This window comes from Watersipora subatra, chromosome 1 (assembly GCF_963576615.1).
Source record: "Watersipora subatra chromosome 1, tzWatSuba1.1, whole genome shotgun sequence".
In the NCBI taxonomy this organism is placed as follows: Eukaryota; Metazoa; Bryozoa; class Gymnolaemata; order Cheilostomatida; family Watersiporidae; genus Watersipora; species Watersipora subatra.
The window spans coordinates 56,525,914-56,670,092 of NC_088708.1; the positions used below are offsets into that span (position 1 = coordinate 56,525,914).

Here is a 144,179-nt window from a genome sequence, read left to right on the forward strand (position 1 = left end):
CAACATTTCAATTACACAGCACTGCTGCTGTTTCTGGTCGATATTTTGCAAAGTTCATGAATCTTTCTGTCCATTTTCACAACCTAAAAATGTTGATAAGCCCAGGTATTTGGTCAAAATTACACAAAACTATTATTCAAACACCAATCTGTAATGTTATATGACATCGTTAAGGCAATAAAAATCTATGCTGTCGGCTAATTAATCCACTCCCTGCCCTTTTTGAAGGTTAGAAAATTTTACTGAATTGACATGACAATAATATATGGCAATTTTGCTTACTAGTTTTCAAAGTTACGATACTAAAGACCCAGCACCGATTGAAAAATATCAAATTGTTTCGGTAAGAAAGAGTAATGGTGCAATGCAATGCTGAAAAAGGTTGAAAATCATTAGAAATTTTAAAGGTGGTCTGTTTAAAAATAATTTTACTTGGTCTACTCAAATTACCATGGACTGCATGATCCTGTTTCCATGCGAACACATTTAGCGAATTCTTCTCTTGAACATTTACCTTTTTCATGTAAATGTTTGCTATTCTCTCTGCCTGCATTAAAGTACTTCCATCCCAGCTCTCCATTTACTTTCAATCTTTGCAGCAGCCATTTTGAGGGTTTATTACAGGGAAACAAGTATTTACAGCTTAAATGTTTTTGTCTATGCTCACAATACTTGTGCTCAAGGGTCTTTCAGACTAAAACATGTAAGTAACAATGTAGTGTGGTCTCAGTTGAACCGTGTATACCTTGATCAAAAATATATTTATAAATTGGTTTTGTAAAAATTACAAATTCTCAAAACGATTTTTGTAGGAAAAAACATTCATTAAATAGACATAGCCCATATGCATGTTGATGCAATACTGTCAAGCTGAGCGATGCTGCATATCTAGGAACCATTTTGTAGACAGGTTTTTTATGTGCAGTAATTACTTTTAAATTTCTTCTCCTATAATTAGCACAATTCTCTAAATACTCCACAAAATACTCCAAAGGATTTTTAAAATTTTAGTTTTTTTGAGGCTAAATAATTCAGTTGCCAGTATATTAACAAGATGATGCGTTGAAACAGGTCCATCTATAATATGTCCGAAATATAAACCACATATTTTTAGAGAAGGAAACGTGCACACATAGTACTTGGGTGAACAAAGCAACAAAAGTTTGTTGTCAGACTTCAATGAAATAACGTACAAGAATACTAAAAATGAGAGTTTTCTCTGGAAATCTTCTGCTATTTATGAACTTACATCTTCATTTTATTTAGATGACGCTTCTAGCATTTTTCACCGTTGAAAACATCTAGAAAATATGTTTTACTTTTACAATAAAAGTAATCTAATAAATCACTTCTAAGTCAGCTAATGCCATGCTTATGTAATATTCTATTGCAATCAGCTCGTATTGGGTGTCCTTTGCTTGTAAAATGTTTTTATCTGTTCAAGATCTATGAACTCTTGCGTTATTTTCATTATTTTACATAGATAAAACCTTCAGATTCGCCATAGACATGTATTGTAAATATCCTATGCTAGCTGATTTGGCTCAATTTTTAGATATAAGATTTTTTGGAGGTTTCGCATCATGATTATTGGCAAATAGTGAGATGTTAGTAATGTACACAGAATAAAAATAGATAAAATATGTTCAAGAAAGCCTGTTAGAGTACATGGATAAAGCGAGTACCCATTACATCTCTTTCAAATTTTGTAAAATATATCGCTCTGATAAGCTATCTAGCCACCCGCGTCACATTTATCATTGGTTATGCAACCTCATAATGGTAAACACCAGTATTAGTTTGGCTAACATACCGTGCAAATGTCTGCATCTGTCTCTCATCAGGTTGACTACCTTCAATATCACTTATTTTGTGATCATTCATTGCTCAGCGTCTGTGCCATGGCTCTGCTCTTGCAACTTTGTCTGACTCTAGCTATTGCAACGGGTAGGTTATTGATGTGGCACATAGGATTATTGATTAAATATTTTTTATGAGTAGCTATTATTATATTTAACAAAGTTACACTTCTTGAAAATAGCACCAAATAGCAGATTGTTAACTTGATAATATGTCTCGGTAGGCTTTGTTGATATCTCTTTACATACTGTACATTTATCTTGAAATTTTAACTGTTGTGATAGTGTGCATGAATTCGATTGTGATTGTATAGCTCTGTGTTGCTTGCCCTCGTTGCTGGTTGGCATATGGTTAGCACTCTCGACTCTAAGACATTGGTGATAGTTGAAAACCAGCATAATAAGTGTTTGTTTGTAGACATTAGTGTCTTATGGTTGTAGCGCAACAAACCCATTGTCTAGATTAGTAGATTTCTTTAAACTTATCTAAAACCTGCGCCAGTATTGCAAGTTGCATTATAACTGGCAGTAACTTCTTTTATTGGGAGAACTTCTTCCAAGATCATGTTAAACAGTATCACTAGAAATCATTGTAAGCATTTTGCAGCTTCGGGTAGTAGGGCTAAACAATGTCCTTCACCTGAATATATACAGTCATACCTCGACAGACGAGCTTGATGCGTTCTGAGACGGGACTTGTAAATCAATTTACTCTCATCTCAAGGCACTATTTCCTAGATAAAATCTTCAAGTACAAATTAATCCGTTACCATACTATAAAAAACCGCCTTAACAGGATATTATGATGGAAAAATATGTTTTTAATTGTTGTAATTCAGTACCAACAATACCTATTTAGTTGTTATAATCTGCAATAAAATGTAACATCACTATGTGCACTACTGTATGAAGTTTTTGCCTTCGGGACAGACCTGGATAACGGCTGTCTGAGAGAGATACTTGAGAGCGAGGCGTCCTGTACACTAAACTTTTGTGACCTTACATATTAGAAACCTTGAATTTAGCTTCAATAACTTTAGCTTACTAAACACACACTTAAGCAAAGTTAGTCTTTTACTTTCTTTAATTTTACCACCTTATTTTTATAGAGATTGTCTTCGGTTAAGCAGTTCTTGCCTCACGTTTACTATAACCTTTAGCCAACCCTTTAACAACTTTGTCAAACAGATTCAAGGAAATGACTAAGTAATGATGTTCTCGAAAATGGCCTCTTCTATACTTGGCCATATACTGTAGTGGCGATCACACCCCAGCTAATATGCTCATATTTCAAAGACTACTCGTATCTCAAGGAAGAAACTTGCTCGAAAGTCAGCTCACTTTTTGAGTTTCTCGTTTGTTAGGGCACTCGTATATAGATGTATGACTGTAGTTGTTATCATTACTATATGATATCCAAACTGGTATGGGTGGGTCAGGTTGGACATTGGCTTTATTTGAATGTATGACTGTCATCATTGCTATATAGTACTTAAAGGACATGCTTGTGACTAAATATATTTGAGATTCATTGTGAGCTTCTTTACTAAATATTTTAGGTGTATTCTCAGCCTATGAAATATCAGACTACAGCTATACTTATGGAGAGGGGTACGAGTACTATAAGTCAAGTCGTTTGGAGCTGTGTAAAGCACAGTCTCAGTGCGTCAGAGTAGAGCTTGGCCAATGCATCAATTCCTCTAGGACAGTACTGTTTTATTGGAGCGAAGAAGTTGACACCTGTGCTCATGATAGTGACTCATTCATTGTATATGCCTGTACTGCCGATGGTAAAAGTAGGTACAGCAGATGCTCTTACCACCTAAATAATCAGTTCCATAAACGTTTACATTATAGGAATTTTATGTTATACAAACAGTAAAATACATGTAAATAGCCTAATCTGTTCCAAGATCTTTCTAAATGCACCCCTTTGGTCCTACAAAAAGGACAACCTAGACTTAGTTTTCTAGTTTATTGACTGTACCACAACTGTAGTTATTGGTTTGTGTCGACAACATTTTTCCTTTTTCTTATCGCCTTCACTCGTCTTATGATCCATGATTGCGGTAATTTTGCAATAAGTTAAAGGGAACGCACACCTTCGAAATCAATATACAACAGGTGGCGCTTTATTTTTTGACTAGCCTACCAGAACTTCAGGAAGATAAATTTAACCCTTTTACGGGCGAGGCAATGCTAATGTTGCCTACATTTTGCACTCTTCTTCGCGCAAAGCCCGAAAGCGCTCATTTATGTCACTAAGTCATTATTAGTACCACTTTGTAGACACTTTTCTACTGATCACTTTCTATTATGAGTTCGTAAATATCAAACGTAATAAATGTCAAAGTAATGGTCTAATAGGGGTGGTATTCAAAAAAAGGTGGTGCTCATATAGATGTTCTACAGTATATTAAGCTATTTGACTAACTCAAAATTTGAATTTGACAACTAACCTTGTATAAAAAGGCTTGGTTCCATATGCAATTGAATGATATTTATAGACACTTCAGCTGAAAAAATTAATCAAATTCGTTTTTTCTCTTTGTCTTTTGCATTAAGTCTTCACTCACTGAATGGGTTATTCATTAAGTATAGTATCATGTATCTACTCAGTTATTGCTATAGGAATATTATTGCAGAGTTCATCGCTTTCCACATTTTAGCACAAAATTAGTTAGTTGACATCTTGTCTTTGAATTTCAGTCGTTTATGCAAACTAATCGACTATTGACAATTATTTGATGCAGGAGGGCTTTTGTTTTTAACCAACAAAGTTGATGCAGGTAAAACCATAATTGATATGAGAAGGAATATTTCAAAATTTTTGAATAAGCTTTTGATGTATTCAAAAATGTTAAAGTGTTCCTGTTCAAACCAATTTTAGTTTGCCCATTTTTAAAATAGCACTTTCATACTCTCATAAAATGCTAAGAGTTACATGTTTGTAGATGACACTAATGAAAATGAGCGTAATTGGCAGTGGAAGGCTGGAAGAAAAAGCGGACTCATCACACATGCAAGATTAGGGGAGCACACATGCTTCGCCATTAAAGATTGTAAATACAAATTTAAATTGTTGATGTTGAATGATTCTTTATAGCTGGTGTGGTTTGTCATCAAGGATGACATTCTAAATCAGGTCAGGCTTTAGCCTAGCATTACCTACAAGCTGACGACCTCAGCCTTACAATATTATGGTCAAGAAGGCGACTGCATAGTTGTGCATGTGTAAACAACCTACGTACGTGAAAAGTGAAAAGGCGGATAAATCCACAAGGATTAATGACCATTTATAGAAAAGAAACCTCTTTCATTCATCCATGTTTTTTGCTAATAGATGTGACTTTGTTGCCCGTGTATGTGGAGGGCATGAAGTGCTCAAAGGAAACAGATGTATTGTTTCGTGTTTTTGTTGCCAGGCTGATTGTAATTAATAGGCCCTACAGACTAATTTCTGCTCGCTCAGCTGATCCAGAGCCGTATAGTGCAGAGTCCCGTGACCAAAATTGGAAACAAAAACGCTAGTTCTCAAACTAACAGACCATTTTATATATGCTATAATGAAGAAACCACAGCATTAACAAATAAAAAGAACTCCCATTTGCAGTTGCTCTAAAATTGGTTGTGTATTATACTATTTGAAAGAAGACAAAATCCCTACAAGATGATACCAATAATTTTATAATTTAAACTAAAAGAACCCTTCTTAAGCTAAAGTCAAAGCACAAGTTTTACGTAAATTGGTATGTAGCCCAAATTCTGATAGGTTTTGTATCTGCAACCAGTTTCTGGTTTGAGTTTCTAGAGAAATTATATGATTTATAAAATTAACAAATTAATTCAAATTAATTATGTAATAAATTAACGAATTCCTTTGTCAAAGAAGTACATTCATATACTATATACATCAGCTTTTTTGGCAAAGGATTTTGGTATTGAAATGATGAAATAATGAAATCATATATAATATTCAGATATAAATATATATTTATATATACAGATACCGTATGCATCAATGCAGGTAGTGTATATATACATGTACTGTATGTGTATATACAGATACCGTATATATATATATATATATATATATATATACAGTGTATATAGATATACATATACATGTATATACATGTATATACATACAGATATATATATCTGTACATATCTTCTATCTACTATATAAATGGCAAACAATCTGTCTGTATATATGTGTGTGTGCGCGCGCGTGCGTGCCTGTGTGTTAGTCCACCTTATAGAGGGGTCTTTCCTTTTTTCGATTCGGTCTTACAAAGCGAACTGAGTTAATATATATGTACTAGTGAATATTAATATTTACGCGTACAGGGAAGGTCATGTGAATGTTTGTTTCTTGTGGCCGCCCAGACAATTGTTTTCACGTTTTACCTACAAAATTCCTACTTCAAAATTTCTACTTCTCATTCAATGTTGTATTGTCTATGAATTGACACACCTCCACTACTTAACAATGTTGGATTTGCCACTGTTCGTGATAGTAAGCATTTTCGTTTGCTTCCGCAGCTGAGTTACTAATTTTTTTCCAGCCAAGCAAAATAATTAAGCTTAATTTTTTTAAGCGAACTGAATTAAGGAGTGTTAAATAAATTAATAAAATGAAATGTACTACTCATCAAATAAATTAATGAGTAGTAAATTGCATGTAATTATATATTTACTGCCGGCGCGTAAAGGGAAGGTCATGTGAACGTTTGTTTCTTGCGGGCACCCAGAAAATTGTTTTCGCGTTTTACCTACTAAATTTCTCCTTCAAAAATGTAAGTACTTCTCATTCAATGTATTGTCTATGAATTGCCACACCTTGACTACTTAAAAATGTTGGATTTGCCACTGTTCGTGATAGTAAACATGTTCATTTCATTCCGCAGCTGAGTTACTTTTACTTTTTTCCAGCTACGAGTACTACAGAACTTGTGCGGGTACTTCAAACGTTGTGATAGGCAACGGTGAGAAGAAAGAGAGCAGGGTATATTACAAAAAGCACACTATCTTATTCACTTTCAGAAATACTTTCAGTAGCAATTCTGGCCTGTTCTAGCCGTAGCCGTGTTTGCTCAGCAGTTTCTGCTTGGCAAAAAGGCTATCATGTTGGCGTTATGTTTTGTTATTGTAAGGTGCCATTACTGCATTATTGCATTACTTTTGCCATCAGTTTAAACAAATTTAGAAACTCATTTAAAAACTCAAGTCTTGCACGAAAGCAGATGACATGGCATCTAGTAAGGCACCTGATATAATGATGTCATACGTAGGCTGTAAAAGGTGTATGCCTAAAGGTGTATGCCTAAAGGTGTATGCCTAAAGGTGTATGCCTAAAGGTGTATGCCTAAAGGTGTATGCCTAAAGGTGTATGCCTAAAGGTGTATGCCTAAAGGTGTATGCCTAAAGGTGTATGCCTAAAGGTGTATGCCTAAAGGTGTATGCCTAAAGGTGTATGCCTAAAGGTGTATGCCTAAAGGTGTATGCCTAAAGGTGTATGCCTAAAGGTGTATGCCTAAAGGTGTATGCCTAAAGGTGTATGCCTAAAGGTGTATGCCTAAAGGTGTATGCCTAAAGGTGTATGCCTAAAGGTGTATGCCTAAAGGTGTATGCCTGTTTAGGTAAGACTTATGCTTTGAATTCAGCTTTAATAGGGTTATCTTAAATTATAGAATTATTGGTATCATCTTGTCGGAAGTTTTGTCTTCTTTCATATGGTACATAATACAACAATCAATTTTAGAGCAACTGCAAATGGAAATTAATTTTGTTTGTTAATGTTGTGGTCTCCTCATTATAGCTTAGCTAAAATGGAGGGTATTGCCTGTTTGTTTGGAAACTCGCGGCCTCTCGTATAGCTTCCATCGGTCGCAGGATCTGCGCTATATGACTCTGTATAGACTCTGTGCGCTTATAGGGCTCTTTATACACTCTGTGAGCTATAGGCTCTATAGACTCTGTGCCTATACTATATAGACCCTGTGCCTACACTGCATAGACTCTGTAGCTGTACAGCTCCGGGCTGGTCGTGCTTGCAGCTAGTTAATGAACTCTTAGCTGGCTGACTATCATGTGCTAGTGTCTTGCTGGCTTCCATCACAACATGTAGAATATATTTTCAGGTTTTTTAATGAGACATTAGCTTTAAAAAGTACCTGGTAGAGAAGACATTAAAATACTGCTATAATGTAGAAATATTTGTAAACTCTGTGCGGTGTTCTCTTGTCAAGTGTATCATCAATGCTGCTGAATGGTCATGTTAGGTTAAACAATGCCAAGAATGATACCATTAATTAAGTTCGTTTAACTGCCACCAGCTGGCTACAATGAATTGTGTAAAGATACGCTGTACCAATGAAAATGTCTGTATAGCGAATTGGTATTCGCTAGACTTTAACTAACTTTTAAACTGTTCCCAAATAGGAAGGCTTGGATCCTTACTGATGAGTGTGTGGTAATTTATTTCACTGTTTCACTGACACTGAAACCACCTTGAAGTCTAAAATCACATAGCAAAAATCACACTAATGTAAAATCACACATGTAAAACTTTTCAAACAACATTCAATACAAGCAAAAATGTTAAAAGTGTATGCATTTAAAATATAATAAAATATAAAGAGGCATATGCACTACTAACATTTGCCTCCTTTACTATTAAATCTTGACTATCAAAATGACCCTAAAATGGATCTCACTAAGCTGAAACACTGAGGTGAATACATTTTCAACAGACAGCGAATTGCTTGTTGTCTAACTGAATAGCAAAAGCTGGCTGAGCCATTGAGCGGATGGTTCAAGGCAGCAAGAGCTTGAGATGGTTCAAGGCAGCAAGAGCTTGAGATGGTTCAAGGCAGCAAGAGCTTGAGATGGTTCAAGGCAGCAAGAGCTTGAGGATGGTTCAAGGCAGCAAGAGCTTGAGATGTGTCAGTACACTAAAAAGTTGAGTCCCATTGGTCAAAAAAATTGGCCCCATGAGCCCAATCCAATCCTATTCAAACACACACCCAGGGTGTGACAATAACCAAGGAAGCACTAAGTCAATCAGGCAGACCACGAACAGATCTGCAACAAACAGTTGCGTAATACATACAGTTCGATACATAATTTCTTTGTACCACGCCAGAAACCAAACACTAGTGCTAATGCCGGCAAATCGGAAACAGTTACACTCTGCTTCAGCTTATTTGTTACATAAAAAAGATTATGAGTGAAGTAAATTTTTAATTTTTTAGTATTTATCAACGCTTTTATCGGCACATTGCCAGAGTATTTTTTGTTGTCGAAATACTGTCATATTTTTTTCAATCACGACTTGGGCTTTTGAATGGTGGCTTAAAAATTGAGTAAGCGATGTGGCATGATGGGGCATCGAAATAAAGAATATTTGAAAATTGTCAAATGCTAGTTGCAAGCAATTTTGAGCTTGCTTTCATACTGTTAGCTCTAAAAAAATTATACTATCCATTGCCTGTTGTATCATGTGGTGCTGTAAAATATTCTTTATGCAATTGTATATCACATTCATGTGGAAAATGTCAAGTTTTAATTGTAATTCACTATTTTGTTTTTTCCAGCAAGGTCAGATGAGTGGCAGCCGCACTGCATTCTGTCCAGTTATATCTCTATAGCAGCGCAACATATCATTCATAGTAATACCTATACTGGTACAATGGATGCCATTTGTAAGTCGTCTGGAACATTCTGCTCTGGTGGCTGTTTCAGAGAGCAAAGATGGTGTATCCAGGTACCAGAATGTAAGTACCAGCTTGTTCTTAAGCTTATTTTTTTCTAGAACTATTACATGAGAATTGCCTCCTGTAGGAAAACCTACAAACTTTTTGTTAAATACCGATATAGTTGCTTTCAAACAAAGAATAATTTTTACTGATTTAGGTATATAAAGCCAAGCTTTATTTTCTGGCAAAAAATTTAGCAAAACAAAAGTTTTATCACTGTAACAATGTAACTCCACATTGGCTTGTTGTACTAAAAAACCATTCAGTTTTCAGGTTTCTTGTATTATATTGTTGCTAAAATATTTTAAAGTGCAGTCCAATTAATCGCGCCTAGCACTTCACCTGTTAGAGCCTAATGTAATAAATCACAGGTAAAATATGGTTGGGCGCAAACATCTCACAGCTAATGTTTTGGCGTTTAACCTCATTCATACGCTATATATATATTAAACTTATTTATTAGGCTTCGTCAGAGCTTTAATTTCAAAAATATTTCTAATCAAAAAGGTATCAAAAACTATCACTAAAGTCTAGCCGACTTTAATTCTTGGCCTACGTTAGCATCATAGTTTTATTATCACTGATAAAGCTCAAAGAATGTTGGGATTAATTTTTATATGCCGTAAAACCTTTATTTGAACGCCATTACACTCTATTTTCAACCCTTCCCTTAGAGTGGCACTTTATTAGAAGTGACGTTCAAATAAAAGCGGCGGCGTATTTTTTAAACCCCTCGTTAGAATATTGAGATGATAAATTTAGCCCTTTCACGGGCTAATCGAATGTTGCCTACTTTTTTCACTCTCCTTCGGGCAGAGCGACATAAAACATTTTGGATGAAAAAAACTTTTATTAGACCTCTACCAAAATATGCACAGGGAAGCTGATACATGTCTCTACCAGTTTATATCTATTGCTTGCAATTAACCTACAATGATCTTATAACCTGCGGTGCAATTTGTGAAGTGTTCAAGTTTTTTTGTTGTTCTAAATTTGGAGGCACATTTTTATTTTATAACTAGATTTAACAAGGTTGCATAAAGGCTTATTGCACTCATTGATATGTTTGCTAGTTTTCAGCCAAAACTGGATTTAACAAGGTTGCATGAAAGCTTATTGCACTCATTGATATGTTCGCTAGTTTTCAGTCAAAACTAGTTTTTTATGTGCAGCAGATGAGTAGTTACGAGCATCGATCCATTGTAAGCCAAGTTCAGATTGCCCAATAATGCTGTCAAATAATATGCTATAAATCTGCAAATTTATAAGTTACTGGTATATAATAATAATCTATCAAATGCAACGAATATATATCCGGGAACAAGTAACCTAAATAAACCATATTTATAATACATTAAAAACAAAAAATAACATTTTAAAACAAACATTAACATATTTAAAACTGAAATATTAGCATCATTTCTTTGGCTAGTTGTGTTCTGATTGTTAACTCTGTTTGGAATCATTTTATATTCTTCTGGTTATTCAATACCTTCGACAGTGCCTTCTGACTTCAACTTCTTTTCTGCACAGCTGAGCTAGTCGATATTAGCGTTCAAACAATGTTTTAGCAGAGCAAAACTCTTACTGGATACATGCTAAAACGCATGTATACACTTTTGCGCAAATAAAGAGAAACCGCATGTAATCAAAATAGCCTTTACATATTAGCTTCAAAATATGTAGTAACACTGATTCCATCGCAAATGCAAAAGCTTTTTCACATACATCGAAGTATCACGGCCACGTTAAAAAAGGAACTACTATTAACCTGATACAGTTACTAATTATTTTTATGGTGTTGCATTCAAAGTTTTAATGAAAACGTAAAGACTTCGAGTTAAAAAATGGACTTTGATATGAACAGAAACAATGAACAAATTAATTGTTATTGATGTAATCGAGTCATTATCAGTAGTACTGTTTGGTGAACACTTTTCAGCTGATCACTTGCTATTATGAGTTTGTCAAGATCAAGAATGTCAAATAGTGGCGATTAAATAGATGTGTCGTTCAATTAAAGGGTTGCGCTCTAATTTTCAACCCTTCTCTCATCTCATAGTGGCGCTCAAATAAAGGTGGCATTCAAATAAAGGTGGCGTTCAAATACAGGTTTTACGATATGTTCACTAGAGCTGTGGTATTGTAGTTGTATTCTAGAAACTAAAGGATTATATTCTCTTTTAATATTTGTTATTTCTGCATTAAAATGTTACAAATTAGCAGCTACCCGTTTCAACTGCTGGCTATACACCTAATGCAGCAATTACCAATATAAACATAGAGTTGTCTTGTGTCATAGCTGACAACTCCTAATCACTAAAATTTTAGATTTGCACGTAATGTTCCTGACTAACTTCTACTAATTTTTTTATTAATAACATTAGCACTCAACAGAGATTTTTGCCGCAAAGTTTTTATTAGATTATTTCTACCAATAACAGATATGTATATTTATGAGATGTCTAAGAGTTGTACGCTTATGTTGATCAATCAAATGTGTGTTACAAGATATGTAAAAATTGTTGGCTACTCTGAACCAATCTCATCATATAAAGTTCTGGATGTTTGCAGCACATTTTCAGGAGCTGTAAGACTGAGGAAGAAAACTACAGGGATGTAATATGATGCTAAGTGCACATTCATGTGCACTTAGCGTCTACCAATGTTACACATATGTATGTATGTTAGCATATGTGTAACATCTACCAATGTTACACATATGTATGTATGTTAGCATATGTGTAACATCTACCAATGTTACACATATGTATGTATGTTAGCATATGTGTAACATCTACCAATGTTACACATATGTATGTATGTTAGCATATGTGTAACATCTACCAATGTTACACATATGTATGTATGTTAGCATATGTGTAACATCTACCAATGTTACACATATGTATGTATGTTAGCATATGTGTAACATCTACCAATGTTACACATATGTATGTATGTTAGCATATGTGTAACATCTACCAATGTTACACATATGTATGTATGTTAGCATATGTGTAACATCTACCAATGTTACACATATGTATGTATGGGTATGTGTTGCAGCTTTATTCATGTGTCCGTATAAAAGCAAATTAGTGGTAATATCTTAGATGTAGACACCAACGTGTGTTATATAATCTTCTCATTGCCAATTGATGCACACCAACATTAGATTCTTATTTCAAAGGTAAAAGATCTCTAAATGCTGTTTGTGTCAAAGCTCATCACCTCACATGGCTTAGTGGTATAACAAAGATTGCTCTTGTCGTTTAAATGAGACAAACGTTACAGGTGATGGCTGTGCAAGTGGATGTAGCAGTATTGGGAATGCTGTGTGTGAAAACAATGAATGCGTTTGTCCTTCCAACTTCCAGTTATCCGAGAACGGAAAATACTGCATGTGCAATGAAGGCCTGGCATATAAAGCGGGCGAGTGCCAACCAGGTAGATAATAAGGACTTTTGTGTGTTTTGTTGATGTTCAAAGCCTGAGAGCAGAAGTTGTTTTTTACTCATTACATAAGTCTGTATAAAATAATAGAGACAATAAGTTGTTTATATGCTGATAGGAATGGATTTCCAAACCTAATTCATTTTCAGATTATTTGATAAGATTATGGTTTTTTCAATTTTAAACCTAATTAATCAGGTAGGTTGTGATGTTGATCCTACACTTTTAAATTTGTACATCAAAAGACGCAGTCGGCATAATCCATGTAATCTCAATAAACAATATTCATCTTTTGATAAAGCTCATTCCAAGCTGGCTGAGGCTGTGTTCAATATTAGGTGTGTTATTAATGGACATATCAATGTGCTCTACATTTGCTAATTGAAAAACTCTGATGATCTTAGGATTTACGTTTTGCATGTTTAAATTTAGTTTATAATTTTATAGTTTGTTTTAGGCAGTCATGCCGTTTAACAGATGGTATCTTAACAGTTGTTAACAGTAACTCTATCTTATCTCCCTGGTTGATTTAGAGTCTTACATGTTCCGTTGTTCTGTTGAAGCTTTCCTGAAATACCTGTTCTTTGGGTTGTTTGAAGTTTTTGTGTTAGACTTTTCTTACGTTCACTGACTAAACACCTAAAAGGTTTCCATGAAATTGTATTTTGAGTCATTTTTGATTGGTTTCTCAAGTGTATGTTAGCATAGTTGCTCTAACCAGAGCAATGTAGTAATTTTTATCTGTTACAAGTTACTTGCCCATCTTGTAGCCACTCTCGGAAGTAGATGTACAAGGGTATCTGCTTTAGCATGTACTTCCATTCCTAATACTTCTTGTCATGAAACGCAGCAAAGATGCCGATGCATCAACGGGTACACCGTAAGAGTAGAAGGTGGTAAAAGGGTTTGCCGTGAGGAATACAACAGAGCCTCCTACTACCGGTAGATATGTCCATGAAGTAATGGCGCCTTTGGTAATACTATAAAACTATGCTATGATGTAATTCTAGCACGCTTCTGGATACCAACATTTACTCTGATAGCTGAGTGAATGCTTACTATCATCAATGTGGCATTCGCTAAGTATATTTTATCTCCTTTTAAAAAAGTATCTCCCATCAATGTGCAATGTGATAGCATACAGCTACTATTTTCATTTGTTATAAATGACTCAATGTGTTTTGTACATTGTTTGCAAAGCTAACTTGCAGTTAAGGATAGCCTCTCATATTGAATTATTGCTATGCCAATGAAGCGTATGTCCGACTGATTATTATATTTTCAGTACTATTTTTATTACAATGATGTGACTATTGCATGCGAGTGTCTGAATTGACTGCTGTTGTCAGCCATTGAAATTAGTTTTTTGGTTTACAAAGTATGTATTAGTCTTGCAAAGTCTTGCGCGAAAGCACATAACATGGCATCTAGTAAGGCACCTGATATAATGATGTCATATGTAGTCTGAACAACAGTGAAAAAGCAATATCTGCTGTTAAATCTGTATAATCTTGACATGCTCATTTTTACGTTACTCGGTGTTTTTCTTTAATCTGCCCTCAAAATTGTTCGAAAATGTATTGACCAGTTTGTCATATACGTTTCAGCATTCATCCAAAATACGAGTTTCTGATCCTACATGTATGTCGCGAAGAAACTATAGTCTGTATCCGCTTTCTCTCAGTCCTGTCACATGAGTATGCAGACGAATGCACAATGGAACAGGGCAGAAGAGCTTACACTCTGAACTATATTCTAGTATGGGAGCAGTTTAAGCAATGGCAATAGGTTTATTTAGTATTCAATGTATAACCTGACTTCACTAATTATTTATCCAAAGATAAAACTGAACACAAGATAACCGTAACTCGTTTTCTTATTGATATATGTTGCGAAAATGCATTTAAATTTGAAATTTGGAAAAAGATTTATGGAGTTTTTTAAAATTCTTCGGACTAGCTTACCAAGCAAACAAAAACAGTTTCAACACTGCAATAAGGCGCACATACCTGCTAACATGATATTAAAGATAGTATGGGATTTTCGTAGATATTGCCAAATGTCCTTCTAGAGTGCTGAGTGTTTGAAAGGAAGAGTATGTGACCTATATACGATAAATGTGAAATGTGAAAAATACAAAACACCAATTATAATAAGTTTCTTTGAATTTCAACTAAATAATAACAGAAGCGCTTTGGTCTGATTAAACTGACTATTAATAGTTGCACTTATTTTAACTAGCACTGAGCTTCGTAGCTGTTTACTTTGTCAAGTAGTTACACAATTCTTGTTATACAGCGTTTTCGTTGGTTTGTGCTGCCACAGGCCTGTTTGCCAGACCAATAGCAATCCTGATTGTGCCTGCCGAGTAGGAAAGTGATGACACAATGCTAATCTGTTAATTTCAAATTTTCTAGCACAACGTAAGTTTTATAGGATTCTACCTTGATGTACAGTACTGTTATCGCGGAACATTGATTGGATAAAATAGAGACACAGGTCAGTATTTATTTTATTCTCAAGATTTTGTCATCCATTTGTGAATTATGCTATCACAAGAATTGTTTGATTCATTAACTGGTTACTATTTTATAATTTACCGAATTGATTGTCGATTAATTACTAATTTTATTGTAACAGGTTTCCCGATGTATTAGAACCAATGAATAATAAATAGGAAGTTTCAGCTGCAGCCGTTTGTAACTGTTCTTGCTCTTATCCGTAAAAGGGTTCTGCAGTTTTTTTTAAACTATACACTAATGATACATACATGTGAAACATGAGCAAAAAATACAACTGGGTAGACAACTCCAACTATGAATGAACGATCAAATAATACAGTTTGAGAGCATGAAAATAGAGCCATAATTTGTTTACAATTAGTGATAGGAGCAGTTATTTTTATCCAGCTAGTTAATACGCTGCAGTAGAAGGCTCGTGGCTACGAATTCTGGTAATGGGTGCAATTACATCTACCAATGCCAGCCAAGCAGTATAGAGACGATTGATCACTGTAAAAGATGTTGTCTTAGATGCAAAATAAGCTTATCCTAAATACGTGCAATATTAAATTCTAAAACCTACACGATGTCATGATCTAGGATTTAATGCCTAGGTGTGTATACATTCTCATCACTTAACTTGCACCATGATCACACTAACTCATAGTTAGGTAGCTACTCTGTCACATCTTCTAATTGAGCTTATTAAAAGTGCGATATAGAGCTGCTAGTCTCTTAGAACTGTTGAAAGCATTAATGCAGCTAGATTTTTTTTTTTTAATTTGTATGCCAAAACAATTTCATTTCACAGTAGCCATACATCTGACACTGACTATTATGCAATTGTGTAGACTAGCATTATTTACAATATGAATATTTTCTGTAATTGTCAAGTAAAACCATTTGTTAATGATTTGATAGAATTATTTTATTTACGAAATTGTTGGCAAAGCAACTTAACTAACAAAGCTACTATTTAACTTGTGTTGAGTATTTACTTCTATTCATGGAATGCAAAGATAATAAACACTCTCATTGTAAATGGCATATTTATCAGTCGCTCCGACATTGAAAAACTGCAGATCAATATTAACCCACAAATTTCTGACATTTTTATTACATTACCAAATAGTTTTCAAAAAATTAAGACATTTGTGAGGATTAAAAGACCAGATTTTGCTTTGCAATTCTATGTATTTTCTGAAATTTTATAATCAAAGTTATACGAAATTCAACACATCTCATTGCAAAGTTTGGCAATGAGAATTGTCGAAAAGTTGTTTGAGAAGGACAATCTTAGATTTATTAAGAGGTGAGTTGGTGTTTGGTACGTTAGTGTATTTTTGATAGATATAATAGAAATATTGTAATAAAAGTGAGTTTTCAAAAAATAACTTGAAACAGATTTTTACTTTTAATGGATAAATCAGCTCATTGAAGAAACAAATTTCTGTTGCATGTTTATAAAAAATGAATATTTGGTTGAAAGTTGATCTTGCCACAAGAAACTTGAAAAAAAAACGATTTGACTGTTTCTGTAATAAGTTGTCAGTATGCTGGGGACTGGTAATGGTTGGGCCATGCTTGACTGAAAGTTTTAGATAATTTCAAATCTATCTTGCTCATATCCAATATCCTCATTGATTTTTCTGAATAAAACAAGTGGATTTTACCTGCCAATCGTGCAAAACTTAATTGTCTTCCCTCAACATCATTAGTGACATTCTAAGAGAGCACAACCCATTAGAATTGAACACTTCAGATCAACAGTATGAATGTTGTTATGCAGTGATATCTTAAACAGCAGGAGTTGTGTCAGCTTGCAATAATGTTCGTTAAGACTGACATTAGGTCAGACGCTACCTTGAAAGCCATATTTATGTAATTACTGTAGGGTTATGCAGATAGCAGATTTAGTTGACTTATAGTAAATACTACTTTTGAAAACTTTCACGCCTAAATAATTCTAACTAAAATCACATATGCAGCTGTTAATAGGCTATAATAAATGTACTCCTATAGCTAGAATTATCACATATTATATCACATATCAATGTCACTGTATACAAATACAGTTTTTAGATTGTGAACTTTTAAAATGGTGACAAAGTATTTTATTCTATTATTAATATTTTAAGTCTATTAATAATTTCATGGAGATTTTGTCTAAAATGATGTTATTACTTTCATCGTTAGTAGATGTACAAACTACAAGGACAAAATAATGATCATGTTCTTATTACAGAGCAAGTCAACAGACAGCGTATTAGTTTCCTCTTTTTGACCATGATAAGCATTAAGCAATGGCAACATTTTATATTGTTGATTTACACCATAATGATAGAATACATATATCATAAATTATATAAAACTTAGAATTATTAAGAAAATATTTGGTGCTCAAATAATGTGTAATATCAATTTGGATAATTCTATCATTTTTATTTGGTACATGCAAAATGGAGGTACAAAAACGTTGATGATACAAAACACTTTCTGGTATGCTATTGATATTATTCATAACGCGATTGTCAATACTGAAGTGTTTTTGTTGAATTGCAGTTGGAAACAAGCGTTAGGCTTGTTATTAATTTTGTAGTATTGACATAGCTAGGACATTTTATGACTTCAATGTTGTAAATGTTTCCTAATTCTTATTTTGCAACATGAAGAGCTAAGAGTTATCCCATTCGTGACAAGAAAATTTTGCGGAAGCGATGAATATTAAAGGAACTCCGGCACTTAAGGTATAGCTATCTTTCGTACTTATCTTGCCATATCCGTGATTAATAGCAGTATGCTATTTCAAAAGAATGTAAGGGACCGTTATTCGCTCATATAGTGCTGTTTACAACAACTGGCCAATCACTGCAGGAGCTGTAGGCGCTACGCCGACTCCTTATTAATTGAATTGGTTTCATGCATTGTTAGTTGCAGTTAGTTCATTCCAAGTGAAGCTCTATACTTTCTGTTGTGATAATAAACCTGCGTACCTCAGTTCTCAAATGCCAAGCATTTCACATCCATGGACGCGAGATACATAATATTTATTTTCTTCATTCAAGCAAACTATGCCTGTAAGTACAACTTTATATAATTCGTACAGACAACCATATCAGTGATATCGCGTACACCATATCACAATAAGTTGTGTTACTATAGTTGTTAGCCGTAGAAATATAATGACCAGTGTCATCATTTTGTACATTTGGGGCATCGGATGGCTCACGGTTTTGTTTGGTTGACCTTCAACCTTAACAAGCCATCTTGTTTAAGCATATCTATATTCTTGTAAGCCAACTAAAGCTTGTAGAATGCATATAGGGCTTTAAATGGATTTGCATGCCTTGTGTATGTATTTCTACTGTAATCTTTAGATGCAGACGCCCAAAGAATTTCATCTTGCCATTGTTCTCTAAATATTACACCTTAATCTAGTTCTTACCTTCAGATGTAACTAGAGATCCTATATCAAATCATTCATACAAACAAACACGTTTTATATCAGACAGCATAGATTCACTCACTGTCGTTGTGTAGCTGCACACTGCACGGCTGACCAAGTCATGTATAGACCAAGTTACGCATAGCAGTCATTTAGATGAGCCTGTTGAAGCAGCTATCATCTTACTAAGTTCATACTATCGGGTATTGTGTAAATTATTAGTAGAGTAACGAAAAATGCTCAGGCAAGGCTTATCATAATCAACGTGTTGATTATGAACATGTTTATCATTTTAGATTGAAATCCAAAAGTGAACCGCTTTTTTGCGAACCAATTTATGATGTATAAGCATAATTCATTAACTCCTAAAGTGTAGACGGTCTCTTTAAAAATTTTCAATCTAAACCTACAAGCAAAGTTGAAGCATTTATATTAGTCACCACCCTATGCTTATTACGTGGAAGTCTTTACAACAAATTGTCAAATATTCTCTTTAATTGCTATGTTCAATTTATGAACTTGACATTCTGAAACAAGCAATGGCTTAGCGAGTAATGGCTTGGCGTAGAGTGTGCTTTTAAAGTTGTACAACCTTGATAACAATAACCTGACATCCTTAAATCTAAGTATTTCACTAGACCCGGAATAGATCACATAAAATTGACTAGAAGATGTCTCTCGCCACATTTTTACTGTGAATATCTCTGAGACAATCTTTGAGCATGGGATGTTTTAGCGTTATTATAGAATTTAATATCCAGCTTATGTTGCTGCAACAGACTGATAGTTCTCATATTAAATACTGTTAATTCAGGGTGGCAGTTATATTGACTCATATATATCAGTTAAAAAAATTTTACAGCTGAGCTACAAGACACACGATAATCTTAAAAAAACAACGACAATAAAAAAGTGTCCTTTTTTTTGTATTATATAATATAAAATTAGTCATTTCTCTTTTGTTGTGATCATGTGATCAGCTCATACTATTCCTAGTAAAACCTGTGATTACTATTGTGGAGGCCAGTGGGTATTCCTGGAGAGCCTACACAATTACTATGCATGCCATGAATAATTGGTGGAGGCTAAAGCCATGATGTATCTATTCATTCTCGAGGCCGATGCCAAGACAACCTGAAATAGCACTGCAGTTTTTCGTGTTATGGTGTCTCACTCAGCTGTGGCTGATCTCAGTTAATCCTACCTAATCCACAAACTATTTTGTTAAAGCTTATTGCGGTTGTTCATTCTCTTACTGACATAATGTCAAGGGAGTGAGTGTTGTAGCAGTAATGGTTTCTTAAATATATGGCCTCGGGTAGTTAACTAATATTGTCTTGTTTACCCATTTACTCCCTGCATGTTCATTATCACATTGATATTACTCTGAGTAAAACAGCATGCAAATTGACCTTTGCATTTAAATGTACATACTACAATTTTATCAACCAAAGACTAAAATTGCAGAAAAGGTCAGGCATCTGGTTGCTTTAAAATGTATTGTCTGTAATCTGAATGATTATACAGCAACTACATGAATATTTTGTTCAGATGTTTCCGGGCAAGATGAAAGCATCCGAGCCTATTTTAACATGTCGGGAGTGATCGGCAATGTAGAATTTATTGCCAATGGAGCTGTAACAAGAGCTATTCTCAACCTAGAAGTAACAAAAGCCTGGTCTAGCTGGGAGATAAGGGAGTTTCCTGTTGTCACGACGCATGACTCATATGACTGTGATGATGCCATCCTTGGAAACAAGTGAGTATAGAGACAGTTGTTGTAACTTGGTATAAACTTGAGAGCGGATATGATTCTATTAGACACGCTGTTCAAGCAAGTTCTAGGAGTATGGAGTTTAAAGCTTATTTGGTAAAGAAACCTTTTAGATATTTTTACTGCAACCAGCTTTATGTCATCTTTGCACTACCATTTGTGATAGGATATCATTTGTGATTGTACCACTACTGTGTTTGTGATTGTATATCGCATAGTTTTTAGCCTATGACCCTTGTGTTATGGTTATATAACCACTGCAAACAGCTAGTGTGTTATCAATAAGGAAGAGGGTATTTGGAGTTTATTGATGTAGGCTGATGATTGCATGCATCAGGCTTCTACAGATTGACTTAGCCATTAGCTAAAGTGTGCAGCAAAGCTGAGATGGTTGTGAGCATTTATCAATTCATATAAATAGCATTATGCTATAACTCACTTGCACAGAGTGCGTACCTAGTGTCTATGATGTACTAGAGTGTACGTGGCGTCTGGTCTACAAAATACAAGTGCACATATGACATCTGGTCTACATAATACAAGTGTTTATGTGATATCTAGTCTACAATATAAATATGTATGAATATAATATGTTGTCTACAATGTTCATGCATGTACATGGTGTTTTGTTTGCAGCATACAAGAGTTTAAGTGATTGGTTGTCTACAGTATATAAGCGTGTATGCCTGTTTTGGCTGCAGTATACAAGTGTGCATGGATGTTTTGGCTACAGTCTACAAGTGTTTATGGGTATCAAGCCTACAATATATACTCTAAAAGGAGCAGAAAAGAATTTCTGAAACACTTTCATTGCTCAGTAAACTGGGCAAACGTGTAATTATGATTCTCAGATATGGTAGGCCCTATATGTTGGAATGTGTAAATGACAAATCTGGCAACAGATTCATTTACAGCGATACACAATTATGTCAGCTACTTGATCACCACCATTACCATTATGGGAGTGCTAAAGTATTGTAACTGAAGCTCACACAGATTTGACTAAGGTTTGCTGACTTTTTGGTGGAGAAACAGAGTGTCAAGCTCACATTTTCATAATTGTAACATAAACTACCCAGATGGTTTTGTGAGCAGCTGAACACAAAGTAAATATACATTAGTTCATTATTTGCTAACCACTGGAACATAATATCTTTAGCTGGACACTCAGTTGCTGCCTTTTTGGCATACAGCCTGTTTGTTTGACCAATCAACGCTGGTTTACTAGTATAACATTAGAGTACACTGATAAACAAGAGGTTGAAATATGCATTCTGCTCCTGGAATAGTAAGAATTTCTGCTGTAAATTTTAAGCTATTCAACAGCTGTGGTTGATTTAGCTTGTGATTTGTTCATCCAGCAGAGGCTAAACTCACTACTTGCTGCAATAAAACTAGAGAGTTATAAAGTTCTATCATCCAGCAGCTTTAGTCACCTGTCTCGTGTGTCACACCTGTCTCGTGTGTCACACCTGTCTCATGTGTCGCAGCTCATAAATATGACTACCTTTATAATTCCGCTGTTTTACCTCATGAGTTCTCACTTCTACCTCATAATTATAGACATAAATGCTGTCTAATTATAAAAATTTTTATTGTAATATATTTTATAACTAGTGTAGTTTAGTACATATCTCAGAGCTTGCCGATGAGTCTGAATGTACAGTATGTAGTAGTACATAAAAACATGGTGTGGGATGAATTTGTCTTACAAGGCGAGGATTATATTTAACTAGAGCTTAAATATAATCTGGAGTAATATATATAAATGATGATGTGTTTTGGATCTCCCATAGCAACCATGATAATACCATTAGTTGTATTTGACAAATTATCTCCAATATCTATTTTCCAGAAATCGCTATTTACCTGATAGCCATTCATTCTTCATGCTTAACTTCAAGTGGGTGCTTATCTGCTAGGGCTATACTCAGCTCAAGTATTCCCTATCTCTTTGATCCATTTAAAATTCTTCATCACATTCCAGGTTTTTGATCCTCAATTTGCTATGATTTTCTGTAACCACCATCATTAACCCTGCTTCTGACTATTCAACCAAACCTCACATTACTTTGTGTGGCTATTCTATTAATGCATGTATATTGTTATTTTAGTTTTGGTAAAACATTTTTACAAAATCTAGGTTGCTGCTGTGTTCTATAGCAGCCAGGTTACTGTCAAGTGACATGTCTATAGGAGGCAGGTTACTATCATGTGACAGCTCTATAGGAGGCAGGTTACTGTCATGTGACATGGTTATTGTCATGTGACATATCTATAGGAGGCAGGTTACTGTCATGTGACAGCTCTATAGGAGGCAGGTTACTGTCATGTAACATGTCTATAGCAGACAGGTTATTTTCATGTGACATATCTGTACAAGGTAGGTTACTGTCATGTGGCAGTTTTATAGGAGGCAGGTTACTGTCATGTGGCAGCTCCATAGGAGACAGGTTGCTGTCATGTGGCAGCTCTATAGGAGGCAAGTTAATGTCATGTGGCAGCTTTATAGGAGGCAGGTTACTGCCATGTGACAGCTCTGTAGGAGGTAGGTTACTGTCATGTAACAGCTCTGTAGGAGGTAGGAGGCAGGTTACTGTCAAGTTGTATGTCTTTAGCAGACAAATTACTGTCGTGCGCTGGTAAAAAGTCGCCACTGAATGTTTATACAGTGTGTTAGTATTTATGTAATATTGAAAATACAAGAACACAGTAAGCATTAGATAACAAATCTACTACTGCATAAATTTACTTTCAGAAATTGAACCTCTCACTGATCTTGGATACGATTGATTATTTGATAGCAACACAAATAATTCCCTCGGTCTCATGAGATCTTATATTGTATGGGGCCAAAGAGCAGTCAATCGAACTAGAATCATTTAAGAGCTGGTAGGAAAATGGAGACGGTTCCTAATAGATTGCTTGGGTGATTGATGAGGGGTTTCATCATACGAAAATATCGGAAGTGAAGTAGGGATTGCATGATTTCACAAACCTTCATGGGGCACATAAAGTCGCTGCCTTAATCTTTTCTGACAATCACTTCATTTTTAGTCTCACATGCTTAATATGTCGTTACTAGCAAAGAGCATACACGCAATCCCTCCTTGATATCATCTTTATCATTATTACGGCCACAATCCTTTACAACACTCACTAGTGTTACATGCGATGGAGTTTTATCGTATTTTTCATCTTCATAGCATGTGAATGGTTCAAAACGTCGAATCTTTAATTCTTCGAAGCGATTCAAACCTCCGTTTCAAGATAGGGTATTTTTGAAAACATCGTAGCAACAACAAAGTACTGCATATCATGTAAACATCGATATTCGTATTATTGCACAAATCTCTGCGGTCGGAGGTTGGATTTTCATCGTTTTCATTAGTGACGCCATTACAGCATCTCATCTCAGCATGTGACTTTCATTACATCATCTCTGTTTTTAATGCACGTGCTTTAAAAAATAGTATCTTCAAAATAAAAATATTACCTCCGAAATTTAAAAATTTTTTACTTACACGCTTTGACAGTGACGCTTGACCTTATACGCATTTTACAGAGTGCCAGCCGCGATATAAATTATGCACCCCGTTGTAGATAAAAGCGCAACTGACTATTTATAGAAAACATGGAGTTGTACGACAATTTCTTCGTAGCACGTAAACTCATCAGCTACGAATAACTGTGAGTGGTGTGATCACTTCTGCGTATCATGTAAATTTGTCCTCCTCATTCCTACGATCAAAACCACAACTTCGAAGCTCAAAAATTCGTAGCGTGTAATACTAGTGATGTAGTTTATCGTTAGAAGCTGCCTTGACAATTTCTGAGATAAAGCGCATGCTAGTTGTCTCCCTGTGATAACTGGTGTCACCTAATTGGTTGCTGTCAGCTTTCTAAACAGCTAACGGGTAACATTTGGCTGTATACTGTATATAATTGCGCTACTACCTGTATAATTTTTTAGCATTTATTAATTTAATTAAATTTTTTTTATCAGGAGCACAAAGGTTGATAAAATAGCCGCATAGTTCAGTTCATTTCTAAAAATTGTTACAGTTGTCAGTATTCATGCTAGTAGCTTGTAGATATAACAGGCTAATAAATTGTTGGCTGACGTGAAGCCTAGGTCACAGCAGCTGACATAAGAAATTCAGTTTCATGCAAAAAACTATTTGATGGTGTGTACTATGTAGGCAATCCTTGTTGCCTTCCGCTGCTAATTTTGAAAGTTCAAATTATGTTAATATGTATTTTCATGCAAACCAACCTCAACTTACAATCACATCTATGTATGAATTTTTGAATATGCAATGTAAAGTTTGAGTAAATATTTGTCTCGACATACAAAATAATTTTCTACATGCAATGTCTGAAATTTTTTGAAACATTTTGAATTTGTAAGCATAAGTAAAAAACCGGATGGAAATTAAAAATAAACCATAAAATTGATTAGAAATATAAATTGAGATATTTAAAATTATATCTAGCATTAGTTGGAGTTAATTGTGTTGCATACTTTGACTACTCACTCGGCCACTGATTATGCGCGCTGCCAAGCTTTACACATCTGTTTATGTGTCTGTGAGGTGAAGTCTGATTATGTGTTTCTAAGGCGGAGTCTGATTATGTGTTTCTAAGGCGGAGTAATAAAGAAAAGACCTTTTTTACTGATTATTCCTTTATCTATTTAATCTTTTTACTAATAATTTAAGTTTTCAAGTATAGTTTCTTACATAAGTTTATATAATGCATCTGTTTGCTGTAATGGTATATGTTGTTTCTTAAAATATTTATCGTTGTTTTTGGACCCCAAAGGTGATTGAACATAAATATAAAGTCTTTATATAAGAATCTTTGCTCCAACATACAGTTATGTCAACGTATGAAGTGAATAAGAGAAAAGATCAAGTTCATATCATTTATAAGTTCATATGTCGAGGTTTGACTGTACAGGAACGACAATATAGGACTCAAAGACAACGGAAGACTCTGCTGATAATTGGAGCATTGTTGTGTGTAGTTGTTACATAAAATACTATCCCTGATAGCTTTATAAGGCAAGTAGGCTTGCTGCAAGGTGATTGGAATATATCTAATAAGGTTTCACTTGTTCATTCAAACCTTCAGACAATAGTCTACTTATAGTTTGCTGAATAACACAGTTGGAAGGTGGTGATGAGACAATAACCTTATAGTGTATACTGTGTGTAGCTGAGCTGAAGCACTGGCTTCTTTTTCCTTCCATCCTTTTTACTATAAGATTAACCTAGTTTCAAGCTAATACCTTTATTGCAAACTACGTGTATCAGATGCGTGGCATTAAAGGATGACCACACCACTGATGAAAACATCATTTCTATAATAGCGCATACTTCATAAAAACTTTCGATTTACTAAATGCCAAGCTATTATAGCAAAGGTTGTTAGCTTATTCTTTCATTGGGATGGCACATACTCCATAGATGAAGTATTACCTCATCCTTTCGTCCTTTGAAATAGTTCAGTGTGCGTTTGTAGAGACATTTTCATCAGCTGCTTGTCTTCATCAATTACGGTAGATCTACATCCATGGCTATAAAGGTCCAAGTAAAAGCTTCTTGTTGTACCCAGACTTATGGGTGTTCATGTTTGCACTGTATAATATACCAAAAGAGGGTTTCATACAAGTTCATTAAACTGATAGACATCAGAAGTAAGTAAAATGCTTGTATAGTGAATCGCTGCCACAAACTGGATTGTACGGTAACATGGATGAAAACTAGTCAGCCAGAGAGATGGTAAGTACCACTGGCTAATTTAGTAACAATATTTGTTGTAGGTTGCACAATCTCTCCAGTTACCATAGTATCACTGGATCGGTTAGTAACTTGAGTGTAGAGCTGAGTGGAATCTCACTCACGTCTGGGGACACTGCCATACTGGGTAAGTGACACAGGCTAGCAGGTGCTTGTGATGTTGGCTATGGGTGGGTTAAGGTTATGACCCACCCCATGCTAACTTGAGTGTTTTTTTCAACTGGCTCAGAGCAAAGTACAAACACATTAAATATTGAATTTTTCATTAAGTATATCCAGTATAAAACCTGAGAATCGGAATATTCTATGTTTAGTGGATGGATCATTGGGCAAGGTTTAGATATACTGTAGGCTAAGTAAAAGGGATTGCGAAACGCTAGAACTAGTGTCAGCCTCTCAGCACACTTACGGCATCTATCGTGAGTGTAATATTGTGTCCTTGACATGTAAACAAATAAATTTGAATTACGAAACGTATAATATAAATTTTATTTTTCCAGTACTCTTCATCCTTTACACCTTATTAATTTTTTACATGTAGAAAAAATCTACTAAAATTTATTACTCTATTGTAAATGTTGTTGTAAATTGATTTAATGCGTTATTTAGCTGTAGAGTGTGATCTACGCATCTGTTTTGTTCTTTCATTGGATGACTAGGTTGTCGTTATTATACAACTTGCATGAGCCTGAACAGCAATGGCTATGAGAGTGGTCGACAAGATGGTTAGTCAACTTTGCGCTAGTACAATGTTTCCTGCTATGCTTATTATTTTGTAAATTGTTGTTATGCATCATTATAAAAAAAACTTCAAAACCTAATGGACACCGATCAGATAGAAAAGTCTAGATCACAAATATTTGTCAACTATTATTGGCCAAAACAGATGCTATTTTTGTTAGACCTTTACCACGTGCGTTCTGTATGTTACCTGGAATAATGTTATAAGCTATTAGCTACACAGTCATAGCTTTCCTCATCGCACTAACATAGCTATAACTATTAGGCAAGAACGCGGAAATTAGTTTATGCAAGAGTAGGTAGCGTTGGTTTGGCCAAATGGTTTGGCCCAGAGAACTGGGCTTGGTCATAATAGCTTCAACTCTGCCATAAATATCTTCCAACAGGTGTGCTTAAAAAGCACTTCAAGTTTCAACAGCATTTACCAAGAATCTGCTAATGCCTGGAATAGTTGGTTTAACGCCATTTGAAAAGATAACATGATATGAGATTTTACATAGAAATATTGAATAAAGCTGTCGCTGGACTAAATCAGCTCCTAATCACATCTATGTATACAACAGGTCGATCTCTGCTGCTGGATGATGGACAGAAAAGAGCTTGTGCAACTATACAGGGAGCAGAACCTGTATCTTTTGCAACAGTCAATGGTCAAATAGCTGGCACAATACACGTGAGAGAGGTTGGCTCCAGATATGCCGTGTTCACCGATCTCATCACTACCATATCGCTAGCTTCACGGACAACTGTGTATGTTGGATCTCTATTGTTGGGTTCTTGATGATTCAGTACGCATCCCAACTATGAAAGTGTCTCATTTTTCCTTAATCGTGCATAAAATCTGTCAACTGGTGAAAGCAAAATCATGCAAGATGATACGTGCAATTTGGTTGCTATGCTGGTGGCTATACTCACATATTGAATTTCAATTAGTGTATTTTATCTGAGAAATAAACTTTTTAATTTCCTTATTTTGATTTTATACACGTTTTGTTCTACCAGCACGTTTGATTGCTTTCTGTCCTAATTTACTTAAGAAATTTGATTTTTGATCTCGCCACGCACCATATTTAGACAAGCACTATAAAGACACTGATTATATTTCTGTTTTGGTAGAAAAATTTGGAGGCGATGCAGATAAGTTTTTTCCAAACGATTACCAAATTTCAGACAATTTCGTAATGTGTATACCATTTATCCGTAACATGTATACCATTTAGCCGTAACATGTATACCATTTAGCCGTAACGTGTATACCATTTAGCCGTAACGTGTATACCATTCAGTCGTAACATGTATACCATTTAGCCGTAACGTGTATACCATTTAGCCGTAACATGTATACCATTTAGCCGTAACGTGTATACCATTTAGCCGTAACGTGTATACCATTTAGCCATGACACGTATACCATTTAGCCATGACACGTATACCATTTAGCCGTAACATGGAAATACCAACAGTTTCATATAGTTAACTGAATATGTATGCTCAGTATTATGTCTAGTCGTGTTTCCTGCAGCTGACCAATGAAATGGCAGTGTGTTAACCGATGCTCAGTATGAAACCTACAGAAAAAGGACTTTTTAGTCAAACGGTATTTGAATGGATCATTAAAGTCTAATGAAGGGGAAAAATTATAGAATTTAGATTAAGAGTTCATAAGGATAGAGCTTTACTGTGAGATTGGACTAGTTAACCTTGATGAATTAAGTATTCTTACCCAAGTTTGATTTCAGTCAAGTATGGCAATGGGTGGGTCAATACAAATTTTGAGATAAGTTTCATGTGGCATAGAAACAGTTAATATATATTGTAAGTAAATACATATGGCATTAAAACAAACACATTATACAAAGTAAATTGTATGTGAAGTGTTTCTGCGCAGGTTAAAGGTATATGATGGCAGCGTCGAGTTGGATCTACCCACGGCTCAGCGGCTTACCTCCGCAGACACCTCTCGATGCGATAACATCACAGGAAGCACACTCATTACCGAACTGCAGAGTGTGCCCGTTGCCGCCGGGGATTCTCACACAAGATGGCTGACCTATGTCTCAGCAAGCAATTTTGACTTCTCAAGTAAGATGAAGTTTTTATACATTTACACTCTTTAATTGATTCTCAATATGAATAATTGCCAGTTTTCAGTATGAATAACTATGATAGGGAGGGGGAGGTGGTCAAGCAGCAACATTTCTAAAAGTCTATAGGCTAATTTTGAGTATTGCTTAACTTTTATTAGAAGTTTTTATATGCCGATAACATGTTTCTACTTCATCTCAGCTGTAGTTGCCAAGTCAGCTCACAACATTAACGGATCAGCTCACGACGTTGACACACTGTCCTAGAAACTATGTTTGAAACTAAGTAGCGGTAAATAGTTGGCATTCTTTCTCTTACATAAACATTCTATAGGCCCATCAATATAGCGTTGACAGCAGGGTATATTCATACAAACGAAGATCATAGCATATCTTGTCTAGCATTGAGACCAGTTGGATTTAGTGAGAGTGACACACTTGGCAGATGGCAGATGTTGGTCGTTGTAGATGAGGACTATGTATGCTAGGTTAGTACTTCGATTGGCTGGCAGCATTCATCTAACTGAATGTTAGAGAATGCTTCAACTTCATCCCCAAAATGGTGTCGTCCACAATTGGCAAACTTTCGATACATTAAAAGATCGATAAATACAGTAGGTAGCTGTGGATAGACATTGTTCCAGCAGAGATTTATAGAAATTAGGTCGATGCAATTAAATCAACAGTGAAAGATCGATCTATTTGAAAAAGTATTACAGATTGGCTCAATAGCGGCAATTGGATTGTAAAGCAATAAATATGGTCTGCAATTCTCAGATACATAAGACTGATCTGGTATCTAATGTTGCTACCGAAATGATCTCAGCGATTTTATGCTTGCTATAGTTAACACTTTGACGTTCAGCAGCACACCAAGTGCAGTGTCAGAAATTGGATTAAAAAATATCGATATTATCAAGTGCCATGGACCAACTAATAAATACCGCAACTTTACATTTTACAAATATTGACCTTTTGGAAGATCGATCAGATTTTCAGCAAGAAGCGTCGCTGATTGTTGGCTGTTTGAGAAGGTGCTGTAAGCATTTTACTGTTACTGTCAGTAGTATATACATGTACTTGGTATGTAATTGCTCTCATATCAGCTAAAATATGTGCACGTCTCATCCGCTCGAAAGCCTTATCTATGTATATACAGCTCAGTGTTTATCTTTTCGTTAAATCTTGTGTACAGTAACTGTACACAAGAAATGGAAATTGTGACATACACGTAATCCCTGGTACAGTTATAGCAATTAAAATCTAGCAATGAAAAATCTGCACGGCACTGGATTTGATCTTGAGACCTCCATATCTAAAGGCGGCGGACTTAACCAATAAGCTTCACTTATTACACCAGGGTATACAACAGGGTATTATTAGGGTATACGACAGGGTATACAACAGGGTATTATTAGGGTATACGACAGGGTATACAACAGGGTATACAACAGGGTATACAACAGGGTATACAACAGGGTATTATTAGGGTATACGACAGGGTATACAACAGGGTATACAACAGGGTATACAACAGGGTGTTATTAGGGTATACAACAGGGTATACAACAGGGTATTATTAGGGTATACGACAGGGTATACGACAGGGTATACAACAGGGTATTACAACAGGGTATTATTGGGGTATAGGACAGACTCATTGGGCAAATAGTCATTACATTGATTAGGATACATAAAGGCTTGTTTGGGGTTAATAACTAGAACTGTTGACTGTTACATGTAACAATAGTTGTTGGGCCATAACACTGGAATATTGTTTTAGCAAAGATTTGAGTAAAGATTTAGATTCCCAGGTAAATTACTTAAACTCATTAGCATCAACAGTAGTAACTGTGGCCTCTACTTTTATGCTATCCAAAAGGAAAGACTAAAAGTAAATATAGCGGGATTTCCTATCGGTTTGTTATATTCACCAACTTGTTTTACAAATTTAATTGGTTTCCATGAATCGTACGTTTCTGGAAGGTTCGCTCTTACATGTAGTACACAGACATTGTAATTGAATCATCAAGTGTTGGTTGTCATAGTTACAGTATCAGGGAAGCGCTTGACACTATTAATGAATTAAGCTGAAGAAAACTATATTTTTCTTGGTACGCATTTGGCTTAAGTAGACAGCCATTATATTCTGGTGTCAAGGTTATTTCTAATAGCTTTCAGCTTCGCCGACTAGTCAAAAATGTGTGATCGTCTCCGACTGTGAGATACAAGAGAGCTTACATCTTCTTGAAAAACTTTGATAATTTAATTAAGCTCATGTATGAGTGCTGTCGGATTCTTTGCGCGTGGGAAGTACGGCGATTACACGCACACGAGAAGCTCAAATTGTTATTGATTACTTCTCAAAATTGTAAAAGTTATTGCAGTTTTTCCTTTGATTAGGGTATGCGATACAGTGTCATATAAGGCTCCTTGACAGCGTATAACAGCAAGATATTGCTATTATTGCATACCCAAGATATTTTTACATATTTTAACAGTTTTGCTTAGAATAGCAGAGCAAATAATAAACATGGTTAGTGTGTGCGAAAAATGTTTCATTGGATTTTTCTGTGGCACATTGATAGCGTAATCACCATCATCAAATATCGCAGAAAGAGAATAACTCCGAGTTTATAGATACTTGCAAGACTAAAGAAATAATTATTGCCTACTTGTTACATGATATTTTGTCACGCGCAGAGAATTGAATGCACTCTAAAATCAAAAATCTTCTTCAAACATGTTGGTACCAGCATTGATGTCAAACATCATGACCAGTATTTTAGTAAATACCTATAGCCTATTGCTAAACAGCATCAGCCCATGTAGTTAATTGTTTCCTTTTTAGCGGTCAGCTAAACTAAATGATTGCACACATTTTATTCGTGTAAAGCTGGTTTAGGGAGGACATGCATAGGGTTGTGAGAGAAGGATCAGCTCGCGACCAAAACGCGAGCTTATTGCCCAGTTTTATCTAAGCGGTTGGTGTTAGGAACTGTTTATTTCGAGGGGCTTAGAATAATAGAGCGAGTCTCATGTGAGTTGAGAACTAGCTATCACAGCGAGGGGAAAGCTGCCGGCATTGTCTAGAAATTTATGATCTTTATCATCAGTGTTTGTGCTACACAAAATGTCGGTTAAGTCTTTGGAGGAACATCAGCGTCTAGACAGAGACATCTAACTACTTGTCATAGTCAACACTAAGTTCTGTATTCAAATCTTTATTCTGTCATAGTTGAACAGTTTTTCGTTTTTAATTGAACATTCTCCTGTTGCACATACATTAAACGTAAACAAATCTATCTCTATAAATGTACTTTTGAGAAACCATTGCTGACAAAAAAATTCCAATATTTCTGTACTTATGGATTTTTCTATTTGTTCTCTATAATCTATATTACCGGTATATTGTATTTATATTATATATATAATTTATTATTTATTTTTGTTTCTATTTGTTCAAAGGTGGCTCGGTGCTAATTGGAGAGACATCTGATTTGTCTTGTGCCAACTTTCATATCTTTGAACCAAAGACTGTAGCTGCCAAGTTTAGTAGAAAGGGAGTTAAGGGTGCTGTTACATTCACACAAGAGAATCCCTACAAACCTACATTTGTTACTGTTGACCTTCAAGTAAGATATCCAGTTCAGTTATTGACCTTAGCAGAAATTATGTCGTTAGTTTCAACCACATAACCAATGGTGTCAACTCAAATCTATTGCTGGTATTGTTTTTTATTATGGCTAAAATTATCGGTAATTTTACTGGGGTTAAACAGTGCTACTTGGAGGTGGGCAGAATAAATGGGGTTAGAAGGATGGCTGATAGTGTCTCATCCTAAATGATGTGTTGAAAATTCTAATACAAAATGCAGTCAAGACAGAAAAAGAAATCCGAAATACTTTTTTACGTTTTTCAAAATAAGACTGTAATATTATATCTCAATAAGGCTGTTCTACCGACTCATACATCCAGTTATTCCTTATTCCACATTCAAGTGTCACGGAGAAGCCAAATCACAGTAATCACATTAAATATCTTGCTTGTTGCTTTCTCATAAATCACAAAATTAAACCTTAGTAGTGTCAGGACCCTTGGCACTACCAAGAGAAGTTGGTCATTTGCAGTTAGCACTCTTTTACATGCCTGCTTGACTGTATTGCGTGCATTGTCACCTTACATTTATTATGAGCAAAACACGGAGGGGGAACTTGTGTATCATAATAGAGTCTTATGTACCTTTTCAAATTGAGTAAACATATAGAACAAGGCCAGTCTAGTAGAACGTAAACTGATCAACCTGTGAGAGCACTAGGGGAGCTTTTTGCTGATCTTGTGATATAATCTTTACCTAAATGATATCGTTTGGGTAATCAACAGAGTTGTACGACAAGTGTTGGTATTAAACAAAGTTGTAAAGTCGGTATATATGCTTGTCTAGCAGCAAAATAATGTGCCTTAGATAAACCTACCCACCTAACAAGCTAAATTATATGTGATTGACCTAGCAAAAGGGTAAAATATGTGAGACCAGATCTAACAACAGGCTAAAATATGTGAGGGTAAAATAGCAACAGGGTAAACTATGTGAGACCAGCCTATCAACAGGGTAAAATATGTGGGACTGACCTAGCAACACAGTAAAATAATCAAGAAGGATGATATGTACCCTCTCGAGCTAAGGTTAAAAAATTGAACTAATTTTTAGGTTTTGAAATATCCGTGCTCAAAGTGATAGAATTACAATGATAATGAAACAAATGTGTAAGGACAATAGACATGGTTTATTGAATGTGTGAAGTTTATTTGTGAAAATATTTCGACGAATGAGGTTGCATGAAAGTGTAAACAGAACCCATTGTGTTCAACTACGCCACATTTGAGCCGTTTTGAGCGAGATTCCAAACTGCGGTGTTTTCATGATGGTGGCGATTAACTGTTCGTTTTTTAGCTTTTAGGAGCTTGTAATCACATTTCCACCTATTTTGAATCTACAACACAACAGAGTAAGATATGGTGAATCCGTTGATATCAAATAACTGTAATGTGAATTTTGTTGCAAGTCAACCTTTAAGCAATAGAAATCTATGTTTAGGGACTGGACAGCAAGGCAGCCGGCTACCACGTTCATCTGTACCCTCTACCATATGAGTTTAGCGCAGACACTGATCTTTGTGGAGTGACGAGTACAGGTGGTCACTTTAATCCCTTCCAAAGCGGTGTTGTTGGACTCACACAAGATGTACTAGAGGTATTTATAATAGGCATCCATTGGTCTACTTTCTATTTGCCCGTTTGTGTTATAAAAGGCACTCTGTCTAGTTTGAAGAAATATAACTTTGACACAATTATTGCATAATGTTAGCATTTCTTTTTTTGTAAACATAGCTTACTGCAACGTTTTTGATTTTGTTTCTTTTTTAAATGTCAATCATGCACTTAGCGCAATAGTATAAAGTGGATGACTCCAACCAGGCTGATGAATTTCTTTTCTCCAAAATCTTAAATTCCAAAATATTTTTGATAATTCTAGTTATTGTTGTTACAAGACTTGTTCAAAAACTTTGCAAAACTGATATTTGAGTGCATTACTATTGGATTTGATTCCATAAAGTTTTCTCTCAATCTAGGCTATAATTGGTCTTTTCACGATGTTCATAACTTATCTAGGATCTACAGAAGATATTAAAAACAAGACTAGTAACGGTGATTGAAAGGAAGACTAATAACGATGATTGAAAGGAAGACTAATTACGATGATTTTGCATAAGACTAGTAAAGACTAAAAGCAAATAATTATCAACAAAAAGACGGATACAGCTGATTGAAATTCGTTTAGCATTCAGCTTCATCTAAATAGCTTTATCATTCTGTAAATCAGGAGAAGATAACTGTGGTGTTGCGATGCTTTATTCAGTTTCGGAGTTGGGGCGATAGAATCTGCTGTATTATTCTATTGCTGGTTAATGTCTGTTCTGTATATTGTATACAGCTTTCAGCTGTGCGCTGCCTAAATTTTAGATCGGAGATCTAAGCACTAAGCACAGCTCTTTGGCAGGCAAAGAATTGATCAATGAGACATACATGGATCTTTACCTGCCCCTATTTGGTAAACACAGCATTGTGGGTAGAAGCCTGGTCATCCATTATCCAGACGGTGGCAGGTGGATCTGTGCTAACATCAGATATCCAGGGCCGGTTATTGTAGCCAAAGCAGAGCTGAACGGCGACGTTCATGGTTCGTTTTAACTATTATTTATGGCTCAGTTCGGTCTGAAATTTACCGGCTCTTCTCATTGGCTATCGCTGAACCTTAGTATCATTTCAGCAAAGGTTCAGCTCTTCTCATTGGCTACCGCTGAACCTTAGTATCATTTCAGCAAAGGTTCAGCTCTTCTCATTGGCTATCGCTGAACCTTAGTATCATTTCAGCAAAGGTTCAGCTCTTCTCATTGGCTACCGCTGAACCTTAGTATCATTTCAGCAAAGGTTCAGCTCTTCTCATTGGCTATCGCTGAACCTTAGTATCATTTCAGCAAAGGTTCAGCTCTTTTCATTGGCTATCGCTGAACCTTAGTATCATTTCAGCAAAGGTTCAGCTCTTCTCATTGGCTATCGCTGAACCTTAGTATCATTTCAGCAAAGGTTCAGCTCTTCTCATTGGCTATCGCTGAACCTTAGTATCATTTCAGCAAAGGTTCAGCTCTTCTCATTGGCTATCGCTGAACCTTAGTATCATTTCAGCAAAGGGTCAGCTCTTCTCATTGGCTACCGCTGAACCTTAGTATCATTTCAGCAAAGGTTCAGCTCTTCTCATTGGCTATCGCTGAACCTTAGTATCATTTCAGCAAAGGTTCAGCTCTTTTCATTGGCTATCGCTGAACCTTAGTATCATTTCAGCAAAGGTTCAGCTCTTCTCATTGGCTATCGCTGAACCTTAGTATCATTTCAGCAAAGGTTCAGCTCTTCTCATTGGCTATCGCTGAACCCTAGTATCATTTCAGCAAAGGTTCAGCTCTTCTCATTGGCTATCGCTGAACCTTAGTATCATTTCAGCAAAGGTTCAGCTCTTCTCATTGGCTATCGCTGAACCTTAGTATCAATTCAGCAAAGGTTCAGCTCTTCTCATTGGCTATCGCTGAACCTTAGTATTATTTCAGCAAAGGTTCAGCTCTTCTCATTGGCTATCACTGAACCTTAGTATCATTTCAGCAAAGGTTCAACTGTACCTTTGGTTAACTCAGCCATAAATATCTATGTGTATTTAATCAGTGATTTATTTTCATACATGAATGGAAAGCAGTAGAGTCTTTAACAACTTCTGTTGATGCATTGTTGATAGGGTACGGAGTCGTCATGCCTTAAGTGGTGCTCATCAGCAGTTCTTTAACTCTAATGTTCTCTCAAGCTTTACATTGCCGCTTTTACTAAGTATTTTAGATGGCTGTAGCTAGAATAGCTGAAGGGTCTCTGATAAATTAACAAGCGTGGCAACTCCAGTTTCTTATTCATATCCGGAGGGGCTCAGCTAGCGAAGAGTGGTCACTTGTTTCCCACTTGTTTATCCTATGCTATGAGCTGTAAGGGCTTGTAATGATGCAACAAATGCAAAATAGACTTGACAAATCAAATTGCATCATTACGTGATTGTCATTTCATTTTCATACTTAAAATTTGTCCTTCATCATAGTCACCTTTCTTCTGAAGACATTGATGTAGTTGCACTCAGGTTTTTACAGAGTCAGATAAGATTGCGTGTAATCAAATTTTATAAATTCTTAATAATTGTCAAAATTAAAGTAGATTAGTTTTGAAATTTTGTGTTATTGGTTAACTGACAGCACGATAATATTGCATAAACAGCAGCTGATAACATTACAAATTGGTGTTTGAATAATATTTTTGGTGTAATTTCGTCCAATTACCAGGATTTATCGACATTTTTAAGCCGTGGAAATAGACAAAAAGATTGCAATCTGCAAAATATTGACTGTAAACAGCTCTGAGGCTATATTATTGTGTTAAAATCACAGGTTTTTTAAAATTGAATTATCTAAAAATTGTTTGTTCAAAATCCTTATTCATGGCAGCAAAATAAGCGTAAATAGGTTTTAAACAGATGACTTCCGAAAATAGCTAATTTTTATGAACATTTTTTTAAATTTCATATTTGTGTGAAGGAAAATTTTTTTCAGCGCAATCCACAGGTTGAGATGAACGAGCTAATTGGTATAATTCTATAGTCACTACTTAAAAATTAATGCTTGACTTATAAATATGGCACAGGCATTTTTTCTATTTGTGGAATCTGCTTCGACCTTGCGTTACCATTATATGCCATGTTGGGCAACGGAAATATGTAGCGCGGCAACTAGGTAAGGAAAATGTATTTGAATGGCAGCCAACAATAACAATTTTGTCCCGCATTCACTTATTAGCTAATCCTCGCCCTTGACATCATATATCATACTTCTATGTTTTGCCCCCTAAAATTCACCCGTTACCGTCTTTATATAACAGTAATCTTTATAACTACTGTTTTTTCATCACATCCATCTTCTTACTTACTGTTGTTACATAATAGCAATCTTTATAATTACTGTTGTTATATACCATCAATCTTCTTACTTTCTGTTGTTACATAATAGCAATCTTTATAATTACTGTTGTTATATACCATCAATCTTCTTACTTTCTGTTGTTACATAACAGCAATCTTTATACTTACTGTTGTTATATACCATCAATCTTCTTACTTTCTGTTGTTACATAACAGCAATCTTTATACTTACTGTTGTTATATACCATCAATCTTCTTACTTTCTGTTGTTACATAACAGCAATCTTTATACTTACTGTTGTTATATACCATCAATCTTCTTACTTACTGTTGTTACATAACAGCAATCTTTATACTTACTGTTGTTATATACCATCAATCTTCTTACTTACTGTTGTTACATAACAGCAATCTTTATACTTACTGTTGTTATATACCATCAATCTTCTTACTTACTGTTGTTACAGAATAGCAATCTTTCAATGTTCATCTTTTACTAGCAAGTCTGTTTGCTGGCTATTACCACGTATTTTCCATGGATTTGAATTTATTTTTTGCATTAGATTTGATTATATTGGAAGGCAGTAGAAAGTTGCAAGTTTTTATTGCCATTGATAAACTTTGGCCAAAAAGTGTTTTGACCAGCTGTTGGTTGCTCAAAGGTAGCCTAATGACAAGCTTTTCATGCTATTACTGGAATGGCTGCTGAATACAATATCATTTTCTTATCTGGTTATTTCAGGAACTCTGACATTTGTGCAGAGAGAGAACATGCCCTGGGATGACACATCTGTATATGTGGAGATGACAGATGCAGGATCTAGCAGTGGTCCTACCAATCAACATAACTATCATATACACAGCGACCCTGTTGGGGACGATTATATGTCTGCTGATGGCAGATGTGCATCAACAGGGGGCCACTGGAACCCTTTTGATGTCGCTGTAGATGGTGAGATTACTGTCTGAACCTGAGGTTAAATTTTATCAAGGCTCTCAGATGACTCTTTGAAATAAGACTGAAGACAGCGATATGAGTTTCTCATTTTGCAAGTACTTGGAGATTTTGCAAAATACATTTAAAGCTTCGAGACTCAAGCAATTTTAAGCAAAAAAATTTACTTAGCTGTTTTCAATAAGCTATGTTATATATATACATGTGTTGAATATTGTAGTATATTGTATTCAAATGCGGTTTTTAGGCTATGAGATTTCCAGTTAGCATAACCACGTTATTGCTTTTTACATTTCCAGAAAAGCTTGGTTAGTTTGCATGCATACCTTTTGTTACTTTCTGTGTTTAAATATTGGGATTAATCACAAGGAAGTTATTCAAAATTATGTATTAAGTCAGTCAATCATTGTGTCAGTTCAGAGCAGTCAGTGAGTTGAATATTTACTATTTTTTTATATTTTGGAGACGAGTGTATGATGAGGAGACACCTTAGTAAAAGTCTTATCAGAGTTACCAGATCTGTCATATATCTAAATCTGCCTATATTAGTGCTTATATTGAGCTGTTGACTAGTTTAAACTGCTGTGAAGTCAAAAATATGTAGACTTATGCCTTCTCTCATTATTGCTCACAAGTATTGAGGGAGTAAGACAGTAAACAGGCAGTGAATTAAATCAACTTTCACAATAAACCTTGTTTACTTTATATTACTTGCGTGTTAGCAATATTTCTATTGTATTGATGGTTTGTGCCCTCGTTTCTTGACATGACAGTTACAGGTTTTCAATTCATTTCTACTTACATGATATGAACAAATTGCATACAATATCTGACAAGTATTTTAAATATATAATTGCTAGCTGCTTTAACAATCTTCCACATAATACCTGTTCACTTTATCGGGAAGGGTATTGTAAACGATAAATGACAGACAATTGATTTTGTTCTATTGGCTAACTGTTGCCCTTTTTTATGTTTCTTTGGTGACATAGTTGAGAAAAAATCTGTATGAAATAAAATTATTGCCAATAAAGTAATATATATAATACATATAATATCTGCCATATTTATCTTATGGGCTGGTTGTTCTCCACCAGGTGGAACTAGTGCTGAAGATACGCTATGAAGTTTTGAAAGCATCAACATCAGTTGGTGATCGAAGTTAGCATTGTTGCAGATACCAGTGTGTATTCATCAGCATGCCCAGCCAACAGATTTGCCTGTGAGATAGGAGACTTGAGTAAGAAGTATGGGGAGACAATAGACATTCCGGAGAGTCCAAGTATTTCTAAGTACTTTTACACGGATGAACTTCCCCTCTCATCAGCCTATTCCATCATTAAGAAGTCGGTGACTGTACACCAGGAGTATTCAGCAGCTGGCAGATACGTCTGTGGTGACATCTTGCAGAAGGTAGAATGCTTTCACAAATTTCACTGCCTCAGCTGGTATAGTAGATATTGCAATATTAGGCAATGCTTCAGGGGACTTGAGTTATTCGGGCAATGCTTCAGGGGACTTGAGTTACTGGGGCAATGCTTCAGGGGACTTGTGGTACTCGGGCATTGCTTCAGGGGACTTGAGGTACACGGGCAATGCTTCAGGGAACTTGAGGTACTCGGGCAATGCTTCAGGGGACTTGAGGTACTCGGCAATGCTTCAGGGCACTTGAGGTACTCGGAGAGTCTGAGTATTGCAGGCATGTAATAAAGTCAGTCTTTTTCTAAAAACCAAACCTAGAGCGAGATAAATTTTACTCTGTGGAACATGCCAAGCCCTTTGGGAAAGGCTTTTGACACTTCCAATCATTTATGGCAGATTTTATCTCCTGTCTATAAGATAACATTTTAGTCTACATAATTAAACAAAATTGATGCTTGCTTGTCAAAGTGTCAATCAAGTATACACTTGGGATAGGAATCAATTATATCCTATAAACTCAGCTTATATAACTCGAGGAATTTCAGTTTTTCAAATTAACTTTATGAACTTGTTTTGCCACAAAAATGAAACCATTATTTTCCAGATATTAGCTTGGTGTCCTCTTGTTCACATGTCACAAAATATTATGACTGAATTTCACAATCTCGGATAAATAGTAAAGTAGTCACGTTACCATTTCTAGCTGTTTCATCTTCTTCCTGTTTTTCACTGTGCCCGGTTCAATGCGCTATAAGAATTTCTGTGTCAGTTTTGATTAACGAAAATGAGGAACGTGTTGCGCAAATATTATTGATAGCTATGAAGTGGTCATGATCTTAGGAAGTATGTGGGTGAAAAATGTCGGTAATATTATTGATTGACTCAAAAACTAATTTCTTTTCTACTGAAACCTGGTTTCTGTGTCAGTATGTCAGCATGTCAGTTTAGTTGTGTGAACACTTATTAATATTTGGTACCATCTTTTCTGAACATGCGCTAGCTTTAGGTTTATGTATCACAGTGGAACCTTGGTTCTTGAACATAATCCGTTCCAAAAGGTTGTTCGAAAACTGAGTTGTTCGAGATCCGAAACAATTTTTCCCTTTAGAATTAATGTATGTCAATTTTTATCCATTACAAGTCAATAAACAACTTCGGTAAAGTGATCTTTTCATATTTTACACCATAAACTGTACTGTATATTATAAATAAAAACGCGTAGCTATAGATTTTGTTCAATTTTAATAAAAGATTTTCTATCTATGATGATGAAAAAAGACAACAAAAGTAAACATTTTGTATTTTTTGCTCTTAAAACATCGAAAATATTAAAGGTTAAGATACAATACCAGAAATTGCAGATAATGAAACAGCAAAGAATGCAACAGATCAGTTGCATCAAAAATTGTGTGAAAAAAAATTATAAACACCAATGGCACATTTACTTCATATTTTCGAAGGAGAATGCTCGCTCCTCCAAAACAATCTAGGGTAACTTGACTGGAGGGGTTGTCTCTCTAGCAAATCTCTTTGGTAGAGGAGACGTCGTCCTAGATGGTTTCTTCCTTTTTTGTAAAAAATTTATGAAGCGTAATTTGCTTCTCCCTTTGTTTAAGAACCATCCGAAAGTGGCTCATAACATGTCGAATGTTTCCATGCTGTTTCCGGAGTTGTTCCGAACGTTTAATTTCAATGCCCATGCTCCGATTTGGTCGAGAACCGAATTTATGCTCGAGATCCGAGTTGAACAAATCTCAAAATTTTTTGGTAGAGAACCGAAGCGTTTGAGGACCGAGGTTCCACTGTAGTTCCACTGTAGTTCCACTGTAGTTCCACTGTAGTTCCACTGTAGTTCCACTGTAGTTCCACTGTAGTTCCACTGTAGTTCCACTGTAGTTCCACTGTAGTTCCACTGTAGTTCCACTGTAGTTCCACTGTAGTTCCACTGTAGTTCCACTGTAGTTCCACTGTAGTTCCACTGTAGTTCCACTGTAGTTCCACTGTAGTTCCACTGTAGTTCCACTGTAGTTCCACTGTAGTTCCACTGTAGTTCCACTGTAGTTCCACTGTAGTTCCACTGTAGTTCCACTGTAGTTCCACTGTAGTTCCACTGTAGTTCCACTGTAGTTCCACTGTAGTTCCACTGTAGTTCCACTGTAGTTCCACTGTAGTTCCACTGTAGTTCCACTGTAGTTCCACTGTAGTTCCACTGTAGTTCCACTGTAGTTTCAGCGCATTCACAGGAACACAATATTTTTTTACTATTACAGTGGAAACTGTTTAAAAACATTTGCTTTTAAGGCAAATAATCACGAAAGTAAAACACGAAAGTAAAAACAATGATACTTTTCATAAACATGTTGATTCGGCCCTATGCAGTATAACGAGGTGGGCTTTACCACTTGTACTGATGGTAGCATTTAGGTTGGCAATGGTGACATCTTCATGCAATGTGGGTTAGTTATACTGCATAATTTGCCTCTTGTAACAGGTTGGCAATGGTGACATCTTCATGCAATGTGGGTTAGTTATACTGCATAATTTGCCTCTTGTAACAGGTTGGCAATGGTGACATCTTCATGCAATGTGGGTTAGTTATACTGCATAATTTGCCTCTTGTAACAGGTTAGCAATGGTGACATCTTCATGCAATGTGGGTTAGTTATACTGCATAATTTGCCTCTTGTAACAGGTTAGCAATGGTGACATCTTCATGCAATGTGGGTTAGTTATACTGCATAATTTGCCTCTTGTAACAACAAAGTAAAAGTGAAGTTTAGTCACAAATGTGAAAAATATGCCTGCCTTTGGTGATAGATTTGTCAATTATTTATAGCATATGTTGCAAGGTTCACTCGTGTCAGTAGACTACGCAATCTTCTGCCGCCTCTCTGCTATTGCGAAATTTCTTTATGGCTTGGTTTATAATACGTAACACAACCAAAGTAGAACTAAGTGTTTAGGATAGACCAGGCCACTCCTAGTTCCTTATCACGGATAGCCAATAAAAATAACAAACTTTTCGGTCAAGCTGCTTGAATGTCAAAAACTTTACTACCGTGAGTAACAATGAACGATTGGGGTGCAGCCGTTAGCCTTTGTTCTAAAAGGTCTTACATAAAGATACTTGGAAATTGAAGTAAAGTAAATATACCTACTTGGAATAAAGTAAAAACATTTTGGGGAAAACTTCTTTAATAATAATTCCGTAATAATGAGCCAGAGGCTGAGTTTATCACAAGAAGTAGCGTTATGTTGAAAGTGTGGTGGAGCCATGCAGATCACTCTACCATTGCTGGTCCTTTCAATAATCCCCTAATGCCGGACTGTATGTTTGAAACACTTTCAAGAATCCTAGAATACTCAGGAAGCTCAAGTGTTGTTTCTGTTAGATAAATACACTGCATCTCCGAGTTACTACGTCTCTGTTTTGCTGGTTTTTGCCTTACAATGTGGAACACAATGTTGTTTCATGCCCTCCATACGGCATATTTTTTCTCTACGCAGTATCAACAAAAATGTCACTCAAAATTCCAATTTGGCTGTCAATTTACTGAATACATCGGAATAACATAGATGCTGGTATGCTATTCGCCGAAATCCCTTCCGCAACGCCTAAATGAAATATGATGCTTGCTCTCTTTCTCAGTTCAGTATCAGCCTACTCGTTATAAGTTATAGTGATAACAAACTCGGAAACAGGAAATAAAAATTAAAGTTTAGTTCAGTACAATACGTACAAAAACTTAGCTTTCAGTGTGTGTTTAGTCAACTAAATTCATTTAGGTTAAATTCAAAGTTTATGTTATATGTCTGTCTCGAAGGTAGGAGTTCCATACGTACCGTACATAGTAATGTTACGTTTTATTGCAGATCATAACTACTGAATACACTAAAGTTACTGTAGGTGACTATAGTTAATAAGGTTAACATATTGTTTTGTTACTAATTTTTAATATGAACAGTCCGTACATGTATATAAAATTTTATGCTTTTCATAAGGAGGTGTTTACATTAGATAATGATTATGGGTTTCTATACCTCTCTGTACAACATTTTCACCTTACGATGCCAAAACCGGAATGAATTAATGTCTCCTGTAATTAATGTCTACTGAATTAATGTCTGCTGCATATGAACAATGGCCACAGTGAACTAGTGGAGCCAATGCAATACAGCTCCTGTTGTTTGGGTTAGCATTATGGGTAGAAACTGTGTGAAGGTCACTCAACTTAACAACTGAAGATGCACATCTCCATTAGATAACAACTCTCACTGTTTTTTTGGTCTCCTCAATAAAACTCAGTAAACTTCTTTGTTACTTTTATTATTTACATTTCCGACAAGAAATTGATTCTTAATTCACTCTTATTTCAATGAAAGGGTAACTTATGTTAAGCTTTTAAGGATTCTATGAGAAAATATAGATATTTCTCTATCACTTCAGATTTGTTTGTTGTTTGAGGTGATCTGACTGTGAGGATACTTCAAGATTAAAATCGCTAAAACTTGATCGTGGTTAAAATGCTCAATAGAAAAAGACTTTCCCGAACTTCTTTAAAAATGATGTCAGTCGAGCATATTGTTTGCAATAGACATACGGTCTCATCGGCATCAGGAACTTGTTTAAACAGCATTTTGTGGGAAACAATTGGACAACTTCTAATCAACTTATCTTTAAATCATTTAAAACAACTATAGCATTGTATTTGAAGTTATATTTAAATTTTTATTCCAACGATCGTGAGCAAACCCTAAATATAATACATGTCAATAGAGACCTGCCGCGCAACACTGCAACTTGAACGCTATAGCTATGTCATAACAAAAGGAACAAACAGAAAGAGCGGCTACTCACGTAACTTTTGAGAATTCCGGGCACGTTTTACCTCCGAGTGTTTTAATCTGATCCTAATCTAATTTTGAGCCCATTTAAATCTTGAAATGTTCTTGCAGTCAGATCACCGTAAACAATAAATATAATCTCAATAGTTGAAAAAACATACCTATACCTTGTGATAAAATCTTTTATATTTGGACTTGAGTAACCCTTGAACCAACTCTATCTGCCATGGCATCAATTGGGCATTTTAAATCTAATGAGTTGAGTATTTAACTCCATCAGGCAAATAGTTATGTCAAAGTGTATTTAGAGAAGCTTAACCGATGAAGAAAGTTTTCAGATTGTTTCAAAGATGCTAAACTTGATGTGAAGTCTGTACTTTATATAAACATCTTTTGCTACAGCCTCAGTATTACCATCTCAAAATTGAATATTTCAACCTTTATTTGTGACAGTTGAACCCCGTGGTGACAACTGATGTATATTGGCACAACGGACCGTTAAATGGCACTGTGGAAGGATCTATAACAATGACATCATATGACATACCGACAGCAGTATCTGTCGTGTCGGTCAATATGAGTGGACTTGACAAAAAGGCTGATGAATGGCATATACACTCGCTGACTCTAAATACTCCACAGCCAGGAGATAATGTATGCGACACGACATCTGTTCATTACAATCCATTAGGTACGTAACTATAACTGCCAACAACTATAGTTAGGGTTGTGACCATTACGAAAAAGGATAACTGCTCATTGACAAGTTCTCACAGGTGCCCAGATGTAAAATGCTTGGTTATTTTTCTCTGGATATCTATGTAGTCACATTAACAGTGCAGTACTGAACATTTCACAGCCATGCAGTATGATTTTGTTATGTACTTTTACTACTGTGCCGCATGCAGTATACATGCAGTATACTAAGCAGTATTCGTGCAGTGGTGCATAGGGTGTCAGGATGGCCTAGTGGTAGTGCCTTTGACTTTTCAACCATGAGGTTGGTAGTTTGAGTCCTGCATAGTGTCGATCTGACAAAAAGGTCTCAAGCTTTGACCCTAAACGAATACTGGTTTAGGGTCAAAAGGTAGTGCAGTGGTAGTATTACCTTTTGCACCTAGTATTACCTAGTGGGCATTATGAAATGCTAAATGCAATTCTAATGCGTCACAAAATTGAGCGTAGTATCCTTACCAAGCTTTTAAATATTATTGTCTAGTATATGTTTATATGTATCATTTGATATCTGAAACCTGGTGCTTATATTCGTAACCATTGAAGGTCAATCTGGAGCCTTGGTGTTTGCAATTATTCTATGATGTTGATCAGAGTAAACAAAAAGTTTGAGAAGTACCTTGAAGTGGCCTTGAAAAAGCAATTAAGGTTTAGAAAAGTTCCCATCAAACTAAAGTTTGAAGAATGTATCAGTTGTTAAAGCTTTGAGGTGACTTCAGTAGACACTACTATAACATAAATAATCCATTCCGAGAACGTTATTATTATAGAGATTGTACGTTATAGGAGCGTCTACTGTAGAGAAAAATATTTATGGGAGAGTATAAATAGTATGTGACAGTCATGAGAATTATGAGAAGTTGCTATAATTTCAGATTCCGAAGTTAAAAGTCATTTCTTGACGGTTATGTAACTCATGATTAATCATAGTCTTTCCTCCAACCTTTCCGCTTTACGCAAACAAGAGCGAACAATGCATATCCTCATTTACAGCAATAAACAACAAGATTGTATTCATGAGCATTGGCAGATAACAGTTGTTTTACTCCTCATTGAAAAGCGTGGCAAAATAAGGTGTTAATGAGGAGATAACTACAAAGATATCACTAGTACTGACAGTTACTGTACATGTATACATCAGCTATATCACCAATGTAAAACCAAGTATAGTCACATAATATTACTGTTGTGTTGTACTATAGATACTTCAGATAACAAAAGCTTTTATTTCTTGATTCACAACTACCATGAACTTTAGTTTACCAAAATTTATTTATTTCGCTTCAATTGCAATTATTACAAGGAAAAGTTTTCGCCGACTTTAATAATTTGGTGTTTTTTTGTGAGCATTTTCACACAGGCATGCATACAAAGACTGAAGTTTTTTTTATTTTGACAAGAGCTTTTTGGTTGTGATCTTTTGATTAGCTGCAGCAGAGAGTAAGCTCTCTAGCTCTTGTTCTATTTTACCAATTGTACACGATGACCACAGCATCGTGTTGCTGTTAATGTCATTAAAAGCGAATATGATTTTTTGTAAATCAATATCTATTCTATAAAAATCAATATATATCATTGGAAAGTGGATAAATATATCTATATTTGATAAAGTGGATAAAGCACAACTTATCTGCCTAGATTGCCTTACTGACATTACTAAATTAATTTGCGTTAGACATTGGTGTTGCTCTGAAAAGCTCGGATGAAAGTGGACTTATGACAACAAAATTAAAACATTGCCCAAGCCGCACTGTACATGTAACTGGTATTGTGTATTGTGTTCCTTTAGAGAGAGCTTGATGTACTGCTGGTCTTCTGGTGTCTGTGTTTGTCAGTATATAAGGTAAAAAGCTATCTATGTAGGCTCTTTGATGTTGGTTTTTAGTAATTTTACTATTATACTAAATATGGTGCTATCACACACTTAATGTTTGTGTTACAGAAGCTGTCGATAAGGTCACAGGTAAGACTCTAGACAGCTATGAGATAGGAGATTTCTCTAACAAGTTTGTGTCGATGAGCGGCTTTGACAATTTTCAAATTAAGGTAAGGTATTGCAACTGGTCTGTGCATCCTTAAAAATTAGCTACAATTTACAGTTGTCAGCCATAGTTTGTGGAATTATCTTCTCCTGAATGTAACCAACTTACCATATTTCTTGTCGTTAAACCATGTTGGAATTTTTTTAATTCATTCAAACTACTACTAATGGTTTGTGCATCTATAATCTTTATTTACACGGGGCATATTATAGCTTGAGTGATATAATATTTATTAAAATGAAAATAGCAAGTGTTATCAGACTAATGAAAGGATCCTAAAAGGATACAAATGGTTGTCATACCTTCATCATTTTTTATTAATGCAAATGGCTAAATATTCTGTAATTGTATAAAGTTGTGGGTTCACTTATAGAATTCACAAATTCTGCATCAATTTGTGTAGGTTGAAGATACAAATCTGCCGATGAGTGGTGCATATTCAGTGATGGGCCGGAGTTTAGTCATACATGATGGCGCAAAAGCTCTGTGGAGGTGCACAGACATCAATTGGGATGCAGAGGCAATGGGTGGAGTGTTGCTGAAGGCTTCAGCAGAGTTCAGTGGTGATATAGAAGGCTACATGACCTTTGTGAGTAATCGCAAAAACTATCTGTAGTCCTGCAGAATTAAGGTATTATATCATAAACTAAAAACTCAATTACCGTAAAACCTTTATTTGAACGCCACCTCTATTTGAACGCCACCTTTATTCGACTGCCACCCTGAGAGAAAGGTTGAAAAATAGAGAGCCTCTCTCTAATTGAACGCTATCTCCATTTGACCGCCACTTTGACATTATTTGATCTTTATGAGCCTATATTATCAATTGATCAGTGGAGAAGTGTTTACAAAATCATATTAATAATTAATCGTTTACATCAACGATTAATTCTCTTGACCGATTTGAAGGCTTTTCGTTTTTTGTTGGTTAAAACCTTGAAAGCAGCACCATAGAAATAATCAATAACTGTCTCAGAATAAAAGTAGTTTCTTGTTTAACGCTGATACTTCAAAGTGCATGTATATAAAAACGGTTTACATTTATTATGGTAGATGAACGACTAGTTTTAGGGTGAAGGTTGCGTTTAATGAGCAAAACTTTTATGCATTGCATTTGTGCTAAATGCAACGCCTAAAAGTATTGCTTTGCCAAAAATTGTTAAGATGCTAATATCGACTAGTTCAGCAGTGCAGAAGAAGAGTTGAGGTCAGAAGACATTGTGGCAGATATTGGACAACCAGAGGAAGCTCGTTTCATCGAAAACAACAATCGGAATGCAGCTATCCGAGCAAATGATACAAATATTTGTGTTTTAAAAACGTTAATTTTGGTTTCTGCATGTAATATAAGTATGGTTCATTTATGTCCCTTGTTCGTAAATATATATATATATATGTAGCATTTGGTCGATTATCATTATATAACTTATAGATTTGCAGATTTATAGCATATTACTTGATAGCATCCTTACGGTTATCTTAACACGGCTTACAATGGATCGACGCTCATAACTCCTCATCTATTGCACATAAAAAACTAGTTTTGGCTGCAAATTGTAGCAAAAATTAGTGAGCAAGCAAAAAGCTTTAATTCAATATTTTTAAATATTGATATTAATTAAAAATATGTCTTAAAATTTAGAAGGAAATAAAAAATTGAAAGCTCTAACAAATTGCAAAGCAAGGCACAGGCCATAATATCATCGCAGATTAATTGCAAGCAATAGATAAAGACTGGTAAAAATATTTCTCGGCTTCCAAATACATATTTTATTTAGAATCTTTGACAAGTTAGAGGTGAGTCAGCAGATTTATTACATCCAAAAGGTTTAACATTTTGGATGCAATAAATCTGATGACTTATCTCCACTATCCATTGGAAAAAGAAGGCAAAATAGATGCGACATTCCCTTTGCCCGTAAAAAGGCTAAATTTATTTTTACCAAATTTTGACGAGCCATTTGAAAAATACAACATCAGCCTCTATTTGAATGCCACCTCCAATTGACCGCCACTAGAGAGGAAGGGTTGAAAAATAGAGCGACATGGCATTCAATTAGAGCTTTTACGGTATATTTAATAGTTCATTACACAGTACACAGTTCTATAAAATAAATCTCCTATAGCGTATGTAAATTTCACATAATGTAAAGAATTTATGTAAAGTTTCAGCTTCATATTACCCAATAAATTTCGTATAACGTTTTTTCTTCATATTACTTGAAAAATCCTATATGACGTAAACCATCAAGTCGGTGCAAGTTCTCAAACTCGACTTGAATAACGAGTCAAGTAGTTAGTTTTAAAAACACTGTTTTCTCTCTTGTCACACTTTGGAGAGAAAGCGACGCATAAGTATCTCTATTATGTATACTAGTACTAGTAGTCATACCTCGACGTACGAGCCTAATGCGTACCGAGCCTGAGCTCGTATGTCAATTTATTTGTGTTTTAAGGTACTATTTCTTATATAGAATGACTAAATACAATTTAATCAGTTACCATACTATGCAAGACATCACATAAAACAGGATACTACGGTGAAAAAAACTTGTTGTTAATTGTTGTAATTCAGTACCTATTCTAACAAAGTAACACGTACTTATTTGGTTGCATTATGCATTTATGCATGCAATAAAATGTAACATGGCTATGTACACTACTGAACGTTTTTACCTTCGAAACAGACATAATGGCTATCAGCAGTCTGAGTGAGACATGACAGTAACGTGTTTGGTACACTAGACTTGTGACGCTATGTAACACAAACTATGAATTAATCACAAACTTAAATGATTTTAGCTTACTAAACATACATTTAAAGCTAAGTTTTAATATTTTACCAAACTTATTATAATTTTGTAGTCAGAATTTTTTATTATCTATGTCCAGTTTGGTGCTTTTTTGTAAGAGCCAAGTAAAAATGATAAGCCAATAATACCACAATTACTGTAAAGTCACTAAATTAAAAAGTTAGGATTAGCTTTTCCAATCTGAAAGGCCCAAGTGGTGAGTTTAAGACTATCTTAGAACAGCTTGGCAACTTACATGTATTTTACTGTTTGTATAACGGGCAAGCCCTACAATGTAAACATTATCATAATGGATTGTTTACGTTGTAGGGGGTTGTCTACTATACTTATAAAACAACCACCTATACAATTATGCTACAAACTTCTGTCATTATTTATTAAGGAATATTGATAAGCATTTAGTGAAAACCGGCTTGATTTTGATTGTATTACTAGCTGTGCTACCAGGCGTTGCCCGGGTATTAAACATCAGCTTATAAACAATGAAAGGTAATGAGAGGTGTCTGCCACCTGCTATTAGCCTGGCACTTTGCCAATGGAATATTAGAGTAAGCTTACTAATAAGAGCTACCACTTCTAATGTTATGTCATGACTTTGCGTCATGACCAAAAGTTTAGCATTTTTGCTCCCATATAGCAACATATATACTGCCTAGCGAACCAATCAAGCTTGTGTGGCTTAGTTATTAAGGCAATCGGACTGGTGGATGGTAGGTTCCGATATCAAATCTTCTGCTTTACGGATTCTTTATTCCAAGACTTTAATAGCTATAGCCGAAAACGCATACACATATACACATTCATACACACCAACTTTGAGAAATATATACATAGATTTTCAACATTGGATGTCACTTGTAGACTTTACAATTCTAATACGCCAAGAATATGCTTTTAGTTTTGCGGCTTTCCCTATATTTTGTGGTGAAGTAAAAAAATTGAAATATACATAACATCTGTTATAACCATGTTGTGCATGTAGCAAATATTTATCTTGTGAAAAGCTGGAAGAGGTAGCTAGAGTGAGCTGTCAGCTACTTGAGCGCCACGTTCTGAATATTCTGGCATACCATACCAAATGAGACTTTAGTTATGAATAGAACCTCGCATATGCAGCATTTTTGTACACTGTTGTAGTCGCAAGTGGTAAACTCTGAAGGTGAGACCGATGTGAACATAGAAATAACCCTGTGGTATAGTGATGAGCAACAGGCCATGACATCAAACCACAACTGGCATGTTCATTCGCTTCCTGTTTATGATGGATGTGGCAGCACAGGTGGTCATTACAATCCTTTTGAGATAAATGTTTCAACAGAGGTGAGTAGAGCCTGCTGTCAATACTACTGATGGCCGTGTTAAATGCAATATTGTTGTTGACTACTCATGAGCTTTATTCACATGGATGAGATGAAGTATCAGTGATGGAATTGGTTTTGTTTGTTCAAAAGCCTTCAGTTTCTTCAGCATAATCTATCGCTTTAGTGTCTAGAATGCTTTTTCATGATATGGGCATCAATATTAGAGTTATCTTCTCATTTTAAGTCAAAGTTTTAGTTATTTAATAACTGTTGGAGTTATCATCTTTAGTTTGTAAAATACACCCTTAGAATCACGCCTCATCAATAATATATAGGACATGTGAGCTGCAACATCGATTATTTTTGTTATTGGTTGAATGATTCTCTTCTATAAAAATGCATTACTGTTGGTAATTCGACAGTTTTTACTACATCTTCAAAAGATTATAAACCAATTTTAAATATCTAATCAAGAGTTGTCTTCTAAATGTTGTTCAGCTGCAAATGCTCATGTCTAAACAGCTGTCTGCTTTTGATATTACTGGGAATAGAAGACAAGCAAGTACAGTTTTGCATAATTCTGATGGAACATTTCAGAGTTACAATTCAGACTGCAATGTACAAACACCAAAGAAGTGTGAGCTCGGTGACATGGCTGGAAAACTCGGGCGAGTGAATATTGGCACTAAAGACAGTCCAGCAAGATATGTGTTTAACGATCACTTCCTTTCCTTAACTGGACAGTTCTCCAGTAAGTTTTAATATCTTAATTCTATGTGTAGACAGTTCTGGTATCATTGTGTGAGTTTAAGTTGTTGGATATTCTTTTGGTTCCGAACAAACTGTAAAGTATTGTGAGTACAGACTAACTACAGTGAAACTCGGATAACTCAAACTTCAAGGAACCGAGCAAAAGTGTGCGAGTTATTAGAGCGTTCAAGTTATCAGGACAGTCATGAGGGCACGTATTTATCAGTAGATACATGTACATATACAAACTATATATAAATCAAAAGCATAGATTGCTTGTTGCAAGTTAAAGGGTCTCTCGTGTGAAGTTTTAAATATTTTTAATCAGAAAGTATAGATATTTTTCTATCACTTGAGATTCGTTTGTTGTTTTAAGTGATGTGACTGCCAGGACGTTCTCAGATTAAAATTGGCAAAACTTGATCACAGTTAAAACGTTCAGAAAAAATACATACGTATTTTTCTACCGAGCGTTTTGACCGAGATCAATTTTGCAGTAAGTCAGTTATTACAAAACTGCTTTACTATTAAATACCCATTATCAATTTTGCCGATTTTACTTTAAATTTATCCAAATTTTACCTCGCTTTTCTTGCTTGCGGAGGGTTATTGCTAAGCGGATGTTTGGTAAAATTTGATTTTGGCAAACCTTTAGAAAAGTCGTTAATGAAAATATTTTGCCGATGTTGGTAATAACGAGGCCTAAGAACTACTTAAAGTCGATGTTTATCTCTATGGCTTGGAATAAAGTGATATTCTAAAGCGATAGTAACAACCATCTCGGTAGCCGTTTGGCAAAAAACTGTTCGAGTTAACAGAGTTTCGGTCGAGTTATCTAAAGCCATTTATCATTGCGTGGGAACGGACCAAACAAATACGTTGAGTTAACCGTGTTTTCGAGTTATCCGAGGGTGAGTTATCCGAGTTTCACTGTAATTCATTTATTTATTGGTAAGAGTTGAAGCTATTCAACTAACTGGTGTGTAGTTTATAGCCTGCGCTCTACGTAGTAAATAGACTGTACGTACTCAATATTCTGTAAGTTAATGAGATCTTCGTTTTGTCTTATACAGTCTTGAAGCAAAGAAAAAGCCGCAACAGTTAATTGTAATCTAAAATTTTATAAACTATGTGAAGGAGAACAGTAGAAAAACTGTTGATTAGAACTTGTTGATTAGAACTGCCAATAATAACCTGTGTGCTGCAATGCTATTAACCTATAGTCGACCCTCAACTTATCAAAATATGGCATACCAAATAATCTTTAACATACAACATCCGAAGTTGTTTTAAACATTGCAGGTTGTAAATCAGTAGACATGTAAACAGTTCCGCTTCCCATAATTTTGGTCTTTAGACTTTAATAGATGATAAAAACTTCCTTTTTGGTATCTTAAATATAATTTAATTTGTTGCTTAGTTGCTGTTCTGTCTCAAGTGTTTATTGCTAAGTTTTTCTACTCAAGAACGTTTTAAGCAAATCACGGTGTAAGAACGAATTAAGCAAATCATGGTGTATTCTTATAAAGATATTTGCTCTAACATACAATCGTTTTGACATACAAAGCAGACATTGAAATGGATTTGCTGTATACATCGAGGTTTGGCTGTATTGTTCAAGCAGGACAAGAATCAGAGGTGGATGCTGAATGCATTGACCAATGTACAACAGCGGCTGGTTTTGTATCCCCTATTCTGAATTGTTATCTTCCTTTCAGTTGTGGGCAGGTCTATAGTGATACACTCAGAAGAAGCTGGACCCGAGAGAATCGCCTGTGCAGATATTGTTCCTTTTGGTGACATGACTCGAGTAGTCGAATATGAGATACCAACACCAGATAGTGCTTTCAAGTAAGAACAGACAACTCCCGACTATATTTTTTGATTTTGAAAAAATCAAATTTCATGTTAATAAACTCTGACAGGATGCATGCAATATTTTTCAATTATGCATGCAATATAATTCACTAGTTGTATATGTGTCAAATATTCTAATTGTCCAAGATTTTTGCTCATTGGGCCAAACGGTTATATAAATGAACATATGCTAATGAAAGCTGAGCGTGTCACATTCTACATTCTATTGTAGCTCGTGGACTCCGTTTGTATTAGTATATATATATACATATATATGTATATATAAGTTATATAAATATATAACATATATGCATGTTACATATGTATATGTTATATAGATATATTACACATTATATGTTATATATATATAGGTTATATAAACATATAACATGTATATATATGTTATATATATAACATATGTTATATAACATATATATATATATATATGTGTACATATATATATATAGTACATATGCTTAGTCAATATATATAGTACATATGCTTAGTACATATATATAGTACTTTTTGCTTAGTCAAATTTTAATAAATTTCTTACCAAATTTATATGTACATATATATATATATATATGTATATTAGACAAAGTGGACGCTGCACAGTTCGTTACAGAGTGCTCAATGATAAATCAGAGCTAAATTATAAAATATTTATAAGTGGAACTTCACTCTATAAGTTAAACATTTTATTACTAATAGTTTCATGTGGTACACTCAGTATCACACTCTTCAGATAAAATGTCTAAAATGAATTTCATACTCCAGTAAGTTTCATGGTGTAATTCCTCTTGGTTGGTATAGTGATGTTCTTTGTGGAGTAGTCAAAGCTAATACGTTCCATTTTAACGAAGTGTTGCTAAGAGTGCTCAACAGATATAGGAGCATATGTAGACAAAGTGGACGCTGCACAGTTCATTACAGAGTGCTCAATGATAAATCAGAGCTAAATTATAAAATATTTATAAGTGGAACTTCACTCTATAAGTTAAACATTTTATTACTAATAGTTTCATGTGGTACACTCAGTATCACACTCTTCAGATAAAATGTCTAAAATGAATTTCATACTCCAGTAAGTTTCATGGTGTAATTCCTCTTGGTTGGTATAGTGATGTTCCTATGTGGAGTAGTCAAAGCTAATACGTTCATATACATATATAGTATAATATACATATGTATACTATATATGTATATTATATATATGTACATACGTATACATGTATATATGTTGGTTATCTATATATAACATATGTTATATATAGATAACATATGTTATATAACATATATATATACATGTTATATATATATTATATATATATACATGCGTATACATGTATATATGTTGGTTGGTGCCCATCATGTTCCATATAATAGTGCAGTTTTGTTGATATAAATAAGACTCAACAATAAAATAATTGTATATAAATCTAAAGGTTTGTTGCGAACAGAACACAGGTCATGCAAGTTCATGAAATGTCAGTAGCTAAAGCCATAACAACTGTCAAGTATTGTTGGGTTGAGTTCACTTTTTATACAAGAACTGTTATTGCTGCAGTAAGTTTTTTGAGCAAAGATAAACATGCCAATTTATTGACGTCTCGTAGCCTTTGTAGATTTCGTATCGTGTTCTGTGTTCTCTAGTTTATTAAAATAGCCACAAATTTTAATCCTCTAATCCTAAGCTAATCCTTCAGCGAAATAATTTTTCAATCTATTGAGTGCACCGCATCCCCATCAGCAGCAGCTGCCGGCTTGATCTATGATCTATGATAAGCTAAGCTAACAGAGCGGCTAGTAGATTACTATGAAAATCGCAACTGGACTTGACCAAAAAAACCTTTATACAATCTGTTTTGAGAAATAATTAGAAAATAATCACCATAGGCAAAATTTATAATTATACGCAGTGAGTACGCGCAATGAGTACAGACAGTGAAAGTACAGACAGTGAGTACACATAGTGAGCACACGCAGTGAGTATACGCAGTGAGTACACGCAGTGAGTACACGCAGTGAGTACAGACGGTGAGTACACGCAGTGAGTACAGATGGTGAGCACACGCAGTGAATACGCACAGTGAGTACCCGCAGTGAGTACAGACAGTGAGTACAGATAGTGAGTGTACACGCGGTGAGTACACACGGTGAGTACACGCGGTGAGTACACACAGTAGAATGTGGTTGTATTGCCATTAACATTGAAGGTGGAAAACGACCAAACTTGGATCTAGCTTTACCGTAATGCAAAAAGCTTGAAAAGATAATTTTATTTGTCAACTTTTTTCTATTTTCTGTAGTAACCTAAAAAGCATTGTTTTTGTAGGTCAGATTTTGCAGTTGCTGTTGCGAACAGTGTTGGAACTGACAGTGAGAACGTATATATCGGTGGGGATGTGTCGACGGATGACTGTACAACAGTGCAAATTCACTTTACTGGTTAGTTTCTCCTAAAGCTTCACATTGACCTTGACAGTTGACCTGTCCAGTAGGTCTCGTTGTTGCAACAGCAAGGCTGCTACACCACCTTACAAAACCCCAAACCTTTAACGTAAATGCTCAGAAATATCAAATGCCTTCACCACAGTTTTTTTCGCGAAAAAAATTCTTTTCTTTTTAAATGTATTTATTTTTTTTAAACTTTTTTTCATTTCAGATGTATTCTCTGGTGAGTACTAGCTAATTGAATGTACCGGTAAGCTTGCACAATTTATTTATTAGGCCTGGATGCAATCGACTTGAGTAAAAGATTTGAGCCAAAAGCCCTGGAGGAAGCCTACTATAGTCCAGATGTTTGTGATACTACAACTGGTAAGGTTTCCAGTGCATTACACAAATGTCCGTTCTGACACCTAATATCTGTCACACTGAAACATGTTTATTGAAGTTTAAACCTCCATAATTAGCATAAGGGCTTGTATGTATTATATCTAGCCTGGGCATGGCTCTCGTGGGGCATTATGTATTGTATCCATAGCCTCTGTGGTTATGGTTTATGCTAATGAGGTGCATCCACATTCTAACTGATATTGACCAATGAAAGCTTGTGTCAAAGGTCATTCAACCGGGTAAGCGTATGGGATAAAAATTAGCAGTTGAGCATCTTATTTGATTTGAAGAGGACTCAGCGTTGTACCTTGTGCACGCAGTTTTGCTTTGTGTTAGCTACATAGCTACAGTTTAGCTACATTACTCATTGTTAGAATGTTGCTGCGCCGGTGTCTTGGGCTTGTTGCCATCTTGCAATGCACTGCAGGTAGGTTTCTCATATGCGTAACAACCTACAAAGTATGTATGTACCAAAGGTAACTTTCTCTTATTGTTCATACCATCTGTTCTTACTGCAATAAATTGCGTAATCATAAGAAATAACAAATAAGTATCATGGGCCTTGTCAAGACAATTTAACAATTTCCTATGCTTATGGCTTCTAAACTTACTAAAACATGAATAATTTGCACTCGCATAGTTACAATTTATGTTATAGCTTTCATTGTGTAAACTTTATCCTCATGCCGATACTTGTAGGTAATTTTTTTCTATAGAAAAATTTTAGTAGGGAAGTGACTGCTAGAACCCGCTGATCGTATATTTAAATGACTACTATGAGTGGCTGCTTATCTAGCTTGCTGTTTACTTAGAGCTTATCACTTGAGCATACATGTTATCTCTTTAGGCAACCCGCCCAGCAGTGCAATTTGTTCCATAAACAAAACACATTCCAGATTAACTTTTACTATAGCAAAATACATACAGAATTATAACAAGTTTACTTTGAAAATATTATGTACATTATGTATTTTATACTCTCTTTGTGTTCAAAATGTGTCACTACAAAACATAAATGTGTAAAGATTCTTTTTTTAACTGACCTGCTAATTTTGTGCAGTGATAGTTGCTGGCTGTTGAGCTATTTGTTATAATCCTTCACCCTCTTACTCTCTTTTTATCTATAGGAAAGTTTTGTTTTTCACTTGATTCAGGAATATTACTCGAATACTTTGGGGTTTAGTTGAAAATAACTATAATCATAATTTGGTTATCACAGCAGTTAATACTGCCATAGTAGCTGTTATTCAAAATAACATGTAAATTGGTATTATAGTGATCTCAGTTTGCTTGATACATTGTCCACTAATAGATATGTAGGAATATTAGTGAAATAATTCAACATTACATTTCAGCGGTGACCGGACAGGAGGTGCGCGCGTACTTCAACATGTCGGGTGTGCAAGGTTTCGTGGAGTTCACGGAAGAAGGTACAAGCTCGACTTCAGCGACCATATATGTAAATGTTCAGCAATTGTATCAGTGGGAGATACGAGAGCTCCCTATTTTAACTACAGAGGGTCAAACCTGCGATGATGCCTATTTAGGTCAAAGGTAATTAAGCTTTCTTAATAAACAATATCTAATCTCCCAGATTATGCTTCACTTAGTTAGTCTGATGTTTGACTTTGTGAAAAATAATACTTTACTTTGAAGATTTCAACTAAAAATGTTATTTCAAACCAAGGATTTGTGTTAGTATATGTTTAAATAATAAGATGGTTAAAACTAATTAGAAATGCATGGAATATTGACACACTACTGGAATTATGTGAATAGCTTCCCATCGCCTGGCAACAAGTGTCGTAATTATCTCTTTCTTTATTACCAAACATTGTCATTGCTAGACAATTGACCTCTCAAATTCTGTCAAATGTACAGTAGATATCGGTAACTCAGCACTACATGTACAAGTGTTTGCAGTATCCATAACCTGGGAAACTATATGAATGGGATAGATGCAAACACCGTCAATGGAACTAGGGTGCCTCTCAATGGCGTCCCGCTACGAGTTGGAGATGATGCAATTTTAGGTAAGTAAATGTCTCATTTAGGTTTGTATTTTATATTTATAGAACATTCTTTCATACCTGTTTTAAGTTATGTTGTGTAGTCCACAACTTATGCAGAAGTTTAGAAGAGGTGAAAGGTCACTTTTAAAGATGGATGAGCTTATCCGATGCGTTCAGCATCTCAACAAACACCTTTTTAGGAAAGTTGATTAGTGAATCTTTAGCAAAGTATTAAAACTGTCATAATTTGCTGTTCAACCAAATGTATATCTAGGGTGACAAGCAGCACCTTGCCGATATACAGGGTGCCGATATACACCTTGCCGATATACAACACCGATATATCGGTGTTGCAAGATGTGATACAACTTTAGGCGTTTACAGCAGCATGTAGAAATATTCCAAGCATTCAACATCTCAAATTTGAAAGTTGATCAAGCCTTCTCAAAGTCACACAAATATGTTTGCATTTACAGAAATCTCGAAGGCAAAATATTTGCGAGTGAAGCGTGTTACAAGTTTGCCTTGATTTGGTGTTAGATCACCAAATAAATAATTTAATGTTTTATCCCAGGTCGGACATTGCTGCTCTATAATGGACAGGGAAGAGCCTGCGCAACTATACAGGGAGCAGAACCTGTATCTTTTGCAACAGTCAATGGTCATATAGCTGGTACAATACACGTGAGAGAGATTGGCTCCAGATATGCAGTGTTCACCGATCTTATCAGCACAAGATCACTACAACAGAGCCGGACATCGTGAGTCTGATAAATGGAAATTAGTAGATAATAGATTGAACTTGGGAAGGTTTTGGGGAGATATTTTCCAAATCAATTTATATGTGGTATGCTTGAACAAGAAAAAACTAAAGTAAAAGTTCTCCCATTTATGCACGAATGCCAGCAGTTGGATCACAGCCAATGAGATTTCGATCTGCTTTGTGGTATGTTTATTGAGTTCCCAGGAGTCATGTGGTCAATTAATTTTGATCTCGCCATGCAAAGATTTCACTTACTAGAGTGGGAATATAGTAAAATTGTCTGGCGAGTTCTTGCTATTCTCGTTGCGAAAATTTTCATAAGTTAAACCGTTTTACGGTTTACTATGAAATTTGTAACTTCTAAAGCTTGATTTACAATTGACTAGCAAGTAATTTAGAAATCCATGTAATCTGTAATAATATTTTATTGAGATTGTTTTTGTGCTTTGTTTTGTCTTTGATTTTCTGCTTTCTAGATGTATTTTTCAAAGAGCGTAGCAGCAGTTTCAACTCCTTACAAACACGCATAAGTTAGGGAACAATTTTTTGGTAGACTTGTCAAACTTTCCTGTAGGCTAAAGATCTATGATGGACATATTCTGTCTGACTTGCCCCACGCTCAGAGAGAGGTAATTGAAGCTTCGGATAGGTGTAAAAACAAAAACAATCGTGTCTCCTCCATAAACATGATAGCGGAAATCCGTGATGTGCCGATAGCTCCAGGAGATGGAATGATACGTTATATAGCGTACGTCGAGCCCAACACTCGTGAATTTGATTTCTCTAGTAAGTTCAATACTATTTATAGAATAATATGTTTTGGCAGTGTTAGTAGATAGAGACACAAATCTGAATGCTGCTGAAAAACTAGATTTCTAGGCAATTGTTGCAATTTTGTAACAAAAGAGTTGTCCTTGGAAGAAATGGGTTGTTCGGGATATGTTTGATGATTTTAAATATTTCAGATGTTTTGTGTTGTTAGTGTCGATGCATCGAGATGAATTTGAGCATTCGAGTATACGATATCAAAAACATTCTGAAAATATTTTCATCTACTTTGTAGTACCAGTTTTCCTTAAAACCCTTCAATTTGTCATCTGATGAGATAGCTTAATAGTTTTGGTACTCACATTGAAGGTTTTGACATTGAAAAACCTAATCATTTTTATAGGCGGCTGGGTCAAGGTCGGTGAAGATCCTGACACATCTTGCGCCAACTTTCACCAATTTGAGCGAAAGACAGTGACTGCCATGTTTAGTAGAGATGAAGTTAAGGGCACGATTACATTCACACAAGAAAATCCCTACACACCTACATTTGTTACTGTCGACCTTTTGGTAAGCCATGTAGAAATACATCTCCCCTTCAGTACACTTTCTATTTTATGTTATGTGGTAGTCTTGACGAGCGGCATGCACACAACAACTGAATGTTTTAATAACTGGCATCCTATACAGTAACAAACGACACATTCATCAGGTCATTGTTGGCAGCATCTAGTTAAGAGACACATTCATCAGGTCATTGTTGGCAGCATCTAGTTAAGAGACACATTCATCAGGTCATTGTTGGCAGCATCTAGTTAAGAGACACATTCATCAGGTCATTGTTGGCAGCATCTAGTTAAGAGACACATTCATCAGGTCATTGTTGGCAGCATCTAGTTAAGAGACACATTCATCAGGTCATTGTTGGCAGCATCTAGTTAAGAGACACATTCATCAGGTCATTGTTGGCAGCATCTAGTTAAGAGACACATTCATCAGGTCATTGTTGGCAGCATCTAGTTAAGAGACACATTCATCAGGTCATTGTTGGCAGCATCTAGTTAAGAGACACATTCATCAGGTCATTGTTGGCAGCATCTAGTTAAGAGACCTGATATCCGAGTTGAATATGAACTTACACAAATGTTTTGTATATTTTATCAGCAGGCATCGGTACGTATTTTTCTATCATTTGTGATTTCTTTTTGTCTGAGGTGATCTGATTGTCAGGATGTTTCTAGATTAAAATCGATAAAACTTGATCGCGATAAAATCGCTCAGAAGAAAAATGCGGACTAAATGAAGTCACTAGTCGCTATCGTTGCAATAGTTAATATCGATTACTGCGTTTAAGTTGAAGCGTTGTGTCTCTATTTGGTCGCGCTCTTTGCAATTATAGACGTCATAATCGCACTTTCGGTTGACCTGAGCGTTTTTATTACCATCAAGTTTTGTCAATTTTAATCTTGAAACATCCTGGCAGTCAAATCACTTCAAACAACAACAATCGCAAATGATCGGAAAATACTGATACTTTCTGATAAAAGTCTACAAAGATTTAGTGTAAGTTCATGTTTAACGAATAGGATAGTTAAGAAATATCTGCTCATCAGCCTACTACTACTGTTAGCGAGTGTGAATGTAGTAGTGTAACATATTGTAGAATCTGAACAGACAAGCTGATGGGTACCATGTGCATGTTTATCCACTGCCATATGAGTTTACCTCCAACACCGACTTGTGTGGTGTCGAAAGTACAGGTGGACATCTTGATCCCTTCAATGGCATTACAACAGGGGCTACTCAGGAACTCGCAGAGGTAGATCATCTGATAATTCTACTGTTTACAACCAGTTTATCGATAATCTGTAAATAGGTATTCCACTTTAGATGTTATAAATTCTAAACGTATAAAACGGTTTTCTTCATGCTTGACATAGCTCATATCCTTTGGGTACATTTTATCAATTTTGGTTCTTTCTACAAAAACTTTCAGATAGGAGACCTAAGCACCAAACATGGCTTCCTGAAAGACAAGCTAGATGTCAATGAGACATACATGGATCTCTACTTACCCTTGTTTGGTAAAAACAGCATTGTGGGTAGGAGTCTGGTCATCCATGCACCAGGTGGAAGCAGGTGGATCTGCGCAAACATTGGATATCCTGGACCAGTCACCGTGGCCAAGTCAGAGGTGAATGGGGAAATTCAAGGTGTGCTTGATATTTCCACTGTACAGTAGTGCAAAGCGTAGAGTGATGCAATGAACTTTTATAAAGAGTATTTTTTGGATTTCTGCTACTCATAAAATTATTACACTCAAATTGAAAGAGTGCGTAAATATGATTTTTAAACAAAGTTAATTGAAACGTCAAAAATGCAGGTTTTTGCGTTCAGTTGATTTATGATACACAGTCTACTTGTCTGTTTGATTATTCCAGGAACTCTGACGTTTGTGCAGAGAGAGAACATGCCCTGGGATGACACATCGGTATTTGTGGAGATGACAGATGCAGGAGCTGAAAGTGAGGCCACATACAATCATAACTATCACATACACAGTGACCCTGTCGGAGATGATTATATGTCTGCTCAGGGAAGATGTGCATCAACAGGCGAGCACTGGAATCCCTTCGATGTCGCTGTAAAGGGTAACTTTGAATTTTTATTTAAACCGAAAGCTACCCTTTCGAAGTTTTAACTTCATTTAGTTATTATGATTTTTGCAAGATTTTAATCTTTTTCCATGTCAGATCAGCAAGTAAGATTTAATATGTTACTCTAAGATTTAATATATTACTTAAATGTAATAGATTTAATAGGTAAACGCATTTTATTAAAGGCTCTAAATTCTCTTGACAATTAGTTGCACAGTTAATCTGCTGCATTGTTTTGGCACCATGACAACAGCCATGATAAACTAACAAATGTGGTGCAAATCAAAAGCTTCTGAACAATGATAAAATGTCGGGGACTGGTTTGGAATAAGATATCTTTGTATGATCAGGTGAGACAACTCCAACTCACATATCTCTGTATGATCAGGTGAGACAACTCCAACTCACATATGTCTGTATGATCAAGTGAGACAACTCTAACTCACATATGGCTCATTTGCAGAAAAGAGTGTGTACAACCCTGCCTGTGAAATCAACAGATTTGGTTGCGAGATTGGTGACCTTAGCAAAAAGTATAATGAAACAGTCAACATGACCTCTAGTAAAGTATCAAAATATTTTTACACCGATGATCTTCCTCTTTCTTCTGCATATTCTATCATTAAGAAATCCATAACCGTTCACAAGGAGTTTGCTGATGCTGCTCGATATGCCTGTGCAGACATTGTACAGAAGGTAAGCAGGCCACATTGAAAATGAAGATTGAAAACTTTGTACTAGCTGAGTGGAATTAGTCGCTATATATTCTGGTTGGTTTGGCAGCTCACGCCTGTGGTCACAACAGAGACCCAATGGTATGGTTTGGAAGGGACCGCAACAGGCTCTATACAGATGTCATCATCTGGGCTTATCGGTAGTGTAACAACATTGAAGGTTGACTTGAGTGGTTTAGATGGAAAGGGTGATGGCTATCATATTCATGAATACCCGCTCAATAATCGTCAGCCTGGCAGCAATGTCTGCGGAACTACTGGTGGCCACTATAATCCATTGGGTAGGTGATGAATATACACTCGATAGCTATTTTGTAGTACGCCTTCAGGCATCCATACTTGCAACTGATGTTGCTGTCAAGTTTTTTGATTAAAAATGGTGCGCCAGTGTCAAATGCTTTTTTCTCCGAAAACTTATTATTTAGTTGCGCAAATTAACTTGTAAATCCAGTCATTTATGAGATTTATGATGCGACGAACATTGACCTCTAACATACTATCTTACAATAATAGTTTTTAGTGCAGTATTTTACTGCATTCTGCTATTTTGCATTGTTTTTAAATTCAGTTCTAAGCGTATGCGTATAATAATCATGAATTTGTTTAGTCCAAATATACAGATATTTACCTAGTTTTATTTCCTGAGGAGCTCACAAATTGCGAAGAGGCATTTCATTATTGCTGTTTATTGCTTAGAGCTGTATTATTTTGTTCACAGGAGCGATCAAATGGAAAAATGATGATTCCTTTGACAATTACGAAATCGGAGACCTGTCAAACAAATTTGGAATGTTGAATGGTCTAAACAGCTACCGTCTCCAGGTAAGTACTCAGCTAATCTGCTTACATTACTTTATAAGATTGACACATTTGTTCTACACATTTACCTAGTTTCCGTACAGCGATAATGTGGCGACTCCTGGGTGGGCTAGGGCCAATGCGCTGCAATGGACTGACAAGTAAATCATGTTTCCATATGAGAGCGATGGTTGTGCGACGTCTTACATCAAGACCTATGTGCACTCGCAAGTGTGATGCCATTGGTCGCTAAATCTGTTTCTATGGCACAAAGATAGCTCATCACATGGTCGTTTCGCTTACGAGAACAACATGGCTGTTTCCATGATGGCATTGCAGTACCATATGGGGGTGTCGCTATCGCTGTATGGTAACTCAGTAACTAGGGCTTTGCTTTAGCTAGTAAAATGAGCTCACTAAGTAAAATGTTGCTCAGATCTGAATGTAATACAGTATACTAATATGCGTCACCCATACAGGCTCAAGACTCCAACCTGCCTTTGAGTGGACCGTACTCATCTGTCGGAAGGAGTGTTGTTATCCATGACTCTGTCAACAGATGGAAATGCACAAATACTGTCTGGGATACGGTAGCTATGAATGGTTCGCTTATTCAAGGTTATTCAAAGTTCACCGGGGACGTACAAGGGCACATACAGCTGGTAAGACTGTCTTCGCTAACATTACCATTAGTCTATTTCATCTGTCAAATCTTTGCACGGTTGTCTGCAATAGACTGATATATGATTCACACGCTTCCAGTTGCAAGTAGTGACCGAGGATGGGGAGAGCGATGTGAACATCGAGATGATGCTTTGGCACAGCAATAGCGATACGGAGACACGCAATCACAACTGGCACATCCACGAATATAGCATTGCCGGCACAGATTGCTCAACTGCTGGTCTTCACTATAACCCTTTCGACATAGACATCAGTACTCAAGTGAGTGAGAATAGTAACATGAGCCATATTCAACTTCTGAAGAGTATCAAATCAGTTGAGCGCTAGGAAACACATAAGCTTGTCAGAGGTCTAGAGGTGAAACTAGTGAATAAAATGAATGCAGCAAGATAGAGATTAGCTGTATTTAGTTTGGCATTTGGATCATGAACTAAAACCTATCCATAATTTTAAAACAGTGTTTCATTTCATTAACTAAAAATGGAATGTATCATGTACATGCCATTTTTGTAGACCTACAAAACCGACTGTGATTTGGAGACACCAAGGAAATGTGAAGTCGGGGATTTAGCTGGAAAGCTTGGTCAAATAAACATCGGGACTAAGGACAACCCGACTAGATACGTTTTCAATGATAACTTCTTGTCATTGACGGGCAAGTTTGCAGGTAAGCTTAAAGTTGGTATCATGACAATCCCACCACACATTCATCGGAAAAGTAGATATATTTGGTAGATTTGATAATGCTCAAATTACTGTCAGTCAATTACAAATTTGCTCTCATCAGCTGTATTAGCTGATGTACATGAACATCAGCTCTACTAGCATATGTACATGGTAAATTCAAATGAAAGCCTTCTCACTGCAGTCCTGGCCAAATCTCTGGTGATACACGCTAAGGATTCAGGAGCAGCGAGGATAGCCTGCCAAGATATCATGCCAACAGGACAGCTAACTGAGATGACTCAATACTATATAGAGACTCCACTGGACAAACACAAAATCAAGTGAGGAGATGAGTTATCTCTGACAACATTGCTAGCACTTGCCCACATAATACAACAGTCATGGTGTTTCTGACTGACATGCTGTGCACCATCTTGTCTAGTGGCAATAATTGGCTCTTAGTAGTAATGGCTAGTAATGCAAGTTTTGTTACCCGTGCAAATATCCAAGATGTTGAGTATTACAATCTTATTTTGGGTAAGATATTTAGTTTTATTCTTGATTGTTTCATTGACAGAGAGGGAATGACAGCAGCCATTACTGACTCGATGGACATTTTCGACAAACACATCGTGTATGTAGGTGTTGGCGAGGAGAAAGGTATCTGTACAACTGTCTCCGTGTACTTTACAGGTTAGTTAACTTACCAACTGATCGCCACTCATTGTTCCTTTATAAGCCTACATATATACATACATCTATATACGCTTTCTGGCAAAAGTGCTTTACAACGAGAAATGTAGTATGTTGATGATGGTACAAGAGGCATACAAATAGGGAATTATATATGATGTGTAAGGCTGCTCACTCATTCATGTATCTCTTGGTGCATTTCAATTACTTTAATCGCTGCCATGTCTTTAATTTAACACTTTGTTGACAGGTGAAAAAGCAACAGAGCTGAAGTCAAAATTTAATGCTGATGATGTAGACAGCTATAAGCCAATGGATGTTGACACATGCCTTTCAGGTAAGAAGCTTTCAGTGGCCTATCAAAACTGTTGAGTTGTTGCAACAAAATTATATATATTTGTGAACTCCTTGTATGTATTAAGATTTTTTCATCTCTACGCAACTGATTTTTAGTAATTGTGGAGATTTAGACAGTACCGCTGTCCGAAGAAAAATATTTTGGTGTATACAGTTTAACCACAACACAACCTCAATTCAACTCCCAACCTTCAATTATTTGCTTTGTATGTTAAAACACATTTGTTAGAGCTAATATTTTTGTAAGAATATATTGTATTTAGTATAATTCATTTCAGAGCTTAACAAACAACAACAAATACTTCTATACATTACCTGCATATAGCAAAGAATAAATGCATTAGACCAGACGATGCAGGAGCTACATGGAAAACCTATATTGATGAAGCAATAATCAGTAAAATGCAGCTTTTAAGTATTATCTTTCTTAAATACATGCCAACGTAAATGTATGTTCAGTACTAGAGTGAGTGATAGAAACACGCAACATAACTTACTTTAACCTATACTTTAAATAGAGTTGAAATAATTTTTTTATATTATTTTTCATTTACACCATTGTTTTTACTTCTAATTAAAAAAATGACTTTGCATTCAAACTATGCCATGCCAGACATTATAGGTTAAAAATATTTCATATGTCTATGCAACCATCCGCTCAGATTGTACATGTCGAAAAAAAGTTACAAGGCAGAGTTTGACTGTACTGCCGCTAACATTATTTTCGCAAGGTTTCTCATCATTTCGCAGCGACCGATAATCTTGTAGTCTATCAAATCAGTTGCGCAACGACTAGCCAATCAAGTAATAGCCTTGAAGATTGTTGACATGTTATTAAAATTATTGTAGCCATTCTACAAAACAGACCAGTTATATCTGTCAAGCTGATGACCATTTACTTTCTATTTTAGCTGCTGCATCTGCTGCCCCATCCTTGCTGCTTGGACTCGCTGCCCTTCTCTTCAGTTTCTTCACTGCAAACATTCCTCACTAATAAAACAGATTCTGCTGCATAACACTGTCTATATTTTTCTACGTATCAAGTCAATGAGTGAAGTTTTACTTCATAATGAATGCAATTATTTTTATTTGTGTAAGATTTTATGGAAATAATAGTTCCATTTGCAAATACATGTATATGAATGATGAAATCAAACTATCCTGACACAGTTTTATGGCGCAATATTGAGATTATCAAAAAACTGCAAAGTCATCTCCTCGTTACTCTTGTCCCAACTCCAGCAGTTTTTTTATTTTATTTTCAAAAAAATCAAAAAATAATAATAGGCACCATTTTCTCAATGGAACATTATTAGGTATTAGGAGATTAGCTCTCTAGCAGTCTAACAAGTTATACAACACCTAACTGCATACACTTGTAATTAACAATAGTAATTAAACAAAAGAAAAGAAAGTGATGATAATAATATAATACGCATTAGCATAGCTAGTCGTGGTGCCATGCTAGTCGTCATCGCGTAATCAATATCAATTTTATGAGTAATTAGGTTTTGTTTACTTGTTAAAAGATGTAATTTAAGTTTTTTCTTGAAACTGGCCTCCTCTATGCTTTTTATAGTATTAGGGAGTTGGTTCCAAAAATGGCCTGTTGGTAATCCACCCTACGATGGCCTGCTGGTAATCCACCCTGTAATGGCCTGTTAGTAACCACCCTGTAATGGCCTGTTAGTAACCAACCTGTAATGGCCTGTTGGTAATCCACCCTACGATGGCCTGTTAGTAACCACCCTGTAATGGCCTGTTAGTAACCAACCTGTAATGGCCTGTTAGTAACCACCCTGTAATGGCCTGTTAGTAACCACCCTGTAATGGCCTGTTTGTAATCCACCCTGTAATGGCCTGTTAGTAATCCACCCTGTAATGGCCTGTTTGTAATCCACCCTGTAATGGCCTGTTAGTAACCACCCTGTAATGGCCTGTTAGTAACCACCCTGTAATGGCCTGTTAGTAACCACCCTGTAATAGCCTGTTAGTAACCACCCTGTAATAGCCTGTTAGTAACCACCCTGTAATAGCCTGTTAGTAACCACCCGGTAATAGCCTGTTAGTAACCACCCTGTAATGGCCTGTTAGTAACCACCCTGTAATGGCCTGTTAGTAATCCACCCTGCGATGGCCTGTTAGTAACCACCCTGTAATGGCCTGTTAGTAACCACCCTGTAATGGCCTGTTAGTAACCACCCTGTAATGGCCTGTTAGTAACCACCCTGTAATGGCTTACACGGGAAGAAGATTGTGGGAGATTTAGACAGAAATTTGAGAATCGAGTTTGCTATATTGTGCGAGGGATGTAATTACAATAAAATTCATGATGGGCTAAAAGTATAATGCGGTATGAATATGGTGAACTGATAGGTAGCATGAATGATGATTTGAAGAGGTTTGGTGTGGGTGAGGTGGGTTTTTTTTGTGAATGGTTCTTATCATGCGCTTTTGAAGTATTACCAAATTCGTAAGGTGGTGGGAGGTGCGTTGCCCCATGCCTCAATGCAATATGCAAGTTTTGAATTAACCATAGAATTGTATAATAAAAGCAGAGGTTTGTGGGGTAAATATTCAAATGTGTGGTAGAGTAAGCCTGATAAGGGTCTCAGTTGTTTTAGTAAATATTTGATGTGTTTTTTCCAAGTGAGCTTAGAATCACTGAAAATACCTAAGAATTTAGTACGATCTGTCTGACAAATTGGTTTGTTGAAAATGAAAAAGAGATGAGTGTTAGCTAGATGAAGTTTATTTTGTTTCTTTTTAGTAACATGAAATTAGTCTATCAACATTTAGGGTGAGTTTGTTAGAAGTGCACCAGTTTTGAATAGCAAGAAATTCGTTATTTAAACAATCTATGTGCCCGTTGATGTTAGAGGATTCGAAAAAGAGATTAGTGTCATCTGCATAGAGCAAAGGTGTGAAAAGGTTGGTAACATGTGTTAAATCGTTTATGTAAATTTAAAAAAAAGTTGTACCAAGGATGAAGCCTTGCGGTACACCACATGTTAAATCTAGAATGGAAGATAGTGTTACCAATAATAGTGTGTTGTTTACGTTTGGTTAGATAGCTTTTCATCCAGTTAATTGCGGTGATGTCAAAATTAAGGTTGTGGAGTTTTGTGTACAATACGTTATAATCTATTCATTCTATTGTGTCAAAGGCTTTACTAAAATCTAGAACGATGCCAAGAACACATTTGCCATCGTTTAAGGATTTTAAAACATTGTTAGTGAATTTAATTTGTGCATCCTTGGTGCTGCCCTCTTTCCTAAAACCATATTGCCCATCATTAAGCAGTAAATTACCCTCAAGATATTTCATAATCTGTTTATTTACAGCTTTTTCAATTATCTTACTTCGCGCTGGTAGCAAACTAATGGGTCTGTAATTAGAGCAAATTTTATTTGAGCCTTTTTAAACAAGGATTTTACTTTAGCTATTTTCATTTTACCTGGTACTTGAGAAGTTGTTAAGCTGGAGTTTAAAATGTCAGTTATTACAGGAGCAATAGCTTCTGCAGCATCATTAACTAATTTTGATGGAATGTTGTTAAATCCGGTTGCTTTGGCTGGGTTAACCTTTTTTAAAAGCTTGGTTACATCATTTACGCCGACTTGCGTTAATTTGAAAGTTAAACTTTTAGTTGAAATCCTTTGTGTTAGCTCTTCTGGATTATGGTTAAACTTTTCAAAACTTTGTGCCAGGGACGAACCAGTGGAAGTAAAATAGTTATTAAAAGTGTTGGCTATATCAATCTTTGTAGTCATTTCCTTTTCATCGTGTATTATAGATTTTGGGGCTGATGATGGTGATTTAGTTTTGCCAATCCCATTAGTTAAGATTTGCCAGAGGGACGGACCACTTCTTGTTTCCATTGACTATGTGTAGAATTTCAGTTGGCTTTTGCCACCTGGGGAGCCAGTGCAAATTGATCTAAGGCCGAAACCTATCTTTTTAGAGTTTTCAACCGCAGTTGTGTTAAAATAAACCTCTAACACCCGACTAATCATAGTGACTTGTTCATCAGCATAATTTCAATGTGTCATTTGATGATGGAGTATTTTTGGTGTTTATTTTAGAGGCTAATTTCCATGAGTTCCAACTAGTTGTACAATTCAAGCGCGCTGCATGCTTGAGAGTTGCATGCAGAAGAGTTGGGGTCAGAAGACATTATGGAAGATATTGACAGTGAGAAGAAGCTCGTTTCATTGAAAGCAACAATTGGAACGCAGCTATCCGAGCAGATGATGCAAATATTTTTGTTTTAAAAATATTAATTTTTGTTTCTGCATGTAATATAAGTATGGTTAACTCATGTCACTTGTTCATGAATATATATATTTGTAGCATTTAATCGATTATTATTATATAGTTTATAAATTCGCAGATTTATAGCATATTATTTAATAGCATCCTTGCAATTATTTTCACACGGCTTACAATGGATCGACGCTCATAACTCCTCGTCTATTGCACATAAAATACTAGTTTTGGCTGCAAACTGTAGCAAATATGAGAGCGCAAAGAGCTTTTATTCAACATTGTTAGATATTGATTTAAATTGAAGATATGTCTTCAAATTTAGAATGAAATATTAAATTGAAAGCTCTAACAAATTGCAGAGCAAGGCACAGGCTGCAATATCATCGCAGAGTAATTGCAAGCAATAAATATCAATCGGTAGAGATATTTCTCAGCTTCCTAGTGCATATTTTATTTAGAATCTTTGACAAGTTAAAGATACGTCAGCAGATTTATTACATCCAAAAGGTTTAACATTTTGGATGCAATAAGTCTGCTGACTTACCTCCACCATCCACCGGAAAAAGGGCAAAATATAGGCAACATTCCCTTTGCCCGTAAAAGGGCTAAATTTATCTTTCCAAAATTCTGACCAGCCATTTGAAAAATACAATACCAGCTTCTATTTAAATGCCACCTCGAATTGACTGCCGCTAAAGAGGGAGGGTTGGAAAATAGAGCGCCATGGCATTTAATTAGAGGTTTTACGGTATGTTATAATAGTTCATAGTTCATATTATATAGTAGAGAGTCTTATAACATAAACCTCCTATGGCATAAATTTCACATAATGTAAAGAATTTATGTAAAGTTCTTGCTTCATGTTGTGTATGAAATTTCATATAACGTTTTTGCTTCATATTACATAAAAAATTCTACATGGCGTAAACCATCGAGTCGGTGCAAGCTTTCAACATCGACTTGAATAACGAGTCCCATAGTTAGTTTTAAAAATACCATTTTCTCTCTTGTCACACTTTGGCGTAAAAGCGACATATAGAGGTATCTCTATACATAAGGGTATCTCTATTATGTATACTAGTACCCTGGCAGTCTATCAAGCCGTGAGAGATCATCATTTGTGCCGATAAAGCACAGAAAATAAATAGCTGTACAAATACAATTATACCTCGACATACGAGCCTAATGCGTACCGAGCCTGAGCTCGTATGTCAATTTATTTGTGTTTTAAGGTACTATTTCCTATATAGAATGACTAAATACAATTGAATCTGTTACCCTGCAAAAATCACATAAAACAGGATATTACGGGGAAAAACGTGTTTTTTAATTGTTACAATTCAGTACCTATGCTAACAAAGTAACAAATAAATTGTAACATTACTACGTACACTACTAAACGTTTTACCTTCGAAACACATAGTTGCTATCAGCGGTCTGAGAGAGACTTGACAGTTACAGGTACTTCGGTACACCGGATTTGTGACGCTACGTAACACAAACTATGAATTTAACTTAAATGAATTTAACTTACTAAACATACATTTAAAGCTAAGTTTTAATATTTTACTAAACTTATTTTAATTTTATAGTCTTAATTTTTTCCCATCTATTTCGGGTTGAGTGCTTTTTTCCTCGCATTCACTATAACTTTTAGCCAACCTTTTAAAAACTTTTTCGATGAGAAAGATCGAGCGATGTTGTTCTCGAAAGTGGCCTTTCGCCTACTTGACCATATGGTGGCTATCGAGAATCGACTCGTATGCTCGTATCTTGAAGATTATCCAAATCTCAAAAAAGAAACTTGCTTGAAATTCTGCTCATATGTCGGTTTTCTCCTGTTGAAGCACTGATATGTCGAAGTATGACTGTATTCAGAATTATTTGATGGCGGCCGATTGATGCAGGTGTAATAGTGTTAGACTGCCAATCTGTGTGACTTTAATTAAAATCTTGTTGGAATCAACTTTTTGTGCTAATCTTTAACTTTGGCTTCGGACAAAGTGACAAACAGACAGACAGACATCGCTCATACAATTGTAAATATATTTTTTGCTTTACTGTACTTTAAACATGCAATAGTTTTTGTTTTTTTTCTCTTTTCACCTTTGGCCTTACACTGTGAAAGAAAAGGATAAAATTGATTTGGATTGACATTGAAGGTGTGCACTCCCTTTAACATCGTACAATTAACGTAATCATAAACCCTAAGCTAAATGAAAGTGATAAGCCAATAATACCACAGCTACTGTACAGTCACTAAATTAAAAAGTTAGATTTAGTTTTTCCAATTTGAGTGCTGTTTGTGCCTAAGTGCTGTTTTTAGAAGGCGATTTTAGAACGGCTTAGGCAATTTGCATGTATTTTACTGTTCGTATAACATGCAAACCCTATAATGTAAACATTATCATAATAGATTGTTTATGTTGTAGGGGCATCTATTATACTTGTAAAACAAACACCTACAAAATTACGCCACAAACTTCTGTAGCACCTGCATGATGTAAACCTGCTTGATTTTTATTGTATTATTTTCAACAATTGGATGTCACTTGTAGACCTTTCAATTCTAATACACCAAAAATATGTTTTTAGTTTTGTCATTCGCCCTATATTTTGTAGAAAAGCAAAAAATATACATAACATCTAGAATCTACCATGTTGTGCATGTAGCAAATATTTATCTTGTGAAAAGCTGGAAGAGGTAGCTAGAGTGAGCTGTCAGCTACTTGACCGCCCCGTTCTGAATATTTTGGCATACCATACCAACTGAGACTTTAGTTATGAATAGAACCTCGCATATGCAGCATTTTTGTACACTGTTGTAGTCGCAAGTTGTAAACTCTGAAAGTGAGACCGATGTGAACATAGAAATAACCCTCTGGTATAATGATGAGTAACAGGCCATGACATCAAACCACAACTGGCATGTTCATTCTCTTCCTGTTTATGATGGATGTTGCAGCACAGGTGGTCATTACAATCCTTTTGAGGTAGATGTTTCAGCAGAGGTGAGTAGAGCCTGCTGTCAATACTATTGATGGCCGTGTTAGATGCAATATTGCTGTTGACTACTCACGACCTTTAGTTACATGCATGAGATGAAGTATCAGTGATGGGATTGGTTTTGTTTGTTCAAAAGCTTTCAGTTTCTCCAGCATAGTCTATCCCTTTAGTGTCTAGAATGCTTTTTCATATGGCATCAATATTAGAGTTGTCTTCTCATTTTAAGTCTATGTTTTAGTTATTTAATAACTATTGGAGTTATCATCTTTAGTTTGTAAAATACACCTTTAGAATCACGCCTCATCGGTGATATATAGGACATGTGAGCTGCAATATCTGTCATTTTCTGTTATTGGTTGATTGATTCTCTTTCATAAAAAATGCATTACTGTTGGTAAGTTTGACAGTTTTTGCTATACAATGTATCTTCAAAAGATTATAAACCAATTTTAAGTATCTAATCAGGAGTTGTCTTCTAAATGTTGTTAAGCTGCAAATGCTCATTTCTAAACAGCTGTCTGCCTTTGACACTACTGGGAATAGAAGACAAGCAAGTACAGTTTTGCATAATTCTGATGGAACATTTCAGAGTTACAATTCTGACTGCAATGTACAAACACCAAAGAAGTGTGAGCTCATGGTTGGAACATGGCTGAAAAACTCGTTAAACAGTATATGTGTTTAACGATCACTTCCTTTCCTTAACTGGACAGTTCTCCAGTAAGTTTTAATATCTGAATTTTATGTGTAGACAGTTCCGATATCATTGCATGAGTTTAAGTTGTTGGATATTCTTTTGGTTCCGAACAAAGTGTGGGAAGTATTGTGAGTACAGACTAACTAATTTATTTATTTATTGGTAAGAGTTGAGGCTATTCAACTGACTGGTGTGTAGTTTATAGCCTGTGCTCTACATAGTAAATAGACTGTACGCACTCAATATTCTGTAAGTTAATGAGATCTTCGTTTTGTCTTATACAGTCTTGAAGCAAAGAAAAAGCCGCAACAGTTAATTGTAATCTAAAATTTTATAAACTATGAGAAGAAGAACATTAGAAAAACTGTTGATCAGAACTGTCAATAGTAACCTGTGTGCTGCAATGCTATTAACCTATAATCGACCCTCAACTTATCAAAATATGGCATACCAAATAATCTTTAACATACAACATCCGAAGTTGTTTAAAACATTGCAAGTTGTAAATCAGTGCACATGTAAACAGTTCTGCTTCCCATAATTTTGGTCTTTAGACTTTAATAGATGATAAAAACTTCCTTTTTGGTATCTTAAATATAATTTAGTTTTTAGCTTAGTTGCTGTTCTGTCTCAAGTGTTTATTGCTAAGTTTTTCTACTCAAGAACGTTTTAAGCAAATCACGGTGTAAGAACGAATTAAGCAAATCATGGTGTATTCTTATAAAGATATTTGCTCTAACATACAATCGTTTTGACATACGAAGCAGACATTGAAATGGATTAACTTTATACATCGAAGTTTGGCTGTATTGTTCAAGCAGGACAAGAATCAGAGGTGGATGCTGAATGCATTGACCAATGTACAACAGCGGCTGGTTCTGTATCCCCTATTCTGAATTGTTATCTTCCTTTCAGTTGTGGGCAGGTCTATAGTGATACCCTCACAAGAAGCTGGACCCAAGAGAATCTCCTGTGGGAATATTGTTCCTGTTGGTGACATGACTCGAGTAGCCAAGTATGAGATACCAATACCAGATAGTGCTTTCAAGTAAGAACAGACAACTCCCGAATATATTATTTGATTTTTTAAAAATCAAATTTCATGTTAATAAACACTGACAGAATGCATGCAATATTTTTCAATTATGCAATATAATTCACTAGTTGTATATGTGTCAAATATTCTAATTGTCCAAGATTTTTGCTCATTGGGCCAAATAGTTATATAAAAGAACATATATTAATGAAAGCTGAGCGTGTCACATTCTACATTCTATTGTAGCTCATGGACTACGCTTGTATTAGTATTATACATACAGTATACTGTATATATAATACTAATACAAGCGTATTCCATATACAGTATACTGTATACATTTCTTAAAGTTTGTTGTCTGTTTTCGGTATCTTCAGCTATAGCTATTAAAATTTTGGGATAACGATTCCGTATCGCAGAAGATCTTAGACCCTCTGGTTGCCAGTCAGACGCTGTACCAACTCAGTCACATGAGCTTGAGCAATTTACAAGGCGATGTATGTCACTATATGGGAGCAAATACACAACGGCTTTGCGTACTACCCGGAGTGATTGCGTAACGTCACTCACGGAGAGGGTAGTTCTTATTAGTACGCTTACTCAAATTATGCATTGGCAATGTGCCAGGCTAATAGCAAATGGCAGGCAGCTCTCATTACCTCTCATTGTTTATAAGCTGATTTTAAATACTCGGGCAACACCGGGTAGCGCAGCTAGTCTATACATATACTATATATATTTCTCAAAGTTTGTCTTTTGTCGTCCTTCGGTATGTCCAGCTATAGTTATTAAAATTTTGTAATTAAAATTTTACAACAATCAATTTTGTAATTAAAATTAGACATTTAGCTGGACTTAAACTCACGGAGACTCAATGCAAGTTTTAAATCCAAACACTCTATCACTGAGCCATATCGTTATCATATATCTTATCTACACGCTAATCCAAACACTCTATCACTGAGCCATATCGTTATCATATATCTTATCTACACGCTAATCCAAACACTCTATCACTGAGCCATATCGTTATCATATATCTTATCTACACGCTAATCCAAACACTCTATCACTGAGCCATATCGTTATCATATATCTTATCTACACGCTAATTATTTTAGCATTGCGCCCACGCGTTACAATGCCCCTGGTAAGAAATATTTTTTGTAAAGTTCGATTACTATATCTGGGGTCAAAGGCAATTCTTCTCTCGTGGACAGTTATATTATGTCCCCGGGAAGAGCCCCGACATTCTCTCTCCATTTGGTCAGACAAAGACAGTACGATACCTCATTTTTACATTTGTACCACTATCGAGAGGTACCAGTATCGTCGTAGTCAAAGTTTTGATGGATAGCTTCTGATGAAACAGTAAGATTTTTTTATAAACACACTTTTATGTAAGGATTGTTATTATTAATTAACATATTCAAGATTTTTATTTTGTTTTCTCAATTTGTACTAATTGTATCATTACCGAATCATCTTTTATTGTAATCATGGCAAAACAGACTTAATTTAGCTATTACTTGCTAATTGTTTCACATTTACATTTAAACCCTTTTATAGTTGGTTTATTTTGCTTCTTTATTTATTTGACTTGCACAAAACATTTTCCTATTGATGTGAAGTTTGAAATTTACAATTGTTTGACTGTTTGACAAAGTTTGAAAACTTTTACAGTTGTTTTTATTTTCTCTTAAATTATTTCAACTACACAAAACGTTATTTCATGATATGTAGTATGAAAGTTAGAATGGCAAATGTTGCTATATGTTATAAAAAAAATCAATTTTCTGTCCAAAGACCTTTTTATTACCCGGGCAGCGCCGAGTAGTACAGCTAGTATATATATATTTCTCAACTATTGTTGTCTGTTCTTTGGTATGTCCAGCTACAGCTATTACAATCTTCGAATTAAAATTCCGTGTCCTGATGAACTTGAACTTGCAGAGATTTCATCTTCGTTCCCAAGATTACTTTCCACGAGCTCCACCATTGAGCTACCAAAGGCGTGTTAATCTGACGCCTTATTATATACCCTATACTACTATATGCACACGCTAAATGACGTATTATTTGAAACTGTATGAATTCTATTAACTCTACGAAACACAATGGTTTTTGCGTTTTCGTGAACTTCTATTTTCGGTTTTTCGCAAGGTTCAACTGCTAAATCGCGGTGAAGGTCAATACTTTTCATGCAGACAATTGTATTATTTCGGGTAAGAATAGCCTCTACATTCTCTCACCGTTCGGTCAGACAAAGACATTACGGATTTTTTTACATTTATACCAGTATCAAGACGTACCGGTATCGTCGTATTCAGAGTTTTGATGGATAGCTTCTGGTGGGACATTAGCCTTTTTATACACACAGTTATATGCAAGAATTGTTTATTTTTTCTCTTAATTTATTTACATAATAAATATAATAATATTAACATATTATTTTGCTACTATTTTTAATGATGATGATTTTTACCTGAAGGTGATGGCATTAGATAATTACTGTGGGTTTCTATATCACTCTATGTACGCCTATGGCCTATGATAATTTCGCATGACAACACTGGCGTGCGAAAATTGGCACGCCAATTTACATGTCACTGAAACGAACTAAAATCATATAATTGTTGATTTTAGTTCGTTTCAAAATATATATCTTATATATCTATATGTATACATATATAAACATATATATCTATAAATATATATAGATCATAGCTTAAGACAAGCCATCAGCAGCAGCTGCTGGCTTGTCTTAAGCTATGATCTATGATAAGCTAAGCTAACAGAACAACTGGTAGATTACTATGAAAATCGCAACTGTGCATGGCCAAAAAAAACTTTATACAATCTGCTATGCGAAATAATGAAAAAACTTTACAATAGGCAAAGTATATAATGTTTACTTGTACTGTGAGTACTGCGTGTTCTGCGAGTACTGCGAGTACTGCGATTACTGCGATTACTGCGATTACTGCGCGTTGAGTACGCGCGGTGAGTACGCGCGGTGAGTACGCGCGGTGAGTACGCGCGTTGAGTACGCGCGGTGAGTACGCGCGGTGAGTACGCGCGTTGAGTACGCGCGGTGAGTACGCGCGTTGAGTACGCGCGGTGAGTACGCGCGTTGAGTACGCGCGGTGAGTACGCGCGTTGAGTACGCGCGGTGAGTACGCGCGGTGAGTACGCGCGTTGAGTACGCGCGGTGAGTACGCGCGTTGAGTACGCGCGGTGAGTACGCGCGTTGAGTACGCGCGTTGAGTACGCGCGTTGAGTACGCGCGGTGAGTACGCGCGGTGAGTACGCGCGGTGAGTACGCGCGGTGAGTACGCGCGGTGAGTACGCGCGGTGAGTACGCGCGGTGAGTACGCGCGGTGAGTACGCACAGTGAGTACAGACAGTGAGTACACACAGTGAGTACACACAGTGAGTACAGACAGTGAGTACAAACTGTGAGTACAGACTGTGAGTACACACAGTAAGTACAGACAGTGAGTACATACAGTGAGTACACGCAGCGTGTACACGCAGTGAGTACACACATTGAGTACACGCAGCGTGTACACGCAGTGAGTACACGCAGTAGAATGTGGCTGTACATGTACTGCCATGAACAATGAAGGTGGAAAACAATCAAACTTGGATCTAGCTTTACCGTAATGCAGACAATTTGAAAAGATAATTTTATTTGTCAACTTTTTTTGGTCTGTAGTAACCTAATAAGCATCGTTTTGTAGGTCAGATTTTGCAGTTGCTGTTGCGAACAATGTTGAAACTGGCAGTGAGAACGTATATTCCGGTGGGGATGTGTCGATGGATGACTGTACAACAGTGCAAATTAGTTAGTTGGCCTGTCCATCAGGTCTTGTTGATGTAACAGCAAGGCTGCTACACCAGCTTACACACCTCAAGCCTTTGGTATAAATGCTCAGAAATACCAAATGCCTTCACCACAGTTTTTTTGCAAGAAACTTTTTTTCATTTCAGATGTATTATCTGGTGAGTACTAGCTAATTGAATGTAAGCTTGCACAATTTATTTATTAGGCCTGGATGCAATCGACTTGAGTAAAAGATTTGAGCCAGAAGCCCTGGAGGAAGCCTACTATAGTCCAGATGTCTGTGATACTACAACTGGTAAGGTTTCCAGTGCATTATGCAAATGCTGGTTCTGACATTTAATATCTGTCACACGGTGAAAAATGTTTATTGAAGTTTAAACCCCCATAATTAGCATAAGGGCTTTTATGTATTGTATCCATAGACCTCTATGGTTGTTTTATGCTAATGAGGTGCATCCACATTCAAACTGATATTGACCAATGAAAGCTTGTGTCAAAGGTCGTTCAACAGGTTGAGCATATGTATAAAAATTAGCAGTTGGGCATCTTATTTGATTTGAAGAGGACTCAGCGTTGTACCTTGTGCACACAATTTGGCTTCGTATTAGCTACATAGCTACAGTTTAGCTACATAACTCATTGTTAGAATGTTGCTGCGTCGGTATCTTGGGCTTGTTGCCATCTTGCAATGCACTGCAGGTAGGTTTCTCATATGCGTAACAACATACAAAGTATGTATGTACCAAAGGTAACTTTCTCTTATTGTTCATACCATCTGTTCTTACTGCAATAAATTGCGTAATCATAAGAAATAACAAAGAAGTATCATGGGCCTTGTCAAGACAATTTAACAGTTTCCCATGCTTATGGCTACTAAACTTTCTAACACTTTATAGCTTTCATTGTGTGAACTTTATCCTCATGCTGATACTTGTAGGTAATTTTTTTCCATAGACAAATTTTACTAGCGAAGTGACTGCTAGAACCCGCTGATCCTATATTTAAATGACTACTTTGAGTGGCTGCTTATCTAGCTTGAAATCTATTAATTAACAAAAATATTTAGTGTACTTTAAAAATATTATGTATAATACGTATTTTATACTCTCTTTGTGTTCAAAATGTGTCACTACAAAACATAAATGTGTAAAGGTTCTTTTTTTAACTGCCCTGCTAATTCTGTGCAGTGATAGTTGCTGGCTGTTGGGTTATTTGCTATAATCCTTCACCCTCTTACTCTATTTTTATATTTAAGTAAGTTTTGTTTTTCACTTGATTCAGGAATATTACTCGAATACTTTGGGGTTTAGTTGAGAATAACTATAATCATGGTTATCACAGCAGTTAATACTGCCATAGTAGCTTTTATTCAAAATAAAATGTAGTTTGGTATTATAATGAGCTCAGTTTGCTTGATACATTGTCCACTAATAGATATGTAGGAATATTAGTGAAATAATTCAACATTACATTTCAGCGGTGACCGGACAGGAGGTGCGCGCGTACTTCAACATGTCGGGTGTGCAGGGTTTCGTGGAGTTCACGGAAGAAGGTACAAGCTCGACTTCAGCGACCATATACATAAATGTTCAGCGCTGGTTTCAGTGGGAGATACGAGAGCTCCCTATTTTAACTACAGAGAGTCAAACCTGCAACGATGCTTTTCTAGGTCGAAGGTAAATAAGCTAAATAAACAATATCTACTCTCCCAGATTATGCTTCACTTTGTTAGTCTGATGTTTGACTTTGTGAAAAATAATACTTTAATTTGAAGATTTCAACTAAAAATGTTATTTCAAACCAAGGATTTGTGTTAGTATATGTTTAAATAATAAGATAATTAAAACTAATTAGAAATGCATGGAATATTGACACACTATTGGAATTATGTTAATAGCTTCCTATCGCCTGGCAACAAGTGTCGTAGTTATCTCTTTATTACCAAACATTGTCATTGCTAGACCTCTCTGGGACCTCTCAAATTCTGTCAATTGTACAGTAGATGTCAGTAACTCAGCACTATATATACAAGTGTTTGCAGTATCCATGACTTGGGAAGCTATAGAAGTGTGATAGACCAAAGCACCGTCAATGGAACTCGGGTGTCTCTCAATGGTGTCCCGCTACGAGTTGGAGATAATGCAATTTTAGGTAAGTAAATGTCTCATTTCGGTTTGTATTTTATACTTATGGAGCATTCTTTCATACCTGTTTTAAATTATATTGTGTAGACCACAACTTATGCAGAAGTTTAGAAGAGGTGAAAGGCCACTTTTAAAGATGGATGAGCTTATCCGATGCGTTCAGCGTCTCAACAAACACCTTTTTAGGAAGGTTGATTAGTGAATCTTTAGCAAAGTATTAAAACTGTCATAATTTGCTGTTCAACCAAATGTATATCTAGGGTGACAAGCAGCACCTTGCCGATATACAGGGTGCCGATATACACCTTGCCGATATACAACACCGATATATCGGTGTTGCAAGACGTGATACAACTTTAGGCGTTTACAGCAGCATGTAGAAATATTCCAAGCATTCAACATTTCAAGTTTGAAAGTTGATCAAGCCTTCTCAAAGTCACACAAATATGTTTGCATTTACAGAAATCTTGAAGGCAAAATATTTGCGAGTGAAGCGTGTTACAAGTTTGCCTTGATTTGGTGTTAGATCACCAAATAAATAATTTAATGTTTTATCCCAGGTCGAACATTGCTGCTCTATAATGGACAGGGAAGAGCCTGTGCAACTATACAGGGAGCAGAACCTGTATCTTTTGCAACAGTCAATGGTCATATAGCAGGCACAATACACGTGAGAGAGATTGGGCCAAGATATGCAGTGTTCACCGATCTTATCAGCACAAGATCACTACAACAGAGCCGGACATCGTGAGTCTGATACATGGAAATTAGTAGATAGTACTGTAGATTGAACTCGAGAAGGTTTTGGGGAGATATTTTCCAAATCAATTTATATGTGGTATGCTTGAACAAGAAAAAACTATAGTAAAAGTTCTTCCATTTATGCACGAATGCCAGCAGTTGGACCACAGCCAATGAGATTTCGATCTGCTTTGTGGTATGTTTATTGAGTTCCCAGGAGTCATGTGGTCAATTAATTTTGATCTCACTTCGCAAAGATTTCTCTTACTAAAGAGGGAATATAGTAAAATTGTCTGGCGTGTTCTTGCTATTCTCATTGCGAGAATTCTCATAGGTTACACCGTTCTACGGTTGACTATGAAATTTGTAATTTTTAAAGCTTGATTTACAAATTGACTAGCAAGTAATTTAGGAATCCATGTAATCTGTAATAACATTTTATTGGGATTATTATTGCGATTTGTTTTGTCTTTGATTTTCTGCGTCCTAGCTGTATTTTTCAAGGAGGGTAGCAGCAATTTTAATTCCTTTCAAACACGCGTAAGTTAGCGAACAACTCTCGGTAGACTTGTCAAACTTTCCTGTAGGCTAAAGATCTATGGTGGACACATTCGGTCTGACCTGCCTCACGCTCAGAGAGAGGTCATTGAAGCTTCGGATAGGTGTGACAACAATCGTGTCTCCTCCATAAACATGATAGCGGAAATCCGTGATGTGCCGATAGCTCCAGGAGATGGAATGATACGTTTTATGGCGTATGTCGAGCCCAACACTCGTAGATTTGATTTCTCTAGTAAGTTCAATACTATTTATAGAATAATATGCTTTGGCGGTGTTAGTAGATAGACCACACAAATCTGAATGTTGCTGAAGAACTAGATTTCTAGGCAATTGTTGCGATTTTGTAACAAAAGAGTTGTCCTTGGAAGAAATGGGTTGTTCGGGATATGTGTGATGGATTTAAATATTTCAGATCTTTTGTGTTGTTAGTGTCGATGCATCGAGATGAATTTGAGCATTCCACAAGAGTATAAGATATCGAAAACATTCTGAAAATATTTTCATCTACTTTGTAGTGCCAGAGTTTTCCTTGAAACCCCTTCAATTTGTCATCTGATGAGATAGCTTAATAGTTTTGGTACTCATATGAAAAGTTTTGACATTGACAATCCTAATTGTTTTGTTAGGCGGCTGGGTCAAGGTCGGTGAAGATCCTGACACATCTTGCGCCAACTTTCATCAATTTGAGCGAAAGACAGTGACTGCCATGTTTAGTAGAGATGGAGTTAAGGGCACGATTAAATTCACACAAGAAAATCCCTACACACCTACATTTGTTACTGTCGACCTACTGGTAAGCCATGTAGAAATACATCTCCCCTTCAGTACACTTTCTATTTTATTATGTGGTAGTCTTGACGAAAAAAATTAAAAATCGCTCCAAAGGAAAATGCAGGCTAAATGAAGTCGCTAGCCATTTTCGTTGCAATAGTTAATATCGATTACTGCGTTTAAGTTGAAGCGTTGTGTCTCTATTTGGTCGCGCTCTTTGCAATTATAGACGTCATAATCGCACTTTCGGTTGACCTGAGCGTTTTTATCACCATCCAGTTTTGTCAATTTTAATCTTGAAACATCCTGGCAGTCAAATCTCACAAACAATCGCAAATGATAGGAAAATGCTGATACTTTCTGACAAAAGTCTACAAAGATTTAGTGTAAGTTCATGTTTAACGAATAGGATAGTTAAGAGATATCTGCTCATCAGCCTACTACTACTGTTAGCGAGTGTGAATGTAGTAGTGTAACATATTGTAGAATCTGAACAGACAAGCTGATGGGTACCATGTGCATGTTTATCCACTGCCATATGAGTTTACCTCTAACACCGACTTGTGTGGTGTCGAAAGTACAGGTGGACATCTTGATCCCTTCAATGGCATTACAACAGGGGCTACTCAGGAACTCGCAGAGGTAGATCATCTGATCATTCTATTGTTTACAACCAGTTTATGGATAATCTGTAAATAGGTATTTCACTTTAGATGTCATAAATTATAAACGTATAAAATGGTTTTCTTCATAATTGACATAACTCATATCATTTGGGTACATCTTATCAATTTTGGGATTTTCTACAAAAACTTTCAGATAGGAGACTTGAGCACTAAACATGGCTTTCTGAGAAACAAGCTCGATGTCAATGAGACATACATGGATCTCTACTTACCCTTGTTTGGTAAACACAGCATTGTGGGTAGGAGTCTGGTCATCCATGCACCAGGTGGAAGCAGGTGGATCTGCGCAAATATTGGATATCCTGGACCAGTCACCGTGGCCAAGTCAGAGGTGAACGGGGAAATTCAAGGTGTGCTTGATATTTCCATTGTATAGTAGTGCAAAGCGTAGAGTGATGCAATGAACTTTTATAAAGAGTATTTTTTGGATTTCTGCTACTCATAAAATTGTTACACTCAAACTGAAAGGATGTGTAAATATGATTTTTAAACAAAGTTAACTGAAATGTTAAAGCGCAGGTTTTTGCATGAAGTTGATTTATGATACATGGTCTACTTGTCTGTTGGATTATTCCAGGAACTCTGATGTTCGTGCAGAGAGTGAACATGCCCTGGGATGACACATCGGTATTTGTGGAGATGACAGATGCAGGAGCTAGAAGTGAGGCCACATACAATCATAACTATCACATACACAGTGACCCTGTCGGAGACGATTATATGTCTACTCAGAGAAGATGTGCATCAACAGGCGAGCACTGGAATCCCTTCGATGTCGCAGTAAAGGGTAACTTTTTCAATTTTTGTTTAAACTGAAAGCTACCCTTTTTAAGTCTTCATTTGGATTTTATGATTTTCGCAAAATTTTAATCTTCCTCCGTGTCAGATCAGCAAGTAAGATTTAATATGTTACTCTAAGATTTAATATATTACTTATATGTAATAGATTTAATAGGTAAACGCATTTTATTAAAGGCTCTAAAAAATTTTGACAATTAGTTGCACAGTTAATCTGCTGCGTTGTTTTGAGCACCATGACAACAGCCATGATAAACTAACAAATGTGGTGCAAATTGAAAGCTTCAAACTGTGATAAAATGTCAGGGACTGGTTTGGAATAAGATATCTCTGTATGATCAGGTAGACAACTCTAACTCACATATCCCTCATTTGCAGATAAGAGTGTGTACAACCCTGCCTGCGAAATCAACAGATTTGGTTGTGAGATCGGTGACCTTAGCAAAAAGTATAATGAAACAGTCAACATGACCTCTAGTAAAGTATCAAAATATTTTTACACCGATGATCTTCCCCTTTCTTCCGCGTATTCTATCATTAATAAATCCATAACCGTTCACAAGGAGTTTGCTGATGCTGCTCGATATGCCTGTGCAGACATTGTACAGAAGGTAAGTAGGCCACAATGAAAATGAAGATTGAAAACTTTGTACTAGCTGAGTGGAATTAGTCGCTATATATTCTGGTTGGTTTGGCAGCTCACGCCTGTGGTCACAACAGAGACCCAATGGTACGGTTTGGAAGGGACCGCAACAGGCTCTATACAGATGTCATCATCCGGGCTTATCGGTAGTGTGACCGCATTGAAGGTTGACTTGAGTGGTTTAGATGGAAAGGGTGATGGCTATCATATTCATGAATACCCGCTCAATAATCGTCAGCCTGGCAGCAATGTCTGCGGAACTACTGGTGGCCACTATAATCCTTTGGGTAGGTGATGAATATACACTCGATAGCTATTTTGTGGTACGCCTTCAGGCATCTATATTTGCAACTGATTTTGCTGTCAAGTTTTCTGATTAAAAATGGTGCGCCAGTGTCAAATGCTTTTTTCTCCGAAAGCTTTTTCATTTAGTTGCGCAAATTAACTTGTAAATCCAGTCATTGATGATATTTATGATACAACGAACATTGACCTCTAAGATACGCTCTTACAATATAGTTTGTAGTGCAAAATTTTACTGCAATCTGCTATTTTGCATTGTTTTTAAATTCAGTTATAAATTATAAATATACAGATATTTACCTAGCTTCATTTTCTGAGGAGCTCTCTAATTGCGAAGAAGCGTTTCATTATTGCTGTGAACTGCTTAGAATTATATTATTTTGTTCATAGGAGCGATCAAATGGAAAAATGACGATTCCTTTGACAATTACGAAATCGGAGACCTGTCAAACAAATTTAGAATGTTGAATGGTCTAAAAAGTTACCGTCTCCAGGTAAGTACTCAACTAATCTGTTTATATCACCTTATTAGAATGACACATTTGTTCCTCACATTTACGTGGTCTCCGTACAGCGATAATGTAGCGGCGTCTGGGTGGGCTAGGGCCAAAGCGCCATGCTGGACTGACAAGTAGATCATGTTTCCATATGAGAGCTATGGTTGTGCAACATCTTACATCAAGACCTATGTGCACTCACAAGTGCGATGTCATTGATCGTTAAAGCTGTTTCTATGGCACAAAAAAAGCGCATCGCATGGTTGTTTTGCTTCAAAACGGCGATGATGAATCATGACAAAACGAGAACAACATGGCTGTTTCCATGTTGGCATTGCAGTACCATATGGGGGTGTCGCTATCGCTGTATGGTAACTCAGTAACTAGGGCTTTGCTTTAGCTAGTAAAATGAGCTCACTAAGTAAAATGTTGCTCAGATCTGAATGTTATACAGTATACTAATATGTGTCACCCATACAGGCTCAAGACTCCAACCTGCCTTTGAGTGGACCGTACTCATCTGTCGGAAGGAGTGTTGTTATCCATGACCCTGTCAACAGGTGGAAATGCACAAATACTGTCTGGGATACGGTAGCTATGAACGGTTCGCTTATTCAAGGTTATTCTAAGTTCACCGGCGACGTACAAGGGCACATACAGCTGGTAAGACGGTCTCCGCTAACATTACCATTAGTCCATTTCATCTGTCAAATCTTTGCTTGGTTGCATGCAATAGACTGATATATGATTCCCACGCTTCCAGTCGCAAGTGGTGACAGCGGATGGGGAGAGCGATGTGAGCATCGAGATGATGCTTTGGCACCGCCATAGCAATACGGAGACACGCAATCACAACTGGCACATCCACGAATATAGCATTGCTGGCACAGATTGCTCAACTGCTGGTCTTCACTATAACCCTTTCGACGTAGACATCAGTACTCAAGTGAGTGAGAATAGTAACATGAGCCATAATCAACTTCTGAAGTATATTAAATCAGTTGAGCGCTAGGAAACACATAAGCTTGTCAGAAGTCTAGAGGTGAAACTAGTGAGTAAAATGCATGCAGCAAGATAGAGATTAGCTGTATTTGGTTTGGCATTTGGGTCATGAACTAAAACCTATCCATAATTTTAAAACAGTGTTTCATTTCATTAACTAAAAATGGAATGTATCATGTACATGTCATTTTGGTAGACCTACAAAACCGACTGTGATTTGGAGACACCAAGGAAATGTGAAGTCGGGGATTTAGCTGGAAAGCTTGGTCAAATAAACATCGGGACTAAGGACAACCCGACTAGATACGTTTTCAATGATAACTTTTTGTCATTGAGGGGCAAGTTTGCAGGTAAGCTTAAAGTTGATATCATGACAATCCCACCACACGTTCATCGGAAAAGTAATTATATTTGGAAGATTTGATAATGTACAAATTTACGGTCAGTCAATTACAAATTTGCTCTCATCAGCTCTATTAGCATATGTACATGGTTCAAATGAGAGCTTTCTCGCTGCAGTCCTGGCCAAATCTCTGGTGATACACGCTAAGGATTCAGGAGCAGCAAGGATAGCCTGCCAAGATATCATGCCAACAGGACAGCTAACTGAGATGACTCAATACTATATAGAGACTCCACTGGACAAACACAAAATCAAGTGAGAAGATAAGTTATCTCTGACAGCATTGCTAGTACTTGCCCACATAATACAACAGTCATGGTGTTTCTGACTGACATGCTGCGCACCATCTTGTCTAGTGGCAATAATTGGCTCTTAGTAGTAATAGCTAGTAATGCAAGTTTTGTTACCCATGCAAATATCCAAGATGTTGAGTATTACAATCTTATTTTGGGTAAGATATTTAGTTTTATTCTTGATTGTTTCATCGACAGAGAGGGAATGACAGCAGCCATTACTGACTCAATGGACATTTTCTACAAACACATCGTGTATGTAGGTGTTGGCGAGGAGAAAGGTATCTGTACAACTGTCTCCGTGTACTTTACAGGTTAGTTAACTTACCAACTGATCGCCACTCATTGTTTCTTCATAAGCCTACATATATACATACATCTATATATGCTTTCTGGCAAAAGGGCTTTACAACGAGAAGTGTGGTATGTTGATGATGGTGCAAGAGGCATACAAATAGGGAATTATATATGATGTGCAAGGCTGCTCACTCATTCATGTATTCCTTGGTGCATTCAAATTACCAAATTACTTTAATCGCTGCCATGTCTTTAATATAGAGCTGCACAACGATTATAAAAATTGATCGCGATTAATAACTGGTCTGAACCAGTTAATCTTCAATTAATCTTAGAATTAATCTAGCAAAAACCTGCATATTCAAAACAAATAATACAGCTACATATAGATTAATTATATTTTAAACAATTGTTAGCAGTAGTACATGTTATGTACAATGTACATAAGTTACAATGTAATAATTATAATGAGTAAGAAAACTATCTATGAAAGTCTATAATTAAGTCAGCCAAAAGTTGAGGCAGCACAGTTTATTCACATCATCTGAATAAAGAGGTGCCCTCTTCCTACATACAATATTGCCAGCTTTAGAGAATAGCCGCTCACAGGGGACAGTAGTGACGGTAGTCAGTCTGGCCCATACCTGCCAATTCTCACGCATTGGGCGTGAGACTCACGCAATCACCCCAAAGAAAAAATGAAAATGCGTGAGATTTTTGCCCCAATTTCCACAATTTTATATATACTATCATTGATACATCAATTGCCCCAAAACCAAATCTCACGCATTGCCCCACTCTTGGGTTGGCAGGTCTGGTCTGGCCGTCAGTAGTATTAGTTATTGTCTGCGACAGCTGGTGATGATTTCTGCGCGGTAGGATGAAAATTAGTTAAAACATATCTTAATGATGATGTGCTGGTGAGCAAATTCTTTCTGGCATATACTGCACTTCGCTTTCTTGTTTACGCTTCCAAGAACTTACAGAAATGTGCTACCAAGGGTGGAAGACATTTTTCTGCTTTTATGTTCCAATAAAGTGTCAATCTTATATTACTAATATTCTGAAGCTAAAGTATGATTGTGATTTTTTTGAAAAATGAAAATACATGTATAATTTACTTGAGAAAGTTTTTAAAAATAAACAAAAATTAACTGTAAAATATTAAATAATACTGAAATCACTTTGTTGCTATTACCTAAAAAGATGTTTACACAACTAACAATATGGCCGCTTACAGCTAGATCGGCATGGCGCTTGGGCATTGTATTGTATAAACAAGTTCAATGTTAGCGACTCACTGTATTTTCATAGTTGAGTGCAACATAATTGTGGTTAAATTTATTGGTAAGAAAGTGTTGCTTATCATAATATTTGTTTGTTAGTAAATTAAATGGTAGTAACCTGCTATGTTAGTATTACCAATGATATACAGTCCCCCATGGGGCTGTATATCATTGGTATTACTAACGTATGGTACTAAACAGTACAAAGGAAAGGAACCACATCAAGATCATCACCTCGGTAGTATTTTAATTGAAGATTGATTGGCCAACTCATTTAATCGTTTATTTGTATTGGTCGCGTTAATCGTTCAATTAACGGCGATCATTGTGCAGCTCTAGTCAACTTTAATTTAACACTTTGTTGACAGGTGAAAAAGCAACAGAGCTGAAATCAAAATTTAATGCTGATCATATAAACAGGTATAAGCCAATGGATGTGAACACATGCCTTTCAGGTAAGAAGCTTTCAGTAGCTCATCAAAATTATTTACATTTGTGAATTCCTTGTATGTATAAATGTTTTTTATCTCACTACGCAACTGATTTTTAGTAATTGTGAAAATTTAGACAGTACCGCTGTCCTAAGAAAAATATTTTGGTGTATACAGTTTAACCACAACTCAATTCAATTCCCAACCTTCAATTATTTGCTTTGTATGTTAAAACACATTTGTTGGAGCTAATATTTTTGTAAGAATACATTGTATTTTGTATAATTCATTTCAGAGCTTAACAAACAACAAAAATACTTCTATTACCTGCATATCGCAAAAAATAAATGCATTAGACCAAAATATGCAAGAGCTACATGGAAAACCTATATTGATGAAGCAATAATCAGTAAAATGAGCTTTTATGTATTATCTTTTTTAAATACATGCCGATTATTAAATATTAAATGTATGTTCAGTACTAGAGTGAGTGATGGAAACACGCAAAATAACTTACTCTAACCTATACTTTAAATTAAAAGGCAGAGTTTGACTGTACTACCGCTAACATTATTTTCGCAAGGTTTCTTATCATTTCACAGTGACCAATAATCTTGTGTTCTACCAAAACAGTGGCGCAAAAACGTTTGTGATGCATCAACCTTCCATGATACAACAGTGACTAGTCAATCAAGTAATAGATTTGAAAGATTGTTGACATGTTCACATAGGGAGTTGCAAAGCTCTTGATTGGCCGGCTGTTACATGCTATGTACAGTGACTTTAAAATCAGAAATATATTCATTGTAATGGTGACTATTAGATTCAGCTGTCTAGGCAGGGTTAATATACACATAATAGGCACATTCAAAAGTGGTGAGTAGCACAGACTACCGTTATATTTACAAATTACTCAAAATAGCACCAAAGGCAATAGTTCACATCATTTTGGATGATTTCCTTAGCTATCAGCCATGATCAACTGTTAAAATTAGTGTGAACAAACAAGAGTGAGAATATAATTAGAGATGCCCCGGCTCTAAATTCACCGGCCGATTCAGATACCGATCCGATATACCGAGTCTAATTAAAAAATAATCCGATTCAGATCTTTTGTGTTGCATAGATAACTGTTCCTTTTATTATAAAAATTATACATATTAATGTATTTATTTTTTGTTGTTGTCAACAAAAACAACAACGTTAGCAGCACCTGCGAAAGAACAGCATTTTTCAATTTTATAGTAAGACCTGCTATAGTTTACTCACAAGAGCTAGCTCATCAAATCATCTGTAGGACCATAATTATTTAGACAAACTTCGTAAGCAGATGTGTAAATAAATATAATAAAAGAGAGAAACAAATTACATTCACTACACAACCAAACGAAACAACTCAACAAACAAGCTAAGTATCGTCAGGATAAAAAAAGAGGTAGATAACTTAATGCATCGCCTGCTTAAATTTATTTCGTAATGCTAGTAAATAGAAATATTCCACTGCATTCTTGTTTCCTTTCTTTGTTATCTTGTTTGTGATTGGCTGCAATAAACCCCATTGCTGTAATCGGGAAATACCACACTTTGCGATCACATCCTGACTAAAGCAAACAATTCCTCAACTATGTTGATCCGGCTATAGACATGAAATAAATAGTGTAGCGGGCCCGAAATTCATCAAGAAGGGTAATGAACTTGCAGTTGATAATCTTTATCACTGTAACAAGCTAAAATACTATTTTCTGTTCAGTAGTTGATCTGTAAAAAGTATCTGAAGTTTCAGATTTTCAAGTAAAGATCGCCCGATACCGATTCAGATACTTAACGCCCATATCGGCACCGGTACCAAAATCGGCGCAACTCTAAGTATAAATTAAATTGTTTCAGATTGGCTGTTTAATTTTGAGAACACTATTCTAGCCATTCCACAAAACAGACCAGTTATATCTGTCAAGCTGATGACCGTTTACTTTCTATTTTAGCTGCTGCATCTGCTGCCCCATCCTTGCTGCTTGGACTCGCTGCCCTTCTCTTCAGTTTCTTCACTGCAAACATTCCTCACTAATGAAACAGATTCTGCTGCATAATACTGTCTATATTTTTCTACGTATCAAGTCAATAAGTGAAGTTTTACTTCATAATGAATACAATTATTTTTATTTGTGTAAGATTTTATGGAAATAATAGCTCCATTTGCAAATACATGTATATGAATGATGAAATGACACTATTCTGATACAGTTTTATGGCTCAATATTGAGATTATCAAGAAACTGCAAAGTAATTTCCTCGTTACTCATGTCCAACTCGAGCAGTTGACGGACCACTTCCTGTTTCCATTGACTATGTTTAGAATTTCTGTTGGCTTTTGCCGCCTGCCGTGCCAGTGCAAACTGATCAGAGGCCTGTAAAAATGTTTGCGATTGTTGCAGATTCTGCAATTCAAATGCTTCCCATATTAAAATACAATGAACACAGTAGTAATCAATGAAATTTTATCATTTAATGGCTATTTTCAAACACTCCATGGATGTTTAAAAACTAACAAAAACTGTTTTTCAGGAGGTTTCCCTAGGAGATAAGTTTATGAAAAGCTTACTTGTGCCCCGTGAGTTAAGCAATCGGCTGGTAGCTCAAGAAGCTGGGCGACAGCCGCTGCATGGCTGCTACCCGCTGCTCCATTTACCAACTCATAGAGATATACAAGTTTGCCATTCTCTGTGCAAGTCTCGAGTGTCTACAACAGAATTACTGACTGTCACACTTTCTAGTAGTAATTTGTTAAAATGGAACAATTAGACATAGCGGCGAGATCTTGAGCCAACAACTGTTTTAACGAATTAATGAGAGAAGCTACTAGCAAATGAGGAAGACCGGTCCTGTCTGACAAATGAGTTTCGGATCTGAACACCTGAAGTCCTTCCACACCTGGAAGTCCTTTTGCATCTAATCAAAATGTAAACATGTGCATGCTTGATGGCTACCTTGAGTGTGACGAGTGGAGAGTTACGAATAACATTGAACTTGCAGATGGTATGGAAATGGGAAGATGCGAGCACGTGCGGGCAGCCTTTTGCTTCCGAGCTTATCCATCGATAAAGAAATGCCATCAGCAAGGCCGTCCCATCGATCTAAATGAGTCGAAGTAAAGATTGTCATGAACATAGAAATGCTCAGCGATGTGCGCTGGAAAATGTAGCAAGCTTTAAGTTTAGATGCCAACGAAATGAACAAACAATCTATCAAATCATTTGATGAAGTGATATGAATTGAGAGAAGACATCAAGCGAGTATTGGTGACGAAGTTGTGTTGAAAATTGACGAAAACTGCTTTATTAAAAACTTAATAAAAATTTTGCGCATGTTTATGACAAACCGGGCAGGTTCCCTTGCCAAACTCATCCAGCACGACCAGAGTTTTGCTTGTAGCATTAGTTACAATGGCCGCCATCCGGCTGAGATCGGCCGTGAATGTTGACACGTCTGAGTTGATTGAATCGGATGTAGGGAAGTGAGCAAGTAGGGAATCTGTGAGAAAAACATCCGCTGACTCTGCCGGCACGAGGCAGCCGATATGAGCGAGGTAGACAATGAGCAGCGTCTGAAATAAACAATCTAAAGTTTACTGCTACATTACAAATATGCTAAAACCTATCCTTTTAAAGTTTTCAACCGCAGTTGTGTTAAAATAAACTTCTAACACCCGACTAATCATAGTGACTTGTTCATCAGCATAATTTCAATGTGTCATTTGATGATGGAGTATTTTTGGTGTTTATTTTAGAGGATAATTTCCATGAGTTCCAACTAGTTGTACAATTCAAGCGTGTTGCATGCTCTCTGACATTGTGCGAATTTATTCATGAACTAGGAAGGGTGTTGGCAAGATACCAGTAAGTGGCATGACACACGCAATTCTCTCAAGTAATTCTACTCGTTTTAAATTAATATGCTAATATTATGCAAAACAGTTTGATCAGCACTCATGAGAGATAATTAGGCATACGGCCTGCATAGGAAGAGAAATGAAACTTTCCGAGTGGTAAACCAAAGTAGGATCTGCCCTTATCATTTGAGCAATACAATGAAATATTACATAGCAATATTGCAAAAACATAAAATTCCTCCTCGCTGTTAAACAACCAAAAGTATGCAAGGCTTTATAAGACTGCATCTATTTCGGAGACAATAGGATTAGGCTGCTAAACACCAATTACCAGTGATAATTTTTCTATTTTCTTATCATAAACTAATAAAAATTTCAAAGTCAATATCCAATCCAATATACAACTTCTGCCAATGAGCCTATGAGGTGAAGTTTACTCAGAGCTCAAGTCCGGAACAAATATGATTTTTCTTATACCAATAAATGGAGTTACATGATGAAAAGTTGAAGCCAATCTTTTAAAGCATGATTTACAGAGTTTTCTGTTTTCATCGCATATCGAATCGTGAACAACAAAGCTGTATAGATTGGAAATAAAAACCAGCCTATCATCATTTGATAATTCCGACCTCTCATAAGTTCAAAAGAAGTCATTGCTTGGCACCCCTTGCAGAGAGAATCTGAGCTAGAAAGTGGCTACAAACTTTCTACGGAAATATAGTTCCAACTTCAGCAATTGCTAGGTGTAAGTGATAGTAGAGAGAGAGTCTGTTATGGAGAGGATGCAGAGATTAGCCACATTTTTTCACATATTCGTTTTTTCCTCACTCTTACACGATGCATTGACTTGCTTGTGATTATCAATCACCAAAACAAAATATTAATGTTTGCAAATTTATATTATAATTTAAACCAAAACAGCATGTTATTACATTTTCATTGCATCATAAAAAGAATAAAATATTTATTATATCATTTTTAGGATTACTGGTTTAATTTGCCAGTTTTAAACTGGCAAACTAAACCGGTAATCCTAAAAATGAATTGAATTTTAGGAAAGGTGAAAGGTTGAATTGCACTGACACAATAAAAGTATCAGCGCAATTCCACCTGATACATCTGATGCAACTGCCTAGATGCGCTAAAGATGGCAACTGTTTCTACAACGGAACGTTTGTTGCTAAAAAAAAGTTATTATTGAAAAAGAAATTATTCGTAGCCATAGTGTCCGAGCGATAACAAATCAACAATAGCGCAATCTAGGCAGTTGCATCATGTGTACTATGTCGAGTTGCGCTGGTACTTTTATTGTGTGTCGTTAAACGGGTCTTGGACTATATAAATTGTAAAAACTGCTAGAGTCATGCTCGCTAATAATTGGCCAATTAAGCTAATTAGAAGCGTTTCATCGACGATTTCGGTGTGCATGCACAGTTCAAATAATTCTGTGAATTTTGGCCGAATAATTCGATCATTTCGTGATTTCGATCAGAATGAATGAAAAATTCATTACCTGTGGTCGTACCTTTATGCTATGCACTCAGGCTACGCACACAAACACTATTATAGAAATCCAGGCATATCATACATAGCACACCAACACATGGGAGATGTAAAATTTTCTTCAAGGCTTTCGCTAAAGAAAACAACTCAATATAGGGTGCAGCTTAGTAGCTAGCTTTCAATGAATTATGACTGATCACTGATTTACCGAGACAATTTTAGCTGCGCTGTAGCGTAGGATAATCTGTGAACTGGGACTTCAGAAACAACTTGCAAAAAGGAATTATGTGGGTTGTTCTTCCTATAACTACTTGTGCACCATAACCAACTTGATTTCGTACATTTTTAATGCATGATGAAATCCGACAAGGCTGTCATATCATCTACATATCCAGGCATGTGATGAATGCAACTGTTAGCCCTGAGTAACTTTTTGTTAAGATGAATGTGAACTTGACCAGACCACAACACGGACATGAATAAAGTTTCCACCTATTTGGATATTTGTAAGAGTTGACAAATTAGTATGGGAATAAAAAATAGTCCTTCATAGACAAATACATGCACTTATCTGTCGTAAATCAATATCATTTCAATTTGTCAAAGAATCGAGCCTCTCGACTGAGACTATGGAGTGCTGCCAATGAAGACAAGCACTATGTTATGTTTGACGCTGCAGGAGCTTTCAGACAAATACCTGTTTCAAATAGATGGACTTGCCAGAAGCATTCGGACCAGTGATGATCATAACCCTGGAGTTGTTCTCCCCTGGCCCACTAATAGTGTCGTTGCTTATGAAGTTATCCACTTGAGCGTCGAGTAATGGATGCCTTACAAGGACAGCAGGCAGCATGTATGAGTTGAAACATCCAAAAAAGTTGAATTCTTATACAAGCAGTATAAATACTTCATTATAATATGATCACCAAAATACTTCATTACGACATGATCACCAAAATACTTCATTACGATATGACATGATCACCAAAATACTTCATTACGATACGATATGATCACCAAAACTCATAGTTCTACAATCATTCATCCAACAGCTGTAAAAAATACTAGAAGCCGGTATTTGACACATTTCTTTGTTGTAAAAGACTAGAAATAATGTAATGAATGCAAATCCTAAGTAAAATACAACCACATAAGCGATCATTTTACAGAACCAGCGATCATTTTACAGAACCAGCGATAATTTTACAGAACCAGCGATCATTTTACAGAACCAGCGATAATTTTACAGAACCAGCCTTAGACATGATATCACCTAACAAGTTGAGAGAGAACCATACGTAGGTAGCAGAGTATAAAACAACAAAGCTTCATGAAAAAACAAAAAGAATATAAAAGAATAATGCAAAGCTAAAGCAATAAAATATACAGGTGATATATACAGTCAAACATGGATAACTCGTCCACGGATAGCTCGAACACATGGTTAATTCGAACATTTCCTTTGGTCCGTTCCCACGTAATGATAAATTGCTATAGATAACTCGAACTCAACACTGTTAATTCGAACTGTTTTTTTGCCCAACAGCTACCGAAACGGTTGTTTTCGCTTTAGAAAATCACTTTATTCAAAGCCATAGAGGTAAACTTCATCTTTTCGTAATTCATAAGCGTCGTTATTACCACCATCGGCAAAATATTTTTGTCAACGACTTTTCTAAAAGTTTGGTGAAATTTGATTTATACTGCGATACGATGAATAGCACGGGCTAGCCGGGTCACGCGTGCAAGAATTTTCGCCACGCACATACAAAACGAAAATCGCATGTTGTTTTTGTTTTGTATGTGCGTGGCGAAAATCCTTGAGTGCGTGACTCGGCTAGCCCGTGATGAATAGTTTTCCGACGTTGATTCCGTGTTGAATCAACGTCGGAATGTTGAATGTTTAAAACGTCTTAAAAAATGTTGTAATTAAACGTATACGTTGTCTGAGCTACAAAAAACTATTCATCGTTTGACCTAAACACAGAATACGTGTGTACATTCAATAAGTATCTATTAAAAAAGCGTGAGTGATATAGAATGTACCGTAAAACCTCGTAAAACTTCTAATTGAACTGCCTCGGAGTGTTGCTCTTAACGAATCCCAGGTAAAGTAAGGTAATCTGCATAAACTTCAAGAAAAAACGGCAAAATTGATCGTGGGTTAAATCCCAAAAGAAAAAAATGTCTTTTCTTTTGAGCATTTTAACAACGATCAAGTTTTGCCAATGTCAATCTGAAAAACGTCCTGGCAATAACATCACCTCAAACAACAAACCAATCTCAAGTGATAGAAAAATCTCTATACTTTTTCATGAAAACGTTTTAAACTTTACATTAGAAGCATTTAATTTGAAACAAGCCATTTGTGCTTTTGATTTATATTATAGTTTGTATATGTACATGTATCTACTAATAAATAAGTAAATATATGGACTTGTGACAGTGCTCTGATAACTTGAATGCTCTGATAATTCGAACACTTTTGCTCGGTCCCTTGAAGTTCGAGTTATCCATGTTTGACTGTAATTATATATAAGCCTATCAATGATTGGATGCTCTAAATTGCATCGCACTGTAAGGATACCGTATGTACTCATTACATGGTTTATAGAGTAAATCCTAAATATTTCACCCAAGCGGGTAACGTAATTACCTTCCAGCCTTAATACAAAGGATGTCTTTGTTGTTCAATTTGGGCCTCACATAGTTGTGCTCAAAACAGTAGGAACTCAGGCCAATCAGGCTACAAGTATGCACAATATTTGTTAAACATTCACTCAACTAATTTCTGTCCAAAACAGTTTCTATCAATAACATAAAATGGACACGCTCAATAATGAAGGATGGTTTCCAGGGGCTGTATTTGAATATATTTGACACGAGAGAGGAAGCGACCATAATATGAGATGGAAGGAGCTTCATTATACACAGTCAATGATTAAGCGAAGCATGGCAATCACTGCTGACAGGTGGAAGTAGCGTAACGAAGCATTACTCACTCTGGCGATGGGAAGGCATCTCAGAGAAGCGTGTACAAAGGCACTAGTCAAACATAATTGAATGGAAATTAAACCCTCAGCTTCCTTACACAGAACTACAGACATAAAATAATACAAGAGTGTTTGAAGTTTTAAAATCAAATATTTTAGACTAGAAATTAATAAATAAATTAAATTAATAATACTGACTCCATATCAATCTTGATACTAGGTCATAGCTTCCAGATGCATAAATTACCTCACATACTAAATACCCGGTTGACAGAATATGTTTGAAAAAGGTCTATTGTTTGGACAAGCTGTGTCTATGCGAGGAGAATATATTTTGAGCATGATGACCCAGTGTTAAAGGTTGACTTGCAACAAAATTCACATTACAGTTATTTGATATGAAAAGATTCACCATGTCTTACTCTGTTGTGTTGTAGGTGCAAATATGTGGAAATGTGATTACAAGCTCTTAAAAGCTGAAAAACGAACAGTCAATCGCATCCATCACGAGACCGCCGTAGTTTGGATTCTCTTTCCAAAACGGCTCAAATGTGACGTAGCTGTGTTAGATGGTTTCTGTTTACACTTTCATGCAACCTTATTCGTCGAAATATTTCACAAATATACTTCACGCATTCAATAAAACCATGTCTATTGTTCTTACGCGTCTGTTTTATCGTCATTGTAATGCTGTCACTTTTAGCACTGGTATCTTATAACTTACCGTAAAAGTTCATTTAATTTTTTAGCCTTTCCTCGAAGGAGTACATATCATTGTCTGATAATCAAGACGAGCCTGTTGGTCACCTGTGATAATCGAAAAGTGCTGCAAAAATTATTTGCGAAGTATTGGGTCACATGATCAGACTACGACTTGCCGATTAGACCAAACCGAAACAAAACTTTAAAATAGCGAGCATCTATATTTGATACAGGGTCTTCGGTAAAACCATAAGTGTTTGTCATAAACTAGTGCTACGATAAGTTTTATTTTGAGCTTTTTATTGCCCTTTCAATTCACGGGAGAACATCACATGACAAGACAATAACCAAATTTCATGACTACGTCAGAGAAATAAAGAGATTCCAATCTACGGCGGCTTTTCGTTTTCCTTACATTTCCACATATTTGGCACCTACAACATAACAAAGTAAGACATGGTGAATCTTTTGATACCAAATAACTGTAATGTGAATTTTGTTGCAAGTCAACCTTGAAGGATAATACAGAGTCGGTGCTCTCTGAACGGATGGAAAGAAGGCTAACAACTTCAAGCACTCTTGCATTACGAATTTTCCAACTCAAGTATAAAGGGAGCCATGAGTGGTAGAGCGAAAGAGAGAGGATCTGAATTAACATTATCTTTAATTATTTTGTCTAATTATATAACTCCCATTAACTTCCTATACTATTTCAATGCACTACATCTGACCACCTTTACCAATGCTAATCTATATTATTAGATTAATTTCTTTTGATTCACAATAAACTTGTAGAAAGCGGTTTAAGATGTATTGTGTATGACCATTCCATTTACTAACCAATCAAGCTCAGAGCACAAGTCAAGGACAGTCAGCACGCTGTCCATGAAAGGCAGGAGAGTGTTCTGTAGCTGGTACATGAGGGCCAGTCCTCTGTCTGTAAAGTAAACCAGCATTCTTGCCCAACTGTATATCAGTCAGAGTCATTCACACAATTGTTATATTAGCCAACTATCCATGCAGAACATCATGAGCCCAAGAATATCATCATGAGTAGCCCAAGTATACCCTGAGTAGCCCAAGTATACCCTGAGTGGCCCAAGTACATCATGGGTAGCTCAAGTGTACCATGAGTAGCGCAAGTACATCATGGGTAGCCCAAGTACATCATGAGTAGCCCAAGTACATCATGGGTAGCCCAAGTATATCATGAGTAGCCCAAGTATATCATGAGTAGCCCAAGTATACCATGGTTAGCTCAAGTACATCCTGGGTAGCTCAAGTATACCATGAGTAGCGCAAGTACATCATGAGTAGCCCAAGTACATCATGAGTAGCCCAAGTATATCATGAGTAGCCCAAGTATATCATGAGTAGCCCAAGTATACCATGAGTAGCCCAAGTACATCATGGGTAGCCCAAGTGCATCATGGGTAGCTCAAGTGCATCATGGGTAGCCCAAGTATATCATGGGTAGCCCAAGTATATCATGGGTAGCCCAAGTGCATCATGGGTAGCCCAAGTGCATCATGGGTAGCTCAAGCGAATCATGGGTAGCCCAAGTGCATCATGGGTAGCTCAAGTACATCATGATTAGCCCAAGTACATCATGGGTAGCCCAAGTGCATCATGGGTAGCTCAAGTACATCATGGGTAGCCCAAGTACATCACGGGTAGCTCAAGCGAATCATGGGTAGCCCAAGTGCATCATGGGTAGCCCAAGTACATCATGGGTAGCCCAAGTACATCATGGGTAGCTCAAGTGCATCATGGGTAGCCCAAGTACATCATGATTAGCCCAAGTACATCATGGGTAGCCCAAGTGCATCATGGGTAGCTCAAGCGAATCATGATTAGCCCAAGTACATCATGGGTAGCCCAAGTGCATCATGGGTAGCTCAAGTACATCATGGGTAGCCCAAGTACATCACGGGTAGCTCAAGCGAATCATGGGTAGCCCAAGTGCATCATGGGTAGCCCAAGTACATCATGAGTAGCTCAAGTACATCATGATTAGCTCAAGTACATCATGGGTCGCCCAAGTGCATCATGGGTAGCCCAAGTGCATCATGGGTAGCCCAAGTCATCATGGGTAGCCCAAGTACATCATGGGTAGCCCAAGTACATCATGGGTAGCTCAAGTACATCATGGGTAGCCCAAGTACATCACGGGTAGCTCAAGCGAATCATGGGTAGCCCAAGTGCATCATGGGTAGCCCAAGTACATCATGAGTAGCTCAAGTACATCATGATTAGCTCAAGTACATCATGGGTCGCCCAAGTGCATCATGGGTAGCCCAAGTGCATCATGGGTAGCCCAAGTCATCATGGGTAGCCCAAGTACATCATGGGTAGCCCAAGTACATCATGGGTAGCCCAAGTGCATCATGAGTAGCCCAAGTATATCATGGGTAGCTCAAGCGAATCATGGGGCACCCCAAACTGCAATGTTATACGCTATAGCAAAAGAAAAGACAGACCTGAGTGCTGGTAGTAAATCGTGCATTAAAAACCCAATTCTGATCTCCTTGATATGTCATTTTTCACTCGTTGCAAATTATTTTATGGCTTTTCTTTTCAAATTAAAAACCTAATCTTTATTCTGTTTAATACTACACCAAATATTTTACTCCCTTTTCACCTTCTAAACATTTCTTACATGCAAAACTGTTCATGTTACCCTTTATATCTGCCTCTTCTCATTCACCAATCATCCTTTTCTATTCTTATTTCCATAGAATTCAACTACTTTTAACATCATCTTATTCTGCGTACGACAGTCTGACATCATGTATTTATTTAGTGTACTTGGAGTTTCCTGTATGTTTTTTGCTTAAAAATTCTCAACATAGATTCTGTAAACATCAGCTGAAGGGAGCATTAAACCAGAGCTCAGTAAAGTGTAATATACAGACAGGGAAGTTAAAAACTGCTATTTGAAAATACACAATTTCATTTGAAACTAAACAATGTAAATATTACAGTTCAAAATAATTTCAGCCAAAATGTTCTTTAATGTGTTGGCTATGTTATTCATGTTCATTCTTATTGTATTATATTGTATTATATTGTATTATGACACAAAAAATAAACAGTATGTATGTACAGTATAATTACAATTATAACAAATATAACAATAATAATACAATCATTACATAATAATGACAGTGACTTTTATTTTAAGGGTCATACATTTTCACTGTTGGTACATGACTATGTAAGTAAAATTACGCATGGTCATTCTAAGAATATTCTATATTATAGGCGTTAACCATTGCTACACACAGTGAAATATTTGAATGATTGAAAAGGCTCACCGGTTATATCTGTGTTTACGTCACCATGTACTTCAGATATTTCTACAACGATAAGCAGCTAACATCATAACAAGCAGCTCATATCATCACAAGCAGCTAACATCATAACAAGCAGCTAACATTATAACAAGCAGCTAAAATCATAACAAACAGCTAACATCATAACAAGCTAACATCATAACAAGGAGCTAACGCCATAACAAGCAGCTGATATCATAACAAGCAGTTAACATCATAACAAGCAGCTAACATCATAACAAGCAGCTAACATAACAAACAGCTAACATCATAACAAGCAGCTAACATCATAGCAAGAAGTTAACATCATAACAAGCAGCTAACGTCATAACAAGCAGCTGATATCATAACAAGCAGTTAACATCATAACAAGCAGCTAACATCATAACAAGCAGCTAACATAACAAACAGCTAACATAACAAACAGCTAACATCATAACAAGCAGCTAACATCATAGCAAGAAGTTAACATCATAACACGAGCATCAGATGGGAATGTAAACAGCACTACAGTAACAAGTTATCAACCTGCGACTGCTATCAACATTTGACTGCACTATCTGTGGAGCAACTGAATCTAATAGTATCTGAACTGTTATCTTCACAGAGCTAACCATTACTGGGCTCTACAAACAAATCAGGAACAAACTGCATAAAAAAACGAAAACAAGGTACGAACATCAGTTGAAGATAGAGTTTGGTTGATGTCAACAAGAACCGAATATATTGTCAAATCAAAGAGCTAAGCAACCATGGCTCATGACAAACGGTAACAGACAGAAAAGGCATTAAAGAAGGTGTAACCAGTCAAAAGTTTTAAATGAAAGCCATGTGGTTGGTGCTAGAAATTGCAAACACAATCTGCAGAAAAGAGATTGGAAGAGCAATGAAGGCTTCATACCGCGTGTAAATTCTGAGGAGTAGTAAGCGCTGCTCTCTGTCAAGAACTGAAATGCCATTCAAACGCAACTAAACATGCATGATGTTAAACCGTATGACATTGCTGTTTCATAAATACTACCACAAACTGAGCACCAGTACAGAGTACAGCATATTAACTAACAACTAACTAACAGTAACCTTGACAATTGTATTTCTGGAAGCCCACAAACTACCACCCCCTATGAGAAAGTTTGCCAAAAGGATCACCCACTGCAAAAGCTAAAATTTCCCAATGCAAAGATTTTATATAAAATGAGTTCTTTAAGCAGGCTAGTTTTGTGTCTATATGCATAAACACACGTTCAGGCAGTCAGCTACGACCTACCTCTAACTTGAGTCCATCTACATTGTAGTCACCAGTGCGTTCCATCTTGCCTGTTATATCAACCATCAGCATACATCCTAACTAAATACAACAATATTACATTAAGATCCACGTTACAAAACCAAATGAGAAGATAACTCCAACTTTACAAAGTAATACATTCAGTTTTGAAACTAATCTGCATACACTTAGTTCCCTAGCAGTTGGTTTGACTAAAGTAGAGGGCTGGCAGGAAACAAGCACAGATCGCAATGTTACTGTAGTGTACAAAGAGGTCAACAGTAGTGGTTTTCTAGCACATTGGGTTAGTTGTAATGGAAGATAAAATTATATCATTAATATTTTAAAACTAGCTAAAGCACATCATACTATAACTCATTTGATTTTGAAATTTCATAAAGACCTCAATAAGCATTGTGAGCATAGGGAACATGCCCAACTGTACTAAAGATCATAACATAGAAGAGTTTGCATAGAGACCTGGGATGAATAGTGAATGTGTACTGTGCTCCTAACGAGTCTCTTTATGTCTTTCACGTGATTAGTCAGTCGTTCTGCCAGCAGCTCAGGCAAGTCTCTCTGCCTCTGTACAACTGTCATATAGTATATATATATTACACACGGCAGACACTTTATATGCAAGCGTTATATAGCACAAGGACACAACTGTGGAGTAAAAGTTAAACGCTAAATTACATCCATAGTTATCACTCAGACATCATGGCTACATACACAACTATCAGACGATGGAATATATCAGGGATGCAACACAGAAGTCTAATATACAGCTATACAGTATACGTATATACCATACTGCATTTAGATTTATCCTCACAATGTATAGGCTACTACTCTACAGTAAAAGTCACATGAGACCTAATGCGGCAACACATAGTGTTCAATTCCATCATAGAATTTTTTATAAACAACATACTTTGGCGCACAAGGATCGTTTGGATTTATCATCTCATTGCTGACAAGAGCAATAAACTCCAAAATCATTATATAGGCAATTTTTACTAGTTAATATTTTGCTCTACACAGTTTTTCTTGTTGCATGCACCAGCATAATCAGATAGCAACTTAACTCAATGACATTAAGTGGCTGTACAATACTGTATCTATACTGAGGAATAAATCAGCTCCCATCATGAGCACTTACGGGCATCCATTTCAGCATCATAGTTGGGTCTAACTGTGAAACATTTGGTGGTTCGAGTCAGCTCCACATCGAGAATATCAAACAAAATCTGCCCAGCAGAGTGCATGCTTTCCCTGTAGTCTGAAAACTAAAACCAAAGAAAGTTTTAGAACCACAAGAGCTAGGAACTAGCTGACCACAATGGTTAAAATTATTAGCAATTGTCTTTATTTAGAAAACTGTGAGCTGCTGTGGTTTACACAAATAATAGTAAATATAGTAGAGCTGTTCGATGTCTACCTGCACTATGCATTCAATTTCAGAGTTGTTTTCTCCTGAAAACTTAATGAAACCGAATCTCGGTTTACTCATTTTGGCATTATGAACCGCATCAAACCGAGATTTGTATATTTATTAATAAATAGTAAACTAATAATTAATATTTGCAAAAAATGTAAGTAAGTAATAGTGAAAATTTTAATTATATTAATATTAATTAACCAATACAATTTGAAAAATTTTATCCTCTTTAAAATTTAATGATTCAACATCAAATTGATTACGTAATTTAAAAACAGTTGAATAAGCATAAATAAAAAAATTACAATATACTCAGGACAAATACATTCAATGAAGATTAATACCATAATAAGGTATTACAAATATGTCTCTTAACTACAAAACATCACATGAGTTTATTTGGCAAGAGTCAAGACTATTGCTAAAATTTTGATGAAAAAAACCTCAACTTATTTGCTGACCGATCGATGCTCTCACGAAAATTTGCTTAGGAAACTGCTGCGTGGGCATGCGCAAACACTGAATCGAATCGTGATGTAAAATTCGGTTCATACGCAGTTGTCTTCTCCTTCTGAATCGATAAACCGAGAGAGAACAAATATCGAAAAACCAAATGCAATCGAATCGTTATCCAACACTAAAATATAGTAACATCTAAAGTACGAGCCAGCTGATCACTATGTTGCTAGCCTGTAGACCAACAAAGGTGTTTGAGACTGAAGTACGAGCCAGCTGATTATTATGTTGCTAGCCTGTAGACCAACAAAGGTGTTTGAGACTGAAGTACGAGCCAGCTGATTACTATGTTGCTAGCCTGTAAACCAACAAAGGTGTTTGAAGCTGAAGTACGAGCCAGCTGATTACTATGTTGCTAGCCTGTAGACCAACAAAGGTGTTTGAAACTGAAGTACGAGCCAGCTGATTACTATGTTGCTAGCCTGTAGACCAACAAAGGTGTTTGAAGCTGAAGTACGAGCCAGCTGATTACTATGTTGCTAGCCTATAGACCAACAAAGGTGTTTGAGACTGAAATACGAGCCAGCTGATTACTATGTTGCTAGCCTGTAGACCAACAAAGGTGTTTGAGATGTGTTCACAATGCTGCAGATTTTACCACCAAAATGGACACTTTTAAAAAGCTGGACAGTCATCTAAAATAACTGATAAGAGACCGAGAGAATGTAATCAAGAATCAGTGGGAATGTAGCAGTGACTGACTAAAGTGACATAATCACTTGTGATAGCCAATCAGAGTGCATTCTAATTAGTAGTGAGTCTATGTGTTTTTATTTATCATAATCGCTCAAAACGATTGTTTATTCATAGAATGTGTATCATCCTTTGTCAGAATTTAAGGCATAATCGAGATCGTCATGTGTGCTGATAAAGCACGAGGAATAAGTAGCAACACAAGTATTCAGAAATACCTTAAGGCTGTCAATTGGTGCAGGTGTTAGAATGTTGGTCAACCAATCTGAATACTTTATTATAGACAATGCAATTTTTTTTTTTAAGCACAGACCTTACTCTCTAAAAGAAAAATTGAAAAATCAATTGAAATTGACATTGAAGGTGTGCATTCTCCTTAACATAACATAAAAAAACTGTAATAATGGACTTTAAGCCAAGTGAAAGTGATAACAAAAAGAGAAAAGTTGTCGATACAAACCAATAATACCACAGTTGCTGTATAGTCATAGAAATTAATAAGTTAGGTTTAGTTTTTCCTTTTTGAAGGGCCAAAAGGGTGAGTTTGGGAAGATATTGGAACATATTAGTTGATTTACAGGTATTTTACTGATTGTATGACATACAATCCCTACAATATAAACGTTTTCAAAACGGATTATTTACGTCGTAAGAGCGTCTACTGTATAAAAACTAGTAAATAATATCACATGGTCTAGTACACAGATTAGGGTAGAAGTCAGTCGATTGATTTGTACATACAAACGATAATTTTATATTCATACCTTAGACAAAAGTGGCAGGTCCTTTCTGTGTGTCACACAGACATCAGTTATGACAATAAGACTCTGTAAGACCTGCAGCAGATGTGATTCCAGTCATGCAGAATATATTTACACAATAATTAAATATGTAAACTTAACTCGATGTAATTCCCCCAGCAGTGAGATTCGATTATAACAATTTATTATTTTCCCTTTAGGATTTAAGTTCATTCTTAAAACTTAGAGAAATCATCAAAATGTTTTAATGAAGATATTAACAAAGTAAAATTATAACACAATAACCAATAGTCAATAGTATTGACTAGGAGGCTATATAAGTGTATTGCTATTGTCTTCAGAATACGATCAGAAACTTTATCATTTCACTCTGTACGGTGTCAGATTTGTTATTGCCAAGTGCTCATCGTTACAGTAGACATCCCGGTTTATTGTGATGTCACAAGTCTTCTATAATAACTATTACTACAAGCCATTTCGGAAACTGATGTGAATCAGAGGCCAAAGGCAGCATGAAAAAGAAAACGACATTATAGACAGATTATATGCAGAAATGTCATAAAGCAACGCATCAATTACAAAGTACAAGTAAATCTGTACAGTCACTAATTATTAAGCATGGAATACTATAAGTGAGGCAATAGTGAATAAATGTAGGACCACAATTACTAACCAATTGAAGCTTACTCAATAACACACCCGCAGAAATAATATCAAACACAACCCAACTACGTTCATGAAAACTATGTAGTGTTTTTCTAACAATGGTTGACAAGCGCGGAATACTCTGTACAAAGCAAGAGCAAATGAAGATCGCACAACAATCGACTAGGCTATGGAGAGTTAGCCAATCAGTTTTTAGTTACTAACTAAACAGAGTTTGCTAAATATAACATCTGGCGACCAGTGTCTTTCCCAATGTAAAATCAGTCAATCATTGCTTACCCTATGCATAGCCAGCCAATCAGTGCTTTTTAGTTCAGCATTTCTCATCTTGCACACAATCCTCTGTAGATAAAACCAAGATAAACAGAAGTTCATAAAAGTTTATTTAATAGAAATTAATAGAAATTCAGTAATAGTAGTGGTCACTAACACTCACTTTTACCTATGAATACACATTCATCTCTACTAACACTCACACATCTCTAGTGACACACATATTTCTACCAGCTGAATGCCCAGCGTTGCAAAAATGTTATTCTATAGAAAATTTATTTTCAACTAGAATGCTTGCCAGTCCTGTGCAATCTGAGAGATTGTCATGAATAATTAGTATATAGAGAATTTTCCAATGAATTATTAAGTCTCACAAGTAGTGCAATGGCAGCGTGCTTGCTATTGAATATGATGCCCCAGGTTCAATTTCGGTGAGAGGCAATATTTTTTCTTAACGCTCTTAGCGTGGCTTCGGACAGACAGACACTGCTCTTATTATATTAAACACTAGCCAACTGTCCGGCGCTGCATGGGTATTAAAAACAGCTTCTAAACAGTTGCAGGTAATGTACAGTGTAGTTGCCTGCCACTTGCCATTAGTCTGGCACATTGCCAATGGCTAATTTGAGTCAGCTAGTATCCCTATTGTTAAACTTATTATAAGAGCCGTGAGAGCAAGCTTTAGTGACGTTATGGTGTAACGTAATGCAGTCGCTATGCATATTTTAACCGACATAACGACTTATATCGCCCAATGCGTCCACCAACCTCGCGTAGCTTAAAGCACATAAATTACATAATTTTTAATGTATATTTCAATACATCAGAGTCTTGGCTTTCGAATGAGCTATTGTTTGCCATGGTGAGACAGACATTGGTTGGTGTTTATAGGAATTCCTCAGAGCTCTACCGCGAAAACGTTTACTGGCATAGTTTCGAAAATTGTGACGTCACAATTCTCATATTCGTTGTTGTGTGCTCTTACTGCTTATTTATCAACTACGATAATGACGCTAGTGGCAGGCGAAGGTAGGACAACTCCAGAAAATGAATGAAAATGACAAAAGAATCAGTGTCATTAGTTCTCCATGTACATATTATTTCTATGATAAGTACCTCAGACTCCAAGAATCATACTATATTTTCCCGATGATATTATGCACTAGCTCTTTATTTTTAATGTGACGTTGAGGGTGATGACTGAGACTAATTAATTTCAAGCATTGCGTGATCTCGAGAAAGTGCGATTGACATTTAGTCCTAGGGCCACGCAACCGCAGGTCATAATTTAATCGATGTGATTTCATTACCTTTATCAACAACAGTACATTTATTGAAGCATAATTAATTAACCCAAAACACGTGATTGTATTGGTCAGGCGTTAGCATGATCACGGGCATTGTTGATTATCTGAAATCTTAGTTTATTGTTAGCGCTCTCCGGGTTTAACAGCACCGATTGTCACAGAAAAATGCACCCTCAATGGCAGCGAAAGGGATCGACGACCTAAGGCTAAATGAGAATTATGACGCCACATTTTGAGTACCTGAACCAAGTGTGTTTTTTTTGCAGGACGTACTTTTGACACCCCGTTTTTCATAGTACTATTATTCTTTGTGCATTGAATATAGGCTCATTCGAAAGCCAAGACTCTGATGTATTGAAATATATAATAAAAAAATTATGTAATGTATGTGCTATAAAGGTTAGCATATTGCCTGGGGAATGAGAAGTTCCGAGATCAAATCTTCGGCAATACGGATTGTTCATTCTAATAGCTATAGCTGGAGAGACCGAACCACAGACGAACAGACACTGAGATTTATATATAATTATAGACTAGCTGTGCTACCCGGTGTTGCCCGGGCAATAGAAAAGCCTTCTTGGACAGAAAATTGATTTGTATTTATCATATAACAACATTTGCCATTCTAACTTTTAAACTACAAATCATGAGAAGAGTGTTTTATCCTATAAACAAGAGAAGTGGTGAGGGTTGCTCGCTATTAGCCTGGCACATTGCCAATGGAAAATTTGAGTACATGTACGTTTAATAATGTGAGCCAACAGCTTCTCGTGACGTTATGCTATGACCCACATCATACACAAAGCTGTTGGGTATTTGCTCTCATATAATGACTTATATCAGCATGCTACCAACTCAATCTCGCTGGCCTAATGAGTATGGTGCCTGACCGGTAAACGGTAGGACCGCGATCAAATCTTCTTTGGTATGGATTCTTTAATCCAAGATTTTAAGATCTATAGCTGGAAGGACAGACATAATTTCACGTTTATATACGGTATATACATGTAGATTGGCTAGGCTTCTTTACCCAATGAACTTGAGTAGCTTAAAGGTTGACTTGCAACAAAATTCACATTACAGTTATTTGGTATCAAAAGATTCACCATGTCTTGCTCTGCTGTGTTGTAGGTGCAAAATATGAGGAAATGTGATTACAAGCTCTTAAAGGCCAAAAAACGAACAGTTAATCGCAGCCACACGAGACCACCGTAGTTTGGATTCTCCTTTTAAAATGGCTCAAATGTGATGCAGCTGTGAAAGATGGTTTCTGTTTACACTTTCATGCAACCTCATTCGTCGAAATATTTTCACAAATATACTTCACGCATTCAATAAAACCATGTCTATTGTTCTTACGCGTCTATTTTATCGTCATCGTAATGCTGTCACTTTTAGCACTGATATCTTATAACTTACCGTAAAAATTTGTTAACTGTTTTAACCTTAGCTCGAAGGAGTACATATCATTGTCTGATAATCATGACAAGCCTGTTGGTCACCTGTGATAATTGAAAAGTGCTGCAGAAATTATTTGCGAAGTATTGGGTCACATGATCAGATTACGACTAGACGATTAGACCAAACCGAAACAAAACTGTAAAGTAGCGAGCATCTATATTTGATACGGGGTCTTCGGTAAAACCCGAAGTGTTTGTCATAAACTAGTGCTACGATAAGTTTTATATTGAGCTTTTTATTGGCCTTTCAATTCACGTGAGAACACCACGTGACAAGACAATAACCAAATGTAATGACTACGTCAGAGAAATAAACAGATTCCAATCTTTTAAGAGCTTGTAATCACATTTCCACATATTTGGCACCTACAACACAACAGAGTAAGACATGGTGAATCTTTTGATACCAAATAACTGTAATGTGAATTTTGTTGCAAGTCAACCTTTAAGCTAGTCTAAATCTTTACTATAATAAGAACCGTTACTATAACTTGAGCCAACGTTAGGAAAAGAATTATGTCATGATCACTCATGCAATCATGATCTTCAAGCGTCCCAGCTGAAGCACGAAATGTACTCTATTTTAGCTAATCAACATTAAAGATTGGCAGATGTAATAATTATGATGTGTACAACTATTCCATAGTATTGCTAGTTGAACGCATAGTGTAATGAATAGTACGCTTATCTGCAGAACTAAAGGGACAGAGTAAAATTTCAGTGTAAAGCAGATTTTTTGTTCTTATAACTTTATCGCTATAACGGGACACACAAATGACAAACTTTGAGATTTATATATAACTAGACTAATGCGCATACCTTTGTACAATCATATAAAATTCTAATGATATATCAACAGTCATTCCAGTCCATGACCTTATAATCTTCTTCCATCTTTATCAAATAACGCAAACAAAAAAGTCACGAATATTTGCAGGAAGGTTATGTCTGTGTTTTTAGCCTATATATTTTTTATTTTATTTTTTATATATGTTTTTAGTCCATATATTTACTAATACAGGTATAACAACACAGAAAAACCAATCTATGCTTTGCTTAAGAGGAGATAAGGCGCAAAACGAGTAATGTGTGTGAGACTAACCGACATGTTCCTAAGCTTTCCGAGGTGAGATTTAATGAGAAGACTCGTCTCGCTGGTGTTGGAAGGTGCGAGGTACTCTAGACAATCAAGTCTCTCATTCAGCAAACGCATATCACAACTTGGCCGTAGAAACATCTCCCTGAGGGACAGCAGGCATCAAACGCTAATAGTTTAGCAAGTACAAAATGAATGAAAATGAATAAAATTTCCTGAGATAATGTGATGCAACTATGGTAGGGCAAGAGTAAATAGGAACGAGGTGAGAGAAGTTGAGCGCTAATATTGATGACCGTCAAGGGAAAAACAGGCCGAGATATTAAATAATACAAAGTATGTTGACACGATGATAAAGGAACAGATATCCTTGATTTGATGGAAAATAATTTGGACTTATAAAGTGTCTCAAGGTGGTTCTTAGTACAGACCCAACTGTTGTTATAATTGAAATTGATGTCGAGCTGCTGAATTTTCCATGCAGCAGCAACAAATGTTAGTTTAGCTGTTAGCTATCAGATTAGCTATCAGATTAGCTGTTTGCATTTCAGTCCCATGTTTGCTACTATAGCGTGAGGTCTACCACATCATCCACCTCTCATTAGTACAATAGTATGAGACCTACTGCAAATTTATTTGTTCTCATAGATGAAACACATTTCATTCATTTGTTTAAGCAATAAACATTTAATGTATACATACCGTATCTTAAAAAAATTAAAGAAATTCTTAAAGAAGTTCTTTAAAAAAAAAATAAAATAAAAAAATAAATCTGCTATCATATATTTGTTATAAATATTATACATTTATACATAATATAAATATATTATATACAATATACATAATATTATAACTATTGATATAAATCTGTTTCTAGATGAATGTGATAACGAACGCTGGTCACCTGATAGACCTCACCCTTCATCTGGGTAGGCCACATATGGCAGTAGACCTCACGCTATAGTAGGTTAACCTCACGCTGTTAACCAGTTCTTGCACCTAACTGTTTTTTAACTTTAGCATATACTGATATTGACACAGTGAGCATAACTCATCCATGTATATACAGAAAGTATGATGACAAATTGATAAGCACAAAAAATTAAGAGAAAAACAGATGCTGACATTCACTTCAGAGTGGTTGTTATTTTTTATCTTTCAGAGAATGATTATTTATCAGCATCTTAGTTATTTATTTATTCATCTGCAATATTTAGTTCATAGCAGAAGCTTGTGAATCCGCAACCGACTTATCTCTGCAGTTGAAGGGTTAATGTATATATACAACAGAGTGTATTTTACGTGCCGTTAGAAGTCGATTAACAGGAAACAGATGATAGCCTCAGGTCAATGAACAGGAAACATAAACGTAACAAAATTAATAAACAACAAAATTAACTAGTGGTACTTTAGTTTCAATTTTCCTCCAGAGGTTTTACACCGATCCATGAGGCCTGAAATTAGATGGCTTGATTTACATGATACTGTAGATACAAGAATTACAACAAGCATCTGTAGAGAAGCAAGTCGATGTCAAAATGTTGTCTTTAGAGTTATTTGCCCAATGCCTAAAGAAGACAACTTTAAACTGATACCGAAATTACACATAATAACAGAAGAGCCAAATATTTGTGTAAAAAATGTTTTATTCTAAAGATCATTATACAACAAGAGATTATACTGAAAGATAAAACAAAAAAACTATCAGAGCATTTTTAAGTAATGTGGTAGATTAGTGATCATGGTGATGGGCCATCACTGATAGCTTGAGTTGAGTGTGTAGCAGGTAAAAATAAACCAGTAGAGCGAGACAAAGAACTTACCAAATAGACTGAAGCCTTCCCTAGTGTAGCGGTTCCCTAAACTGGTAGAAGGATGGTCAGCTAAATGTAGTATTCTAAGGCCACTAAAATCAACCAATAGTGCATTTTCAATCAACCAGACCTACATTTTGATTTTTGTAAATAAAAACAGCTTGACATATGTTCATCATTTTAGCTATTCAACACGGTGACATGCAGATTTTACTTTTAAATCAGCCAGCTACAACTGCATAGTTCTGTTTTATTGTCACTAAGCAAATCATTTAGCCAAAAGTGAACTGGGTATTTAGTGTTTGGCTGAAAATTTTTTGTTTTGGGTTACAAATGAGAGTATATATAACATTAAACCGCATTTATTTAATGATGGTGCCACCGTAGTATGGCTAGTTAGAAGTACTCAGATTGATGACCCAGCGTATTGAGTCTATGAGGGTTTAATAATAATGCAGGTCTATCGGCGGACTGGCTGCATAAAATAACCTGCACCGCGATGACAAGGTCATACGATGACAAGGTCACACACTGACAAGGTCATACGATGACAAGGTCATACGATGACTAGGTCATATGATGATGGGGCACTTCAATAGGCATTATTTTGACCGGTCTGAAAAGCTCAGCTGCGTTGTTCGTATGAAACGGAATTTTAATAAACTAGATGTTTATTTATAATATTCTGGCCATGCAAATCAATGAGACATTGCATCATACTGTCAAATAATACATTTTGCTGTTCATGAAGCTGCTGTGATGAAAGCATCAGAAGTCAAGAATTTTATGAAGAAGTTCAGGAAAAGCCATGAAGACCACCTCTGTATATTGCACCATCAGCTAAACTGCAGTGATAAATATTAAGGTACTAGCTCTGCTACTCGGCGTTGCCCGGGTATTCAAAATCAGCTTATAAACAATGAGAAGTAATGAGAGTTGCCTGCCACTTGCTACTATCCTGGCTCCCGGACTGGCGAATGGGAGGGTACTAGATTAAATCTTTTTCGGTACAGATTCTTTATTCCAAAATATTAATAGCTATAGCTAGAATGCAGACAGATCCACAGACGACGGACTTTGAGAAATATATAATATTATATAGATGCTTTAGGCTTTAGATACATGTACACTATATAATTATGGTAGTAATTAAATTTCTGTTATTAACAGAAAATTTAGAGTTACATCCTCATTACAAAATGAAGATTGGTGCAGATAACTTCAAATCAATAGCTTTGCCATCTATTGTACGGTTAGACATAATTTGTATATTGTAGTCCAAGAATCGCCGGATACATATTGTAACAACAACATGTATACAAGTATAGAAAATCTTGTTTTGTCTTTGTTGATCCAAAAATATGCCTTAGAAATATGCAATAAATTATGTTGGATGTTTTTTTATCTCCAAATAGGACAAATTCCTCAACAGAGCCAGAACGAGTTAAAATAACATTTATTAGCATATGCTAAGAGAAAGGTATTTCCATGAAACTATGAAAGTCCATCTCTCTACTTATAAACACAAGCGTGTAAACTTGAGGATTCCATCTAAAGCTTGCCTCTAAAGTCCATCATTGAGCTAGACAGGCTCATAACGATATAAGAAATCATATAGCGATACGTTCGACTCGGAGCAGATATAAAAAGTGACAGTATAACACGCATATGTACAACGATAGATGGCCTGCGATGATATGCTAACCACAAATAAACTGAACAAAATAACACTTATAATTGAAAAGGATTATCTCTCAGCTAGCAAGCACTCCTCTTATCTAACATTTGTGAGCATCGACTATGATAATTAGTATTGCTTAAATACTGATACGAGGTCAGTCTTGAATAAAGCAGTGGGTGCACTGAGACTCGACTGACCGCCTGGCGACACGCACATAAAGGGTTACACGCGTGTAAGTTTAACCAACCAATAAGCTATTATAGAAATAAAGAATGTCGAAGAATAGAACTAAGAACTACATTGATAATGGATAACCAACTGATCGGTGTGATAAAAAATTCCTTACCAGCCATGACAGGAACTAGCATTGAAATTGGCAGTGAGAAACAAAGCGTAGATATTTGCGTAGAGCAACATCGTCGCCTTTTTCAGCCTGGTACAAAACACTGAGAATTCCTTGTTGGCGGCAACACAAAATTTTCAAAATATATTTTTAATGAGGATGATTAAGGGCTATTAGCATAACCCAGGTGCCAGACTGAGAGTATATAGAAGAAAGATTTAATAAAATCTCTATTGTGAGTTCACACAGAAGGCAATCTTAGATACTGAGCTGTTGTCGAGGCAGTATTTTAATTGTCAGCCGTCCAGTAAATGCTATACCTCAAACAACTATGATAATATCTATTACTTATTTGCCTAGTTTAAGACAAGAAAGAACAAAGTGCTGAAAACGCTATTTTTACAAATAAGTTATTTTTATATTTGCAAGTTAATGCCAGTTATTTGTCCAAAATTTCCAACGTGTGCTTTTCATGAAACAGTTTGTTGCATTTTTCTATATACTTCAAACATAACGACAAAAAAATAAGGATAACTTTCGACTTTTTTCAACAAAAAAATTTGAAGAGAAAGTATGACAACAAAGGATTAGAAGGAAGATATGAAAGACAAAGGAAATCTGTGGGAGGGGTGTGGAGAAAAGAGAGAAAATCCTGCTATCTTAACAAAGGGATAAAAGAATGAGGAAAAAAGGAAGAGGAAAGGGAAACTGGTATGGTAAAATAGAGCAATTGCTGCAGGATATTTGGCTAAGATCCAATATTGTGGCAGCGGAGTGTTCCAATACTGTCAAGCTGAGGCAATCATAAAAGGAGGAAAGGAGCCATTGCGACAGAAAGCAGCGACAACTAGCATCTTTCGCAAATAATAAATCACTGACAAAACAAAAAGACTTGCTTTTGTAAATGGCTTCATCCGACCTCATACAAGGCTACTACATTTTTTGTAAAATAAAAACGGAGCCAAGACCAATAATGCAATACCAAACCTAGATTACATAATACCATAGCTCGCTACGCCCTTCTAGTGTGAAATACCACAGATTTCTGATGTCTCTAAAGTATCATATGCAATCAGACCTGCTCTTTTTTATGACAATACAGTTTGCTTTAGATGTAATGTTTTACTTCTGGATAAATTCAATTGATAAATTTTATTTGGGGCAACAGTGGAGGTTTATGACAGTCCTTGATGCTTAGTTAATATTAATAAACAGCATGATTGGACATTAAACCCATAATTGGAAGTGAGCAAGCTTGTAACTATTGTTCTATCATACGTAGATAGGTGGTTTGCAAGTCGAGTTACACGTCGTTACACTGACAAGGTTTGTGTTCAAAATAATCAGGCAATGATCAGTATAATTTATCAATAAAATAAAAATCAAAAAAATTTTTTCAGTTTATTGCATGGGTCATAGTTTAAAAGTTTTTATTTAGTGAGTTTCAGTGTGCCAGTCTTCTTACGAGTACGATTAAAAAGGATAAAACAACAAAAGAGTTTTATTCAAATCGAAGCTAATCCTTACTATAATAAGAGCCGCACCCGTTTGTCTAAAGCCAAACTAAAAGCGTTAGAAAAAAAGGTTGCCTCACACAGAAGTCAAACCTAGATATTCTGATTCCCAAGCAAGCACACTACTATTTGTGCCACTCAACTACCTTATCACATCTAAGAATAATTGTGCACATATTTATTACACATGACGATCTCTCACAGCGCACCTGACTGCCAGCGGACTAGTTAAAGGTATGTATAATTTGTACTTGGAGTTATTTAATCTGAATGAATACATCGGTTGAAGGTAACAGTCATAGGAAAACATCATCTCCTATAAAAAACACTATATACTTATAGAACACAAGCCTAAGATGACTCTTGGGTCTATCATTGAGTAGAACTGACAATAACAATCAATCGGCCTTCAGAGATACCAAAAACTGGTGAATATATACATTGAAAGTTCAGACAACTCCATTTTAAAAGGAACAGTCGATTAGAGAAATTACGTGTAAGTGATTGCTAAGATCAAATTATATAAGCTGACAGTACTTGAAGAGCACTGTCTAGAGTACATATAATTCCATTTATCACAACCACATTACATTAACATTTTTATTTGACACCTTAATAAAATCTCAACGAATAGCCATTACACAGCAAATTTGTTAGCTAACACCTTGTTTAGATAAGGAAATAAAAAAAACTCACTATCACTAAAATTTCAACAGCCTCAGTAAAAGAATAAGGAACCATGCCTTAGTAATTTTTCAGCGTCGAATCAGGAACTAAAGATTCTAGTAATACAACTACGTGCAAACGAATTCAATGAACAAGCATAATCATGTACCTAAATGGCTGCCTTCAACTCGCACCTAAAAACCCTTGAGAGTAAGTCATGTGAGGGCACAATAATATTAAAGACACTAAATTGCTCCATATCATCGACGGGACTTCATAAACTGATTTGATATTAGACAGGTAACAACGGTAATAATTGGAGTTGACATTATGTATGTCGCTCAAACTATATGTACTTGTACACTGGCAGTCTCGTGTGCCATGAGAGATCCTCATGAGTAATAATTATGTGCACAGTTATTCTTAGACAAGTAATGGTGGTTGAATGGCGCAGTTGGTAGTGTGCTCGGCAGGTAATCCAAACATCCAGGTTCAAATCCTGTGTGATGCATTTTTCCCATCAGTAAGTGCATGGCTCTTATGATAGTAAAGGTTTATAATGGTAGTAGGATGGCGTCATTGAGGCAAAAGTAGAAGTACATTACTGACAAATGAGCTGATAGAGAACCATTAGATAAAATGAGATCTGGAAATAGAATAGGAGATGAACTGGAGCAGTAACTGGTGCAGAACCATACAAAATTTCCTTGTTCTTTACAAACCGCAAAACTAAACCCTGCGAGTACTCTAATTAGAAGCTTCCATGAATACATCTAGGATTTACCTGAAAGTGCTTGCGTCCATCCACACTTGAGATTTCCTACAAAAACAAATCATGAATAATGCTTAAAATGCTAACTTTAGCTAACGTCAAGCGCTTTAGCTGTGAGCCAATTACAGAGGGGATGACTCGGGTCAGATTGTAGATTACTATAAACAGCCATTCTCACCACCATTCAGTTAGGCTATTGTTACCTCTCAGCTACATTCTTTTCAACAACAAAGAAGGTAAAAGATTCTACCAATGTTGGGCAGAGTAAACCCTGCATGGTGGCATATCAACTCGGTACAGTAGCTAGATCTGTTAGTGGCTGCGCCTGGTATGGTTGCCAGAGCTGTTTGTTTCCATCTCAACTAAATTGCGAGCTTAAAAATGACTGTAGTAGTGTCGATGATCCTCCAATATGTTTGCTTGAAGTTATTAAAAACAGGAATGCATTCACCATTACATACTCTGAATATCCTAGATTATGACTTGTTATTGATCGTTTGATGGGAGCTTGTCAAATTTGCCAGAGCATACAAATCAATAGCCCAGTCGTGAACTTTAATAATCATTGTAGCAGGTAGTTCTGTTGCTGAGCCTAAACGCATTAATTTTAGCTTATTTAGATTGCTGCCAACATTCCCATAATGCTTTGCAGTCTGCTGAACATAACAGGGATGAACTAGCGGATAGCCTGAAAAAGGAAATCCCTCGTATCGCATCCCCTATTAGTCATCATCAGGAACAACTCAGACCAAATGCAGACGTCATTCTAAGTCTTTGACAGGCTTTTGTATAGTAAATCCCTTTGGTGCCAAGGAATGACTCACAAGAGAGTGATGACTAACATCATTACTTATGCCATCGGAATGCCAATAATTCGCTGTATCCTGCGGTCTGAATAGAGGCTTGTATCGGGATATGGAATAGCGCTGCAATAGCTCTCACAGAGCGCCCGTTCAAGCGTATAACATTGCGCCTATGTATAGCGTGCCTACGTCAATAGGAAGTTTTCTCGATTCCCATTGGCTGAACAAAACCTGCATGTCATTATACGCGTATCAATTATTCCGTAGCCTGATAATTAGTGAGGGATCGGTCCGTATCACCCTGTGGACATCAATAAAAGATTGCATAAGAGGCTGAGGCTACGACGCACGGTCATCTGACGGCGACGCTAGATTGTGAACGAGTAAACATCAACAGTATCGGCCCAAGGAACAGGAAGCACAAAACTAGCGATTAGCACTTGTTGACCAATGGACTTTAAATATATCTAATACTATCTGAACCATGGAACTCGACCCATAAACAATATTGTTACCATTACAGATAAAGAAAGTGACTGCCTGATAGCCAATGCATTTAGACTGAGTGTCAGACAGCGACAAACAGAAAAACGTCATCGCTCACCATATGCATTCATATGCTACATATTTATGGTGGATGTATGATGCATCTCCCTGTAAAAACTTGTAGGAGATATCATCAAACATAGTCAGCTATGTACCTCTGTTAGTTAACCAAAACATAACCTGGGAGCTACGATTTGTGCCAGCTCATTCGACTCTATTTATAACCAAGAGCTATAAATAATCACTCGAAATTTATAAATGCATAACTTATAAGTTAGAGGAAAGGCTTTGGTCTACCACAGATAGTATTTGAAGCTCCCACAAGGAAACTAATCATAGACTGTCCGGTGTAGACAGGACAGTGTAGACAGTGTAGAGAGGAGACAACCCTCTTCATGAGAGACAGCTAGCGAGGGTTATAGCGAGCTGCCCTTGATTATTAAAAGTAGAAGTAGCTATTCCATGTTATTGATGAATAGCACTCAGTTATATCAGGTTACACTCACCCACGGCCACTGCATTATTAAATTAGCCCAAATATGAATCACACTTTTTGGCAAACAGATAAACAGACGCAGGCAATAACTATATTCATCACAGCTTGGGCACCTATACACTGTCACGAATTAATTTTAAGCCAGACTCACATGGTGTACAATTCGACTGCCAGGACAGAGACCTCCTTGTCAAAGCGTGTGGCAAGGTGAACTGAGTTGGTCTCCAGGTACCTGAGAAGAGCCCCTGACGCCCTGACCTGGTCAACATACATAAAAAGCTTCATAGATCAACAGTTCAATAATTGTTAAAATTGCGCCACCCGCAGTCATCAGAGCTTCCTATTGTGTTTGTTGATATGGTTCCAACAAAAGGTTAGTCAACTTGCTGTCAACATGAATAGTTGCCAGTTGAAATGAAGATACTAATATGTGAGATATTCCAGCAGTATGTTAAGGTGCCAATTTGAGCCCAGCGGTGAAGTTGCTCATATACATGGGTAGACATAAAATGAACAACCAATTTCTATCATTCGAAGTAACCTGCTCTATTCTGAGCAGTAAAAAATTACAAGTTTTCGTCGCTTTGCCTCATGACTTCAGAGAACTGGCCACACACTGCGGTCACATGACCCTACTGCCTCAAGGTTACTCACTGCAGAGACCGCAAGTTTTTTTGCCGATTCCGATGAGCAATAAGTAATAATGGAATAATAAGCAATACAAACGATTACCATAAGACTTTTTGATCATTCTTGCAGGAGATATATGAGCAAAAACAGCGATTGTTCATGCGTAAAAACAGAGCACAGGAGGGTCAAGTAAGACCATTTTCATAAATTCTATTGTCATATTGCCGCAGCAGGCAGGATACAGAGGTTACTGATTCCTAACAAGGATGGATATCTAGAAACCATCAATTTTTTCATCAGTAAATCTGTAAGAAACAGGTCGTCGGGGAACAAACTCCATCCTAGGTGGCATGTTAAAAAAGTACTCGCAAACCAAATTTTTTGGAGATTGTAGTTCACGTCTCAAAAAATGGCTGCAACTATTAAGATGTCATCGTATATAATCTCTTCGAAAAGCGGTTGAAGGTTGAAACACCGTCTTAACGACAAGCAACTTTGTAAGCAATAAATCCGTACCATGTTGATGAAATTTAGATTAACTGTCGACTTTATAAATGCCTCCGAGTCAGCTTTACCGTTGGCCAGAGACTGCTCAAACGTTAGTACCAGCCTGTTCTTGCATGCCTCGTACCCTATAAATAGAATATTATAGATTACCGACACCCTAAACTTATCAACGCGACATTCCTGTAGCAAGTTCAAATATTTGGAGCTTTCCTTTCTTTAGTCTTATTGACCGAAGCTTCTTTTAACAGCCTGTTTGTTGGAGTCGAATTGCATCACAGCTACAAGAGACAAATATTGAATAGAGGAATGTGTGGTTAATAGAAGACCATAGAATGTTCTTCCGGAGGGACATCTCATCTTATCAACTGACAACCCTTAATCTATTGCCTCGCTTTAGCGGTAAAACTTTGAGCAAACACGCCTTACAAAATTCTCTCACACGTCTGATTCATTCTACAAACATAGGGCCTGCTATTACGTACAAATCCATTCAGAAAAACAATCCACAAAAAAGGAAACAAATCGGCTGTTTTAAATTAAACTGTGGCCTTTCAAAAATGCTGTACATTGTGAAAGTGCTCAAAACAACAACAAGAGATGTCATGTGACTGTCACGCGGCGCTCTGCACCAAAATATGAAATCTGGGGTAAAGTTAATGCTGGCTCTAAACACTAAGTATTGGCCCAGAATAGGGCCAATACTATCGCACCTATTGCTTATCGCACCTCAATACAGCTAATGATCTAGCAAATTTAGCACTAGCTAGGCCAAGAAGGTAATTTTTGGCCAGGGTCTCTTTATTGAGCACTCATAAGCAGACAGCACTCGTGAGTGGCCTCGTGAGTAGATATATTGGCAGGACTACAGTGCATCATATGATTTCACACGCCTCCGCAGAGGACAAACCCCTATCACTGAGTCATGCACAGACCTCAGTGTGATAGAAAGGAATGAAGGCCAAAGACAAGCATGTCACAGTGCGCTATCAATTTTCAGTCCTCGAGAGGTTCATAGGACCATTGTTGTAATGACACGATGCCAATCGTAAGTTCCTCCGGATGGATATTAATCAAAGATATTTCGAAACATTTGACTGAACAGAGTGTCAACGCATTACACTGCTTGCCAAACCAATTGCTCGAAAATAATTCTGTCGGCCAGCTGTTACAATCTTGCATAAACATGATAATCTTGCATGAACATAAGCCTTCCAACAAGGCTTTATAAATCTGCTCCGCTCATCAATATATTAAACAATTAAGCAACAAAAACCTACAATTAAAATTGATTTATCATTAACCCTCATGATATTTTAAGGAAAAAACGCTAACTACCTCTGCGTCATTGTTACAATATAAATTTTGCGATGCTATAGATAGATGATGAGTCAGTAGCGTATAACATAGATCTTTTTCCTCCCTGGCGCTTGCATCTGGTTCACATTGCCATTGAGAACCGCAGAGTATGTCCTTTTAACAAAAAGAACTGTCTGATGGACGGCGGTTAGTTATTGCATATAATTATGAACCATGCACGTTTTTGATCCAGACAGAATGTGGTTTCACCGCATACAAGAGTCTCGACAGCTGACTGTTTGTTGACCCATGGTAGATCTTTCAAGCAACTATTTTCCTACAACCTCAATGATTCACAAGTTCTCGTACTTTACCCAGAACTTGATAGGAGCGTTGGCTTGCTTCAATTTGCACTCTAAACAGTTTCTTTATGAGAAATTATGTGATTTGTTACTGACAAGCACACCATCACATCCATATATTTCATCAACCAGAACAAAATTGTATTGCAATATTTACACTTTACTGCAGAATAGAAATGTCTGCTTTCACCTACCCAGGTCTTCATTAAGAAGAAGATGCAATCTTTTCTGATGTTCATCATCTTCGTCACCATTGGCTAAAGGCAATAATACACTGTTTAAAAGTCGCAAATACTGCATTACTGAGACAGATAGTGAATAATTGTCTCAGGTCACCTAAACTAGTCATGGTATACATGAAGCAACAGATTTTAGGCTATTCATATTACAAGCACGGGCTCTACGGGTTTCCCAAATGGTGACTCACAGAAGTTTTAAAAAATAGTAGTTTAGCTGCAATATCTATCTGGTGACATGCACCGGAAGGAACCACAGGCTAATTCAGAGTCATACCGAAGCAATACAACGTATTGTCTATAGTTGAAACAATTGAACTGGGAGAACCTTAGTAAAAGAACATATCTAACACTCACGGGTTTGCAGCACACTTTTTATATAGATACTGCTACAATCTTAGACATTTATTCTATAGATATTGTTTCAGGCTTGGACATTTATTCGATAGATATTGTTTCAGGCTTGGACATTTATTCTATGGATACTGCTACAATCTTGAACACTTATTCTATAGATACTGCTACAATCTTAGATACTTATTCTATAGATACTGTTAGTCTTAAACACTTATTCTATAGATACTGCTAGTCTTACACACTTATTATATAGATACTGCTAGTCTTAGACACTTATTCTATAGATACTGCTAGTCTTAGACATTTATTCTATAGACACTGCTAGTCTTAGACACTTATTCTATAGATATGGCTAGTCTTGGACACTTATTCTATAGATACTGCTAGTCTTAGACACTTATTCTATAAACACTGCTAGTCTTAGACACTTATTCTATAGATACTGCTAGTCTTAGACACTCATTCTATAGATACTGCTAGTCTTACACACTTATTCTATAGATACTGCTAGTCTTAGACACTTATTCTATAGATACTGCTACAATCTTAGACACTTATTCTGTAGATACTGATAGTCTTAGCTCATGTCAGATAAAGATTTTATATGATGTTACGCAACCACATGAAGAAAGCAGTTCTAGAATATAAAAGTAACTGACTTTACTACGATTAACATCAGGCACAGAAGGCCTAAAATATTTATTTGTAACGAACAGGAAATACGTGTAGCATATATTAGTGATATTTTGTCCTTGTTATTCAACTGGAACTGGCAAAGCTACAAAAATCTTAAATTCTAAGCTAGATGGAGCTCTAAACTTCATATTCAAGTACAATTAAAATGGTTTTTCATGTGAATATATATTAAAAATATGAGGCCAAAAAGCAAAATAATAAACCTTCATATAATATTTGAAATATCTATAAAGAGCAAAATAATCATCTCGCACTAGTGTACTCTGATTACTAGTGTAAGGTGCTCTGTATACTCAGACTACTAATGTAAGGTGCTCTGTATACTCAGACTACTAGTGTAAGGTGCTCTGTATACTCTGACTACTAATGTAAGGTGCTCTGTATACTCTGACTACTAGTGTAAGGTGCTCTGTATACTCTGACTACTAGTGCAAGGTGCTCTGTATACTCTGACTACTAGTGTAAGGTGCTCTGAACACAATCAATGAATCTCTAAATATATTCATAATACCCCAACACATTGTGAATGTCAGGTGCATGGATATGTTTGGAATATTTTGATAATCTAAGAAAATCTGTCCATAGTAAGTAAATTTGTGCTGAGACTCGCTAAGCTTGCTAGTTAAAGCCATCATATGTTGGAATAGATATTGCCATAAAAATATACTGCAGTTTTTTCCATCCATTCCACAGCTCAAAAATCTACTACAACTCTGAAAGAAATCCCGCAGGCAATTACAGGTACCATTTAAACATGTATCATATAAAATATGCAAAAAATATAAATAACTAAATTAAAGTACTAATCAATCAAAAGGGTTTTTATTGTTCCATTGCCTTAGAGACAGGCAAATAAAAGTGTAGACTCAGCGATGCCTAGGTTTAGTGGTGGGTGGTGATGGAGATATGCTTTACAATTCCGACTGAAGACTGGTAAATTTAGACCAACAGGTTATATATTTTTTCATGAATGTTTTTTTCACATTCTATTTTCAATTTCCTTTGCATCTTCACTTGCCCTTATAAAACTGTGATGTTTTGATTAACTTGGAAAGTCGTATGCTGGAAATGACTACGGGTGTAGAATCAAATACCTGCTCAAAGTTTACATCAGATGTTGGAAAGTTCATATGTGGAAGTGATAAGTAGAGGTTTGACTGTTTATGTAGATTATACTTACTTTTCTAACTGCTCCTTTCAGTACTTTAGAACTCAAATAATTCAATTTATAATCAGTTGATAATTAAATACTGTGAATATATAGCTCCTGTGAAGACCTACACAATAGTTGAAGGGACATTAGAAGTTGAAGGCCAGACTAGCCATGAAATAAACGTTATTGGTACCTACCCAGATTTCTCAAAGTCTCCAGAAACCTAGAGTCTAGTCTCGCACCTGTGAGAACAATATCTGGCTGAGCCTGCATCATCACTGTAATGAACACAGATAGGCACCACATCGACTATCAACAAGTTCCTGTAGATCTTTTTGCAAACACTACATGAAACCATCACTCTTGGCACAAATGGGATCGACAAAAAGGCGATATTTTAAAAGGCCGCTAAAGATACTGCCGTGGACTGATATTGTATTAGATGAAATCGACAAAAATTGAGTTGATACGGTTGTCAAACAATTTATTGAAAAAATATTGCTAATAGTGCTAAGTTAACCCCGAAAATCCAATCCAACAGTTACTATAGATTAATTTTACCACCATAAAGCAATAATTGTACCACCATACAGTAATAATTGTACCACCATACAGCAATTATTGTACCATCATACAGTAATAATGTACCGCCATACAGCAATAATTGTACCACCATACAGTAATAATTGTACCACCATACAGCAATTATTGTACCATCATACAGTAATAATTGTACCGCCATACAGCAATAATTGTACCGCCATACAGCAATAATTGTACCACCATACAGCAATAATTGTACCACCATACAGTAATAATTGTACCACCATACAGCAATTATTGTACCATCATACAGTAATAATTGTACCGCCATACAGCAATAATTGTACCGCCATACAGCAATAATTGTACCGCCATACAGTAATAATTGTACCACCATACAGCAATAATTGTACCACCATACAGTAATAATTGTACCACCATACAGTAATAATTGTACCACCATACAGCAATAATTGAACCACCATACAGCAATAATTGTACCACCATACAGCAATAATTGCACCACCATACAGCAATAATTAAGGTCATTAGAAACTTGGCAGTTCAAAATGTTTTGTAAATGATTAGACAGAATAAAAGTGCAACCTTGCAATGAATGCTAGCGAATTGCTAGGCAAGACTACTACGGTTATTACTTGAGAGTTTATCAAGGGTCAGACGTCATTAAGTTGATTAGAAAAGGTCGCTCTCAGGAAGTGTTAGAAAAGCATACAAATAAATATCACAAATTAACGTTTACAGTAGTTTAATCTTTTACTAGCACAATTCAATCGTGGTCATGGACAATGCACAAATTGCTGTGTTGACAGAGATTTTTAGAAACCATTAGTATCCGGAGCAAATAAAAGAAATTTTTGGGTTGCGCCGATGCGATGTAACAGTGCTCATAAAAATGCTCAATAGATGTATTTATGTTAGCAAATACATCTATTGAAAATGTCCCAAATAAAAAGTAATAATAAAAATGGATAAAACTTTTGAGTTGGCTACTTTATAGATATCTAATATTTTTAGGCAGATATGAGAACAGAGTGAAAAAACAACTCTTTCGATAGCCTCAAGGAGTATCCATATTAGATTTGGCAATCTCAAATTGCCTGCGATGAAAATTGGAAGGTGCCGATAGCACTAGTACGTATGACAAACAATCTTGCTTCGGTAGATTGAAGTCAGTTGTGACAGCCAGTAGGACTATATCAAATCACATCGGTAGTTCGGTAGCAATGCATTCCCATTTATTAGTAATATCAGACAGACCATTCTACTAGAGAATATTTTGGCTCATTAATAACTAATTTTGAAATATAGATTGATGAGCAATATTAATTATTGATACCATGGGTCATGCCATATTGAATTCTATGAAAGAGTTGCGCATTTCAAATTGATGGTATAACAAAAGAATCGCGTGCCAAACTTCGTTGCGATTTTTCTAAACACACCGTATTTGTATTAAGACATAAGCTAGGGTAAACGGGTCACAGAAAGACATTACTACCAGGCGCAAATTAATTACCAAGAAAGATTATAACAGTTCCAACGTGAAATGGCAAGATTTATTTGATAACTGATAGTCCATGTCTGTTACGCTAATTTACAACAATATTATCATCAGATTATTTTTTTGCATTGACAAATTGAATGAAACAGCATTCTCCACTTGATGTTAAAAGCTATTGGAAATGGCCTACAACTTATCCCAATAAACACTTTCAGCGATGTTAGAAGGCATTTGAAATCAATTCTTACGATAAATATTTTATACAAAACTGAGAAATCATTGCAAAAAACTATCAAGCAACGCGTGACATTTGACAATATGCACAGCAAAGGCTTTATTGGTAGAATATGAGAATGTTCACTTCTGAACTGCAAGCTTTTATTGGTGGAGGTTTAGGGGAGTTTCACTTATAAACAGAAAATCTCTTATTGATGGGGAGACATGGGAATTTTTCATTTATGAACAGTAAATCCCTTATTGGTGGAATATATAGGGAGTCTCATTTATGAACAGCAAATCTCTTGAGGATGGAGATATATGGGGAGTTTCATTTATGAACAACAAACTCCTTATTGGTGGGGATATATGGGGGTTTCATTTATGAACAACAAACTCCTTATTGGTGGGGATATATGGGGGTTTCATTTATGAACAACAAACTCCTTATTGGTGGGGATAGATGGGAATTTTCATTTATGAACAGCAAATCCCTTATTGGTGGAATATATAGGAAGTTTAATTTATGAACAGCAAATCCCTTATGGGTGGGATATATGGGGAGTTTCATTTATGAACAGCAAATACCTTATTGGTGGGATATATGGGGAGTTTAATTTATATCACCTGAGTAGGCTCCCATAATATTGCCAATAGTGAGTACTTTGAACATAATAGTACAGTAACCTTTAACATCTATCTTTGTCCATTATCGAAATACAATCAGGTTACAATAACAATAACAACAATATCTGCTGCCAGGGCAATTATTTATTTATTATCGAGGGGTGGTAAGACTTGGATATCCTGATGCAGTTGGTGCCAGAAGTGACACTGGCTTTGGACACCACAAACCCTTGGCTCTTTGCTATTAATAATATTGCTCACTGTGTAAAGCAATTTCGGGCTAACATTGTCACATTATTATATCGTATAAAAAACTTGCTATCGGGAAGCAACCAACTGCGTTGAAGGACTCTCGAATTTCAAATATCAAAATGCACTAAAATTGTACTCAGTGTAGGCCTCTTGTCTGTAATAACCTCAGATAAGACCTGAAAACCATTGTGCTCATGAGCAATCAATGAGCCAGTGTAATAATTTCTATTGTAATATTTTTGTTTGATTTAAATACAACAAAAGACGTTACGTGTTTCAGCCGCGCATGTCTACCTTCAGTGTAAATGGTGTGTATTTGTGGCACTGATAAATGAGAAAGCAAATTATAAAATACTGTTAAAATTAAATAAAAGATTAATATTATTAAACTTCCAACTAGTTGATCCGCCTTCTGGCAGTCATGCATATGGCACATATTGATACTAATTCCTCTTCCGTTGTTCATGGAAAAACATAAAAAAGCGGAAAATTTCGCAAAATTGGGGCCAACGAAATTCGTTGCGTAATAGCGTATTTGGCAATAGAATTCACAGCAATCAAAGAAAACGCTAGGTGCGAGGCAGAGTAAAGCCACCGAATTTTCGCAGTAGCAGGCCAAGTGTCATGTACCCTCTAAAACTATTTGTGGTTTACCAGCGGTTAATGCAATAAGCTAAAAAACTTTGAGCAACATTCGCTGGATGATGCAACCTTTTTGATCATCTCAAGAATGCTCCCCTCTAAATACTACATACATGTATAATGTATTTTAGAACGCATTCCGATAGCCTGGTTACCATCTCTCAACAGTGATTGTTTACCTTGACACGGCCAATCTACCCACCAATGCTTGATGACACGACTACGCAAGGGATGGTAAGTTGCACAAAAGTATTGTATAAAAAAGTAGGTTTTCCCTGGCATTCTCATTATGTTAACATTGCAATAAAACTTTTTATCAGCAATTCTGTTGCAATACTTTGTCTGCAGATTTTAGTCAGTGTTTCCATAAGAAAGAGTATTTGCATCAGGGGAGGGGAGGGCGAAGCAGAGGTGTTACAGGATGACTCCAGATCTGTGACTATGCGTACAAAGTCAAAAAGGAATGCTAAATAAGGAGGTAGAGAGGTGTACGCTAAAAGCTCCATCACCCTGCTAACTGACGAGGTCATAACATAATCAGCGTGACAGCGTGTTTCTAGTTAAGGGTAATGCGCTCAAGTGCTGCTAGCAAGTTGTATAATGAACAGCTATATGATGGCTAACAACTGCCTTTATTGAGGGTATTTGAGCTCTCAGCTGGTGTCCTCTTCAGGCCTACACTTAACAGCGGTAACAAAATGAAAACAGTTTAAAATTTGGAGATTTAACTTCAACTAGCGAAATGGTCGCATCTTGAAGAAATTGGCAAGATATTTCGGCGACTTTTAGCAGTTTTTGTACGCTTGACTTGAAAAGGAGTAGTCAGAATAGCCTCAGGACCTCACAACAGGAGCTCAACCTTTATTATTTACTACTCTGTGTGTGGGCAAGCTGCTAGAAGGTTAAAAGAATCACAATATTTTTGTCTCATTCTGTAGAAGATAATCGGTCTAACTACTCATCTCTATTTGTCAAATAAGAAATAGACAGCGTTTCACACTGAAGCATTAACAGATGACTGCATTCGAAAATCTGAATTTAATAACCACGATAGGACCTGTCTGCTAGATGAATGTAGAGGCTGAAAAAGAACGCATAAACTTTAGTTGTGCAATTTCCTGTCTCAACTCTAGTGAAAGGTCAAAAGATTAAACATGGGTACAGGTGTGCTAGTTAAAAGTTTAAATGTGTCCTCTAGTTTATATTATAAGGACTGCCTATAGCGCAGATATTGACTCACTCAATCAATACTTCCGAAACAAATTTTAAAGAAATAATTTTTGCGTAAACAGCATAAAGTTGCTAAGTTGAGATAAACTGGCATAAAATTTTATTGGAGTTGCCAAAGACTCTCTACTGATGTTTCCATTAGTTTACAAAGTTTTATAACGGTTTGTTGCAATTCTTCCAACTGTGCAGTTTATTTTCATCAGTAACGTTTGAAAGTTTTGTTTATAGCTAAAATAAATATTTTAAATTTACAGCTTCAATTGACTAAACTTTAAAAAACAATTTTGTTTATTTAGTAGATGCAGTAGAAAGTAGAAAATGCAGTAGAAAGTATTTAAATTAGGTGGCCAGCAACCTGCGGCTGCTTGCCACCTAATTTAAATATTGATATATCTCTTGATATCATTTACTTGAGCAACCTGCTGTTGCTCAAGATATAGCAGTACGTCAAGCATTGGTTCGCTAGTAGCTGCATTTTTACACTGGCCAACCTGAGCTGGCATTGTGGCAATTTTATACCTTATTGCGTTTAATCGGCAATAAGTATATTGAATATGACGACTCCACTCAATGAAAGCATGGAATTGATTTTCAGGAATGAAACCAGGAGCAAGGCTACAAAATGATTAGGTGAGATTGATTATTTTCAGCAATATATGTAGCTCCTTCAGCAGTTCTTCATGCTGCACAATTAACAATAGAAATTTAGCAAATGTTTTTTTCTGCTAAAATATGGCATATCAGCTGCTGTAATAGCAAGCTAAGGGAAAAACCCCTTCACTAGTTTTACATAGACACAAACCATACACCTAGAGATATAGGAGTGTCGGACAATAGGGCACCTAGTTAATTTAAAAGCTATACAAAATTTGCCTGACATTGTTGACAAATAACTACACTGGCTCATACATGCCGACTATACATACATTGACAGGTTGACAATAACTACACCGGCTCATACATGCCGACTATACATACATTGACAGGTTGACAATAACTACACCGGCTCATACATGCCGACTATACATACATTGACAGGTTGACAAAAAGTTTCTATCTTCAGGGATATCCTGTAGTAATTGTAGCTTCATCGTGTCAGTGCTATAGATAGAAGCTCCTAACAGGCCTTTGTGCCATATAACACTCAGGATTGTCTGCAAGTTTCAAAACCAAAATGATTTGCCACCTCAATAAACAATCTTCCTGTTTGCCAAATACTTCAGCATCAAACGAAAGAATCTTTTTGCGGTCTTGATGAACATTAATAATGAGCTAATTATCTTTGAAAAACAGTCGGACGACAATGGCCGACTCCTCTATCAAAGCAGCATTCAAACAATAGCATAAAAGGACAAACAGATTGATTGCGGGGTGACTTGTTTTACTACATGGAAACACGAAACATAACAGTTGCTCGTGCTAAGGCTTATCTTGTCAATCATATATCTTGAGTCGAACGTCAAAAATTGAAGTGCATTGGTAATATTGTAAGCCTGGGACAGACGAACCCTCGCCTAACGCAAGTCTGTTATTAACTCTCAAATCAGTTAAATTATGCTTTTGCAAGATAATCTCAAGGAAATGAAAAGACTGCACAGTTTTAAGGCTGAAGCTCACAACATCACCAACCAGTCGAATTAAGGTGCTGTACGAAAATGATAAATGGGAGATGCATTTGCAATATAAGAGATTTTATCGCAGTCAACGGTTAATTCTATATGGTTAACAAATTGTGACCCAAAACAAACATGAAGCAAAAAAACACATCATCTAGTGTGCAATACCTTACAGATCTCGCTGTCCCCCTCCATCTCAACCTGTTGACTGGTTGATCTATCTGTTGAGAAACCGAGTGGTGGCGATTGCCCGAAGCCAGACTCAAGAGGCAGCTGTAGACTCAGGCCTGTGTCATCTGGACTAGTTAGACTTTTAGCAGTTGAGCTCGTCACAACAGCAGAGAGATCAGAGAAAGTCACTGACTTGGAAGGACCTTTGCTCTGAGAATACCTCGGTTGAAGAGCGGCCGGCACTGAAGCGGTGAGGATAGAAAAAGAATGCTGGATTTTTGTTTGCTAATCGATTCAAATATAAATAGAAAACAATGATATACTTTTCAGCTTAGCAAATCAAACAGACGTCATATGCAAATGGAGATTAGGCCTTGACATTTTGAGACAGTAAATTAGAGGAAGAACGTGACTGTTTCAAATTGAAATTTAAGCAAACTATTCAATTTAATAACATGTATCTGAATTCACTAGTCTCCTGATTTCACTTGAGAACTCCGGACACCGCTGCGAAAACCAGCTTCTACTGAGGAGCCAAAAGAATCCGGGCGAACTGTTGTTATTCTGTTTTACATGCTGCCATATGACAAAACCCAGCAGTCTTTTTCATAATGCTAACATTGTGAAAAAGTCTATGTATCTATAGGTGTTGTTACAGGTGGTGGGGGCTACGTGTAGTAGCGGCGTCATATATTTAAAGGTTGACTAGCAACAAAATTCACATTACAGTTATTTGGTATCAAAAGATTCACTATGTCTTACTCTGCTGTGTTGTAGGTGCAAAATATGTGGAAATGTGATTACAAGCTCTTAAAAGCTCAAAAATGAACAGTTAGTCGCAGCCATCATGAAACTGCCGTAGATTAGAATCCCTTTCCAAAACGGCTCAAATCGGACGTAGCTGAACAAGATGGCTTCTGTTTACATTTTCATGCAACCTCATTCATCGAAATATTTTCACAAATATACATTCATACATTCAATAAAACCATGTCTATTGTCCTTACGCATCCATTTCATCATCATTGTAATGCTGTCATTTTAAGCACTGATATTTCAAAACCCACTGTTAAAATTTGTTTAATTTTTTAACCTTGCTCGAAGGAGTGCATATCATCCTCTGACAAACATGACAAGCCTGTTGGTCACCTGTGATAGTCGAAAAATGCTGCAGAAATTATTCGCGCTGCTTGGTGGAAAGTACGGGTCACATGATCAGATTATGACTAGACGATTCGACCAAACCGAAACGAAACTGTAAACTAGCGAACTTCTAAATTTGGTAAGGGCTCTCCGGTAAAACCCGAATTGTTTGTCATAAACTAGTGCTACGAGAAGTTTTATATTGAGCCTTTTATTGGTCTTTCAATTCACGTGAGAACATCCCATGTCATGCAAAACAATAACCAAATCGTTTGAGTACGTCAAAAAAATAAATTGATTTCAATCTATGGCGGTCTCGTGATGGCGGCGATTAACTGTTCGTTTTTGAGATTTTAAGAGCTTGTAATCACATTTCCACATATTTTGCACTTACAACACAGCAGAGTAAGTACATTCAATAAAGATTCTGATTGGCTACATCGCATTAGAATAGAATTACATTGGTCCAAGTTCAATATCCAGCGTCAGTAAAGAGATATTGTGGAAACTGAGTTTAGATACAGGCAAATCTAAATACTCTAGCATGTTGTGACAAACGTTTCATGTAATATCATTCTCTCCAACCTCTCCCTACTCCTAGATTGCACTTAATATACTAATACTAACCAAATAGTGATTTGCTGACTTTACAACTTGATCTAGCTCTGACATCTGATTGGCTACTGGTAGACGAATCATATATGGCGCGGCTGAGAGCTGCAGGCATAAACCTTGCTTGGTCATCAATCATTGGTGAAGGGTACTCATCCTCTTTGGTTTGAACGGCATCAGAAATTATAGCCTTGGAAAGATTTTTCGATGGTTCCGTTATTCTCCAAGAGACGTTTCTGTTAGTAGCGAATGCCGGCAACGACAGCCGTGAGCGGTTAAGGCCTAAACCGTTCACAGGTAATTCTACAACAAGATGAAAACTGGTGGATCGCAAAGCTGATCCACTAACAAATGCATACCTATCATCACAATCTACGTAAACACTCTCTGGGCCATCAGAAGCAGTAGAACGCAGGTGGCATGGCTGCAAAGATCAGGAAATTGCGACGATCAATATAATTTATATTAAGGCAAAAAATGTATAAAATTATGAAGACAGATTATCAAATTTACGCAATATTGCCAGTGAAAAGGTGATATCTATTGCACAACAGTCGTACGTTGATCAGTCGAGTGAACTCCTCTTGAATTCCTTGTTCTTCAAGCAGGTTCTAGCTCTTCGGTCAAGTATGACTGTTATGTGATAAATATGCTACGTGGAGAAATGCTACGTTAGCATAATTGTTGATTAGGCTCTTGATAGTTAAATCCCTAGCAATTTAATAGAAAACGAACCATCAGGCTATAGTGTCTAGGTTATAAGCGTCTAAGTTAGACACACCATATTAAACCATATATATGTGCAAGCCTAGCAATAGTCATGAAAAACTAACACAGAGCTAGCTGGTTGGGCTCGATCATGTTAGTGAATGTATGTTGCTAGTATCCTTTACCACCTATGAGGTTAGCGCTATCCGCTGAATATGCTAATACCAAACGTGTTGGGCTACCAGCCAGTTGACACCGATGAATCTCTAAAACTCACTTGCATCATCGCGCTAGTTTCAAATCTTCCCCATAAAGCTACAAACTAAAATACATTTGATGGTTTCATATTGCGCAGGAGTTTAAAACCTCGGCTGACGTCTGCATCAGCCAAGACGCATTAATCTCTTTGATAGTAACTGATCACTCAGCAAAAGCTATACATCTCTATATATTCGGTGATGTTTCGGATACGCATCTTTCCAACAAAGCCGTTTGGGAGATAATAAAGGCAACAGGTAATATTTTATGCAACTCATGATGCAGTCTATTGTCAGTTCATCCGCTCTATGCTAATGGGTGGAACCATAAAGATACCAGAAAGATGTAATAGTATTCGGTGAATAGAAAAATGGATTTCGTAATCAAGGGAACACTAGTTAGCAAGAAAGAAGCCATACTTGGAAGGAAATGATTTTACAAAGAAGTGACCATAGAAGTTAAGCGCTGCGTGACAAGAGCAAATTACTTTCTATGATAATTGGCATATGAGAGAGACTGGTACGTCTGAGGATAAGTTACATAAATGGAGTTGTCGTAACCAGAATGCATAATGTGTTGCAATAGCTGGCATCGAGGCTAGCTTTGAGCTATCATTTCGCATTTCGGTGTGATGGGCTAACCGAGTGGTCACTATTTATTTTATATTTTATGGATTTTGTATTATGTTATGTTTTATGGTTTTGTAAAAGTTTCTTTAATTTAAATTAGTTGACTAAGAAAAACAATTTGTTGAGCTTTTCAATTATTGGTTTATGAATCAGTCAGCTTAAACGAAACACGATATTTCATCCAATCAGCTAACTACCAAAGATGATGCCAGATTATCCTTACTGATACACAAAAGAGAGCGGTAAATTAATGCTATGAGTAGCAGTTTACTAACAGAACAACAATATATTAAATTAAAATATAATCCGTAATAAACAGTAATACTTTTATTACTAAGTGGCAAAAAGGGTTGTTGAGGATTTGTTGATGTTGTTCTCAATGTCTACTTGGTTTTACGCGTTTTTCTAGTCATAATTTTCTTTCAGACTGTTTTGGATCGCATATAATCATACAAACGGTTGTTTGTATGGTAGCCAGGTGTGACATCACACCACACTACTTATAGGCTTACTGGTTACAAAGTAGTTATCAAAAATCTCTTCAGCTTTCATTCGCTTTGATGCCAGTGACACTCTTCTTTTTTAGATCCACCCTTTTTGTTTCCAGTCTCTTGTATTTCCAATTTTCTCCCCTCTACACCTACTACTTAGCCTCTCACTACTCACTACTTCTCACCCTTTCACTCCTACTTCTTTTACTCCTACAAAAACTAGCACTATTAAGTATTAAGACCGATTTTCACACATCTCCTAAGGTATTGCATGGCACAGATGTGTACAACAATGACCTGAGGCAACATTGATAAATCCCTATTCTCATTGGCTGCACATTTAAGTTCTTTTTCCGAAAAACCTGTTTTCTCCATTTAGTCACAACTTCCTGTGTTAGCACAATGTCAACGATAACAGTTGGCTTTTTTAAGGACATCTCAAATCAAACACTGAGCCATTCCAAACACTTTACTGGTTGGAGGTAAAAAGGAGCATCATCATTTTGCTTATGCGATATATCACCCCATTTATGATAGCTTGAAAGATGTAAAAAACTGAAGTCATCGATACTGAGCTAAATCATACATTGTCACACAAAAATAAGACCTTACCAGATGAGTTTGGTTTGTTGGCAGAACTTGTTGGTTGGCAAAAGGAATGAGCTTGACGAACTCGAGAAGCTTTTATGAAGCGCTTTGAGACAAAAGGTGAACTTCTATCCTCCATATCATTTTGTTCAAATGATATTTTGCGCTTACCGGAGAGAAGCTGAGGCTGTCTGAACTCTGAAAGACTATGTCCATTAGCTGATTGGAAACTTTCTAAGATAGCAAAACAACAATATATGTTTGGCCATTCCAAGAAAATAGTATGTTGACAAAAATCTTTAGAAATAGGTAGGCCTATATTTACTTTAAAAAAACAAATAAATTATGAGAGCCTGCAGCTGAATTCTATTTTGATGCACTTATCTCTCACCATGAAAGGTGCCAGTTGTGAGCAGCGGTGATCGACTTGGAGGAGAGGGTGAATAATCGAGACCTTGACTTAATAGTGTCTCTGAACCTCTTTTTCCCTCGTCCATAATCTGGAAAATTATGCAAATTTGCTGCAGCAGTATTACCGAAAAATAGCAAATTAGAAGTATTTGTTGAACAGACACCATTAATATAATTTTTACAGCAAACTTAGGCATGTAAAAAAACATTAAAATTTTGTTTTGAGTAACAAATTAAAACAAACAAATTCTAGATTACTTGTGTCTTACAGCATTGGACTGAAGAAAAAACAATTTTTACATTATGCAGAGTGCTTAAACAATCAGTTTATGAGACAAATTATAGTATTTTTATTATACAGACCTCATGTCAGGCTAACCTATACATACCATTTTTACATGAGTCGCCGTATGTTTGCATACCAAACAAAGAACTGTATACAGTTATATTAGCAGTGTGACTCACAACCAGCATCGTTGTAAAGAATTGACCTCACGGTGCAACTGATTGTTTTTGTTGAAAATTACAATAATCAGCTTGTTATGTACATCTGGCTCCTTATGGTACATGTTAAAACGTCAAAGATAACTCTGAAGATGTGCTTAATTAATGTTGCATTTGTAACTCCCAAGCAAAGTAAAAAAAGTTTGTTGATAAGAAGCAACTAAGTGTTAAGAATATGTGTTTAAAATGAACACGAAGGACTTTACGCTTCAGTGTTTATTTAAAATATTTTTGTAGACCATTGAAGCGTCATGAACTGGTCTGAAAGACAAGATCACTAAAACATTGATTGTCCATGTTGCTATTATTGTTCTTTTTAGTACAATGAACTAGTATTCTTACTCTTTAAGAAATGCATTGTTTACAACTTTCGCGGTAGTAAAAATAGAAACGTTTTCTTTCTAAAATTTTCGAACGATTTCACACTTCTTTTTTATGGTAGTAGTTAGAAAAGTTATTCATGTGTTATGTTATAACATATGCCATTTTGAAAAACAATTGTTTATGTTTATTGTAAAAAAAACGAACATAAAACTAAGATAAGTTTTTCAACAACCGGAAACAGCATAGAGGTTTTAATAACTTTGCTGGCGCAATTGTTACATACCTTTCCTTATAAATTTCCCGGTAATAAAGTGAGTCGCTCGTTGTAATCACGTGTACAGGAGTTTCACTTTAGTCGGAACTACGCATTGGGGAAATCCTACCCGTTCAAATATGGAAAGATCCGTCGACGTCAGTTCTAGAGCGATGAAGCTCCGCCTACTACTATGATCCGCCTTCGTTGTCACAGCTACAACCAATGAGCGATCGGGAATATGACATAATATCTATTTTTATACCGTTACTCAGAGCGTATATAAAATACTACTAGTAGAATATGAGTCATATCGCACGAAGTCCAGTCATCGTGGTCGTAGGTGTGTAACATCGTATTGATTCATAAAGTGGGAATTGCCGCAAACGTTGACACTTTTCACGAGTAGTCAGTAGAAATAAGATGGAAATGAGCATGTATCAAGACAACGAAAGCGACAAGACACATCAAATGAAGAAAAGCATGCATTTGGACTTTGCCTCAAACAAGACGAAGGAGCAAAAGTTCGCGAATATGATCAACAGTACTGACATGAACATGTTGAAGCTAGGCTCGCCAGATTTGGAAAAGCTTATATCGCACAATGGAGTAGTAGGAACCACTCCAACCCCAACGCAATTTATATACCCTAAATATGTCACAGACGAACAAGAAGCTTACGCTAGGGGATTTGTAGAAGCCCTGGCTGAACTTCATCAAACACCAGGTAAGGATTATGTTCTTTTGTACATTAGAAGTTGTTGATGCATAATTTTCTGTATAGAAGTAGTTTCTGTCGGCCATTCAACTAGTAGTTCAATATTTAGTAATTTATTCTTCAGGAATGTCTGGCGCATCAACTGCCTCTAGTGCAACAAACAGCTCTACGTCAGTCAATGGCAATCAGGCTTCACAAAGAGCAACTGCGACAGCTTCAAGCACATACAGTACACTTATGCCAATGTCCTCATCACAGCCAACATTCAGTACACCCTATGGTAACCAAGGAACAACAACTTCAGCGATGGTTAATCCTGGTGTATCCAGGCGTCATCCACCTTTTGTTCCTTCTGGTCTTGCTGCTCCTATGAACAATCCCGTGTCCCAGTTGCCTCAGCATAGTATGCAAGTGCCATCATCTTCAGCATATGGAACAGTTCAAGTCAAATCAGAACCGTCCAACTCATCTTACTCAGATCATCAAGTACCGCACAGTCCCGGGGCTAACAGCAGTCGAATGTCAGACTCTGGCTCTGATGATGACAACTATGATCATGTTGAGAACATTAATAGGCTTGACAGCATTCCTGTTGACTTGGAAGAACAAGAAAAAATCAAACTGGAAAGAAAGCGAGCACGAAATAGGATTGCCGCGCGAAAGTGCCGCACAAGGAAACTAGAGAGAATCGGACGCTTAGAAGAAAAAGTAGCCGATCTCAAAAAGATGAACAATGAGCTAGCACAAACTGCTGCTAGTTACAGTGAACAGGTTTTGCAATTGAAACAGCAAATCATGGAACATATCAAATCAGGTTGTCAGATTATGCTGCCAGACATGAGGCCAATGGGAGGTGGTTACTAACAGTAATTTACTAGTTAGTAATTATTTTCCCTTTTGTACATTTACTTGTTCTATAATGGTGACTAGTTCACTACCGTGTTAATATGTGTTATTTATTGTATTGTCAAATACCTTGGTGCTCTCGGTGATAAATTATTCCGATATTTTCTTATGCAATTCCTTTGGCAAAAATATTCTTTTTCCCAATATTATTCTGTTATGTAGTTTTTAACAAATTTAGCCTATAGTTGTTTACACAGCCTAGTTATTGTTGATGCAATACATTTGCACTAACTGCCCAATTATACTTAATTAAACTTGTTCTTGATTTATATTAATGATCCTCTAAACTTTACAAAAGAATAACTATTTGAAATCTGCCAACCTCATAAAAAGTAAAGGGTCAGCAACTCCAAAATAACGGCTGAACAAAGGCATGCCATTCTGATGATTTCACAAGTGTTTTTCTAGTTTTAGCGATACCCTGTGACATTCATTATAACCTTTGTGCCCGCTTGTATGCTCTACACAGGCATAAGTACTAAGTATGTATTGCTTTCACTCCGAGTCCTTGTTACATTATGCCAAAACAACGCCTAACAACTGACACTAGCTTTTTAAACTTATAACACGCTTGCTGTAGCATTCTTGTCAACAAATGTTTCTTGCATCATTCAGTTTGCCGTCCCGTTGACGTCAGATCTTCCCAATGGAGAATTATTTCAAAATTGACAAACTATATGAATCGTTCATTAAGGTATTCGCTGCACCAGTCCGTCCTGGTTATACGGCCATGGTAGAAGGCACTTAGGCAGAACAGCAGATTAGGAAACCAAATGCAACATATTATATTCACAACCTTAATATTAAGCTTGATAAATGACTGACTTGGAAATATATTGTTTAGCGCAAGTGTGATTGCAGATTTTTTGTGGTCAAATCTTTTGGCTAAGTGTAAGCTATCCATCCTGGCCAAATTTGAATAAGCTGCACTAACTTCCCTTGTGTGTTAAACCACCAACAAAATCTTATTGGTCTCTTCACAAGATATAAGACATCAGCTCCACAGAATGCTGCTATAATTTTCTATGCTGATTACAGTTCTATGTCGCTTAGGCATTATGATTGATAAAAGTAGGTTTTAACGCAACAATTTGGAACTATGTAATCTTGAAATGTTTGTTCAAGTCAATCGTAAGAACCCGAACTTCGATTTCACTATCAATTTATAGAGTTAAGAGCTCGCTTTGATTTTCGTCCAGTGAGTTGATGCTTTGATGTTGTTTTAGAATAAGTGTTATTAGCAACTTTCCACCCAGCGCTGCTGTACTAAATATCAAATCTTTGATGTTAAAAATTATTTGGTAATTGTGACATATCATAGAACTTCCCAAGCTTCTTTTAAATTTTTTTACTTTCTCACAACTAATATTGCAACTGCTGCTTTGAAATATGAACCAGTGGATTCTTATTTGAAAGCAGCAATGGGTTCATATTCATTATTTATCTTACAAAGTATCAAGTCTGTTAAGGTTTCTTTAATTTAAATTAGTTTATTAACAAAAACAATTAGTCAAGCTCTGTCTCAATTGGTTTATAAATCAGTTGAAAACAAGATACAATATTTTATCCAATCAGCTAACTGCAAAAGTTGGTATTAGATTAACCATGCACAGAAAAGAACAATTAATCAATGCCATGAATAGCACTTTACTAATTAAACAACAATACATTTAATAAAATATAATGTATAGTAAAATAATTGGCAACAAAGCTTCTATATATACATGTATATAAAATAAAGTGTTTGTTGGTCGTCGCTCGATGTCCAGTTAATACCGATTGGTTAAAAAGCACACTCGCAGTCCAGTGCGCTGTGAGAGATCATGTTGTGTAATGATTATATGCACAACTATTCCAGAATGTAGCAAGATGCCTGCATGGTTTAGTGATAGTGCGCTTGGCTTCATGTTTGTGCATGTGAATGTGTGGGTTTGATTCCTGTAAGGCGCAGTCTTTTTTTCTACCGCCCTTATCTTGCTTCAGACATGGCTCTTATTATAGGAGACTAGCTGAATCCCCAGCGTTGCACGAGTAGTAAAATGATTACTGGATGAGTTTGAGTAATTTACCTGGTAAGCTAGTAACTTAAGCTAGTAACTTGAGCTAGTCTAAATCTCTACTATAATAGCAGTGAAGACAGCTTTACATTACACATCATGATGTTACGTGTAACGTCAAGCTAACTGATGGTATTTTTACAAATGCTGCATAAGTATGTTCCCTATCATACCCTACTATGGCAAAGTCTACGTTGTGTATTAGGTTAGTTCACCGTTCTGCAGAACTGGAGGTTTTGAGGTTACATCCTGTGCAAAGCAGACTTCTTGTTTTTGAAATTTTACAGCTATAACCGGACAGAGAACAGTCAAACATTAAGATTTATTAGGTATATAGAGATTAAGATATTAGCTTAAGTTACTAGCATAAGTTACTCGAATTCATTGGGTAAAGAAACTTGGCCAATGGCAAATATATTATCTGCCAATGTTTGTAAGCTATTTTAAATCTTAAGCGAATGTGTTGTGTAAGAAGTGAGAAATGTTTTTCAACAATCTGGTTTGGCTATGCTTCAAGCTTTGGAATATTTAAATTATGCAATGTCAGGACATACACAGAAATAAAACAAATACTTTCATTTAAAAGTTAGAATGG

General features: G+C 36.2%; 5 protein-coding genes across 5 annotated transcripts; 4 read left to right on the plus strand and 1 right to left on the minus strand.

Annotated features, from left to right (window-relative positions):
• The first annotated feature begins 3,530 nt into the window (after positions 1-3,530).
• On the plus strand, positions 3,531-14,743 carry LOC137385367 (fibrillin-3-like). The gene is made up of 5 exons (XM_068071816.1): positions 3,531-3,655; positions 4,814-4,921; positions 9,458-9,637; positions 12,917-13,069; positions 13,846-14,743. Exons 3-5 carry the CDS (start codon positions 9,553-9,555, stop codon positions 14,019-14,021), a joined length of 414 nt encoding a protein of 137 aa, XP_067927917.1. The 5' UTR covers positions 3,531-3,655; positions 4,814-4,921; positions 9,458-9,552; the 3' UTR covers positions 14,022-14,743.
• A 3,792-nt stretch (positions 14,744-18,535) lies between these two features.
• LOC137408589 (uncharacterized) lies at positions 18,536-68,836 on the plus strand. Its single transcript, XM_068095174.1, has 36 exons — positions 18,536-18,653; positions 20,573-20,780; positions 26,623-26,726; positions 27,904-28,090; positions 29,229-29,422; positions 32,893-33,059; positions 34,523-34,678; positions 35,449-35,665; positions 38,730-38,939; positions 40,120-40,355; positions 45,663-45,900; positions 47,887-47,990; positions 48,390-48,575; positions 51,937-52,119; positions 52,698-52,851; positions 54,569-54,701; positions 57,046-57,158; positions 57,441-57,530; positions 58,904-59,102; positions 59,472-59,581; positions 60,135-60,321; positions 60,898-61,109; positions 61,495-61,661; positions 62,755-62,910; positions 63,088-63,304; positions 63,533-63,742; positions 64,212-64,444; positions 64,532-64,763; positions 65,201-65,304; positions 65,760-65,942; positions 66,043-66,225; positions 66,478-66,631; positions 66,833-66,971; positions 67,208-67,323; positions 67,574-67,660; positions 68,592-68,836. Exons 1-36 carry the CDS (start codon positions 18,602-18,604, stop codon positions 68,672-68,674), a joined length of 5,904 nt encoding a protein of 1,967 aa, XP_067951275.1. The 5' UTR covers positions 18,536-18,601; the 3' UTR covers positions 68,675-68,836.
• Positions 68,837-81,104: 12,268 nt separating this feature from the next.
• On the plus strand, positions 81,105-93,607 carry LOC137408601 (uncharacterized). The gene is made up of 19 exons (XM_068095185.1): positions 81,105-81,235; positions 82,014-82,212; positions 82,578-82,687; positions 83,241-83,427; positions 84,009-84,214; positions 84,609-84,775; positions 85,240-85,395; positions 85,573-85,789; positions 86,017-86,226; positions 86,616-86,848; positions 86,936-87,167; positions 87,574-87,677; positions 88,161-88,343; positions 88,444-88,626; positions 88,879-89,032; positions 89,202-89,340; positions 89,577-89,692; positions 91,330-91,416; positions 93,375-93,607. Exons 1-19 carry the CDS (start codon positions 81,184-81,186, stop codon positions 93,455-93,457), a joined length of 3,018 nt encoding a protein of 1,005 aa, XP_067951286.1. The 5' UTR covers positions 81,105-81,183; the 3' UTR covers positions 93,458-93,607.
• Positions 93,608-93,625: 18 nt separating this feature from the next.
• On the minus strand, positions 93,626-138,443 carry LOC137408610 (mutS protein homolog 5-like). Its single transcript, XM_068095197.1, is given in 25 exon segments — positions 93,626-93,797; positions 93,992-94,129; positions 94,377-94,523; positions 94,769-94,993; positions 97,479-97,611; positions 99,438-99,527; positions 101,317-101,413; positions 103,794-103,835; positions 104,713-104,758; positions 105,079-105,159; positions 105,559-105,671; positions 106,241-106,367; positions 108,493-108,564; positions 109,435-109,497; positions 113,298-113,460; positions 115,090-115,197; positions 120,094-120,129; positions 122,078-122,184; positions 123,073-123,188; positions 124,916-124,978; positions 127,361-127,441; positions 133,226-133,349; positions 133,980-134,224; positions 135,753-136,040; positions 138,436-138,443. Coding segments are annotated over 24 exon segments (2,703 nt in total). The 5' UTR covers positions 135,877-136,040; positions 138,436-138,443; the 3' UTR covers positions 93,626-93,635.
• A 1,771-nt stretch (positions 138,444-140,214) lies between these two features.
• Positions 140,215-141,769, plus strand: LOC137408616 (transcription factor Jun-like). The gene is made up of 2 exons (XM_068095208.1): positions 140,215-140,630; positions 140,746-141,769. The coding sequence occupies exons 1-2, from the start codon at positions 140,327-140,329 to the stop codon at positions 141,483-141,485; spliced, it is 1,044 nt and encodes a 347-aa protein (XP_067951309.1). The 5' UTR covers positions 140,215-140,326; the 3' UTR covers positions 141,486-141,769.
• The last annotated feature ends 2,410 nt before the right edge of the window (positions 141,770-144,179 follow it).

Coding starts and splice junctions, on each gene's coding strand:
- LOC137385367 (XM_068071816.1), top strand. CDS start 9,553: ATGGATGCCATTTGTAAGTCGTCTGGAACATTCTGCTCTGGTGGCTGT. Junction 9,638..12,916: donor GTGTATCCAGGTACCAGAAT/GTAAGTACCAGC, acceptor CAAACGTTACAG/GTGATGGCTGTGCAAGTGGA. Junction 13,070..13,845: donor AGCGGGCGAGTGCCAACCAG/GTAGATAATAAG, acceptor CCCATCTTGTAG/CCACTCTCGGAAGTAGATGT.
- LOC137408589 (XM_068095174.1), top strand. CDS start 18,602: ATGGACGCGAGATACATAATATTTATTTTCTTCATTCAAGCAAACTAT. Junction 60,322..60,897: donor CTACAACAGAGCCGGACATC/GTGAGTCTGATA, acceptor ACTTTCCTGTAG/GCTAAAGATCTATGATGGAC. Junction 61,662..62,754: donor TTGTTACTGTCGACCTTTTG/GTAAGCCATGTA, acceptor AACATATTGTAG/AATCTGAACAGACAAGCTGA.
- LOC137408601 (XM_068095185.1), top strand. CDS start 81,184: ATGTTGCTGCGTCGGTATCTTGGGCTTGTTGCCATCTTGCAATGCACT. Junction 85,396..85,572: donor CTACTCAGGAACTCGCAGAG/GTAGATCATCTG, acceptor AAAAACTTTCAG/ATAGGAGACTTGAGCACTAA. Junction 88,627..88,878: donor ACGTAGACATCAGTACTCAA/GTGAGTGAGAAT, acceptor TCATTTTGGTAG/ACCTACAAAACCGACTGTGA.
- LOC137408616 (XM_068095208.1), top strand. CDS start 140,327: ATGGAAATGAGCATGTATCAAGACAACGAAAGCGACAAGACACATCAA. Junction 140,631..140,745: donor TGAACTTCATCAAACACCAG/GTAAGGATTATG, acceptor TTTATTCTTCAG/GAATGTCTGGCGCATCAACT.